Source organism: Hakea prostrata, chromosome 4, assembly GCF_041222555.1.
Source record: "Hakea prostrata isolate BN-2017 chromosome 4, UWA_Hpros_2, whole genome shotgun sequence".
Lineage (NCBI taxonomy): Eukaryota > Viridiplantae > Streptophyta > Magnoliopsida > Proteales > Proteaceae > Hakea > Hakea prostrata.
This window is the reverse complement of record NC_142603.1, coordinates 56,570,527-56,698,033: the sequence shown is the minus strand read 5'-3', so window position 1 is coordinate 56,698,033 and position 127,507 is coordinate 56,570,527. Positions and strand designations below refer to the sequence as shown.

At 38.6% G+C, this 127,507-nt stretch overlaps 5 protein-coding genes and 4 pseudogenes across 9 annotated transcripts; 6 read left to right on the top strand and 3 right to left on the bottom strand.

Annotated features, from left to right (window-relative positions):
* The first annotated feature begins 20 nt into the window (after positions 1–20).
* On the top strand, positions 21–1,436 carry LOC149019797 (pectinesterase pseudogene; annotated as a pseudogene).
* A 12,369-nt stretch (positions 1,437–13,805) lies between these two features.
* LOC149019796 (pectinesterase pseudogene) lies at positions 13,806–15,645 on the top strand (annotated as a pseudogene).
* A 7,546-nt stretch (positions 15,646–23,191) lies between these two features.
* Positions 23,192–25,013, bottom strand: LOC149019795 (putative pectinesterase/pectinesterase inhibitor 45 pseudogene; annotated as a pseudogene).
* Positions 25,014–40,347: 15,334 nt separating this feature from the next.
* LOC149019793 (putative pectinesterase/pectinesterase inhibitor 45) lies at positions 40,348–57,351 on the top strand. Its single transcript, XM_089154127.1, is given in 8 exon segments — positions 40,348–40,672; positions 41,994–42,182; positions 42,185–42,588; positions 42,841–43,174; positions 43,298–43,910; positions 49,914–49,946; positions 56,598–56,719; positions 56,831–57,351. Coding segments are annotated over 8 exon segments (2,541 nt in total).
* Positions 46,561–55,864, bottom strand: LOC149019794 (uncharacterized; annotated as a pseudogene). Its single transcript, XR_016172963.1, has 4 exons — positions 55,521–55,864; positions 48,238–49,617; positions 47,699–48,094; positions 46,561–47,595 (listed from the first exon to the last, which is right to left on the bottom strand). The product of XR_016172963.1 is annotated as an uncharacterized LOC149019794 (transcript).
* Positions 57,352–68,995: 11,644 nt separating the features above from the next.
* On the top strand, positions 68,996–78,784 carry LOC149019792 (uncharacterized). Of its 4 annotated transcripts, none has more exons than XM_089153785.1 (5): positions 68,996–69,199; positions 69,293–69,426; positions 69,543–70,678; positions 70,797–70,866; positions 77,634–78,784. In XM_089153785.1, the coding sequence occupies exons 3-4, from the start codon at positions 69,562–69,564 to the stop codon at positions 70,859–70,861; spliced, it is 1,182 nt and encodes a 393-aa protein (XP_089009911.1). In that variant the 5' UTR covers positions 68,996–69,199; positions 69,293–69,426; positions 69,543–69,561; the 3' UTR covers positions 70,862–70,866; positions 77,634–78,784. The 4 variants fall into 4 exon arrangements, with proteins under 4 accessions (XP_089009911.1, XP_089009910.1, XP_089009909.1 ...); XM_089153784.1 differs by having other exon boundaries at positions 69,293–69,437; XM_089153783.1 differs by having other exon boundaries at positions 69,507–70,678; positions 77,634–78,783.
* An 834-nt stretch (positions 78,785–79,618) lies between these two features.
* Positions 79,619–83,945, top strand: CRSH (Ca2+-activated RelA/spot-like protein). The gene is made up of 4 exons (XM_089153781.1): positions 79,619–80,110; positions 81,058–81,990; positions 82,433–82,717; positions 83,497–83,945. The coding sequence occupies exons 1-4, from the start codon at positions 79,649–79,651 to the stop codon at positions 83,632–83,634; spliced, it is 1,818 nt and encodes a 605-aa protein (XP_089009907.1). The 5' UTR covers positions 79,619–79,648; the 3' UTR covers positions 83,635–83,945.
* Positions 83,946–84,810: 865 nt separating this feature from the next.
* LOC149019790 (AP-1 complex subunit sigma-1) lies at positions 84,811–95,078 on the top strand. The gene is made up of 7 exons (XM_089153780.1): positions 84,811–85,106; positions 88,149–88,235; positions 92,554–92,645; positions 92,791–92,899; positions 93,026–93,061; positions 93,598–93,684; positions 93,761–95,078. Exons 1-7 carry the CDS (start codon positions 85,104–85,106, stop codon positions 93,830–93,832), a joined length of 486 nt encoding a protein of 161 aa, XP_089009906.1. The 5' UTR covers positions 84,811–85,103; the 3' UTR covers positions 93,833–95,078.
* A 12,706-nt stretch (positions 95,079–107,784) lies between these two features.
* On the bottom strand, positions 107,785–113,623 carry LOC149019789 (CBL-interacting serine/threonine-protein kinase 1-like). Its single transcript, XM_089153779.1, has 13 exons — positions 113,113–113,623; positions 112,641–112,703; positions 110,680–110,751; positions 110,436–110,543; positions 110,256–110,336; positions 110,061–110,114; positions 109,835–109,960; positions 109,497–109,706; positions 109,294–109,398; positions 109,022–109,138; positions 108,774–108,836; positions 108,474–108,548; positions 107,785–108,309 (listed from the first exon to the last, which is right to left on the bottom strand). Exons 1-13 carry the CDS (start codon positions 113,287–113,289, stop codon positions 108,193–108,195), a joined length of 1,368 nt encoding a protein of 455 aa, XP_089009905.1. The 5' UTR covers positions 113,290–113,623; the 3' UTR covers positions 107,785–108,192.
* Positions 113,624–127,507: the final 13,884 nt, after the last annotated feature.

Genomic DNA, 127,507 nt, shown 5'->3' with positions numbered 1-127,507 from the left:
GAGACGAGATTTTAGATCCGAAACTGAAGTCGTGCATGACAGAGTCGCTCCTCAATTCCACGCAACTCACAAGCAATGCACTCGCAATCATAGTGGATTTCTCCGATATCCTTTGTACCCTGAATTTGCATGTTGACAATGATATCCCAAAATCACGACTCTTAGAGGCGGCGGAGGAGCCCATCGAGGCAGCGAAGGGGCCCATCCAGTCGGACGAGGAGGCGGGGATTGGGAACATCCCGGAGGAGGGCGGGAGCATCGGGAAGCCGGTGTGGCCCTTCCAGGCGCAGGTGGGGCCCGAAGAGGCAGTGGAGAGGCCCGACGTCCATGAGGATGAAGGGTTCATCAAGGCAGCGGAGGGGCCCATCGAAGGCTACCCGACATGGCTATCGGAAGCAGACCGCAAGCTCCTAACCAGCGTAGGAAAACCAATGTCACACGCTGTGGTGGCCAAAGATGGTAGCGGCAACTACGATACAATCGGCTTAGCTCTAGCCGCCATGCCCCTGGACGTCACAGCCAGGTACATTATTCATGTTAAGGCTGGCGTTTATGAAGAACAAGTTCGAGTGGCTTACTACCAGAAAGATGTCTTCATGTATGGAGAAGGCCCTACAAAGACCATCATCACAGGGAATAAGCACGTCCCCAAAGGCAACAATCAAGGGTCGACGAACGGAACAGCCACTTTCAGTAAGCACTAAAAAAGAAAAACCCTATTCCATCATTTCTAATTAATTTGAAGCTAATTAGCTTCTCCACCACACGGTTGGACATTAATTACCAACTGATTAAGGAACCTTGTAATTTATGTAGCAGCCACGGGGGCTAGATTTATGGCGAAATCAATAGGATTTGCAAACACAGCAGGGCCAGAAGGGAAGCAGGCTATGGCTCTAATGGTGGAATCCGACATGTCAGCCTTCTACAATTGCAGGATGGACGGGCACCAAGACACATTGTGGGCGGCGACACATCGTCAATTCTATCGCAACTGTACCATCAGTGGCACCATAGACTTCATATTTGGTGACTCTTTGACGTTAATTCAAGAATCAACGATCATTGTCAAGAAACCCATGAATGGCCAAGAGAATGTGGTGACTGCGCATGGGAAAAGCGACGTGAAAGAAACAACAGCACTTGTGATCCAGGATTGCCACATCGTGGCCGATAAGAGTCTACTTGAGTCCAAATTCCCCACATACTTGGGCCGCCCATGGAAGCAATACTCAACGACGATTATCATGGAATCCGATCTAGGTGCCTTCATCCACCCTGAGGGGTGGTTGGGGTGGAAAAATAACGAAAAGACGTGTTACTACGCTGAGTACGCCAACAGTGGGCCTGGAGCCGACACTACCCGGAGGGTCGGCTGGAGTACCTTCCATGTCCTTCATAAAAGAGAGGAGGCTCTGAAGTGGACCGCAAATTAGAAATTTGTTGAAAGGAAATGACTGGTTGATGCGCACCAGTTTTCCATTTTACCTTGACTTCAAGCAATACTGAGTACAACTTGTACATACAATCAATTTGTCTCATTTTCAAGGATTGGGAAAGCAATAAATCATTCATTCTTCTTCCTTTTTAATCATCTCCCTCCTTTGGATGAATCAAAGAACATCATGTTTTGGATAAATTACCCCAAAACCCAGTCCGCGTTGAGTCGACCGGCGCTAACCAACGGTTCAATTCAAGACACGGATCAAACTGATAACCATGTAAGGATCTAATCCTAACCATTGATTCACAATGCTCAATCCACGGCTCAAGCAAGATTAAGGAAGTAAAGGAGATCTATAAATAGAGTTCGAGCATAGGCAGAAGGTAAGTAAGACACTCTGATTCATTCAAAAGATCCTGCACTTTCCTGCTTGTTGACATTCAAATTTCTTTGAGCTCCTCTGAGCTCAGCAACCTAAATCCTTCTTCAACTACTGACTTGATCGTCGAAGATGGAGCGCTGATCCAGCTGATCGGCTACATTTCTAACCGTTCTTCGTTAACCTTGAAGGTTAGAGTGGATTCAAAATCAGATTGAACAAGCGCTGGTCCTATTGGTGTTATTTGTGGTATATCACTCCAGCGAATTATGCACCATTGGCACCGTCTGTGAGAAATAGAGCAAAAAGTAGTTATGGCACAATCGCCTGAGCAACGGTAGGAGATGCCGGTGTAGGAAACTGTAAAAGCAAGCCAAAGAGAACCTTGAGAGAACTTGTATTAATCACTTTTTTGACGCTTTTTACAAATGAGTCCCTCCCCTATTTATAGGTGAAAGTAGGATACAATGAATGGTTGAGATTATGTACAAGTGTATATAATCTAATGGTTAGGAACATCCTAGTAGACCTGGATATTTCTAGGGACATTTCTAGAGGCGAGGTATTTTCTAGTTGTAAGATTCCTCTAGAATCTCCCTTTTTTCTAGAATATGGGCCCATTAATAACTTTTGCTAAGTTAGGCTTGGCTATGTGTGGCCCATTAATATTATACCATTGGGCCCATGACAAATTGGGCATGTCATGATAATTAGGTTGTGTCATTCTCCCCCGGCCTATTCCGTCGACGTCCTCGTCGTGTTTTCATTGTGGAACCTCCTTATTTGTTCTTGGAACTACCACAATGCATTTTCTGGTTCCCAACTTGCTTCGCTCTCGGGCAATCCCTTCCATTTCACCAAATACTCTCGACTCGAAGGCACCCCGCGTTTGCGCATTACTCGATCCGCCATTATATACTTTGCGTCATTGTCATAGGATGTCGTTATACTAATAGGTGCCCTTGTAGAAGTCCCACGACTAGGATCCTCCGCATCTCCTTGGTAAGGCTTCAACATACTTGCATGAAAGACAAGATGGATCTTAAGCTTTAGTGGGAGGTCTAGTTGATAGGAAACTTTACCCACCTTCTTCACAACTTTGAATGGGCCTTCATACCGATGGACCAATCCATTATGCACCTTTCACAAGGACTTGAATTGTTGTGGTAGTAGCTTCACCATGACCATATCCCCTATTTCAAAGGTTGCAGGTCGTCTATCTTTGTCGGCCCACTTCTTCACCTTCTTTGTGGCTTTGTCTAAGTATGACTTAGCCACATCCAACCTCTCTTGCCACTCCCTGGCGAACTTTAAGCTGAGGGGCTCTTTCTAGTATAACCCGTCACTATAGTGTGTGGTGTTAATAGTTGTTGCCCCGTGGCAATCTCAAATGGGCTTTGATTTGTGGCCTCGCTTCTTCGGAGATTGATTGAAAATTGAGCCACATCAAGCAACTTGGCCCAATCTTGCTAGTTGGCACTCACAAAGGGCCTCAAGTATAGCTCATGTAAGTTGTTAACACGTACAATATGTCCATCTGTTTGGGGATGAAAGCTTGTTGAGTCTCGCAAGGACGTGCCTAGCAACTTGAACAATTCTGCCCAAAACCTCCCCGTGAAGCGAGGGTCACGATCACTGATGAATCGATTGTGGCACCCCCCAATACTTGACCACATTCTGTAGGAATAGCCTAGCTGCTTCTTTCGTTGTGCAATCCCTTAGTGCAGCCACAAACGTGCCATATTTGGATAGCCGATCTACCACCACCGTAATTGACCCACATCCTTCAGACTTAGGTAGAGCACTGATGAAGTCCATAGTTACACTCTCCCAAGCATGACTTGGTATAGGCAATGGTTCCAATAAACCCCATGGTGGTTGTTGCTCCACCTTGTCTTATTGGCACACAAGTCAAGTCCTTACATAAGCCTCAATATCATCCCGCATCTGAGGCCATTAGTAAGCTGCTTCCAACAATGCAGGTGTGCGTCTTTGCCCTGGGTGACCCGCCCACTTGGTGCCGTGGCATTCACGGATAGGGTTCCTCCTTAGGTTGTTCCACTTAGGAACAAAGATCCTCTTCTTCTTGGCATAGAGAACACCATCCTCTCCCAAAACCGCCTTATTTTACCTTCCTTGGCTAGGGTAAGCAAGTTCTTAGCCATTGGGTCATGCTCGTACTCCTCATTGATAAGGTTCAACAATTCTCTTTTCGGTTGGTTAAGAGATGCCAACTCCGCTTTTGGACTTAGCGCGTCGGCCACCTCGTTTGCTTTCCCGCGTTTATACTCAAAGGTGAAGTCAAATTCCGCGAGGAAATCTTGCCACCTAGCTTGCTTCGGACTCAACTTCTTTTGGGTTTTGGAAATAGCTAGTAGCCACATTATCCGTCTTCACCACGAACTTCGACCCCAACAAGTAATGTCACCATGTCCTTAGGCAATGCAGTACCGCGATCATCTCCTTCTTGTGCACTATATAGCGTTGCTCAATCTCATTGAGCTTGCAACTCTCATATGCAATAGGGTGTCTTTCTTGCATCAACACCCCTCCAATTGCAAAGTCGGACGCATTCGTATGTACCTCGAATGGCATGCCATAGTTTGACAAGGCAAGCACCGATTCTTCCATCATCACCTTTGTTTTTCTTTAGTAGATCCGGGAGTGGAGCTGCCCTCTTTGAGTATCCTGCAATGAACCTCCGGTAGTAGTTCACAAGGCCTAGAAAAGACCTCAATTCACCAACCTTGGTGGGTGCCTCGCATTCCTTAATTGCTTTCACCTTGCTCTCATCCATTCTTAATGTTCCGCCCCCTACCTTGTGACCTAGGAACATCACCTCCTCTTGTGCAAATGTGCACTTCTCCTTTTCACGTATAGTTGATTCTCCTTCAGGGTTTGAAGAACCAACCTTAGATGTTGTGCATGTTCTTCCAATGTGTTGCTATAGATGATGATGACATCCAAGTACACGACCACAAATTTGTTGAGGTAAGAGTGGAATATCATGTTCATGAGGGTGCAAAATGTGGCGGGTGCATTGGTGAGGCCAAAGGGCATCACTAAGAACTCATATGCCCCATATCGAGTCACACAAGTAGTCTTCGGTTCGTCACCCTCCGCAATGTGGACTTGATAATACCCTGACCGCAAGTCCAATTTGGTGAAGTATTTTGCACCGCCAAGCCTATCCAAGTGATCATCATTCAAAAGAATGGGATATTTGTTTTTGATAGTTACCTTGTTGAGTGCCATATAATCGACGCATAGCCTCAACGATCCGTCATGCTTCCGTTGGAACAACACTGGTGCGCCATATGGTGCCTTTGATGGTCGTATGTAGCTTGCATCCAATAGCTCCTTGAGTTGCTTCCAAAATGTCGTATTCAATACAATTTTCTCAACTTCCTTTTCCTCATCCAATTTGGAAAAACGAGATGAAAGCCATTTGTTTGATTGGAACAATCTTTTAAGACATATCCTATTGTCCAACAAGCTCTGTAAAGTAGCAAAACTTGTAGCAAACCTTGTAACCGTTGATCGTAGAAGATCCCACCCATGTGTAAATTCTTTTTTCATAAGATTTAATAACCAAGTTCGGTTGTAAATGAACAGCATAATTCCCCCCCCCCCTTTGTTCATACTCTCCCCTACCCACTTTATGTTTACAAAATCTTCAAGTATCCGATCAATACAATAGGCAGCACATGGTGTCCAGAATAAATTTCTCCTCTTCTCCTCCTGAACTAGGGCCAAGGGCAGGCCTGGGATTACTCTCTGGCCCGCCCAACCCATCCCGGCCCGTCCCTGATTTTGGCCCTGATTCTAGCCCTGATTTTGATTCTGATCTCGACCCTGATCCTGGCCCTGATTCTAGCCCTGATTCTGACCCTAATCCTGGCCCTGATTCTGGCCCTGATTTTGACCCTGATCTTGGCTCTGATCCTGGCCCTGATTGGCTCTAATCTTGGCATTGATTTAGGCCCATGATTTAGGCCCTAATTTGAGTCTAGACCCTCCATCCATATGGAGAGGAATTAATTATAATCCACATAGGCGAATATTTCAAACGTGTCAAATTTTAAAAACATGATCATGTTTTGTAAAAAATTAATAAAAATAAATTATATATTCATTACCAATGTAGTAAGCATCCACCTGATTTTGGCCCGATCCTGACCCTAATTTTGGCTCTAGTCTTCATGTTAATTTGACCCTGATCATGTATTAGATTTTTACCCTAATCTTCACATTAACATTGATAAAACTATAAGTCTTGATTTTGACCTTCAGTCATTTTTATCATATTAGATTATGAGTTCACTTTTTATTATTTTTAAGATAATTTTTATTTTTTGAACTAAGTCATTTTTAGTTCCAAAAAATTGTTGATTTTCTTTTTGGGAGTAAGGCGAGATAATATATTATAAATAATAAAAGCTAGTATATAGAGAATTAATATCTAACAAATCTAGACCCCAACTTCTCATCATGAATATTGACATCTTTCTTTTGCCTCCAATGTGATATTTTAGAAGAAGAGGGGAAAAATATTAAGGACAGATAGCTATGTTTGTAACTAAAATATAATTTTCTTTAACTACAAAAAAAAATATCAATACTAAATTATCGTTGATTTACTTAACAAAGTTTTAAATATGATTTTTTGTTGTTGTTGAATAAGGATATCAATGGGAGGGGTTTTCAATTTCCATCACCAAAGTAATGGAAGAGGTTTTCAATTTCCATCATCAAAGCAATGAGAGACTTTTAGAGATCAATATAGAATTATGGAGTATGAATTTATCTATGTTTAAAGCAACATTATCAACTTATTGATTATTTTATCATTTTGTATGAGCTTGAATCATCTTATATTTCTATGAATTTTATTTTTAGTTTACTTATGATACTTTTATTATTATTATTATTATTATTATTATTATTATTATTATTATTATTATATATTGTTTTTATGAATTTAAATTTGATATTTTAGGTCCAAGGATAGGACCAATTAAGGCTTGGGCCAAGATAGGGTCAATCAGGGCCAGACACAAGGCTAATCAGGGTCAGGGCCAATTAGGGCCAGGGACAGGGCCAATCAGGGCTAATCAGGGCTAGGGACAGGGCCAGGGCCATGGCCAATTAGGGCCAATCAGGGCCAACCCATCCCGACCTGACCCAAGTAGGGCCAATTAAGGCGAGAGTGGGCTTGGCTTGGGGCTTAGGGCCAAAGACAATAATCCTTGGCCCTGAACTAGGGTCAAGGCGGGAATGGGCTCAGATTAGAAAATATAGGGATGGGCTTGGGATTGCAAAAGCTTGGCCCAGCTTGGCCTAGTTGCAGCCCTAGTCATACTATTTTGCATGCCCTTACATGCGTTGTAACGTTATATTTTATTCACAATATAAAGTCAAGTAACAAAATTTGTAGAAGAAATAAAGAAATAGAGACTATAAAATCAAATAAAAAGAATAACAAAAAAAAAATGAGAAAAAAATAAATAAATTGAGAAATAAAAAGAATATCTACTTGTGGAGTAGATTTTTTTTCTAAATTTTTCTTAACCCACGTTGGTAGAAAGAGAAGAGAATAAATAGGAAGACAAGCAAGAGGAGAGAAGAGAGAGGAGAGAGGAGTGAACAAATAGGGATTGAGAAGTTATTTCTAATTAAAAATGACATTTTGAATATCTAATTGTAGAGAAGATTTTATTCCAAATTTCCTATAGCCCATTTTGTAGAAAGAGAAGAGAGTAAATAGGAAGAAAAGAGGAGAGCAGAGAGGAGAAAATAAATAGGGATTGAGGAGAGAGAAATAGAGATTGAGGAGTTAGTTTCTATTTATGAATGACATTTATATCCATTACTTTACTTTTAAAAACTATGCTCAATATTTAAGGGGCCAAATAGGAAAGAAAAAAACCTATTCCGGTGCACAACATTGCATATAGATGTCAAACAATATACTGAAATTTGAAGCATGATTTCAAATTTAAAAGGTCCAAAATAAGCTTGTAATTTTTTGCCTCTTTAGCCTATTATTTGGTATTTATGTGTACTGCTCTGTAAAGTAGAGAGTTGTGCACAGCAAATGATGTTTTCGCGTCAAATAGTGATATCTTACATGTGGGAATAGAAAAATCTAGAAAAATTAAAGAAACTAATCAAAATTTTCAGAAAATGAGGCGGGGGGGGGGGGGTGAGGCATGGGCCGCAAGGCCTCCTCCGGCCCCGTCATAGGTCAGCCATTGGCGTGGATACAGATGATGATTACTGAATCAAGAAAATATGTTATATATTAGAATCCTCTCAGGCTAAGGGAAAACCCCACGTTATATATGTATTACCTTACATACATATAAATTCTATATAACAATTACCCTCTAAGGACATAGTTAAAGTGCACATAAGTTGGCTGACAAACCTAAGTTCCCAAAGAAAAATACATGCTACATATAGATTTTATTGGGATAATTACTACTATCCGCTGTACTATAGCTTAATTTTTACTTTATCTCCTATACTTTTCTAATTATTAATCCAATCTTAGACTTTACTTGTAACTAATAATGTCATCTTGCCATTAAACTTTGTTAGCCATGTCATAACGTGGCATTTTTATTTATTTGAAAATTTCAATATATTTTATATTAAAATACATTACTATTTTTTTGGGTAGAAATTACATTACTGTTCTTACTAATTAGAAAAAAATTGGTCCTAATTAAACAATCTTATTCTCTAATCAAAATAAAGAGAGAAAACAGAAAAGAAAAAAAATCCTCAGTCTTCTCTTCTTCTCCATGACTCTCAACCCAACTCCTTACTCTCCTTCCAAAAATCAAAATCAATATTCAAAATATAAATTACCAAAAAAAAAATTTTACTCTTTTATTTTTTATTTTTATTTTTATGATAAAAGTAATTTATAAGATCATATAATACTGTAGGGACATACTTCTAGTGGATCACTAGTTACTCCTTAATTATTTTTTTTGGGGTTACAAAACAGGGTCAAAAGACCCAAAAAACAAAACCAAATCAAACTAAAGCACAACTCTTGAGAAAATCCTCTCTAAGGATGTTTGTCATTTCCTGCGGGGGATCATTGAAAAAGACCAGATCATCTCTTCCAATTAGCCGCTTCTTAGACAACCAATCAGCAGCCTTGTTATTTGACGCCTCACATGATTAAATCTAACATGGCCTTGAGAAGCATATAGGCTTCGAATTTCAGCAACTAATCTTCCCATCGATCCTTGCTCATTAACTTCTGGGTCCATTAACCTTATGACCTTCAGCGAGTCTGATTCTATTTGGAGTGGCCATGCTCCCATATCCAACACTACCTTTACCCTTCTTTGATTGCGCGCATTTCCGCCTCTACTACATGGCATAGAGGAATCTTGATAGCAAATCCTCCTTTGAACAAGCCTTCTTGATCCCGGATCACCCCAGCTAATTGAGCGTAGTATTCCTTCACTTTCATAGCAGCATCCGTATTGCACTTAAACCATCCTCTTCTAGGGTATGTCCACCCTAAAACTTCCAATTCTTTACTTGGATCAAGAATAGGCTTCGGCATGTTGTCCAAGCTTCCTTATTGGCTCAATAAAATTTCTCGATAATGAGCACACCATTCCCTGGTCTGGAAAAATCTACCTCATGGATATCTCGATTTCGCCATCCCCAAAGAAATTGTAGGGTGCACACAAATCGCTCAGGCCAATCGTTGCTCCATTTGGCAGCAAACCCACAGATATTGGCATAGATCCATTCCTGCTTTTCGCACCTAAAAAACCATATTTGATATCGTGGTTTAACCATACGTTTCCAAATGCTTCTTGCAAAGCAACAATCCCTAAATACATGTAATACATCTTCCACCTCTGTCATGCAAATATTGCATTTATCATTATCTTGAAGATGCAAGTGGCGCTTTCTAGCATTAGTCATCAACCGATTCTTTACAACTAGCCAAAAGAAACTGCAAAATCGGTTTGGGAGATGAAGTTTCCAAGAATTATTCCAAAAATTTTCATCGAATATTCCCATATCTACAGTTGGTTCGTTCTTTATCAATGTCTCATATGCAGAGCTTATTGAAAAAAACTTTAGTGGATGGGATCCAAGACATGACATTAGATCCATTGTTACTAGAGGGGAGTGGGAAATCCTTCAGTTTGGTGCAGATTTCTGTAGGGAGGTATCCCTCAATTTTTGTTGTCCATTCCATGCCATTACTTTCCAAGTATTGGTTAACGACTTCCCACTGCCACTGACTGGGAACTGGAGAAATCACATGGTCTTCCAAATTACCTTCTCTATCTAACCAGTTGTCCCTCCAGAAATAAGTGCTCCTTCCATCTCCAATTTTTATTTTGCAATGCTCTTTCATTCTATTTTCAACTCTGCAGATAGCTTGCCACAATGGAGAATCAGAAGAGGCTGCTTTAAAGGGGTGTTTACGCCTTTTTGATCCATATTTATCTTGAAGAAATGCTGACCACAGTGAGTTATGCTTTTTAACCCCCAAGCGAGTTTCATGATAAAGGCTTCATTCATCACCCGAAGCTTCCTAAAGCCTAAACCGCCTTCCACCTTCGGTCTACAAATCTCGTTCCAGCTCACAAGATGTGCCTTTTTTTTCTTCTGGTTGGACTTGCCCCATATAAAGGCTCGAGTTAGTTTTTCAACTTCACCTAGGACCCCTTTTGGAATCAAAGCTGTCTGCATCGAGTAGTAAGGTATAGTCATTACAACTGATTTTGCCAGGACAATTCGTCCCGCAAGGATAAGTGAAGAAGCTTTCCAACTGGAGAGCCGATCTGATACCTTGTTAATAATGTATTGATAACTACCTTTCTTGTCTCTTTTATAGTGAATAGGTACCCCTAGATATCTGCCCAAATCATCTATCATGGTAAAGCCGCTTCTTTGTGCAATCTCCTTTGCTCTCTGGCTCTCTACATTTTTGGAGAAGAAAATACGGGTTTTCTCTGTGCTCACTTTGCTTCCCGATGTGTTGCAAAATTTATCCAAGCATTCCTTCACAGTGGTAATTTGCTCTAGGGAAGCTTCTGCAAAAAGAACTACATCATCAGCAAACATAAGATGGAAGATTCTCATACCCCCTTTACGAATACGACCAGGGATCCACTTCCCTGCAGCCAATGCATCTTGGATACAGTGGGTCAATCTCTCCATGCAAATGACAAATAAATAGGGCGACAAAGGGTCCCCCTGGCGAATTCCTCTGGAAGGTTTAAATTCTTTTGTACCTTCCCCATTCCAGAGAATTCTAAAGGTTGGATCTGTAATGCACATCATAATCACATTGACCAGTTTGGATGGTTCTCCTGCTTTCAAAAGTGAATCAACAATAAATTCCCACCGAATTCGATCATATGCCTTTTCCAAGTCGATTTTAATAGCCATCTGATGGATTTTTCCTCCTTTTCGCTTCATGGAGTGAAAAAGTTCTTGTACAACAATGATATTATCCTGAATATTCCTTCCAGGAACAAAACTGACTTGATTGGGTGCAACAAGGCTAGGCATAAACTCCTTCAATCTGTTAGTTATCAACTTAGTCAGAATTTTGAGGCTGACATTACATAGATATATAGCCCGGAATTGTGTAATCTTCTCAGGTTTGTCTATTTTGGGAATCAATACTAACAAAGTCTCATTGATCTTAGTCTCCAACTCTCCATTAAAGGCTCTGGCCACAGTCTTGCAAACATCTTTACCTGTAATACTCCAAGTTTTCTGATAGAAAGCAGCTTGAAAACCATCTGGTCCTGGAGCCTTCCATGGACCAATTTGATGAACAGCACGATAAATCTCCTCATCAGTAAGCTCATTACTAAGGATAGATAACCAATCATGGTCTAAAGCTGGGAAATTATGATCTGTTTGGAAAGGATCTAGATCAATATTATCCTCAGTAAAGAGACCTATGAAATAATTGACAACATGATTTTTTAGATCTGCATCCTCAAAAATCCATTGATTATCTTTTCCCTTGAGGCCTTCAATTTTATTTCTCTTCTTTCTGTTTAGAGTAGATATGTGAAAATACCTCGTATTCCTATCACCTTGTAAAATCCAACTTTTCCTCGATTTTTGGGCCCATAGAATTTCCTCTATTTGCAAAACTTTTTCAAGTTCAACTATAAGATCCTCTTCCAATCTCCCTAAAAAAGGGTTATAGGGTCCTGCTGCAAGTTTTCTTTGGACCCCCTAGGCGAGCATACAAACTTCTTTTCGCAGCTTCAATGTTCCCGAAAGTTTTGTTTGTTCCAAGTAGACAATTCTTCTTGCAAATGATGTAAGGCAGCAGGCAAGGGATGATTTGTTTTCTAGCCCTATCGCATAGTATCAACAAAATCTGTATGGGTGAACCACATAGCTTCTAAGTTTTTAGGTTTTATACATTTATTTCTCAATTTGGTGTTATTTTTTTAGTTTTTGTTATTTACTTTTTAATTTGACGCTATCAATTTTAAGAAATTCCTATTACCAATAGGCTTTTATTTACTTACTTTCTAGTTTGACGTTATTATTTTTGAAAAGTTTTTTTTACTCAAAAAAATAATTTAGAAACTTCATCCTACTAATAGGGTTCTATTTTTTATGTATTTATTTATTTTGATAAGAACACAAGTATAAAATCTATTCTAAAAGAGGATAATATAGTCTTTAGGCTTCTTGATTCATGGACAAAATAGACATTAAATGTCCAACTACAACAATCTCTTAGCACTGTTAGAATTGACTATTGAGGGAAACAACAGTAATTCCACAAATAAATAAATTTCACAAATAACAAATTCACTTCAAGAATTAAGCTACAGTACAAGACTAACAATAATTACCCTTCTTTTTTTTTTTTGTGTCGTCATACTATTTTGCATTCTTTTACATGCATTGTAACGTTATAAATAGGTGGGTTAGTAATCTAATAGAAATAAGGTCTGGGCCTATCTCCATTCGAGTTGATAGGATATGGGTTTGATGACACGTGACCCTAAGAAAGTGATGCTCATAAAATCTGGACAAAAATCAACCTTTTTATTGAGGTTTATTTATCTCCTTTTTAATATTTGTTTTTATCGTTAATAATCTTTATTTGGTTATTTAATTCAGATCCTCCCCTCTCAATACTTCTCTACCCTTGAAATTTCTTTTCGCAACCCACTTAAACATAAACTATCCGGGGCACTCCATATTAAATAGGTCGTGGAAAGAAAATTTTGGATGTACAGGAATACTTTTTTTTAAACGAAATACAAAAATAATGTGAATGAAATACCGGCGACATTGCATACAGCTAATTCGTCGATCACATCCTCAGCTTTTATACACATATATTTAAAATTTAAATATACCATATATAGAATCAAAGGTTGATATGTTCACTGATAGTCATTGGGTCATTGTGGACAGGTGAAGTCCTTGGGGATTATTTACTTATTTTACTCGTTGATAAATTAAACATCAAACCCATATAGATTTAACTGACTTTGCAAAGTTATGCTTTAAATTAGAACAATCCAACATAACCACTAGAATAAAAGTTTCAAGCGGAAATTATTTGGGAGCACCAATCAAGCTCATTCGAACGCATCATTCATTTTTCAACCTTAGATTGATAGCTGTCTTGCTAATCGCCAACCACCTGGATGAACTTTGTTTTGCTGTTCGATCATCCACTCGTTCTCACCCATTCCATGCACGGTTCATGGACAACAAATTACAAATTACAAATATCTATGCTATTAATAGGGCAGATTTTTTTAGTTAATAAAAGCAACGTGAGGCCATGCTTAAATCCTTCTCTCTCCCCCTGGCCCCTTGCTAGTATATATGTGTGTGTTGGGTTCTCCATATATTCATCTTTAATCCATCACCTGGAGACCGGGGAAGTCACAGAGTCTTTTCGCCTAGTGCACAATTCCTTCCAACGAGAAGATGGGCAAGAACAAGACAATAATTGCTGGTTTTTCGCTCTTTCTCTTGGTAGGCATGGTGGTCGGCCATTCGAACCACAACTCCAATAATGAAGGCAAAAAAGACTCAGACTTCTCTAAAGGAACGAAGACTATGGCGGCCATATGTGAAAGAACGAGCTACAAAGATGCTTGCATGCACACGCTCTGCGACGTTGCCAAAAACGAAATTGTTGATCCCAAGGAATTCATCAGGGTTCCAGTTTCTGCTACCCTTGATAAGGTGCGAGCAGTTATGGAAAATTCATTGGTCAAGAATGAGAAGAGATTGGCAGTGTGTAAGAGATTGCTGCAATCGGCCATCAATGAGCTCGAGGAGTCGATCAATGTGGTAGTTGAAAATGATTTGAAGAAGGTGAACGAACGCGTGCCTGACCTTGCCATCGGGTTGAGTGCCGTGGTGTATTACCACGAGAGGTGCAGAGACGAGATTTTAGATCCGAAACTGAAGTCGTGCATGATAGAGTCGCTCCTCAATTCCACGCAACTCACAAGCAATGCACTTGCAATCACAGTGGATTTCTCCGATATCCTCTGTGACCTGAATTTGCATGTCGACAATGATATCCCAAAGTCACGACTCTTAGAGGCGGTGGAGGGGCCCATCAAGGCGGCAGAGGGGCCCATCAAGGCGGCAGAGGGGCCTCAAGCGGCAGAGGGGCCTCGAGCAGCGGAGGGACCTCAAGCAGCAGAGGGGCCTCGAGCGGCGGAGGGGCCCATCGAGGCGGACAACAAAGGCTACCCCACATGGTTATCGGAAGCAGACCGCAAGCTCCTAGCTGGGGTAGAAAATCCAACGCCAAACGCTGTGGTGGCCAAAGATGGTAGCGGCAAGTACCGTACAATCGGCTCAGCTGTAGCCGCCATCCCCCGGGACCACACAGCAGGGTACGTTATTTATGTTAAGGCTGGTGTTTATGAAGAACAAGTTCAAGTGGGTTACTACCAGAAAGATGTCTTCATGTACGGAGATGGCCCTACGAAGAGCGTCATCACAGGGAATAAGCACGTCCCCGAAGGCAACAATCAAGGGTCGACAAATGAAACAGCCACTTTCAGTAAGCACTAAAAAAAAAAAAACCCTATTCCATCATTTCTAATTAATTTGAAGCTAATTAGCTTCTCCACCACACGGTTGGACATTAATTACCAACTGATTGAGGAACCTTGTAATTTATGTAGCGGCCACAGGGGCTAGATTTATGGCGAAATCAATGGGATTTGCAAACACAGCGGGGCCAGAAGGGAACCAGGCGGTGGCTCTAATGGTGGAATCCGACATGTCAGCCTTCTACAATTGCAGGATGGACGGGCACCAAGACACATTGTGGGCAGCAACACATCGTCAGTTCTATCGCAACTGTACCATCAGTGGCACCATAGACTTCATATTTGGTGACTCTTTGACGTTAATCCAGGAATCAACGATCATTGTCATGAAACCCATGAACGGCCAAGAGAACGTGGTGATTGCGCACGGGAAAAGTGACCTGAAAGAAACAACAGCACTTGTGATCCAGGATTGCCGCATCGTGGCCGATAAGAGTCTACTTGAGACCAAGTTCCCCACATACTTGGGCCGCCCATGGAAGCAATACTCAACGACGATCATCATGGAATCTGATCTGGGAGCCTTCATCCGCCCTGAGGGGTGGTTGGGGTGGAAAAATAACGAAAAGACATGTTACTACGCTGAGTACGCCAACAGTGGGCCTGGTGCCGACACTACTCGGAGGGTCGGCTGGAGTACCTTCCATGTCCTTCATAAAAGAGAGGAGACTCTTAAGTGGACCGCAAATTAGAAATTTGTTGAAAGGAAATGACTGGTTGATGCACACCAGTTTTCCATTTTACCTTGACTTCAAGCAATAGTGAGTACAACTTGTACGTACAATCAATTTGTCTCATTTTCAAGGATTGGGAAAGCAATCAATCGTTCATTCTTCTTCCTTTTTAATCATCTCCCTCCTATGGATGAATCAAAGAACATCATGTTGTGGATAAATACCCCAAAACCCAGTTCGCGTTGAGTCGTCCGGTGCTAACCAGCGGTTCAATTCAGACACAGGATCGAACTGATAACCATGTAAGGATCTAATCCTAACCATTGATTTCACAATGCTTAATCGACGGCTCAAGCAAGATTAAGGAAGTAAAGGAGATCTATAAATAGAGCTCGAGCATAGGCAGAAGGTAAGTAAGACACTCCGATTCATTCAAAAGATCCTGCACTTTCTCGCTTTTTGACATTCAAATTTCTTTGAGCTCCTCTGAGCTCAGCAACCTAAATCCTTCTTCAACTACTGACTTGACTATCGGAGATGGAGCACTGATCCAACTGATCGGCTCCGTTTCTAACTGTTCTTCGTTAACCTTGAAGGTGAGAGTAGATTCAAAATCAAATTGAACCATTATGGTCCTATTGGTGTTATTTGTGGTATATCACTCCAGCGAATTATGCATCATTGGCACCGTCTGTGAGAAATAGAGCAAAAAGTAGTTAGGGCACAATTGCCTAACCAACGGGAGGAGATGCCGATGAACGAAACTGCAAAAGCAAGCCAGAGAGAACCTTGAGAGAACTTGTATTGATCACTTGTTTGACACTTTGTACAAATGAGTCCCTCCCCTATTTATAGGTGAAAGTAGGATACAATGAATGGTTGAGATTATGTACAAGTGTCCATAATTTAATGGTTAGGAACATCCTAGTAGATCTAGATATTTCTAGGGACATTTCTAGAGGCAATATATTTTCTAGTTGTAAGATTCCTCTAAAATCTCCCTTCTTTCTAGAATGTGGGCTCATTATAACTTTTGCTAAGTTAGGCTTGGCTATGTGTGGCCCATTAATATTATACCGTTGGGCCCATGACAAATTGGGCATGTCATGATAATTAGGTTGTGTCATTCTCCCCCGGCCTATTCCGTCGACGTCCTCATCGTGTTTTCATTGTGGAACCTCCTTATTTGTTCTTGGAACTACCACAATGCATTTTTTGGTTCCCAACTTGCTTCGCTCTCGGGCAATCCCTTCCATTTCACCAAATACTCTCTACTCCGAGGCACCCCGCGTTTGCGCATTACTCAATCCGCCATTATATACTTAGAGTCATTGTCATAGGATGTCATTATACTCATAGGTGCCCTTGTAGAAGTCCCACGACTAGGATCCTCCGCATCTCCTTGGTAAGGCTTCAACATACTTGCATGAAAGACAAGATGGATCTTAAGCTTTGGTGGGAGGTCTAGTTGATAGGAAACCTTACCCACCTTCTTCACAACTTTGAACGGGCCTTTATACTGACGGATCAATCCTTTATGTACCTTTCACAAGGACTTGAATTGTTGCGGTAGGACTTCACCATGACCATATCCCCTATTTCAAAGTTTGCGGGTCATTTATCCTTGTCGGCTCACTTCTTCATCTTCTTTGTGGCTTTGTCTAAGTATGACTTAGCCACATCCAAACTCTCTTGCCACTCCTTGGCGAACTTTAAGCTGAGGGGCTCTTTCCCGTATAACCCGTCACTATAGTGTGTGGTGTTAACAGTTGTTGCCTTGCGGCGATCTCAAATGGGATTTGATTTGTGGCCTTGCATCTTTGGAGATTGATTGAAAATTGAGCCACATCAAGCAACTTGGGCCAATCTCGCTGGTTGGCACTCATAAAGTGCCTCAAGTATAGCTCAAGTAAGTTGTTGACATGTTTAGTATGTCTATCTGTTTGGGGATGAAAGCTTGTTGAGTATCCTAAGGATGTGCCCAACAACTTGAACAATGCCGCCCCAAACCTCCCCGTGAAGCAAGGGTCACGATCACTGATGAATCGATTGTGGCACCCCCCAATACTTGACCACATTCTTTAGGAATAGCCTAGCTACTTCTTCTACTGTGTAATCCCTTGGTGCTGCCACAAACGTGCCATATTTTGATAGCCGATTTACCACCACCATAATTGACCCACATCATTCGGACTTAGGTAGAGCGCTGATGAAGTCCACAGATACACTCTCCCAAGCACGACTTGGTGTAGGCAATGGTTCCAACAAACCTCGTGGTTGTTGTTGCTCCACCTTGTCTTGTTGGCACACAAGACAAGTCCTTACATAAGCCTCAATATCATCCCGCATCTGAGGCCATTAGTAAGTTGCTTCCAACAATGCATGCAGGTGCACGTCTTTCCCTGGGTGACCAGCCCACTTGGTGCCGTGGCATTCATGGATAAGGTTCCTCCTTAGGTTGTTCCACTTAGGAACAAAGTTCCTCTTCTTCTTGGTATAGAGAACACCATCCTCTCCCAAAACCACCTTGTTTTACCTTCCTTGGCTAGGGTAAGCAAGTTCTTAGACATTGGGTCATGCTCGTACCCCTCCTTGATAAGGCTTAAAAACTCTCCTTCTAGTTGGTTAAGAGATGCCAACTCCGCTTTTGGACTTAGCGAGTCGGTCACCTTGTTTGCTTTCCCGGGTTTATACTCAAAGGTGAAGTCAAATTCCGCGAGGAAATCTTGCCACTTAGCTTGTTTCGGACTCAACTTCTTTTGGGTTTGGAAGTAGCTAGTAGCCACATTATCCATCTTCACCACAAACGTCGACCCCAACAAGTAATGTCACCATGTCCTTAGGCAATGCATTGTCGCGATCATCTCCTTCTCATGCACTGTATAGCGCCGCTCTATCTCATTGAGCTTGTGACTCTCATATGCAATAGGCTGTATTTCTTGCATCAACACCCCTCCAATTACAAAGTCGGTCACATTCGTATGTACCTCGAATGGCATGCCATAGTCTGGCAAGGCAAGCACAGGTTCTTCCATCACCGCCTTTGTTCTTCTTTAGTAGATCCGTGAGTGGAGCTGCCCTCTTTGAGTATCCAGCAATGAACCTCCGGTAGTAGTTCACAAGGCCTAGAAAAGACCTCAATTCACCAACCTTGGTGGGTGCCTCCCATTCCCAAATTGCTATCACCTTACTCTCATCCATTCTTAATGTTCTGCCCCTTACCTTGTGACCTGGGAACATCACCTCCTCTTGTGCAAATGTGCACTTCCCCTTTTTTAGGTATAGTTGATTCTCCTTTAGGGTTTGAAGAACCAACCTTAGACGTTGTGCATGTTCCTCCAATGTGTTGCTATAGATGACGATGACATCCAAGTACACGACCACAAATTTGTCGAGGTAAGAGTGGAATATCTTGTTCATGAGGGTGAAAAATGTGGCTGGTGTATTGGTGAGGCCAAAGGCATCACTAAGAACTCATATGCCCCATATCGAGTCACACAAGTAATCTTCGGTTCGTCACCCTCCTCAATGCGGACTTGGTAATACCCTGACCGCATGTCCAACTTGGTGAAGTATTTTGCACCACCAAGCTTATCAAAGAGATCGTCAATCAAAAGAATGGGATACTTGTTTTTGATAGTTACCTTGTTGAGTGCCATACAATCGACGCACAATGTCACACCACACCCAGCCGGATTCTGTCATACCTGAATACCCGTAGGGGTGATACACCGCAAGACCTAGGTTCAGTGACAATTCCATACAACACATGATATAGCATAATTAAAAGGACAAGAATAAATCAAGTTTAAGTATAAATTTATCAAATCTGAATTGTCAAAAGGTTACAATCATCCATTATCTAAAGTTAATCAAAATGGACATTAGAGTTTAAAGGAAGCATAGTTTGTTGTAGCGGAATTTAAACTAAATTGATTCCCTAATGGAATCCAACTTCATAAGAATAGTATTGCACGGGCATAAAATTCCACGTGAATCTACATCTTCTTCAGTCACTCCTTCAAGAAAGTCTGTTGGCGACGAATCCTCCACTTGGAAGGAGTGCTCATAACCTGCATAATACTCTAATAGAAATAGACATATAAAAAGGAATGAGTTCAATAGAACTCAGTGAGTTCAACTCAACATCATATCATGCACTCGTTCACAAGATTCCACATCATATCATGCATTCGTACACAAGATACCACACTACACATATAGCTTGAGTATCGCTAATGTAATTAATGATAATGATAATGATGTATGAATGGTTATAATATTATGCTCCTAACTCTATCATGAGGTCTCTATGGTAGACACGCATTAAGTTTGAACACCAATCTTTTTTGGGCGGTCTCAGTCACTCTCCCTCAACAAGAGATGTCTATTGGGTTCTCCGTGGTTGTTGGGTAAAGTCCTGTCAAGCCATGGTTGGGGTATAGGTCACCACTCTCTCACATCACCGTTTGGTATGAGATTTGGCGCGGGTAAAGGATAATCCTAACCCAGTGCAAAGTCATACAATCTCGTACCACATGTGGTATAGATACTTCCCTTATGACACCAACCAACTCGGTTCAGTATCCAATATCTCCCCTCATGCCTAGTGCCCTTTTGGTTTGATATTTCCCCACCTAGGAATGAAATCCTCAACGGGAGGCATCTGTTGGATCCCATTCCTTAACCCAATGGTCATCCACATATAATGAACATGATGCTCTCCATGTCCTCTCACGGGTTGGTTATCAGTCTTGAGCACCCAGGAGCTCTTATCTATTATATGCAACCCTACATCTCTATGATGATAGTGGGCCTATTTGACACTCAGGACCCAATCACTAACATCACTGGTTAACCGGCTTCAATACCCCGGCCGAAAGGGTAGTAGTACTCATGAGGTTACCGAGCCAAATACTTCTAGACACTTAGCATTCATGTACTATACTTAGGTCTAGATGCATACTCATGTAAGTTCACTAGGGTAATGGGCGAACCCACAACCCTAGTTTGAAACATAAAATAAAAAGAGTAATTTAATCCAACATCATCCATATATCATCACATCAATTATTTAGGATTTGAAAATAAAAGAAAAACTCACTCCATTCAATCTCATCCATCTCATGCATTCTCATATTATTTTCAAAGAATATTGAAAATGGAAGCAAACATATTTTCTTACCTTTCATTCGTGCAAAGTCCCATACATGAACACAAGAAAATAAATACTAAAGCAAGGCAAGATATCAATAATGAAATTTAATTAACATGATTAAACATGCAAGATGAGGTTAAGTATATTCCTCACCTTTCTAGTTAGTATAAGCTCTCCAAAGTTCCACAAAGTCACACTCACGAGTTGGTGATTATAATCAAAATAAACCTAATCATGTAAGAAGATCAATAGACATAAATTAGAAGTCAATTGGGTTTTAATAGAGTTCCCAAAATCACCCAACAAAAGCCTAATATGCCAACTAGGTTCAAACCCACCGTTCTCAACCTAGTTTTGGCTAAAATCAATATTTGGCCATCGATTCGAAGTCGAATCGAAACAAAACTTTGGGAATGTCTAATTAGTAGAAATAGGGTCCTAAGGGTACCTTCAATTTGATCCAATTCATTATGGATAAAAAAACTTCAAATTTGGCTCTTGCGAGTTGCCCGGGAGCATCTCTAAGAGTCAAAACACAAAATCTTTCGCAATGATTCGCACAAACCACTTCTAAACTATAAAGAAGCATAAATATAACTAAATACAAGCATTCATTAGACCTAACATGCATCAACTACCCAAATCCATCATTTATTGGGAAGAATACCTCATAAAACCAAGCTCAAAGAAGAGGGTTTGAGGATTCTTACCTTTTCTAATGATTCCGCAATGATTCGGGTGCCGACATGCTTCCGAATGGTTAGAAACCTTCCTCTCCCTTGGTTTCTCCTCCTCCTTTAGCCTCAGCCTCGTACTAGCCTTCTAAAATGTGAGTATGAGAGGATAGAAACTCAAAATAGGGTTTTAAACATGGAAAACCCGATTCTGCCCCGAAGCTGGAAAATGGGTGGGGGGTTGGGGCGGTCGACCCGCCGTTCAACCGGCCCCATGTTGACCTCTCAAATGGACTCTGATTTTGGTGACTTTTGGCTTGTTGGAAAGGTCTTTTGACGATCTTCGTTTTGATACCTTATTTGCCTCAATCGGATTCTCCTTTGCCGATCTATGGACGTTCCAAAATCACCCTTTTTACACCATCGTGATTAATCTTCCCTCTTTTCTTAAACTCTAGGAGAGTTAATGAGTCATCACAAGAGTCATCCAACAACATTGGTTCCATTTCCAACCCTTTGGGCTCCACTTGAATGGCCCACATTTGTCATCAACTCAAGGCCCGATTTTCTCGGCCTTGAAGCCACTGGTTAAAGGGGTAGAAATCCGCGGGATTTCACACATAGCCTCCACGATCCATCATGCTTCCGTTGGAATTAACAACACTGGTGCGCCATATGGTGCCTTCGACGGTCGTATGTAGCCTGCATCCAATAGCTCATTGAGCTGCTTTCAAAATGTGGTATTCAATACAATTTTCTCAACTTCCTTTCCCTCATCCAATTTGGCAAAACGAGATGAAAGCCATTTGTTTGATTGGAACAATCTTTTAAGACATATCCTATTGTCCAACAAGCTTTGTAAAGTAGCAAAACTTGTAGCAAACCTTGAAACCATTGGTCGTAGAAGATCCCACCCATCTGTAAATTCTTTTTTCATAAAATTTAATAACCAAGGTCGGTTGTAAATGAACCGCGTAATTTTTTAATAACCAAGTTCGGTTGTAAGATTTAATAACCAAGTTCCCTATACATCTTTCCAACTATCGGCCATAATAGTACAACTAGTAATTGACCAAGATGCTTTAAATTCCACAAGATATTCTTTCATTGGTGTGATCTCATCCTGAAGAAGTCGACCAGAAATCAATCGGCTAGAAGGACCTTTAAATCCTTCACCATATTGACCAACCAACTCCAGCATCTTATTGAAGTAAGGTGAGCTAGCTTGCTGCATTAAAAGGAATTGCTGCATGATAAAAGAACTTGCATATTGCAGATATCACTTCCTTATGAGTTTTTTTTACCTGACACACTCTTTGTCTTCAGCTGCTTGTAGGATGGCAGGATTTGACTTTTAAGTGACCTCAAATTTGCAGCATCGAACCTTGATCACTTTAGCTGTGGGTTGGTACCATTGGCACCATCACCAGGAAACCTCCCAAGAAGTCTTTTCCTCGTATGTTTTCCCAAACTTTTGATCCTTATGTGGTTATCAGTTCGATCATGTGTTTGATTTGAACCGCTAGTTAGTGCCCGTTGACTCAACGTGAATTGGGTTCTGGGTAATTTATCCAGAACATGATGTTCTTTGATTCATTCATAGGAGGGAGATGATTAAAAAGGAAGAAGAATGAATGATTGATTGCTTTCATTATCCTTGAAAATAAGACAAATTGATTGTATGTACAAGTTGTACTCGAGACATGTTGATTCCATGTACAAGTTGTACTAATTATTGCTTAAAGTCAAGGTAAAATGGAAAAGTGGTGCGCATCAACCAATCATTTCCTTTCAACAAATTTCTAGCAGTCCACCTAATAGCCTCCCCTGGTTTATGAAGTACATGGAAGGTACTCCAGCCAATCCTCCGAGCAGTGTTGGCACCGGGCCCACTATTGGCGTACTCAGCGTAGTAACACGTCTTTTCATTATAGTTCTCCCCCAACCACCCCTCAGGGCTGATGAAGCCGCCCAGGTCGGATTCCATGATCACCGTCGTTGAGTATTGCTTCCATGGGCGGCCCAAGTATGTGGGGAATTTGGTCTGAAGTAGAATCAAATCGGCCATGATGCGGCAATCCTGGATCACAAATGCTGTTGTTTCTTTTATGTCGCTTTTCCCTTGCGCAGTCACCACATTCACTTGGCCGTTCATGGGTTTCTTGACAATGATCGTTGATTGCTGAATTAACGCCAAAGAGTCACCAAATATGAAGTCTATGGTGCCACTGATGATACAGTTGCGATAGAACTGACGATGTGTTGCCGCCCACAGTGTGTCTTGGTACCCATCCATCCTGCAATTGAAGAAGGCTGACATGTCGGATTCCACCAGTAGAGCCACCGCCTGGAACCCTTCTGGCCCCGCTGTGTTCTTAAATCCCATTGATTTTGCCATAAATCCAGTCCCCAGGGCCGCTACATAGATTACAAGGTTCCTCATCAATCAGTTGGTAATTAATGACCAACCAATCAATTGTGTGGTGGAGAAGCTAATTAGTTTCAAATTAATTAGAAAGATCGAATAGGGTTTTTCTTTTTTAGTACTTACTAAAAGTGGCTGTTTCGTTCGTCAAACCTTGACCGTTGCCGCTGGGGAGGTGCTTATTCCATGTGATGACACTCAACGTAGGGCCATCTCCATACATGAAGACATCGTTCTGGTAGTAATCCAGTCTAACTTGCTCTTGATAAACGCCAGCCTTAACATAAATAACATACCTACCTTTGTGGTTCCGGGGGATGGCGGTTACAGCTGAGGCGATTGTGCGGTATTGGCCGCTACCATCTTTAGCCACCACAGCGTTTGGCGTTGGATTTCCTATGCCAACTAGGAGCCTACGGTCTGCTCCTGATAACCATGTCGGGTAGCCTTTGTTGTCCACCTCGATGGGCTCCTCCTCTGCCGCCTCTAAGAATCGTGATTTTGGGATATCAATGTCGACAGGCAAATTCAAGGCACGGAGGATTTGGGAGAAATCCACTATAATGGCAAGTGCATTGCTTGTGAGTTGTGTGGAATTGAGAAGCAACTTTGTCATGGGCGACTTCAATTTCGGATCTAAAATCTCGTCTCTGCACCTCTCGTGGTAATACACCACGGCACTCAACCAGTTGGCAAGGTCAGGCACGCGTTCATTCACCGTCTTCAAATCATTTTCGTTTATCACATTGATTGACTCCTCGAGCTCATTGATGGCCGATTGTAGCAATCTCTTACAAATTGCCAATCTCTTCTCATCCTTGACCATTGAATTTGTCATAACTGCTCGCACCCTATCAAGGGTGGCAGAAACTGCAACCCTGATGAATTCCTTGGGATCAATAGTTTCGTTTTTGGCAACCTCACTGAGGGTGTCCACACAAGCATCTTTGTGGCTCGTGCTTTCACATACGGCCTTCACAGTCTTCATCCCTGTAGAGAAGTCTGAGTCTTTTTTGCCTTCATTATTGGAGCTGCGGTTCGAATGGCTTATGCCGATCAACAAACCAACCACCATGCCTACCATGAGAATGAGCGAAACACCAGCAATTATTGCCTTGTTCTTGCCCATCTTCTCATTGGAAGGAAATGTGCACTAGACGAAAAGACTCTAACTTTCCCGGTCTCCAGGTGATGGATTAAATGGATATCCCAACACACATATATACTAGCCAGGGGGAGAGAGAAGGATTTAAGTATGGCCTGACGTTGCTTTTATTAACTAAAAAAATCTTCCCTATTAACAGCATAGATATTTGTAATTTGTTGTCCATGAATGGGTGAGAACGAGTGGATGATTGAACAACAAAACAAAGTTCATCTAGGGGGTTGACAATTAGCAAGACAGCTGTCAATCAAGGTTGAAAAATGAATGATGCGTTTAAATGAGCTTGATTGCGGCTCGCTGCTATTTCAATATCGAAAATAGACTTTTTAGAAACGGATGATCGAGATCTTAATCTCTACCTTTCACTCTCCCACCAAAGCAATTTCCGCTTGATTGGGAGTAGATTTGCTTAGATGGAAACTTTTCTTCTAGTAGCTTTGTTGGATTGGTCTAATTTAAAGCATAACTTTGCAAAGTCGGTGAAGTTTGATGTTTAATTTGCCAACGAGTAAAATAAGTAAATAACCCCCAAGGACTTCACTTGTCCACGATGACCCGTGAAGATGTCAACATTTGATTCTATATATGGTATATTTAAATTTTTATATATCATACCATTATATAAAAGCATGTACTCCTCTTTCGTAGCAAATCTTTTCCTTGACTATTATATCTTTTGTTTTTTTCTAAATGTCATATTTTATGCATTAATTTTTTTTCATCATTTCTATTTTTTCCTCACAAAATGTTGGTACCTTTTATATTTTCTTTTTTCATAAATTTGTAAAATCAAATAGGAAAAACAATTACTACCCACCATCATATTAATGGCACCATCATATTAATGGTAGAAGATATTTTGGGATCTACCTCGAATGGTAGTTCAAGAGATTTCCCTCTTAAAATTGTTTTTCATGATTTGTTTTTTTAATTTTTACTAATAATTGTGGTAAACTTTTTTTATTTTACATCTATACAAAACAATATTAGAATTTCTTTTTCTTTTTCTTAAATTTGTAAAATTAAATAAAGGAGAGTATTACTAAAAAGAAAAAATAGGAAAGATAATTTTTACCAACAATCATATTATTGATTTATTAATGGTAAAAGATATTTTAGGATTTTCTCCCAGTCTTCTTTCAAGTAATTATAAACTATTTTAAAAATCAGGTCGAAAGAGGTATCACGCGGAGTATCATAGAAAATTAACAAGTATCTCTCTTGAAACGGAAAGACGGAACCATGCTCCCCAATTCTGGCGGACTTCCGCCGGAAAACACAAATTCTGGGCAACCTGCACTTCAGAGCGATATTGTTTCTAAAGCCACCAATTGGGCGGGCCTTTTTCACAAACAAGGTGCTCAGGATGAGAATACAACCATGTACTTCATCCCACCAAAATCTGATAATGGTGTAAAGTACGTGGAATATGATTTGGCAGATGTTATTGATAAGAGGCAACGATGGGAGACTGCTCTTATTGGCTATGTATTTGGCCCCAAGTCAACCTTTACTAGCATGAAGAGATTTGTTCAGGAGAACTGGTCTGCCAAAGGCCATATTTAAGTTCACTGCACCGATGAAGGTATTTTCCTCTTTTTATTTCAATCAGTTGAACTTAGCAAGGAGGTATTGGATGAAGGTCCATGGTGTTTTGGATATAAGCCTCTCATCCTTCGACCATGGTCACATTATGCACTTATGGACAAAATCGATGAACAACGACTCTCAGTATGGGTCCGATTACCTGGCCTTCCTATGGATCTGTGGAATCATAAACTGATATGCTCCATTGCCAGTGTTCTTGGAGAACCCATCTGTTTGGATCGATGCACTGCTAGGAGAGATCGTATTTCCTACACCAGTTTTTGTGTACTAGTTGATGCACGGGATGGCCTACCAGAATTTATTGACGTTCGTGAGAAAGATGGAGGTGTAATAAAACAACGGGTAGTATATGATTGGCAGAAGCATGCCCTAAACACCCTAAACCACCGGTGAATGTGAACAATCGTGAGTCAGTCAATCAACAACCTCCTTACCAGGGTGAGGGCTGGAAAACTATGGGACGAAAGCTAAACAAGGCGAAGAAGGGACAGGTTTCAGTCAATAACCAAAACCATAACAGAGTTGCTCATGCTCCGTTGAATTCTGGTCGGAATCCGGTAGGAGAGCTCCGATCAATCAAGTGGTCCCCACCACACTTGTGCTGCCATTCCCATCCAAAGAGACCAAGGCTTATTGATCTTGGAGTCTCAACAAGCTCTTGATGCAGATTTCAGAAGCATACTCATGCCTGCGGACTGGTAAATGTTTCCTTTATCTGTTCTATAGAAACTCCCCCCCCCCAAAAAAAAAAAAAAAAAAGCAAGCTCCTTGGTTGACTACGAGTGTAAACTAAACAATTTTCAGTTCATTGGACAGTCAGTCGATATAATGTTTCTGACTTTCCTGTAACAACACATTTTATGTTGATATACTTGCTTGAGTTAATATGTTTTTTGATTTATTGTCTTTGAACTAGTATAACTAGCTGATATCATTAAATCTTGAAGCTTTATTTCTAAGAAACTGACCAGTTTGCTCAAGGAATTGACAAGCATTGCTTAAGGGATTTATTTAACTTTTGAGGAAGAAACCATAGGCCTGGTGGAGCTTTTGGACATTGGATGGGGAATGTAGTGGAAGTTCTGGATTTGTGAAAGATCTTCAGCAGATTGAACACACAGTGTATGTTGTGTGGTTGAATTCAAATTCAAATTCCTTTCACACCTTCCATCCCCACCCAAAGGAAAAGGAAAAAAGGTTAATTATTTTGGTTTTCAGCTAATGAAAGAATAAATTTAAGATTGATTTGGGAAAAATTATAGGTTCTTGTATGTTGAAGTTCTGCAGCTTTTGATCGTTGCCCATAGAATGAGAAAGGATGTATATACTGAAACCATGCAAGTTTTATTTTTCTTTCCTTCATTTTGGTAGTTGTCTTGGAGCTGCTTTTGCTTCCCTATGTTAATATTTGAATAACTATTTATTTCTATATTGAAAATCTGTGACCTTAGCTAGTGCAAAGTATGAAGATGGAGGTTTTGTTATTTTCTGTGTCACCTGAACGATATTCCAACTAGCTAGAGTTGATTTATGACTCTTATTCATACATTTTTTCTTAGTTTTTGAATTTTCAGTTTTTCCTGTACAACCATCTTTAGTCTTTTAGTCTTCCTAGCCTTTTTGCTATTGCCATAACTTTATTGTTTCTCATGTCTGGACATTTAATTAAAAGTTCCCTTTCTTACTTTGTCAACATGCTGCTTCTTAATCTCTGAATGTTTTGAGATGTAAAGATGCTATGTTACAGATGTTTATGTATTTGCCCTGGCGTTTGCTCTTTAGTTCCTAGTGCTCAAGAAGTGCGTTTTGAATTAATCTTAGTTATGTTGATGGCATGTGAATTGTGAAATATTATATAACAGCCTTTTATTCAATCAGTGCGAAAGACATGTTAGCTTTAACTAGGTTCACTTGGTGGGAATTGATTCAATCGGTTAGCATCTTCAGTCTTGCATGGCTGGACCTTGGGTTTCCATGCCTTCCCCCTCCATCTGGTCAATGATCATAAACCTTCGGACAAGTAAATCTGAGAATATAGATATGTACAAGGCTGGACCCCCTCGACAACATATCCAAATGCTAATAAGGGGAGACCTAACTCTATCATTAATTAGCTAGGTAACATAAACCGATTTAGAAACTAGTAAGCGAGTCTTGGCTCCAGGGTTAAGCTGTGCTACTTCAACCTGTTGGTTCCTTGCAGGTTCAAAAGTGAGAAACAGGCAACCCTGTGTAGCAGAAGCAGTGGATGAGGCTGCATATATTCACCCCTTTCAGACTCTACAGTAGCAGGCGCTTTGTGTATTGGATGCTCCTAAAATAAAAATTTACGAAGAAACTAAGATAAAATAAAACTCAGTGGGACTGGACTATTTAGTATCTTAATCCACCCTATCTAAAACATCTAGTAACAGTTAAAATAAGTAAATGTAGATGCTTGACCCAATGCATACTATAGCCCCATTAGATTGGATATTACAATAAAAACACTGATGTAAACCCCATTTCTAGGGTTAATCTTCAGGATTGATCCATGTGAACCATCAGTAAATTTAGGCTTTTATAACCGTGTGGTTCCAGCATAATGCTGTATTGAAGGGTTTTAGGGGTTGGGAATAGGGTCTATAGGGTTCATGAGGCATAGGGTCTAGGGTTGATGAATTCCAGATCTGAACCTTGCTGTCAATTAAAATTCAGAATTGAACTTCAATCCTAGGATTTAAGAGAATTAGGGTTTTCTTAATTTTTAGGGTTTCTCAGGGGTGACTAGAGTTAGGGTTAGGTCGAAGGTTAAGCAGGGGTGGGAGGTGGTAATTCTAAAAGTGAATGGATTTGGGTTGAAGGGTGGATATAAGTGAAAGAAGGTTAGGGTTTCTAGGGTTTGGTGAAGAAGATGAAGTGTAGGATTTCCTAGGGTTTTGGTGAAGGGAAAGAAGCTGAAGTTAGGGTCGAAGGTGAGGAGAGGGGAGGGGTGTTTGAATCTGAAAGGGCCGAGGTGCTGGGGAAATCTAACGCTATGGATTTAGGTTGAATATAGGGGAAACCTAGAGTTAAGAAAATTAGGAAAACTATGCTTCCGCAAGGTAGAAGAGAGGAGAAAATGGAAGAAAAGGGACTGGAAAGGAAGAACTAGGGTTGGGGAACAGGAGGAGATTGGGAGAATATGAGTGGGGGAGGTGGAGTGAAACAGCCGCAGGTTGGGGAAGGGGAGGAATGGGGCTGCGATGGGGTAGGGAATGTTTGCACTTGTTGGAGAGAAAGAAAGGTTGAAGAACTTGAATAACTGCAGCAAATAAGAACACCAGAACAACCACGGGCTTCCTTCCTCGTGAAACGCACAACCTCAACATGTCTCCTTTAATAGTGTATTCAATAATCAAGTCTAATCAAGTTTATCTTCTTTACTAGTATAGTGCTATTTTTGTAACCTTACGTGAAGGATTCATACTAGGATCAGATACTAGAAAGCAATTGAAACTAGCTTTTCTACTTGGACTCAAATTGGAAATCGAAACAAACAAGGACTCTTTTTTGGTAAACCCTAAACCCCAAACAAACAATGACTCTTAACTAAATAAAAGTGCAAACATATAAGGACTCCTAATTCAAGGAGTCTTCTCTAAGCTACGGCTCCAACTTATGACCCCAAACAAAGAAGAAGTTCTTCTTTACTTGGGACTCCTACTCCACTAAAGGCTCTTAACTTATCTTAGGATGATTCAAATTGCAAAACTAGAGTAGGACTTGTCTCCCAAATAGAACTTGGACTATCTAAGTAGGACTCCTAAATAGACTGGGCTCTTTCATATCTTGACAAGGACTAATGCAAACAGAAAAATAAGATTAGAACTAGAATCCCAATAGAATTATGGTTCTTCTGAGATCAAGTTGAGTTGGACCAGGGGCACCCAAAATGACCGAACCCCTATGCTGGCCAAATTTTCCTGGGCTGCTGTCAAGACCACAGTGTATTGGCAGCCTCCCTGGGCCTTCTTTGGGTGGTCCTGGATCCGGTTCACAACAAACACATTAGGTAAAAGCTCAACCATGATGTAGCCTTATATGGGACTAAGGGCTAGTTAATAGGATTTCACAAAGAACTAACTTGATTTGGGAAGGGTTAGGGTTTAAAAAAATTGAAATTAGGGTTTCTGAAAACGAATGAAGTTTTTGGTTTTTCATTTTGATTAGTGAGGGTGAAGGGTTGAAGAATGTTTATGTGATACAATGGTTAAGACTTAAGTAATGTGCATCACTTGCAGTTAGGATCTGTATGAAGTTGCTGGGATGAGATGGATAAGGTTTTGATATGGGTCTTCCTTTTAGGTTTTTAGATGAACTATTCGGGTAAAGGTTAGGATCGGATCTACAGAAGACGTGAGGATGATTCGATCCCATTTTGGGACAGTTCTGATGGGGGGGGGGGGGGGGGGGAATAGGTTTCTTGGGAATTAGGGTTTTGGGAGGAGTTGGGGCTATACAAAACTAGGCTTCCTGTGGATGGATTGGCAGCAACTTGGGTTGAGTGTGGGGCTAGTTGAATGATGTCTATGGCCCATATGTTTTGGCAAGTTGATGGCTAGATGGGCCACGTAGGGTTTGAGTCTTATGGTTCTTGAATTGGTTCCATATTCAAGAAGGGGACTGTTCTGTGGCTTCAATGATCTGATGTGGATGAAGTTTGGGCCTGATGCAAGGCTGCTGGAAGGGTGACGTGATCCAAAGATGAAGTTATCCGATAGCTCGATTTGGCTAGTCAGAAGTCTCCAAAAACAGCACCTTGTATCTTTTAGCATCTACTTTTGAGTTGCCATCTTTAATGGCAGCAGTGAGCAGTTCGATAGGAGCCTTCTGGGCTTCACATCATCTAGGAGTCGACTGGTCCAACTTACCCCATGAGCTTAGATATGACTTACTATATGACTCACTAAACTAAGTGTCTCACCAGATGGAGAAGAAGACAGTAGCAGCAGCTAGCAATTAAAACCTCCTTACTTGTATCTTCTAGTACAATATTATTTTAGAGTTGTAGGTTTTTTTGTGTCCCTCCACGGTCTACCCATTCCATCTATCATCTCAGTCAAGTCAATCAGATTCGATTCGTTCTTATCTATTGATAGTGCAAGAGAGAACTTATGACCTCGCGGATGGAGAGGCATTCGACCCCTGGTATTCCTAGCAGCTGCTTGATTAGAGCCTCCTAGACTTCATACCATCACTGGTTCAACCAATCCATCAGTGTAGATATGATTCACTAAACTTAGGCTCACTCAATGTAGGAGGAGGCAGTAGCAGAATCTAGCACTGTGCCCATGAGGAGGGCCTTATATAATGAAGCACTATATATAATTCCCTCTTCCTAGTTGTACCACTAATGTCACGATGCAATCAGTATGCAAATATGAAGGAAATATTACAGGCGAGGAAAGAAATTGATAACGATGGAAGTAAAAGAAAAGAAAGTGGAACACCGAGAATTGACCAAAAGGATCAAAGGAATAATAGAAATTACTCAAGGAATGATCACAGAAACAAGAAAGATGACCAATGACTAGATCCAGATTAGTACACACCACTAAATTCAAAGAGATAAGAAATTTTAATGCAGATTTGAAATCAGAAGTTTCTGAGGTGGCTAGCACCAATGGTTGCGAGAGCAAAAGAAAGAAATCCTAACAAATTTTGTGGATTCCACAGGGATCATGGTCATGATACAAAAGATTGCGAAGTCCTAAAAAATGAGATTTAGCTACAAATCAATCAAGGGCGTCTAGATTGGTATGTTCAATGAAGAAATGGTGATCAGCCAAGAAGGTGGAACAATTGATGACTAGAAAAAAAAGAACAAGCAAAGAAAGCTATCGATCTGACTCTCCGCCAGAAGATCATTAAGGCTCAAAACCTTGACAAAAACAATCGCCAGTCATGATGATATTGGGAAGCATGGACCTAACTTCAATATCAAAATCAAAGGCTCATGCGAGGTTCGTCCACTACAAGAAAAAGTGGCAATTGCCACGGAAAAAAGTTACCGTGGCAAAAGGCCACATATTGTTAGCAATTACACTATTTGCCACGGTAATTAATTACCATGGCAACAACTTCATATATACAATAGCCAAAACCTATCGTAATAATAGATAAACTAAATGCTACGGTAATTACTGCAGCAAATAGACTGACTAAATGCTACGGTAATTACCGTAGCAAATAGTCTATTTCAATTGGTAGAATACTTAAACCATTTGCCACTGTAGTATATTACCGTGGCAAATAGATTGACTAAATCCAACCAATTACGTTTGGTTATAATAATGCTTAGGCCAGTTGCCACGGTAGAATATTACCATGGCAAATAGATTCGCTAAATTGACATTCCTAAGATTAAGGGTGTCAATATAGTACCCAAACCGTTTAACCATATTGTACCGTACCAATTCAAATTCGGTACCGTATGTATCGAAACCGTTTTCTGAAATTCGATACGGTACGGTTTCGGTTTTAGACTGTATACCGTCGGACATACTATATACCGTACCGAATAGCGTTTTTCATACCGTTTTTAAGGTTAGTTTTGTAATTTTAGTTTAATCTTTAAACCCTAATAGGTGAATAACCAAGGTGTATTTCTATTATTTGTTTCCCCACCAATAAGTTGCCTACTTGCCTAATAACCATTAACCTCCTGGCAACAAGAGCCAAGAAAGCATACGTTTCATTTGTATTTGCAATTTTCCAAGCACTTCAAGTATGAAATTTACATGGGTGTTTCGTTATATAGGAAGCCTAAAAAATATTTTCTATAGGAGAGAACAGACAAATATGTAGGCAAGTTTGAATTCCAAAATAGCTAATGTTGTCTCCATTTTTTTTTTGTCTCATCCATGTCCTTCAGGTTGTCTTAAGGGTATGTTTCTCCTAGCTATTATTTGGCTTAATCAATCTCTTCTCTTTCTCATCTATAATTCTTACCTGTGTTCTTCTCATGTGCTCTCAATTGGGTGAACAGGTTGTGTTTGAGTATGCCAATGAGAGGCAATTATCTTCTCAAGCTTCCAACCCGACGCAGCAAGGTTCATTAGCAAAGTGATATGATTTTATACCGAATTCATACCGTACCATATACCGAACCGTTCCATTTTTATCGTATTGATTGCATACCGAAACTATACCAAACCGCATTTAAAATACCGTTTTCATATTGTAACGAATTTATATGGTATGGTGTGGTTTTGGTTGGAAGGTTTGAAATGTGGTACGGTACAGTACCGAATTACCGATATCGTACCGTATTGACACCCTTACCTAAGATCACTCATAATATACAGACTATTTGCCACAGTAATATTTTACCGTGGCAAATATGATAATCAAGTCCATAACACTTGGACCATTTGGCAAAATAGTCTGTTCCAATCCCACCCTTGAACACTTAAAAAATATTAGCATTTAGATTATATGTTATGGGAAAAAGTCCCCTAGCTAATAGTTTAGTATTAAGAATATAAGCTACGGTAGACACTTATCATAGCAATAGTTTGTGCTACATTCAAAGAGTCAGAACACCTAAAGACTATTTGCCACGGTAATTGGCTTCCGTGGCAAAAAACTTCATATATACAACGAGGGAGAATTGAACAGTTAGAATATACAATGAACAGTTGAGATTATGTACGAGTGTATATAATCTATTGGTTAGGAACATCCTAGTAGACCTAGGTATTTCTAGGAACATTTCTAGAGGTGAGATATTTTCTAGTTGTAAGATTCATCTAGAATCTCCCTTCTTTCCAGAATATGGGCCCATTAATAACTTTACTAAGTTGGGCTAGGCCATGTGTGGCCCATTAATATTATACCATTGGGCCCATGACAAATTGGGTCATGTCATGATAAATCAGGCTGTGTCATTCTTCCCCACCTATTCCATCGACGTCCTCATCGTGTTTTCATCGTGGAACCTTCTTATGTGTTCTTGAAACTGCCACAATGCATTTTTCGGTTCCCAACTTGCTTCGGTCTCGGGCAATCCCTTCCATTTCATCAAATACTCTCCACTCGGAGGCACCTTGCATTTGCGCATTATTCGATCCGCCATTATATACTCTGCATCATTGTCATAGGATGTCGTTATACTCATAGGTGCCCTTGTAGAAGTCCCACGACTAGGATCCTCTGCATCTCCATGGTAAGGCTTCAACATACTTGCATGGAAGACAATATGGATCTTAAGCTTTGGTGGGAGGTCTAATTGATAGGAAACCTTACCCACCTTCTTCACAACTTTTAACTGGGCCTTCATATCGATGGATCAATCCTTTATGCACCTTTCACAAGGACTTGAATTGTTGCGGTAGTAGCTTCACCATGATCATATCCCCTATTTCAAAGTTTGCAGGTCGTCTATCTTTGTTGACCCACTTCTTCATCTTCTTTGTGGCTTTGTCTAAGTATGACTTAGCCACATCCAACCTCTCTTGCCACTCCTTGGCGAACTTTAAGCTGAGGGGCTCTTTCCCGTATAACCTGTCACTATAGCGTGTGGTGTTAATAGTTATTGCCCCGTGGCGATTGATGAGCACATTTATGTGTGAAATCTTAGGGCATAAAGCATGCATTTTACATACTTAGAGTGGAGCTACCTTGGGTTTTATGTTGTTTTTGCAGATTTTATGAATTTTTAGGACTTGAGCGAATATCTGGAGTTTTGGGTATTAAACATGTGATTTTTACATGTCAAGAGGTTCGTTCAAATTCTCAAGTGTGAAAGTGGGCCTGATTTGGAGCATCATGGGCTAGAGATGCAATTATGGGTCAACTCTAGAATATCTTGTAAAATTAAATTAGGATTTTTATTTTATTTTTCTTTATTGTAATTGAGAGTTGTATGGGGCCCACAAGTAATCAAAGACTAGGATTTTCTATTTTTTTTAGAAGATTTTATTTATTTCTCTAATTAATTTTTTTTCTCTTTCTCCCCACTTTCTATTTTATTTACTTTCTTATTCCCTTAATAACCAACCCACTTATATTTTTCTTATATATATATATATATTCTTTTCTTTTCTTTTCTTTTCTTTTCTTTCTCTTTCCTTCTTCTACTTTTCTTTCTTTCTTCCACTTTGTCTCCACGTGAACTTCAAAAGCAAGTTTTTTTAATTTATTTAATTTCTCCACTTATTCTCTCTCTCTCTCTTTATTTCTAACTAATTTTTGCTCCCTTTATTTGTTTTTTTCTTTTTCTATTTTACTCTTATTATTATTATTATTATTATTATTATTATTATTATTATTATTATTATTATTATTATTATTATTATTATTATTATTATTATTATTATTATTATTATTATTATTATTATTATTATTATTATTATTTTTATTTTATTATTATTATTATTATTATATTATTATTATTATTATTATTATTATTATTATTATTATTATTATTATTATTATTATTATTATTATTATTATTATTATTATTATTATTATTATTATTATTATTATTATTATGATTTTTCCTTGTTTGTAAATTATTCTCCTTCTTCTATAAATATTACCTCCCTCTTAGGTCTAGTTTACACTTGATTTTCTCTTTAGTTTACTTTAGCTTTACACTTTACTTTCTCTTTAGTTTTACTTTAGTTTTGCACTTTCTATTCTCTTTAGTTTGCTTTAGGTTTTCTCTAGTTCTTTGATTAATTTGTGGGTTCTAGTTTTTAGATTAAATGTTTAGGAAGATTGAAGTTGTGTAATTTTTCCTTTATGCAAGTGTAATTCCTTTAGTTTTATCAATGCAATTTCAAGTTCAAATTCAAGTTCAAGTTTCAAGAGGATTCGCTTTCTCTCTGAGTCTAGCAATTGCAGATCTAGATTATTCTAGATCTGGTTGTTAGAGTTGGTTGAGATTCGAATTGTTTATTCAAGTTTTGTTTGGAAGATGCAAGTAAGTAAGATTCTTCAATAATCTTCTCTCCCTCCTCCATTCCCGCTTCTATCTACCCCTCCATATTCTTAATTTAGGATTTAAATTTCAGCATTTACTTACTTGTTCTCCCTTCCCCTGGGTCCTTGATCAAAGATGCCTACAGTCGTGCCTCTCTTTGGTTAAGGTTTCCCTTTTGCAATTATTGCTTTGTTAATTCTTTCTGCAATTTCTTTGTTCGCATTATTTTTCCTGTCTTTTATTTATGCATTGGTTATATTTGCTTTATTTTTTGTTTCAATTCGATTACATCAGATGTATGGATTAGGATCGTTGGTTTAGTTTAAGTAATTAGCTAACAAAAATTGAATTATTCCACTCTCGCATTACTATTAAGAAGTTGAATTCTAGGTGGCATATCTCCCTGAGATCGACCCCTTAGCTACACGATATTGTGCGCTTGCGGTTATTTATTTTACAAACAGCAATCTCAAATGGGCTTTGATTTGTGGCATCTCTTCTTTGGATATTGATTGAAAATTGAGCCACATCAAGCAACTTGGCCCAATCTCGCTAGTTGGCACTCACAAAGTGCCTCAAGTATAGCTCAAGTAAGTTGTTGACACGTTCAGTATGTCCATCTGTTTGGGGACGAAAGCTTGTTGAGTATCACAAGGACATGCCCAACAACTTGAACAATTCCGCCCAAAACCTCCCCGTGAAGCGAGGGTCACGATCACTGATGAATCGATTATGGCACCCCTCCAATACTTGACCACATTCTTTAGGAATAACCTAGCTGCTTCTTTCGTTGTGCAATCCCTTAGTGCTGCCACAAACGTGCCATATTTGGATAGCCGATCTACCACCCCCATAATTGACCCACATCCTTCGGACTTAGGTAGAGCGTTGATGAAGTCCATAGATACACTCTCCCAAGCATGACTTGGTGTAGGCAATGGTTCCAATAAACCCCATGGTGGTTGTTACTCCACCTTGTCTTATTGGCACACAAGACAAGTCCTTACATAAGCCTCAATATCATCCCGCATCTGAGGCCATTAGTAAGCTACTTCCAACAATGCAGGTGTGCGTCTTTGCCCTGGGTGACCCGCCCACTTGGTGCCGTGGCATTCATGGATAGGGTTCCTCCTTAGGTTGTTCCACTTAGGAACAAATATCATCTTCTTCTTGGCATAGAGAACACCATTCTCTCCCAAAACCGCCTTGTTTTACCTTCCTTGGCTAGGGTAAGCAAGTTCTTAGCCATTGGGTCATGCTCGTACCACTCCTTGATAAGGCTCAACAATTCTCCTTTCGGTTGGTTAAGAGATGCCAACTCCGCTTTTGGACTTAGCGCGTCGGCCACCTCGTTTGCTTTCCTGCGTTTATACTCAAAGGTGAAGTCAAATTCCGCGAGGAAATCTTGCCACCTAGCTTGCTTCGGACTCAACTTCTTTTGGGTTTTGGAAATAGCTAGTAGCCACATTATCCGTCTTCACCACGAACTTCGACCCCAACAAGTAATGTCACCATGTCCTTAGGCAAAGCACTTCCTCAGTCATCTGCTTCTCGTGCATTGTATTGCGATGCTCTGTCTCATTGAGCTTGCAACTCTCATATGCAATAGGGTGTCTTTCTTGCATCAACACCCCTCCAATTGCAAAGTCGGACGCATTCGTATGTACCTCGAATGGCATGCATAGTTTGGCAAGGCAAGCACCGGTTCTTCCATCACCGCCTTTGTTCTTCTTTAGTAAATCTGTGAGTGGAGCTGCCCTCTTTGAGTATCCTGCAATGAACCTTCGGTAGTAGTTCACAAGGCCTAGAAAAGACCTCAATTCACCAACCTTGGTGGGTGCCTCACATTCCTAAATTGCTTTCACCTTGCTCTCATCCATTCTTAATGTTTCGCCCCCTACCTTGTGACCTAGGAACATCACCTCCTCTTGTGCAAATGTGCACTTCTCCTTTTTCACGTATAGTTGATTCTCCTTCAGTGCTTAAAGAACCAACCTTAAATGTTGTGCATGTTCTTCCAATGTGTTGCTATAGATGACGATGACATCCAAGTACACAACCACAAAATTGTCGAGGTAAGAGTGGAATATCTTGTTCATGAAGGTGCAAAATGTGGCTAGAGCATTGGTGAGGCCAAAGGGCATCACTAAGAACTCATATGCCCCATATCGAGTCACACAAGTAGTCTTCGGTTCGTCACCCTCCGCAATGCGGACTTGGTAATACCCTAACCGCAAGTCCATTTAATTGTTATTTTTGAATTTCACATCGTGACATTTGTAATTTTAAAATAGAAGCAAATAAAATTGATTTACCTTATTCACTACTCTTTATATCATTGCTTAGTTTTTCGAGTGATACACATATTGGTTTGGGGTTAATTTATCTTATCATATATAATCAATAATAGTGTTTCTTGTTCAACAAAATTCGACCTACATGTACTTCATGTGCTTTACCCAAACACACAAAACATTTCATATGGAAAATCTTATCATGCATATTATTTGTCAAGTGAGACGTTTATTTCAATCAATTAAGAAAATATGAATGCATGCCTAACATGGAGTGTATGCATGCGACAACTAGTATATATAAATATGTAATGTTTATGTATAATGTAAGATTCTCTTAATGAGTTGAATTCAAAGGATCAAGTGACATACTAAGATGGCCTTAATCAAACCATCCTTGATAGTTGAATTTATTAAACACGATATTTTTTTCCTAAGCTTGTTAATTAATTAATTATTGCTTCCCATTGCATGTGCGCGCATGCGGTTTGGCCCTTTGGGTCGTTGGGTGTGCTGACGAGGGTTCAACTGAGGTAGAATTGTTGTTGTGGAGCTTAACCACGATCAATATTAGATCCATTTCTTACAAGAAAATAGACAATCCATTTTCTTGTAGAAGTGTGCCATGTGTCTCAACATCACATCAAATGGTTAAAATTCATTTATCAGTAACATCAATATTTTTTTTAGTATCGAATCCATATTAGATTGCGCACACCTCCATTATATCCTCAAAGGGGAAGCTTTGTCGTCCGCAAAGGTCGAACCCATGACCTCTTCACTGAAAAGTATGATCTTACTACTTTACCAACTATGTCTTTTAATTTAGATGCATTTCTTTCATTAAGAGAGAAAAATAAAAAAGAAAAAGAAACCCACGAAACAAGGTAAGATTTTTTGATTGTTTTTCCTTTTTATTTTTAGTTTTAATGAAAAAGAAACATAAAGAATATGAGCATTTTGAAATTTTAATAATAATAATAATTTATTTATTTTGATAAAAACACAAGTATAAAATCTATTCTAAAAGAGGATAATATAGTCTTTTGGCTTCTTGATTCAAGAAGGACAAAATAGACATTAAATGTCCAACTGTAACAATCTCTTAGCACTGTTAGAATTGATTATTGAGGGAAACAATAGTAATTTTACAAAAAAAAAAAGAAGAAATTTTACAAATAAAAAATTCACTTCAAGAATTAAGCTACAGTACAAGACTAACAATAATTACCTTTTTTTTCTTTAATATGTAAAACACATGGTATAGATTAACTATACGTGAAACTCAACCAATTAAGTATCCACTCTCTTGTTTCGTCATGCTATTTTGCATGCCTTTAGATGCATTGTAACATTATAAATAGGCGGGTTAGTAATCTAATAGAAAAAAGGTTTGGGCCTATCTCCATTCTTTTTGGCCAAAACAAGAAAAGGCCTATCTCACATTATGGATCTTCAAAGGGCTCATGGGGATCCTCATCCAAGGCCTAGTCAACTCGTTTCTGAAGAACTTGCTCTCTTTCAAATTTCCGTTGATGGATCATGGGATAGTTCTTCACAAAAAGGAGGTAGAGGGTGCATCATGTGGGACTATAATGGTGGTTTTGTAGCGGCTCAAAGCAGATATGGTCATAGTTCTTCAGCAACTTTAGTTGAGCTTGAAGCAATTAGAGATGGCATTATTCTGGGTTCTTCTTTAGGAGCGGTTGATGTGCATGTTCATTCAGATTGTTTACCTGTTATTAGTGCTCTCCATATTAGTGCTCTCCAGGGTCTTCCCTCATCTTTAGATTGGATGTGTCTCAGTTTAGTAGCAGATATTTTGAAGCGTTGTTCTTTCTTTCCTTGGGTTTCTTTTAGTTATATTCCTAGAATTGGCAATAGTTTTGCTGATTTCCTTGCTAAGGGTGCTCGCAGGTTATCTTCTAGACAGATCTTGGTGGGGTATACCACCTTTGTTTATAGTGGATTCTTCTCATTTGTATAGGTCTTTTGACCTAAACTCTTTCATTTAATATATTCGCTTCTTTATTGTTTTGGCCAAAAAAAGATAGGATATGGGTTCGATGACACGCGACCCTAAGAAAGTGATGCTCATAAAATTTGGACAAAAATCTACCCTTTTATTGAGGTTTATTTATCTCCTTTTTAATATTTATTTTTATCGTTAATAATCTTTATTTGGTTATTTAATTCAGATCCTCCACTCTCAATACTTCTCTACCCTTAAAATTTCTTTTCACAACCCACTTAAACATAAACTATTCGGGGCACTCCATATTAAATAGGTCGTGAAAAGAAAATTTTGGAAGTACAGGAACACTTTTTTTTTTAAACGAAATACAAAAATAATGTGAGTGAAATACCGGCGACATTGCATGCAGCTAATTCGTTGATCACATCCTCAGCTTTCATACACATATATTTAAAATTTAAATATACCATACATAGAATCTAAGGTTGACCTCTTCACTGATAGTCGGTGGGTAATTGTGGACAGGTGAAGTCCTTGGGGATTATTTACTTATTTTACTCGTTGGCAAATTAACATCAAACCCATATAGATTTAACCGACTTGGCAAAGTTATGCTTTAAATTAGAACAATCCAACATAGCCACTAGAATAAAAGTTTCAATTTAAGAAAATCTACTCCCAATCAAGCGGAAATTACTTGGGAGCACCAATCAGCTCATTCGAACCGAACGCATCATTCATTTTTTCAATGTTAGATTGATAGCTGTCTTGCTAATTGCCAACCAGCTGGATGAACTTTGTTTTGCTGTTCGATCATCCACTCGTTCTCACCCATTCCATGCACGGCTCATGCAAATTACAAATATCTATGCTATTAATAGGGCAGATTTTTTTAGTTAATAAAAGCAATGTGAGGCCATAGTTAAATCCTTCTCTCTCCCCCTGGCCCTGGCTAGTATATGTGTGTGTGTTGAGTTATCCATATATTCATCTTTAATCCATCACCTGGAGACCGGGGATGTCACAGAGTCTTCTCGCCTAGTGCACAATTCCTTCCAACGAGAAGATGGGCAAGAACAAGACAATAATTGCTGGTGTTTGGCTCTTTCTCTTGGTAGGCATGGTGGTCGGCCATTCGAACCACAACTCCAATAATGAAGGCAAAAAAGACACAGACTTCTCTAAAGGAATGAAGACTGTGACAGCCATATGTGAGAGAACGAGCTACAAAGATGCTTGCATGCACACCCTCTGCGAGGTTGCCAAAAACGAAACTGTTGATCCCAGGGAATTCATCAGGGTTCCAGTTTTGCCACCCTTGATAGGGTGCGAGCAGTTATGGAAAATTCAATGTTCAAGCATGAGAAGAGATTGGGAGTGTGTAAGAGATTGCTGCAATCGGCCATCAATGAGCTCGAGGAGTCGATCAATGTGGTAGTTCAAAATGATTTGAAGACGGTGAACGAACGCGTGCCTGACCTTGCCATCTGGTTGAGTGCCGTGGTGTATTACCACGAGAGGTGCAGAGACGAGATTTTAGATCCGAAACTGAAGTCGTGCATGACAGAGTCCCTCCTCAATTCCACGCAACTCACAAGCAATGCACTTGCAATCATAATGGATTTCTCCGATATCCTCTGTGCCCTGAATTCGCATGTCGACAATGATATCCCAAAATCACGACTCTTAGAGGCGGCGGAGAGGCCCATCCAAGCGGAGGAGAGGCCCATCCAGGCGAGGGAGGGGCCCATCGAGGGGGTGGAGGGGCCCAACGACGCGGAGGTGGGGAACATCAGCGAGGAGGAGGCCGCGAACATCGACGAGTCGGAGTTGCCCTTCCATGATGAGAAGGGGCACATCGAGGCGGCAGAGGGGCCCATCGAGGCGGAGGAGGGGCCCATCGAGGCATCGGAGGGGCCTCGAGCTGCGGAGGGGCCAATCGAGGCAGCGGAGGGGCCCATCGAGGCGGACAACAAAGGCTACCCGACATGGTTAACAGAAGCAGCCCGCAAGCTCCTAACTAGCATAGGAAAACCAACGGCACACGCCGATGTGGCCAAAGATGGTAGTGGCTACTACGATACAATTGGCTCAGCTCTAGCCGCCATCCCTCGAGACTTCACAGGCAGGTACGTTATTTATGTTAAGGCTGGCGTTTATGAAGAACAAGTTCAAGTGCCTTACTACCAGAAAAATGTCTTCATGTATGGAGATGGCCCTACGAAGACCATCATCACAGGGAATAAGCATGTCCCCGACGGCAACAATCAAGGGTCGACGAACGAAACAGCCACTTTCAGTAAGCACTAAAAAAGAAAAACCCTGTTCCATCATTTCTAATTAATTTGAAGCTAATTAGCTTCTCCACCACACGGTTGGACATTAATTACCAACTGTTTAAGGTACCTTGTAATTTATGTAGTGGCCACGGGGGCTGGATTTATGGCAAAATCAATGGGATTTGCAAACACAGCGGGGCCAGAAGGGAACCAGGCGATGGCTCTAATGGTGGAATCCGACATGTCAGCCTTCTACAATTGCAGGATGGACGGGCACCAAGGCACATTGTGGGCGGCGACACATCGTCAATTCTATCGCAACTGTACCATCAGTGGCACCATAGACTTCATATTTGGTGACTCTTTGACGTTAATTCAAGAATCAACGATCATTGTCAAGAAACCCATGAACGGCCAAGAGAATGTGGTGACTGCGCATGGGAAAAGCGACATGAAAGAAACAACAGCACTTGTGATCCAGGATTGCCGCATCGTGGCCGATAAGAGTCTACTTGAGACCAAATTCCTGACATACTTGGGCCGCCCATGGAAGCAATACTCAACGACGATTATCATGGAATCCGATCTGGGCGCCTTCATCCGCCCTGAGGGGTGGTTGGGGTGGGAAAATAACGAAAAGACGTGTTACTACGCTGAGTACGCCAACAGTGGGCCTGGTGCCTACACTACCCGGAGGGTCGGCTGGAGTACCTTCCATGTCCTTCATAAAAGAGAGGAGGCTCTAAAGTGGACCGCAAATTAGAAATTTGCTAAAAGGAAATGACTAGTTGATGCGCACTAGTTTTCCATTTTACCTTGACTTCAAGCAATAGTGAGTACAACTTGTACGCACAATCGATTTGTCTCATTTTCAAGGATTGGGAAAGCAATCAATCATTCATTCTTCTTCCTTTTTAATCATCTCACTCCTATGGATGAATCAAAGAACATCATGTTGTGGATAAATTACCCCAAAACCCAGTCCGCGTTGAGTCGACCGGCGCTAACCAGCGGTTCAATTCAGACACAGGATCGAACTGATAACCATGTAGGATCTAATCCTAACCATTGATTTCACAATGCTCAATCGACAGCTTAGGCAAGATTAAGGCAGTAAAGGAGATCTATAAATAGAGTTTGAGCATAGGCAGAAGGTAAGTAAGACACTCTGATTCATTCAAAAGATCATGTACTTTCCCGCTTTTTGACATTCAAATTTCTTTGAGTTCCTTTGAGCTCAGCAACCTAAATCCTTCTTCAACTACTGACTTGACCGTCGAAGACGAAGCGCTGATCCAGCTGATCGGCTCCGTTTCTAACCGTTCTTCATTAACCTTGAAGGTGAGAGTGGATTCAAAATTAGATTGAACGAGATCTGGTCCTATTGGTGTTATTTGTGGTATATCACTCTAGCGAATTATGCACCATTGGCACCGTTTGTGAGAAATAGAGCAAAAAGTAGTTATGGCACAATCGCCTGAGCAACGGTAGGAGATGCCGATGAATGAAATTGTAAAAGCAAGCCAGAGAGAACCTTGAGAGAACATGTATTGATCACTTGTTTGATGCTTTGTACAAATGAGTCCCTCCCCTATTTATAGGTGAAAGTAGGATACAATGAATGGTTGAGATTATATACAAGTGTATATAATCTAATGGTTAGGAACATCTTAGTAGACTTAGATATTTCTAGGGACATTTCTAGAGGCAATATATTTTCTAGTTGTAAGATTCCTTTAGAATCTCCCTTCTTTCTAGAATATGGGCCCATTAATAACTTTTGCTAAATTGGGCTAGGCCATGTGTGGCCCATTAATATTATACCATTGAGCCCATGACAAATTGGGCCATGTAATGATAAATCAGGCTGTGTCATTCTCCCCTGCCTATTCCGTCGACATCATCGCCGTGTTTTCATCGTGGAACCTCCTTATGTGTTCTTGGAACTTCCACAATGCATTTTCCGGTTCCCAACTTGCTTCGCTCTCAGGCAATCATTTCCATTTCACCAAATACTCTCGACTCAAAGGCACCCCGCGTTTGCACATTACTCGATCCGCCATTATATACTTTGTGTCATTGTTATAGGATGTCGTTATACTCATAAGTGCCCTTGTAGAAGTCCCACGACTAAGATCCTCCGCATCTCCTTGGTAAGGCTTCAACATACTTGCATGAAAGACAAGATGGATCTTAAGCTTTGGTGGGAGGTCTAGTTGATAGGAAACCTTACCCATCTTCTTCACAACTTTGAACGAGCCTTCATACCGACGGATCAATCCTTTATGCACCTTTCGCAAGGACTTGAATTGTTGTGGTAGTAGCTTCACAATGACCATATCCCTTATTTCAAAGTTTGCAAGTCGTTTATCTTTGTCGGCCCACTTCTTCATCTTCTTTGAGGCTTTGTCTAAGTATGACTTAGCCACATCCAACCTCTCTTGCCACTCCTTGGTGAACTTTAAGCTGAGGTGCTCTTTCCCGTATAACCCGTCACTATAGTGTGTGGTGTTAACAGTTGTTGCCCTGTGGCGATCTCAAATGGGCTTTGATTTGTGGCCTTGCTTCTTTGGAGATTGATTGAAAATTGAGCCACATCAAGCAACTTTGCCCAATCTCGCTAGTTGGCACTCACAAAGTGCCTCAAGTATAGCTCAAGTAAGTTGTTGACACGTTCAGTATGTCCATCTATTTGGGGACGAAAGCTTGTTGAGTATCACAAGGACGTGCCCAACAACTTGAACAATTCCGCCCAAAACCTCCCCGTTAAGCGAGGGTCACGGTCACTGATGAATCAATTGTGGCACCCCCCAATACTTGACCACATTCTTTAGGAATAACCTAGCTACTTCTTTCGTTGTGCAATCCCTTAGTGCTGCCACAAACGTGCCATATTTGGATAGCCGATCTACCACAACCGTAATTGACCCACATCCTTGGGACTTAGGTAAAGCATTGATGAAGTCCATAGATACACTCTCCCAAGCACGACTTGGTGTAGGCAATGGTTCCAATAAACCCCATGGTGGTTGTTACTCCACCTTGTCTTATTGGCACACAAGACAAGTCCTTACATAAGCCTCAATATCATCTGCATCTGAGGCCATTAGTAAGCTGCTTCCAACAATGCAGGTGTGCGTCTTTGCCCTGGGAGACCCGCCCACTTGGTGCCGTGGCATTCACGGATAAGGTTCCTCCTTAGGTTGTTCCACTTAGGAACAAAGATCCTCTTCTTCTTGGCATAGAGAACACCATCCTCTCCCAAAACCGCCTTGTTTTACCTTCCTTGGCTAGGGTAAGCAAGTTCTTAGCCATTCGGTCATGCTCTTACTCCTCCTTAATAAGGCTCAACAATTCTCCTTTCGGTTGGTTGAGAGATGCCAACTCCGCTTTTGGACTTAGCGCGTCAGCCACCCACCTCGTTTGCTTTCCTTGGTTTATACTCAAAGGTGAAGTCAAATTCCGCGAGGAAATCTTGCCACCTAGCTTGCTTCGGACTCAACTTCTTTTGGGTTTTGGAAATAGCTAGTAGCCACATTATCCGTCTTCACCACGAACTTCGACCCCAACAAGTAATGTCACCATGTCCTTAGGCAATGCACTACCGGGTCATCTCCTTCTCGTGCACTGTATAGCGCTGCTCTGTCTCAATGAGCTTGCAACTCTCATATGCAATAGGGTGTCTTTCTTGCATCAACACCCCTCCAATTGCAAAGTCGGACGCATTCGTATGTACCTCGAATGGCATGCATAGTTTGTCAAGGCAAGCACCGGTTCTTCCATCATCGCCTTTGTTCTTCTTTAGTAGATCTGTGAGTGGAGCTGCCCTCTTTGAGTATCCTGCAATGAACCTTCGGTAGTAGTTCACAAGGCCTAGAAAAGACCTCAATTCACCAACCTTGGTGGGTGCCTCGCATTCCTAAATTGCTTTCACCTTGCTCTCATCCATTCTTAATGTTTCGCCCCCTACCTTGTGACCTAGGAACATCACCTCCTCTTGTGCAAATGTGCACTTCTCCTTTTTCACGTATAGTTGATTCTCCTTAAGGGCTTGAAGAACCAACCTTAGATGTTGTGCATGTTCTTCCAATGTGTTGCTATAGATGACAATGACATCCAAGTACATGACCACAAATTTATCGAGGTAAGAGTGGAATATCTTGTTCATGAGGGTGCAAAATGTGACCGGTGCATTGGTGAGGCCAAAGGGCATCACTAAGAACTCATATGCCCCATATCGAGTCACACAAGTAGTTTTCGGTTCGTCATCCTCCGCAATGCGGACTTGATAATACCCTGACCGCAAGTCCAATTTGGTGAAGTATTTTGCACCGCCAAGCCTATCAAAGAAATCATCAATCAAAAGAATGGGATACTTGTTTTTGATAGTTACCTTGTTGAGTGCCATATAATCGACGCATAGCCTCAACGATCCGTCATGCTTCCGTTGGAACAACACGCCGGCGCCCCCGGCGGCCCCCCCGCCGGGGGGGAGGGCCCCCCCCCCCACCCCCCCGGGCGCCCCCCAACAGGGGGTGCAATACAATTTTTTTTCCCCCCCTTCCCCCCCCCAATTTGGCAAAACGAGATGAAAGCCATTTGTTTGATTGGAACAATCTTTTAAGACATATCCTATTGTCCAACAAGCTCTGTAAAGTAACAAAACTTGTAGCAAACCTTGTAACCATTGGTCGTAGAAGATCCCACCCATCTGTAAATTCTTTTTTCATAAGATTTAATAACCAAGTTCGGTTGTAAATGAACAGCGTAATTTTTTTCCCCTTTGTGCATACTCTCCCCTACCAACACTTTATGTTTACAAAATCTTCAAGTATCCGATCAATACAATAGGTAGCACATGGTGTCCAGAATAAATTTCTCCTCTTCTCCTCCAGCATCTTTCCAGCAGCCTTGTAACTAGCAGTATCCTGAGTAACAACCTAAAATAGAAGTGGGTGGAAAACAGTTAAAGGCTTATAATTAAAATAAGGTTCACAGGATTGAACACCCCCCCCCCCCCCCCCCAAAAAAAATAAAATAAAAGGAATAAGGTTGACAGGTAAAATTGAATATAAAGCAGTACCTGCACCACATTTTCCTCACGAATCTCTTCCACCACTTTGTCCAATAGCTTTAAAAGGTTGGTTGCATCTTCCACTATATCTATTGAATCAATGGAAGAAACAAAGTACACACCACGTGGACATGAAACCAAAAAATTGATCCAACACCCTTCCCTGTACATCTTTCCAACTATCGGCCATAATAGTACAACCAGTAATTGACCAAGATGCTTTAAATTCCTGTGATCTCATCCTGAAGAAGTCGACCAGAAATCAATCGGCTAGAAGGACCTTTAAATCCTTCACCATATTGACCAACCAACTCCAGCATCTTATGGAAGTAAAGTGAGCTTGCTGCATTAAAAGGAATTGCTGCATGATAAAAGAACTTGCAGATTGCAGATATCACTTCCTTACGAGTTTTTTTATCTGACACATTCTTTGTCTTCAATTGCTTGTAGGATGGCAGGATTTGACTTTTAGATGATCTCAAATTTGCAGCATCAAACCTTGATCTCTTTAGCTGTGGGTTGGTACCACTGGCACCATCACCAGGAAACCTCCCAAGGAGTCTTTTCCTTGCATCTTTGCCCAAACTTTTATCACCAATCACCAGCTTCTCCTTACTTCTGTCATGTAGAAGACCCTGCTCCAGCTCTTCCTCTTCATCCTCATTATCTGAGAGCATGTAGAAAGCTTCAATCTCTTTAGCTCCAGACCGGCGCTGTCTCCTGCCAGTTCGGTGCCATTTCATGTTCTCCTTCATTTTAAGATAAACTTCCTTTGGAGCCTTTTTACAATATGCAACTTCCCCTGGAATTCTGGCAAGATGTTGTTTAGAACGGTTTATACCTCCACTAACTATTTTTTTTCACAATAATTGCATTTTACCTTCTTTTTCCTTTCATCTTGAGCAACACCATGTTCCCAACCCGGATCAACATATCCTAATGACCAAAGAGGAGCCAAACTGATTACAAAATTCTTATCACCCATCACTTGTTTACCTTTGTTCTTATAACTAACAGACTCTTCCTCCTCTTCATCATCATCATTTGAATGGAAATCCAAAGATGCCTGATCTTCATCTTCAGACTGCCTTTGTTTCTTGATACACCGACTTCCCTCCAAAGCTTCCCTCATTTTCAGGCAGACTTCCTCTGGAGCCTTTTTGCAATATTTGACTTCCCCAGAAATTCTAGCTAAATGTTGCTTTAATCTGTATATTCCACCACTAACAACTTTCCCACAATAATTGCATTTGACTTTCTTCTTCCTCTCATCTTGGGCAATGCCATGCTCCCATCCAGGGTCAATGAATCCTGTGGAGCGCAACGGGGCCATCTCCTCGACCATCCAGCAAGCTGCACACTATAAACTTCTACTGTTCTCCAGTTTAACTGCATAGATGGAGATGCAATTGGTTGAAGGGGCTACAAAACGAAAGATATGCATAAAAATACTAAAAGATTTAAAGCTTTCCATGTCATCACACTATTATGAACTTGGCACCAGTATAACATATTTTCTAAGCCACAGGGATAAACTTTGAAGAAAAGGACAATTAAAAGAAGACTGTCCTTTGACTTCCATAACCATTAAGTTGATCAGATCACGGGCAGTTCATAACAGAATGTTCAGCTTTCAAGAAAGGGAACAAAATGCGAAGATGGCATTGTCTACTTCAGCAAATGGAAGGTCCCTTGGTGCAGTTAAATCACCGAAAAGGGTACAGTTTATTTGATAGACACAAATGGGTCTTGTTGTGTATGTCTTGATGCAGATCCGAAGACCCATATCTGCAAAAAGTCCAAGAAGAAGCTGCCAAATGGTAGCAGTAGTACCATAGCTCAGTGTTTAGCGCCAATCGTCAGTCGCGGTTGGAGTTTGTTAAGAGGCAGGGATCACTTAAGTTGTCAAAGGAGCTAAGCAGATTGTAATTAGAACCCTCATAGATTCCCACGAAAATCAAAGGAGGCTTTTTTTATGTTTTTCTTTTCCTGGTACAACTAGGAAGAGGGAATTAGATCTAGTGCTTCATTATATAAGGCCCCCCCTCATGGGTACAGTGCTAGATGCTGCTACTACCTCCTCCTACATTTAGTGAGCCTAAGTTTAGTGAATCACATCTACACTGATGGATTGGTTGAACCAGTGATGGTATGAAGTCCAGGAGGTTCTAATCAAGCAGCTGCTAGGAATACCAGGGGGTCGAATGCCTCTCCATCCACGAGGTCATAAGTTCTCTCTTGCACTATCTATAGATAAGAATGAATTGAATCGGATTGACTCAACAGATATGATAGATGGAATGGGTAGATGGTGGAGGGACCTAAAAAACTACAAAGTCTAAAATAGATTGTTCTAGAAGATACAAGTAATGAGGTTTCTAATTGCTAGCTGCTGCTACTGTCTTCTTCTCCATCTGGTGAGAGACTGAGTTTAGTGAGTCATATAGTAAGTCATATCTAAGCTCATGAAGTAAGTTGGACCAGTTGACTCCTAGATGATGTGAAGCCCAGGAGGCTCCTATCAAACTGCTGCCATTAAAGATGGCAACTCAAAAGTAGATACTAAAAGATACAAGGTGCTTTTTTGGATATTTCTGACTAGCCAAATCGAGCTATCGGATAACTTCATCTTTGGATCACATCACCCTTCCATGAGCCTTGCATCAGGGCAAACTTCATCCACATCAGATCATTGATGCCACAGAACAGTCCCCTTCTTGAATATGGAACCAATTCAAGAACCATAGGACTCAAACCCTACGTGGCCCATCTAGCCATCAACTTGCCACAACATATGGGCCATAGACATCATTCAACTAGCCCCACACTCAACCCAAGTTGCTGCCAATCCATCCACAGGAAGCCTAATTTGTTTATAGCAACAACTCCTCCCAAAACCCTAATTTCCAAGAAACCTATTCCTGCCATCAGAATTGTCCCAAAATAGGATCGATTCATCCTCACCTCTTCTGTAGATCCAATCCTAACCTTTACCCGAACAGTCCATCTAAAAGCCTAAAAGGAAGACCCATATCAAAACCTTATCCATCTCATCCCAGCAACTTCATAAAGACCCTAACTGCAAGTGATACACATTACTTAAGTCTTAACCATTGTATCACATAAACATTCTTTAACTCTTCACCTTCACTAATCAAAATGAAAAACCATAAACTTCATTTGTTTTCAGAAACCCTAATTTCAATTTTGTAGAACCCTAACCCTATTTTCCAAAATCGAGTTGTTTCTTTGTGAAATCCTATTAACTAGCCCTTAGTCCCATATAAGGCTACATCATGGTTGAGCTTTTACCTAATGTGTTTGTTGTGAACTAGATCCAGGACCACCCAAAGAAGGCCCAGGGAGGCTGCCAGTAACCTGTGGTCTTGACAGCAGCCCAGGAAAACTTGGCCAGCATAGAGGTTTGGTCATTTTGGGTGCCCCTGGTCCAACTCAACTTGATCTCAGAAGAACCAGAATTCTATTGGGATTCTAGTTCTAAACTTATTTTTCTGTTTGAGTTAGTCCTTGTCAAGATATGAAAGATATGAAAGAGCCCAGTCTATTTAGGAGTCCTACTTAGAGAAGGATTCCTTTAGTTGTAGTCCAAGTTCTATTTGGGAGACTAGTCCTACTCTTGTTTTGCAATTTGAATCATCCTAAGATAAGTTAAGAGCCCTTAGTGGAGTAGGAGTCCCAAGTAAGAAAGAACTTCTTTGTTTGGGGTCATAAGTTGGAGCCGTATCTTAGAAAGGACTCCTTGAATTAGAAGTCCGTATATGTTTGCACTTCTATTTAGTTAAAAGTCCTTGTTTGTTTGGGGTTTGGGGTTTAGGGTTTACCAAAAAAGAGTCCTTGTTTGTTTTGATTTTCAATTTGAGTCCAAGTAGAAAAGCTAGTTTCAATTGCTTTCTAGTATCTGATCCTAGTATGAATCCTTCATGTAAGGCTACAAAAATAGCACTATACTAGTAAAGAAGATAGACTTGATTATTGAATACACTATTAAAGGTGACATATTGGGGTAGTGCATTTCCTGATGAAGGAAGCCTGTGGCTGTGCTGTTCTGGTGTTCTAATTTGCTGCAATTATTCAAGTTCTTCAACCTCTCTCTCTCTCCTACAAATGCAAACATTCCCTACCCCAACGCAGCCCCATTCCTCCCCTTCCCCAACCTGCAGCTGTTTCACTCCACCTCCCCCACTCATATTCTCCCAATCCTCTCCTGTTCCCCAACCCTTGTTCTTCCTTTCCAGTCCCTCTTCTTCCATTTTCTCCTCTCTTCTACCCTGAGGAAGCATAGTTTTCCTAATTTTCTAAACCCTAGGTTTCCCCTATGTTCATCCCAAATCCAAAGCCTTAGATCTTCCAAGCACCTCGGCCCCTTCGGATTCAAACACCCCTCCCCTCTCCTCACCTTCGACCCTAACTTCAGTTTCTTTCCCTTCACCCAAAACCCTAGGAAATCATACACTTCATCTTCTTCACCAAACCCTAGAAACCTAACCTTCTTTCACTCATATCCACCCTTCAACCCAAATCCATTTCACTTTTAGAATTACCATCTCCCACCCCTGCTTAACCTTTGACCTAACCCTAACCCTAGTCACCCCTAAGAAAACCCTCATTCTCTTAAATCCTAGGATTGAAGTTCAGTTCTGAATATTAATTTACAGCAAGGTTCAGATCTGGAATTCATCAACCCTAGACCCTAAGCCTCACCTGAACCCTACAGACCCTATTCCCAAGCCCTAAGAACCTTCAAGACAGCATTATACTAGAACCGCATGGTTATAAAAGCCTAAATTTACTGCTGGTTCCCATGGATAAATCCTGAAGACTAACCCTAGAAATGGGGTTTACATCAGTGTTTTTATTGTAATATCCAATCTAATGGGCCTATAGTATGCATTGAGTCAAGCATCTACATTTACTTATTTTAATTGTTTCTACGGCCCCCCCCCCCCCCCCCCCCCCCCCCCCCCCCCCCCCCCCCCCCCCCGCGGGGCCGGGGGGGGGGGGGGCGGCCCCCCCCCCCCCCCCCCCCCCCCCCCCCCCCCCCCCCCCCCCCCCCCCCCCCCCCCCCCCCCCCCCCCCCCCCCCCCCCCCCCCCCCCCCCCCCTCGTTTCCAAACCCCCCCCCCCCTTTTTTTTCCTCTTTTTTTTTCAATCTAAAAAAGGGGGGGGGGGGAACATCCACCATACAAGACTAAAGCTAACAAATCAATTCCACCAAGTAACATTACTGATTGAATAAAAAGCTGTTATATAATATTTCACAACCACACACCATCAACATAACTAAGTGTTAATTCAGCACGCCTTCTTAAGCACTAGGAACTAAATTGCAAACGCCAGGGCAAATACATGAACATCTGTAACATAGCATCTTTACATCTCAAAACATTCAGAGATTAAGAAGCAGCATGTTGACAAAATAATAAAGGGAACTTTTAATTAAATGTCCAGACATGAAAAACAATAAACTTATGGCAACAGCAAAAAGGCTAGAAAGACTAAGACTAAAGATGGTTGTACAAGAAGAAACTGAAAATTCAAAAACTAAAAAGAATGTATGAACAAGAGTCATAAATCAACTCTAGCTAGTTGGAATATCGTTCAGGTGACAAAGAAAATAACAAAACCTCCATCTTCATACTTTGCACTAGCTAAGGTCACAGGTTTTCAACATAGAAATAAATAGTTATTCAAATGTAAACATAGGGAAGCAAAAGCAGCTCCAAGACAACTACCAAAATGAAGGAAAGAAAAATAAAATTTGCATGGTTTCAGTACATACATCCTTTCTCATTCTACAGGCAACGATCAAAAGCTGCAGAACTCCAACATACAAGAACCTATAATTTTCCCCAAATATATATCTTAAATTTATTCTTTCATTAACTGAAAACCAAAATAATGAACCTTTTTTCCTTTTCCTTTGGATGGGGTGGGGTGGGAAAGGTGTGAAAGCAATTTGAATTTCAACCACACAACATACACTGTGTGTTCAATCTGCTGAAGATCTTTCACAAATCCAGAACTTCCACTACATTCCCCCATCCAATGTCCAAAAGCTCCACCAGGCCTATGGTTTCTTCCTCAAAAGTTAAATAAATCCCTTGAGCAATACTTGTCAATTCCTTGAGCAAACTGGTCAGTTTCTTAGAAATAAAGCTTCAAGATTTAATGATATAAGCTAGTTATACAAGTTCAAAGACAATAAATCAAAAAACACATTAACTCAAGCAAGTATATCAACATAAAATGTGTTGTTACAGGAAAGTCAGAAACATTATATCAACTGACTGTCCAATGAACTGAAAATTGTTTAGTTTACACTAGTAGTCAACCAAGGAGCTTGCAAACCATAATATTTTTTTATTTTTTTGGGGAGCTTCCATAGACCAGATAAAGGTAACATTTACCAGTCCGCTGGCATGAGTATGCTTCTGAAATCTGCATCAAGTGGACATCATTGTTAAACTAGAGAATTTAAAACATTCAACAGAAAATCACACCAAGACCATGCATAATTGAAGAAATTTTATTCAGAATTTACTGAATAGGAGTGGACAGTAAAGTCTGATGAGATTCTTCTTTTCACATTGAGAAATGGCATTCCTCTTACTATTCTCTGGGAAGGCTCATGCCCAAATGTTCATCAAGCAAGGAAACATTGTGGCTAACTAAAGCAGCAGTTTGAATGACAGCCAAAGAAGCATCAATGGCAATGACTCCAAAATGTCTGTTATAGGTCGATAAACAAAGACCTCTAGCGTGAATGTTTGAGGGAAAAAAATACACACACACACACACACACACACACACACATATATATATATATAGAAGACAAATTATTCCAAAATTATATACCTAGATTCAAAAATGAGGTAATTCTGGTTTCTAGAAAAACAATTAATACTTGATATTAATTCCATATTTCCAATAGGCATCATCAATGCAATCATCACTCCCCTCAGATGCGCAGATCATCAAACATGCCCTTTTGTCATGTTATGCAGAAGCAACTTTCCATATAGCTGCTCATTTTTTCTTCAAACAACTTGCACTGTTCTTTAGATAAAAATTGTAGTCATTTCAAGTAGCAGTTCACACTTCAAAAAGTAATAACACCAAATAACATGCGATGGATAACAGAGAATGAAATTGATGAGAATTCAAGGGATAAGAAATAACAATGAAGAAATAAAACTTCTGCATGCACATTCTTGGATGTCCACAGTTCTCTTTTTGAAGGTTTAAGTACCAGCCTACTTCTAAATGGCTTACCACTTTAAATTTAAACTCTGCATGAGATTTTTCATGGGCTGCAAAGCGATCAGGATGAGTTTCCCATGCTCTCTTTTTGTATGCTGCTTTAATCTGCAGTTTTCATATTGTAATTAATCTATTAGTCTTACTGGATAATAAATATAGCTTTACCTGGAAAAAAATAATTTCAAATTTGCAACTACAACCACTGGATAGCTGGAAAATTGTTGTCCATATAGTTTTCATCAATCTCATGACTTTGGTGACAACTAGCTAATTTGATTCATTATGGTGTAAAATTTACGAGTTATTTGGCTAACATGGAAACTGAATCAAAAAGAATTAACATTTTACAATCAAGCAGAGCCTATTATAATAAATATAAAATAAAAAAACAAACCCTATTATTTCCCCCCCCCCCCCACCCTCCCCCCCCCCCCCACCCCCACCCCCCAAGAAAAACCCCCGGGGCGGGGGGGGGCCCCCCCCCCCCCCCCCAAAAAAGGAAACAAAAAAGGAGGAGAAAAAAAGAAAAAAAAAAAAAAAATTAAAAATTGATTGTTTCTCCCCCCCCCCCCTCTCTCTTGCGCCCCTTTCCTTTTTTTAGTTTTTTTCTTAAGGTTTTCCTCCCACCTAAAACATTACTTGGACTGCAATACAAACTTTAGTGATTGAGTCCTACTCAAATATGAGTTATTGAGTCCCAGTCGAATACTTTGTTTACGGTTATCAATCTACTAGGATTCACTTTGTTATCCTGCCTTTACGCTTGTATAACCGACCTTGACTTGGTCTGTTCGACCCTGGTGTATCCGAACTGGTTCGACCTGGGTTTATCCGACCGGGTCCGACCTGAGTTTATCCGAACTGGTTCGAGCCATTTTATAAGCCCCCCAGTCTCTGAAGTCCGAGCTTCATGTTGTTCGGATTTTAGAGATTTGATGGCCGAACATGCTTGTACTTCCGACCAACATAACTTTGAATCTTTTGTGTCTGAGAAATCTGATTTTTAGATTAGGATTTTTTTTGAAAAGTATAAGAACCTACTATTTCTCTTTCACTTCATTTGTAAACCTTTTATTTCTTGGTTTACAGGATGGCTTGCGCTTTGGTCCAATCTCTGGGTCAAAGCATTAATTCTGCTAGGCAGGATTTCTTTTCCCTTCAACAGGCCGAGCAGCGTAACACGGAATTAGAGACTGAGTTGTCAGCTCTAAGTCAACTAACACATCTTTAGTTGCTCGGGAGGCCAACCTTCTTAGTGAGTTGGCTGCTGTGAAGGGGGCCAACGAGGCACTGGTGTAAGAAAAATCTTCTCTTCAATCTAGTTTTGGAAGAGGCTGAAGGTTCCTTGGTGGGCAAGGATGCCAAAATTTCTAGTCTCCAAGCTAAGTTGGAGAGCTCGGATAGTGCCGTTGTTCGGCTGACCAAGATGGTCGAGGAGAAAGCCCCCTACGTCTTTGAAGATCTTTCTAACGAGCTTCGCCATGAAGTTATTAAAAGATGGGTCAAGACGGCTGGGTGCAAAAAGTTTATGGCCAAGGTCACGTCTCTAGGCTATATCTATGCTAGGCACCAGACCTTCGAAGGCATCATTGGAGCTTTCAAGGATCTGGATCTGGAGAAGTTTCAAGCTTTGATTGATCCGGGGATTTATGACGGCCTTAAGATCCCTCGACCACATTGGTGTGCGAATGCTCCTAGGTTTCCGAAGCCTCAGAATGTTGAAGTGGTCGGTAGAATTGGGATCCAATGCCTGAGACGGGGACTTCAAAATCCTCTATTGTCAAAGATGGATCCGACCAGGCGAAAACCGACTAAGTTTTTGAATATGTTGTCTTCTTTTTGAACATATGTATGACCTATTTTGGTTCTTCTTTTGATTTATGCCATTCTCTTTTTTGTAATCTTTGCTTGTTCAGAATGGACGTGTTTATTTTTGTTTAATATCCAAGGGTTTTTGGTCCTTTGATGCCTCTGCCTTCCCGAACAAAAGAGCTCGGTTGTTTGTAGATCTGATAAATTTTTGATCTTTTGGTGCTTAATAGGTTTAGGTCTTTTAGTGCCTAAGGAACTTAGGTCTTTTGATGCCTAAGGGACTTAGGTCTTTTAGTGCCTAAGGATCTTAGGTATTTTTGTGCCTAAGGATCTTAGGTCTTTTTGTGCCTAAGGAGCTTAGGTCTTTTGATGCCTAAGGGACTTAGGTTTTTTTGGGCCTAAGGAGCTTAGGTCTTTTGATGCCTAAGGGACTTAGGTTTTTTTGTGCCTAAGGAGCTTAGGTCTTTTTGATGCCTAAGGGTCTTAGGTCTTTTCGTACCTAAGGATCTTAGGTCTTTTTGATGCTTAAGGGTCTTAGGTCTTTTAGTGCCTAAGGATCTTAGGTCTTTTGTGCCTAAGGAGCTTAGGTCTTTTTGTGCCTAAGGAGCTTAGGTCTTTTATTCCCGACCTGAATTGAAATAAATAAGTATCCTTGTTCGGTCATATGTTTGTGCCTATTTATCATCCAAGCCATGTTGTTCGGTCATAAGATCAAGTATTTGTTTGTTAACAACTACTCGGTTATAACCAACTACCCACCGGGCATGATAACTTGAATATGAAAATCGCTGAAGTTTTCGTGCCTAAGTATCTTTAGGGCTTGTCTGCCTAAGTATCTTTAGGTCTTTTCTGCCTAAGTATCTTAGGTCTTTTCTGCCTTAGTATCTTAGGTCTTTTTGCCTAAGTATTTTAGGTTTTTTTGTCTAAATATATTAGGTCTTTTCTACCCAAGTATATTAGGTCTTTTTTGTCCCTAAGGAACTTATGTCTTTTTCGTGCCTAAGGAACTTATGTCTTTTTCGTGCCTAAGGAACTTAGGGCTTTTTTTCGCCTAATGAACTTAGGGTTTTTTCATGCCTAAGGAACTTAGGGTTTTTTTCGTGCCTAAGGAACTTAGGATTTTTTTTCGTGCCTAAGGAACTTAGGGCTTTTTTCAGGCTAAGGAACTTAGGGTTTTTTCGTGCCTAAGGAACTTAAGGCTTTTTTTTGTGCCTAAGGAACTTAGGGCTTTTTTTGTGTCTAAGGAACTTAGGGTTTTTTTCATGCCTAAGGAACTTAGGGTTTTTTTTTGTGCTTAAGGAACTTAGAGCTTTTTTTTGTGCCTAAGGAACTTGGGGCTTTTTTGTGGCTAAGGAACTTAGGGCTTTTTTTCTGCCCAAGGAACTTAGGGCTTTTTCGTGCCTAAGAAACTTAGGGCTTTTTTTGTGCTTAAGGAACTTAGGGCTTTTTTTTCTGCCTAAGGAACTTCGGGTTTTTTCGTGCCTAAGGAACTTGGGGCTTTTTTCTGCCTAATGAACTTAGGGCTTTTCATGTCTAAAGAACTTAGGGCTTTTTTCGTGCCTAATTTCTTAGGTCTTACTCTTTTTGATGCCTAAGGAACTTATGTCTTTTTCTTTTTGATGCCTAATTTCTTAGGTCTTACTCAAGAAGCCCGGAGACTTTAATGGGTCTTACTCATTTGTGAAGCCCATTTTCTTCCCGATGTTGGTCGAATAGAGTGATTGTGGTCGACTTGTAGGTTTCTAGTATAATAGTCTTTTAGACTTGTATATTTAGACCTCTTTCATCGAGTATAGCTTACTTCTATGCTCTGCGTACAAGGAGGTTGAGATGTGAGATGTTTCTCTCTTTACTCCCCCGAGCCTGATAGGTCAAGTATTTTTTGAGCTGTTTATGCTTCATCCAGCTGAGAACTTTTGCTTGTATGTAGAACTCCTTTCTCTCGATCATGTATGGTCGATTATATGTCAAGCTTCCATACTTGTAATTTTGATGATATTTTGCTATCCACGAGCTCAAAGGCTTTGAAAATATTGTATATAAGACTGTTGTTGTTGAAGCTAAATATATTGTTGCTGCTGAATTCTAGTGCTGGTTGACTTAAGAGTAATACTGCTTGATATTCCACATCCAACTCTAGGTTATATGGCGAATACTCCCGATCATGCATCAAATGTAGAAAGAATCTTTGCAAATTGAAGATTTCAAATACTGTCAGTAAAAGAAATGATGATAAGAAATCTTTGATATAGAGTCATCTTCTCTGAAGAAGATGATAACATCTCTTGAAGAAGCTTTGTTGTTAGAACGAGATCTCCGCTTTGAGAATTGTTGCTTGAATTGAAGAAACAATAATTGAATTTCCAAATGACCATTCGAAAAGTCACTTGGAGAGCCAACGTCAAGCTAGTTGTCTGATAAGTCGCCATTTGGAAATTGAAGGGAAATAGCTTGCAATCGGATTTCTTTGGTTCTTTCTCCGTGGTAGATTTTTGGTTTTGAAGTAACCAAGTCTGATTCACTCCTTCAACATCCTGAGTTCTCCGAGCAACAGAAGAAATTCTGGAACTGTCTTTGATTGTTATGATGTGCAGCGTTATTGTTGCCTTCAATCCCAATCGAGTTGGGTTCTAGAAGATGCCTTTTGATCAGTGTCGTCTTTGCTAGAAGACGATATATCTTCTACTTTGGAGATCTTACCGTTGTATTCCCATGATGAACTTGTCTCTTTTGGTGCAATATATTGCAATTCTCGACTAGAATAAGCCGAGATGCTTCTTCGCACGCAAGGATAAGCCGCTTTTGTTCTTGATTTTTGATGACTTCTTGAATCCAAACTGGTACCATGTCATTGTGTCTGGAGGCAGAAGCATTAGTTGCATCAACCGGTACTGCAGAAGAGATGACAAAAGTGTGGCATCAAAAATTGGGCCACATGTTAGAACAAGGATTGAAGGTTCTCTCAGAACAGAAATTACTCCCGGGTCTCACAAAGGTTTCATTACCTTTTTGTGAGCACTGTGTTACAAGTAAGCAGTATAGATTAAAGTTCAATGCATCTGATTCCAGGAGTAAAAGTTTTGGAATTAGTTCACTCTGATGTATGGCAAGCACCGGTTACATCTCTGGGAGGAGCAAGGTACTTTGTATCTTTGGGGCTCTATATAAACTTATTTTCGAGTTTTGGGCTGACTGGTCTTAGGGTGATGACACATTTGGAACTCGTATTGCACAAATCGAGGTGTCTAAATACCTTAAGGAAAGTACCTCATCTGGTATGTTTTAGCTCTAAAGAAGTATTGCGATTATGACAACCATTTAAGTGTTCGTGGAGATTCCTCAACAAGTTTTCAACATTCATTACTTATATTTTTTGTTTAAACTTTAAAGTCTTGGTTAATATTGGGATCCAAATCTGCTCCAATGAAAAGATCATCCAACGACTTGGATAGTTGCCACTCACAGGCCTTTTTTTTGTTTGAGGTTCATCCGAGCCAGCTTGAGCGCACCTCGATTACATCCTCAGAGGGAGCTTTGTCGTCCACAATAGTCAAACCTATGACCTCTCCATTGAGAAGTATGGATCTTACGACTCCACCAATTCTGCATTGACCACAAGCCTGTTATATAAACATGCCAAACAAATCAAGAGACTTTAAATGCTCATCTGACACTCCCTATGTGATGTGCTCGTTGAAGAGGATTCCAATTCTATGAATTGAGTCAACTTCTTTGATATCTCAATGGTTTGTCTTAGCTATGCTCAGCCTTGAGACATTGAGACCAAAGAATAAGGCTTGGTAACAACAGCAGCCAACACCATCAATTCTATGAATTGACCACAAAATAGAAATCTTACATTGCTTTAAACATTTTTTAAGGTAATAGAGACAATGGATTTAGGATTTACCACTCAAGAACATTCGAGATCATTAAGCCAAAGATTAGCCTTTAGTATTTTAACTTTTTGGTATTTAATGAAGGCTTGCACTCCAACAGAGTCTACTTGCTAAGGAGATACGAAGGTAGTACACAGCACAGGAATGAAGAAAACAAAACGGAATTTTCTAACTCTAGAATACAAATTTCTGTTTTTTCCCAAAATCAGAGTAAGTTCTTTGTTCAGAGCTTCACCTCTATTTATAGGCCTGTATGGACACCTTCAGAGAACTACATATGTACGTAAGGTCACCTTCAGAGAGTTATATATGTACGTAAGGTCACCTGCAGAGAGTTGTGACTGTATGATCAGTCACCTTCTTACTGCAAAACCCAAGTCTTATCATAGACACTTAATATTATTTATATAATATTATAGTGCCCCATGGCCTAGTTAGACTAGGGTCTATGGACCACTACCGTAATCACGCTCGACTCGGTCCAGCTTGGTGCATGCGTGTGATCTACACTTAACTCTCTACCGGCATACACCCCACTTAGGAGCTATATATGTATATATAAATCATATAATGATTAGCTCCATCCGATGTGGGACTAAACACATATGGTAATCTAAATTACCTAATATATATGCTGAATTGCCAAAACCCTTTGATTGGAATCTATACATCCAGAAGAGTCCTATAGAGTAAGAATAAACAAGAGTCCTAAAACAATGGTGGGTTAGTAAAGCGGTTAAAAGCCCATACTCCTATGAGGTGGTCTTGGGTTCGCATCCGTCCGGCGACATTTCATTTCCAGTATTAAAAAAGCACCAGTTCCAAAAAAAAAAAAAAAAGAGTCCTAAAACAAAACTAGGGAGATAGAGTTTTAATGTTTTGAAATTTATCTAAATAGTATATTATATTATATTATATTATTACTTTAAAACAAAAATCCAACATTTAATGTTTGGTCTTTATAGTTTGATGATGGGGTTTTGAACTGTAAACTTTAGGACATGGTTTTGAGTTTAGGTTTAGGTATTTTTCATGGCTTGTAGTAAGTTATGAAGTAATATATATAGAGTCTTTGTTGGAAATATATAACCACAGGGCAATTGTATAAGACAGATAAAGCAAAATTAGAAAACTTATCTTGACTCAAATGGCATGAATGATCTCTTTGTTGAAAGCATCGTAGTATACATCAAGTGATACACCAAAGGTGACGGAGTTGAAACGTGCCGGTAACAACACTTTCCTAAGGTATTTAAACGCCCCGAATAGTGCACACGGGTCTAAGTACGTTTTCACCCCTAAGATCAGTCAACCCCTCTATCATAGACGGTGCACCCCATAGTTGATGGACTAAGGGATCCATAAAGCTTATTCACCAATTTGTTTTCTATGAAACAAATTAAAGAAAACCAATGATTCTCAAAAACGTTTGTCCACAATAAAAACAAAACATCTCCTACCTTTATATAGAAGAGTAAGAGATACCATTAAAGGTTGTCTCCTAAAGAACAACCCTCTCCCCTTAAGGCATGTTTGTTAGCAAAGACACCTATTGGCCATTTAGGTGTCTTTTAGGAAAAAAACCCAATCTTTAGGAAAATAAATGTTTGAATTTTCAAATAAAATTACGAAAATTACAACAATCCCCCACAAAATTCAAAAATTTTGGGAAAACAAAACACTAAACTGGTGAACATATTAGACACAATAGGACACGTCGTTATAGGTGTCTTTCGAACTTGAACCTATACTAGGTCTAATGAACCTCGCTACAGAGTACGGGTGAAGTCAGACTTCTTGAACCTTTCCTCAGTGCGTAGCTGACAAGCTCATTAGCCATATCCTATCAGTCGACTTTATGTGAGAAACCCTTTTACAAAAAAAAAAAAAAATTTGGACTTTTTTCCTCTAAAAGAGAACAGGCCATGTCCTAGATCTTAGTCTCATGGATGTCTAGAGAATTCGCCTATACAATTCTCATCGAAAAGCGACCTTATTTCCTACATCCATTTAGGTTAGCCAATGTGCATCACAATTAACACACCCCCACATTTCATAGGCTTTAGCTAATTAAGAACCTCTGGTTCAACCTTGTTCCTTGTGATGGTACTACTTTACCATAATATTGGAATGAATTTAGTAGTACTCCTCAGGTCATCCAATGATTTCGTTATTTACCCTTTAAACCTAATTCAGGATTGAAACCTCTTCACATAGGTTGGGTGTCCATCACATGACCTTGGATAGGCTTTCATAGCTCATTCCTCCAAATAGCATCACATTAGTGATTTTGAGGCTTTACTCAACTTTTAGTCAAACCATTTTATTGACTATACATAGCGCTATTTTGTCAGCCTCAAGAGACATATATATAAAACATAATGTCCCTTCCATTTATAGACACATGCTTCTCAGACACAATGTCTTACTTTCTCTATTGATCACGTCATTTACTATCAATGTAAATGCTTATTCCAATGATTATCAACATGTATCTTTCATTGTCTTCTTAGCCTTATGGCTTAGGATTTGACAAATTTATAAAGCAATACATGTAGGTACTTACATATAATAGTCAACTACCAACACATGTTTTTACATGTTTTCTCTTCAAGTTTTCAACCTTCTTACAAAGGCATAATCTAGTTGGTGATATTTGGTGGAACTTATGATTTTAATTAAAAATCCCACCACAAGTTTCCATATCACCTTCAAGATGGCGGCCAAATGCATTTGAAGCATATGCCATTTTCTTTTCAAACAAAACTAGCCATTCTACTATAAATGTCTCTTGAGAAGAGACGTTACATGACCCCCACAATTTTGGGTTTACCATGTATAAAATTCAATGGCTGTACACTGCCACGTGTCCTCCATAGGTCATGAACCCACACACAGTGATACTAATTGAATTAGATTACATAACCATACTATGTCATTAACAGCCACTTAGGCATAGCCAACTTTGACTTTAATAATTTCCGTTACACCCTTCATTTGTTCAAGGATTCCCATAGTCATGGATATCAAAATCCAAGCCGAAGATCACACAAACGTTATTCAAATTTTGAGATATATGATCTGGCCTACCTCTTTGACTAGAGAGCCTTCAAATTCTAAAAATATATGATTTGGCCTACCTCTTTGATTAGAGATCCCCAGAAATCATGGGAACTTGACCAGAAACTTGGGAATAGAGATATCTCAACACCTTTAATAGATGAAGTCCCACTTGTAACCATGCCTAGCACAATCGATGAGGCAATCAAGCAAAAACCTCTGGATGGGCAAAATCCAAGAGGCTACCAGTTGCATAGAAGAAAATGAACTCTGATCATAATCCAATAAACACCATGCCAATTGATCTTCTATTGCAATTATGTTCATGAGAAGCTTGTCACTTTCTAGAATTCGATTCTTACAAGAACTGCGCGCACCTTCAAAACAAATTCCTTTACAGAATAACCTGCTTGGAAAAGTTACCAGCCTAATATTTCCTAACATCTCCACAACTAGGTCAAAGGCTTTTACTTGCATTCCCTGTTTTGCAGTGCATATATAAGACCGAGAGATATCTTAAACAGTAAACTCAGTTGAACTCAGCAACAACCACATGTTAGTTTGAGTTTAAACCGTGCATTGTTTAGGAAATCATACCAAGGAAGACAAATCCTACTGTTAGTTTTCAGATTAACAGCAATAGAATCAATCAGGTAAGCAAGGTGAAACAAACCATTGAGAGGAAATAGAATTCAACATCATCACTACTCTCTAAGGTCCTATAACTCACTTCCATCTCCAACAGACTTGCTACCAACCCCAAAACAATTCAGGCTCATCAATGTATACCATCTCCTGTTTTCCCTTTTCATTTTTCATTTAATACAAATCCAGTGTAAGGAATGATACAAGGTCAGAAACAACAGAAAAGGTACAAAGGAACAGTGATATATAGAACTATACCTTTTGAATTCTGTGCTCGATGTAACAGGCATCTTATATCCTTTTGTTACATGTTTTGAATACTATTCTTGATATAACCAGCACTTTATATCCTTTTGTTCTACAGAAAACTTCTCAATAATTGATCCAAGACATCTAGAACCAACAAAAGTAGCTCTGATATTCACTGCTTCAGAAGGCGATGAAACTGTTTTGTTGGATCTTCTTCACTTAGGTTAGACCCAGAAACCTTATAGGTAAATCCAATGTCCTTATAGGTACATCCAATATCAATGGTCACCTAGATGTAGCGACAACTACAATCAATAGTCTCGAAGACTTGCCTAATCTTTAAAAGTAACAACACTCAATCCAAGGCTTCCAAATTTGTGACGATGTTTTAACTGAGTGAAGCAAACTCAACAAATAGTCATTTTCCTCTGCCTCATGAAATTATCATAAAATTATCATTCTTTAACGTTCATGTAATAACTTACCAAAGCCACCAAATTTTGTTAATGGCGAGTCACGTTAGGTACCTTGTATTCCAAAAAGGTTGAAGCAGAAGTATGTCCTAGGCATCACTTAAAAGAGAAGACCACCCAGGACAAAGGCGGTGGTGGAGTGAATTGAGGAACAACCAGTGCCAAATATGATAACGACAGTGTACTATATTCATTACAATTCAGTAAGAAAGCCAAGATAATGTAGATTAATTAATTTGGGCTGGCCATTTTCAATCGGGATCAAAGATGTACGTTGATCAATATATCAGCCACCCACCTGGAGACCGGAACACATTACCCTCATATTAACCAGTCCTGCACAACTTTCTCGACTCATATATCAGAAAATAGGTCGTTGTCATTTGGACATAAATGAACAGAAGAATGTTACTTACATTCCTGCAGTACCACATCTGAAAATGAAGACACTATTCCAACTATATGGAAAGCATAGTTACAAAAGCACAACTTCTGAAGTAGGAACTGAACTTGAAAACCAATGAAGTTCGTAAGACAAAAACACACAGAAGAAATACTTTAATAGAATAGTTGCAGCCCCACCAAATTCTTTGAACCTTCACTCTCTAGTAGAGACCGTGATGAACCAGAAAAGATACTGCTGTCCAAGAAACTATCCACTAGATGAACCTAATTAAATAAATAGGTTCAAGGCACCAATATACCAATACGATAATAACCAACGTAATGGTTTAGTCAATCCCATGGTGCCTTTAGATAATGTTTATATCTCTTCATTTCCTCGCCCTCCAACCAAAGTTCGACTTAAGGAACGGGAAAAGATGGAATCACAAGCTATGGTTAAATTAAATAGCAAAAAACCTTGATGTGCCTTTCTTGATGACTCATAACCAAGTCACAAGAAAATCTCATCTCTAGGTTACGCAAAGATAAACCCAGAACTCTGTAGAAAACAACCCATCAGTATAGCACGAAGAAGGTAGATAAATCCACCCATTGTGCATCATCACTATGTTAAAAAATGATATAATATATAGATCGTGCATCATTCATTCCCATGGTTGTATCACAACAAAAGACTAAATGAGTTCTGAACTTTGAAACGACAAAGTGAAGAAATGTGAAATAGATAAAAGCCAATAAAGAAAGGTGGAGAGGGATTCAATGATTCGGCTTAGAGAGTCAAACGTGTCCTTGTCATTCTCTCTCCGCTTCTGGAAGCGTCAATAACCCATAGAGACCACGCCAATAAAGGTAATCAGAATCAACGATATGAAATCCATACATGTTTCATACATGTTCAGTTACACATCTACTTCTTATACGAATTTAAATACCTTAAACTTGTTGGAAATATATAACCACAGGGCAATTGTATAAGACAGATAAAGCAAAATTAGAAAACTTATCTTGACTCAAATGGCATGAATGATCTCTCTGTTGAAAGCATCGTAGTATACATCAAGTGATACACCAAAGGTGACGGAGTTGAAACGTGCCGGTAACGACACTTTCTTTAAGGTATTTAAACGCCCCGAATAGTGCACACGGGTCTCAGTGCGTTTTCACCCCTAAGATCAGTCAACCCCTCCATCATAGATAGTGCACCCTGTAGTTGATGGACTAAGGGATCCATAAAGCTTATTCACCAATTTGTTTTCTATGAAACAACTTAAAGAAAACCAATGATTCTCAAAAACGTTTGTCCACAATAAAAACAAAACATCTCCCACCTTTATATAGAAGAGTAAGAGACACCATTAAAGGTTGTCTCCTAAAGAACAACCCTCTCCCCTTAAGGCATGTTTGTTAGCAAAGACACCTATTGGCCATTTAGGTGTCTTTTAGGAAAAAAACCCAATATTTAGGAAAATAAATGTTTGAATTTTCAAATAAAATTACGAAAATTACAACAGTCTTGGGCTGTGACAAGGACTAGCACCCCATAGCTAAGTTAAATTCAATGTATTTGATGGTCTAAGACTTGGATTCAAATCCTCTGTAGCACCTAAGTGAGTAGTCAGCTCTCAATGAGCGCTACGTGTCGCTTATGAATTTTTTACCAATGAATTATTAACTATTTGGTTTGGTTGACCAACCAACTTTGTCAACTAACTGGTTAGACCAGTTTAAAAATACTATAATTCAAGGGTTGGAAATCCATAAGGGACACATGGCGTTTATTGAGCACTAACTGCTGGATGATTGCTCACTTAGGTGTTGTAGAGGATTTGAATCCCTAGGACTAGAGGTTAATTTTTTTCCTATAGACCTTGGAAGTCTCTAGTGTTGTTGGCTTTCACAATATATTCAAGAGTGGAATCAATGATTGGTTAAGATTTGTGAAACCAAAAACAATAATTTGGATTAAGGTTTTAAGTCACCTTGTGAATGAATGATTGCTTTAATTGATTATGCTAAGGAAGATGATACATAAGAATGTTCTTCATGGATTTGCATTGCCATTTTGCTAAAATGTATCTGAGACATGCTCGTTTCCAAGTGTTATACCAATCCAAGAAAAAGAGCTGTCAAAGAATATATACTTTAAAAGTTTCAAGTAAACATGAGATGTTGCCACAAACCATGCTCCAATACCATGCTTCAAATGACAATATACAATGGAGTTTAAACATCATTAGTTATGATTCAAAACCTGGTTAAAAATATACATACGATTTGAAAATTTCATTGTGTATCTTATGAGGCATATAGTTTTAATGGCTTACGGGTATTATGTTAAATTTCCTGGTAATTAATTCTGGTACGTATGAGATCTTGTACTACTTGAAGCAGGAAGGCTCCACACTACGATGCATGAACCATAGTGGAGAAGAGCGGCCTAGAAGAGGTTTTATGTATACTTTTTTTTTGAAGATTTTTCATTTAGGAAGGCTTTTCTCCTTAATTGGTTCTCCCACCGTCCAAATTATGTGAAGTATGACTGCACGGAGATTGTCAATTGGGTGCTCAATCCACAATCCTCCCCCTTTGGAATGTTGCAATTTTGGTGGATGATTTGAGGTTTTATTTGTTTTAGCCTGGTTCTATTTCGATTAGGCATGTTTGTAGAATAGTAAATACGGTTGTCGATGCTCTAGCTACAGGTTCTGAGTGTGGCAAGCATTACGGATTGGCTTTACATGTTCTATCTAGGTTATGCTAAATGAAAGGCCCAACCGCTCTAAGCTAGATAAATTTTTTTCACTAAAAGGTCTATTCATTAGAATTTAGATATTTAGATATCGATAGTTCGATACAGTTAATTTTAGTGGTTTTGACTGGGATCTAGAATCCTAGGCCGTTGGAACCGTTGACAAGCTGCTGGTAAAGGCAATTATGTAACACACGAGAACGGAGAAGGGAGAACTGACCCGGTCATTAATAAATGGTGTTTCCTGCAAATGACACACGCAGGCACACGACCAGTGGCGTGTGGACGTGTTTGTTTCCTTCACTCGCTTCTTTTTTCAATGCCCATTTCTTTTCCCATCTCTCTCCAAATCTCAAGTGCCCTTTCAGTTTTTTCTCCTGTTTATCCTAAAAATACAAGGTACTTTTTCTTGTTCTTGTTCTTTTTTTCTTTAGGAGTAGAATCTCGCTTGTCGTTATGAAGCTTATGATTCGTGATCTGTTGACCTCCTAGGGAACAGCGATAGATTTCTTTCTCGCCGCTCGCTCGCTTGCTTCCCCCCATTGCATCTTTTTGTAATCGAATAGAGAAGGAAAGGCCGGGAAAGACAACTCTTCTTGACGGATATCAAAGAGAAACCTACACAGGTTTGGCTTCGGTACGGATCTCTTTTGTATTGTTTCTAATTTTTGTCGAATTATATAAAGGCTCGTGGGTTTCTATCTAGGGTTTCGGTGGAAGTTATTTTAGATTCTGGTTTCAGTTTGCTCAATGCTGATGTGATGATGCGAGACCCAGGCTCTGAGTGCAGTGCTTGTGGCTCAGAGGAGCGTTGGCACCTTCACAATATACGTCATCGAGGTAGCCTCCGTCGGGTCTGCACTTCGTGTGTTTTGAAACTTCACCCTGGATCGCTTTGTACTCATTGTTTTGAGGTTTACGACGGATCTTTACCTCCTTTTCACGAGCGGCTCATGTGTTCGAAATGTTCTTCAGTTTCTCACTTGGCTTGTGTCGGGCTAGAGAGTGCACGTCAGTATATATGTCCAACTTGCGTGAACCCTAACCTTTTGTTTTTTGATGTCGGCGGTTCCCATAAGAAGAGCAAGGATACCAATGGGGAACCGGTCATCATGGGAGGTCAAGTGATGGACCTGAAGTCGGCAAAAGTTTTCCTTGCTGCGACACGAATTGCTGCCAGTTCAATGGCTAAAGCTGCGGCTGCAGCTCGGATTGAGGCCGAGAGGAGAGTTAAAGAAGCTGCCTTGACGAGGAAGAGGGCTAAAGAAGCATTGGAACGGGTTGCCTATCTCAGGGCCAAAGAGAAAGAGAAAGAGAAAGAGAAAGAGAAAGAGAGAGAGAAGGAAAAAGAGAGGGCGACGTTTGCCTCTGCTTCTGTGTTGGCGACCGAACAGAACAAGAAAGCAGCCAAAGGGCATAGTGCAGTAACAACAGCGGTACCGGTGCAGAAGCCGATTCAGAATAATGTCAAGACAGAAGGGGAGGTAAAAATGTCTGGAGGGATTCCGGTGCCATTAACAAATGCTACTTCGAGTGACAAGGATGCACGGGCTGAGGTACAATCAGCATATATGGTGAGAGAGCTTCCAAAAAATGATGTTTCCCTTGATTACAAGGATAAACAGAAAGATCCCTCTGCCCTTGAAGCACGGCAAGTTGAGAAACCCCTGCCATTAAACGGAAACGGCAACTCTGGCAATTCTCTTAATTTACACAGCCATGTAGTAAAAAAAGAGGAGAATGATGGGGTATCTTCAGTATCTCCTGTTTCCGTACAGTTGCAGCACCCTAACAATCTTGGTATGGAAGAGGATAGAGGAAAACCAGGAAATCTGCTGGATTCCAACACAGTATCTCAGTGGTCCCAGCCAGATCAAGGTTTGTGGCTGCTACATGGTTCTGCTGCTTGTTTCCTCTCCTTGTTCTTAATGTTGTTCTTTCCCAGAGTTATTAATGCTATGGTTATTCCTTTTACTAACCATCATGTGGATCACAGATGCATTGGCCCCAACAACTAATTCTGGTTTTCTAGTCACAGGATCACCACCTACAACGAGCTAGCTTCTGTGAGTTGTTCTTTGTGGGTTAAGTTGTTTTTATTAGTTATAATTTGTCTTATTTTCCAATCTTAATGGGAGTTATGTAGAATCTGTTAAGAATATCATACTCGATTACACTTTACCTAATGAAGTAAACTATGTGCTCTTGGCTCAATTCTATCATCTGTATGAAGAAAATTGCCCCTTTGCATTTGTTTTCTCTGTCCTAGCCTGGCAGTTTCAAGTTCTAGTGTTGAACTCATTCATTCTTTTTGTCTCTGTTTAAACCCTTTCTTCACCCAAGTATAATTATCAGTTCATCCTAGATCCTGGATGTTGGCTTCTGGTTGGTCCTACCAATCTAGAACCACATCTGCTCAAGTCTGATATATAACAAAGAGTTACGTCCAATGTCTTAGTTCTGGGTCAAATGGAATTTATAGTATAGGAAGAAGCCCCACTGGATAGAGATTCTGTTTTCCTTTTGACCATATTCTGAGTATGGAACCAACCCAAGATTTGAAAAACTATCTAACAAATCCTAGACTGTTTAAATCTTATTTATATTGAAGGAGATATTCTGGTCAGACTTAGTTTGGTGTGCACGAATCTTATTTAAAAATGCACTTGATGGAAATGATTTTTCAACTTCAGAACACATGAATGCTTTATTACACTTTTGGTTTTTGGCACTGTTTTACTATACTAGGATTTATGGGGTTTTTAGATTCTGTGAGAATCCCAGCATCTAAAAGTTGAATATTGCACCTGATGGAAATGATGTTTGGTTTATTTAATTTCATGCCTTGGTTTTGAGCCTATGACCAAGAACAATGCATGCTGTTAGACTTGGGTAAAAACTGCATGTCCAGTTCATTCGTTGTTTTTTGAAATATAAAAAGTAGGCTTTACAGTAATCAGATTGAAAAACAAACCATCTTTGAGCCTTGAAACCACCATCTCCTATTAGCTGGGAAAAAAAAAAGAAAAAAAAAAAAAAAAGAAAAGAGAGAGAGAACCCTGGGTGTCAATTATTCTAAGTTTCTTTTCGGTTGGCACTGAGTTATTGAACCATGCCAAGTAAATGGGGTTGGCTAAATGTGTCCAACCTCATCCTGCTCTGTTGAAGCAATGCTATTTTTAAGTTTAAAATTTTTATTTTCTCATCACTCATTCTGGATTTATTCTTGGCTCGCTACTTGGTTGTTTAACTGGTCTAGTCGGTAGCATAATGTTCCTTCTTAGGAGAGCACTTGATGTAGATCAAAGCCAATATGTACCCATAGGAATGTGCCCCAAAATCAGCCTAGCAAGGTTGTGGATGCTTCAGCCTGGTCTGATGTGGCAAGTTTTTGTTGGTTCAATTGAGTATGAATGAAGAAGGAAAAATGACCAAAACACTGTTGACGTCACACCTGAACAGTTTCACTGCTAATATTTACATATCTGGAGATGTTTCCTGGAAGATTTTTGGGGCAAAAGATTAGATTACATGAAGATTTTATCTTGGATATTTAGAAGCTTAGTTTGGTTTCTATTTTAGTTATTTATGCATGTGGCTGAATTACAAAGCCAAATACTTTCAAAATGAGGCCTTTAAATACACCCCCTCAAGAAACTTGCCAAACAAGGCACCTCCTCATAGAATCATACCTTATATTTAGGTCCTTCAAACTTATGGTGTTAAAATTTCAAATAAGGGTCATTATGAAAGGACCTTTATACACATTGTGCGGTTTATAATGGAAATCACCATTTTTTCCTTAGAAGTCTTATTTTAAGATAACCTAATACTAAAATGATTTTTATTCATTTATTCTCTCTCATATCTCTGATCATCCCCCATTGACCAAAATCTCAAGACCCATTTAATTTCTCATCTTTCCTATTTTGTAATGCCCCCAAAAGAGCACAATCTAATCCCTAACTTCCCTCTGGCCCTGGTTGTGATTCAAGTCAACCAGTGCCACATATTTGATATGAACCAGAGAAGGTTCATTTGTCAGGGAACACAATGTATAGAGAATTTTCCGGGAAAGATGCTGGTTCATCCTTTTTCATTGTTCCTCTAATCCTGGCTATTGAAGTTGTCAGAGTTTGTAGAGACCCTCTCACTGTTTGTTGAGCATAGTGATCTAAGGCATTGCGAGTCTTCAGAACAGGGGTGGTGGGCGGGCTGAGAGCCTGTGACAAGAACGTGAGGGTCTGGATTACCTGGGTTTCCTAGTCTCCTTTTGATGTTTTTTATTTCTCAATCCCTCTTTCTTCCTTTGTGTCCTCTTTTTTCCGCCTGATCTTTCCTTGACTTCTGATGTTTCTTACTTCTCAATCCTTCCCACCTTTCCTCATTTAATTCCATATTTAGATTTCTTTGTCATGTTGGGGAAAAAGTAAGAAATAACTCCAAGATTGCAAATGCAAACAGAGAAAGATAGTTTTGCTAAGAGAACCTGTATTTTCTCCATCTCCATGGATCTTTCAAAACCGTCTCCAGCAAGTTATAAATGGCTCTGCTTATTTCATTATTTGAGAGAATTTCAGTAAAACCCTAAGAAAAAGGGCCACAATGAATATTTCCATTTTTCTGTCCTGGACAGTATACATTGTTAGTTTAATGAATACTCAATTATTGCATGCTAATGATGTAATTACTCCTATAAAATTGTATGTCAATCAAATCTTTTCTTTTCTGGATTATTCTTCTTCAATAATGAAAACGTTTCATTCTATAATTATGGTGTGCTTACTGCTGAAATCCTGGTTGTGATTGCTTTTTTTAAAATATTTGGGTTAGATTGCCATTAGTTCTCATTTCTATTATAATTTGTTAGGGGTTTTGTGTTCTATTATTTGTCAAGTTTGGATGACACTCATGACAGTGAATCAGGGCCAACCTGGCCCACCTGAACTGAACAAGGTTAAGTCAAGGTCATCTTTAGGGAAAACCCTGACATGGTCTGGCTAGGTTCAGGGTATGTTTGGCCTTGACAGAGTTGAGCAGGGCTGGTGCTTGGGCTTGGTCAAGGCCCTTTAAGGTTGAAATTGGGTTTAAGGGAGACCTGATGCAACTCGGCCCTTTGAAACTTCCAGTCTTCATCCCTGCTACAGTTGACTTCTTAATATGATGCTTGTTAACTGCCCAACATTCCGTGCTATACGTCATAGCAGATTTATTTTCATCTTGTGGAACTTTCCTAGTAACTTTGAAGGAATTAATTGATCACATAATACTCTGGAAGCACATCTCTGCTTCATTCATCATACTTCAAGACTTCGTATTATGACTGGCATATAATCATGTCTTCTAATACATTATATGGTGATTGGGGAACATAGAGTGAAGTTCTATCTGTAACTCTGTATGGTTTCTGAAGATTATCACATTTGAGAAGGTTGGCTAGGCCTTGAGCCCTATCATTTGTTAAATTTTAGGTGGATGCTACCTGAGTTTTGGACTAGTGTAATTTAAATTGTCCATAGTCTGAACCATAGTACGAGATTTCATAATTATCTCAGAATTTCTTATAATGAGATGAGAGCTCGGTTCAAATGGAGTTCCCCACATAACTCGACCCCCTTAGTGCTGTGGACTCCATGAATGCTGCAAGTTCACTTCTGAGCTTGGTTTTTTATAGATTTTGCTGGAACTGCTGGAGATTATATATCATCCTTGCTTTGTGCAGTTTTTTCAACTAAACTTTTTACCTTGTAAGTTTGACCAGTGAGGGGGGGGGGGGGGTTGGATGTGTAAGATTGCTAAATTTCATTGTTGCAAGTGAAAGGTGGTTTCTCACCAATAATGGGAAGATTTCAGACACCAACTAAACTCAACTAATCAATACAGGAATCAACATGAGAATGAAATAAAATGAAGTAAAATTTGAAGAAGAAAGTGAAGAGAAGAAATAATTCTTTATTCTTGAAGGAGTGCTTCTGGTGATGGATTGTTCAAGGACCTTAGGTTTTAACTGAGCCAAGCTGGCGCTGCCATTGTGATTCACCTTTTCACCTCCATCTCTGCACTGATGTTTAGCCTCTGTAACACCATCAGGGAAGATGATGAGAGAAAGAGGCCAGAGGCCTGCCTTTTTTCTTTCGATTCTGTTGGGAATAACAATTGTTATTTCTTGAGTGATTTTACAGCCATTTCTGGTGTAAATTTTTCATGGTATCCTCAGGTAATGTAGGAAGGGGGAGTAAGCGAGCGATGCAGGGTAGGATGGTGCAGGGTTTGGGGGGGGGGGCGTAAAATTGACCATGGAACATGATAGGTAAAAATGAAGATTTTAATATCTTACTAACTTTGTTAATGGTCATGGGGAAGGTTGATGTATTGAAAGTTATTAGGGTGTCTGTTGTTTTACAAAGTATTTGGGGGTCCAGAATTTTTCCTATAATCATTGAGACAGTAATGCTTGTTGTACTTGGCTTTTGTTAACTTGGCCAACATGTCCTTGACAAACGTTTGGTTTGGTTTGCATTCTTGAGATATACTGCTTGATGTATGCACTGTATACATGAGATTCCTTTGAACTGCAATTCTTTTGATATTATCTGCTTTTATTTAGTTATCCCTTGCATTTGATTTATGTGTTTGCACTTCTATCGATGCTTTCATTAGGAATCCTTTTTATTTTGGCAATTGCTAGTTTTGTTTGAAGTTAATGGGAAAAACATATCTTGGGCGAATATTTAGTCAATATTCTGTCTGAAATTGCAATTTTAGAACTTTTAAAGTTGCCTTAATATTGCTTAGATGGCAATAAAAGAGATGACTTGTTGGGAATACGACTAATTTGCTTTTGAGGTTCTTCATAATTATTTGAAAGAGTTTTTACATTTCACCCACTATAATGGGGGTGAAACCCTGGGTTCCCTACTATAGTGGCAAATATTTCGTATCACCCACTTTTAGTATTACAAGTCACCCACAGTTAGGTTTTTGGCCTAGATTTTGCTAAGTGAGAGTGAAATGACACTAATGCCCTTTGGGCAATAAAATGACTTAATTACCCCCATTTAACTCATTAAAAAATTGATACTCAAATTACCCAAATGCCTTTGGGCAGTTAAATGACATAATCACCCCCAATTTACATCACCCTTCTCTGCTCAATGATTTCATCTCCACCATGTATCCCCCCGGTGCTACTCCTCCCACTGCAAGTCTTCTTCTCAGACCACTCTCACCACTGCAACTGATTGAACCATAGCTAAGCTAAAGAAGAAGGTGACAACTCAGAGAAGGTCAGAATGATTCTACCATTTCTATCCACTCTAACCTATGACAATTTGATCTCCATTAAGTCTAAATTTTCAGAACTCAGAAGGGTTTTCCGAATCAGATTGAAAACCAATCACAAAAAGAGCTGAAGGTTCTACCACAATTGACACCAAGCCCAAGATTACCTAGGTCTCAATATAGTCAACACTGGGAGAGAATCGAGAAACAGGAGAAACAGGGAAGGAAACCATTAATGGAGATTTTAGAAACTTACCCCACAACCAGTACTAATGTTGGTTCTAATGGAACCATCTTTGAGATTAATCAGCTTGCCGATGTTTTCAATATATGCATCAGTGCCGCGAGGAAGCATGGTACTTGAATTGATCCAGTTCTGAATTTCCTTCTCCACCATTAATTCCTTGTGTGGCACGTTCGCATGCCACACATAGTCTCAGCTCATCGGCCATTTAAACAGATATTTATAGCCATATGGTTGGCACTCAACATTTGAGTAATTCACCTCTTTTAGGACAGTTTCTCTCTCTGTAATCCAATTTATCTCTATCGAACTGTAATGATCTCTGGGTATCTTCACATGGCGTGTATTCGCTGTATTTGATGTCACGAGGTCGGTAATGTTTCATAACTATCGTTGTCGGAAGATCATTGGTGGCGGGGTGGGTTGAGAAATCTAGAGTTTTGGTGAAGCTTTTGCTCCGGATTTCAGTGCTGGGGACTGAATTGACAAGGTGAGAAATGGAATGGATTCCACTGCTGTATTGCCATGAAATTCTGCAGAGAATGGTGACTATGGCTAGACGGAAGAGATTGGATTTCTTCCAGTGGTGAGAGTGGTCTGAGAAGAAGATGAGATAATGGAGGACTTACGGTAGTGGTTGGAGAAAAAGACTTGCAGTGGGAGTTATGGTGGTGGTCGGAGAAGAAGAGTTGCAGTGGGAGTTGTGGACGAGAGAGAGAGATATACATGGTGGAGATGAATTGGGGGCAATTATGTCATTTTATTTGGGCAGTCACTTTGAGTTTCAAATTTTGAATTTGTTAAATGGGGGTAATTAGGTCATTTTACTGCCCAAAGGGCATTAGGTTCATTTTACTTCTTATTAACATAATCTAGGCCAAAAACCTAAGCTTGGGTAACTTGTAATATTGGAAGTGGGTGATATGTAAATTTTGCCACTATAGTGGGGAACCCCAGGTTTCACCCCATTATAGTGGGTGACTTGTAAAAAACTCTATTTGAAATTGTTGTGTATAAATTCAATGGTATCTAGTCTGGTTGTCTTTGTTTATTTTTCCGATGAGTTAAGAGTTTCTCCTTTAGGGCCTTTTTGGTATTTTGGAGAAAGTGTCTTTTTAAGTCATGTTCGTGATTGGTTAAGATGGAAAAATATGCTATTAAAGAAATTTGCTATTCCTAGACTAGCTTCTTGAAAGAAGACTATAGAAGTAGGAAGTACTTCTTGTGTATTAATGGGATGTGACCCCAAGCCTGATATTTAGTAGCCTGAGGCCCTGAATAACCCTGATATACTCAATTTTATTTCAGGTAAGGATCCATTGTAATTCCAAAAACAGAAAAGCAATGCCTGTACCGACAGCTGAAATGAAGCTGCTGTATTATATGAACTGCGGATTTTGCATCATAGTGCTACATTGTAGTTGAGTACCAAGATTTTGTGCAGCGATGGAACAAGGAAGACTGCCTAGATAGTGTTATTGCCATGAGCTAGCAGCATGTGGCTTGGCATCCATCATACAGGAGATGTGGTTAGGAGAAGATGTCTTGCCTTCCCACCGGGGTTGAAAGTGAGAGTTGAGTTGTTGTAGGGGGAAGGTCAAAGAAATGTAATGAAATAAAAGTAATAATTTTTTATATGGGAAAAGTGCTGACATATATTAACCTGATTGATGGATGTAATTGTTTCTCATATGCTGAGAAAGATCAACATGTTTGAAACTGTTCATTGGTTTTGGTGTTTGTCAGGTGCTAGCTAGCTAGTGAATTATGAAGATCCAGGTAATGTGAGATCTTTGAAATGTATTAATGATCTTGCCCTGCCAAATGGATAAAGGTAATCAAATGGTTTTTGGAGGAGTTCAGCTGCCCGAGTTAAATTAAATACAAATAGAATATACTCGCAGCCATCTACGGAAATAACATTTGATCGTGAGCCCTTGTATCACCCAGGTTCTTCAGGTTCATCAAATAGCTTATCTTAATCAACTGGTAGGGGCTTGGAAAGCTTTGACAAGTTAGACTCAGATTGAAAATGTTGATGACAGTTTACTGACAGTTTTAAATGCACGTCCTTGTGTGGAATGCATTAACGATGAAATTAAGAGCGTTACTTTTTTTTGGTTAGATTTGATATGTAGTGTCTTCTAAACGATACTGAAATTCTTCTAGTAATTCGTTTGGAAAATAGTTTACAATTGGAGATTTGAAGCCAAGGTTCTATTTGGTTTGCATATGCACTTTCTCTGTATAGAAATCGAATCTAGAATGCATTCAGAAGTAAGAAACATCAAACAATTTCGAGTGTAATTTAAGAACACATCCAAAATCCTATCCTGTCGCTGGAAAATTGTTGGTAACAGTTTGAGTGAAGATAAACTAAAATCCTATGATCCTATCCTGTTTTGAATCAAGGTGCACCTTTCGGTAAGGTTGTTGGACTCGTCTGAAGCATTTATTTGATTGTGAAAAAAACCAAATGTCATACGATAGTCTTCCTAATTCTTCAACTGAAATACTTGTAGTTTTGTCAAAATCTGAAACTTTTATGAACACTCAATACTTGTAGCTAATCTGTGTACGATGATTCTCTTCAGATTCTTCGGCCCTTTTCATTCTTGTATAGTTGTATGTTCCAAGGATTAATGAATTGGCTGATGATACGTTTGCCACGAAGGCTCTATTAATATGTATGGTAGACTTGCAATTCAGCCTCACAATCTCAGTGCTTGTAAAGCTCCACCGCGTAAACACTCCCCTTGGTAAAATTTCCCTGGGTGTCTATGACTGCTGACTGACTAGTAATGGATCATTAAGATCTTGCTCTAAAATCTTGAATTTTCTTTTTGCCCTTAGGTTTAGGATTTCAGCATAAATGTTACTTAAAGCATATTTAGTTTAGAATCTTTAGATTGTTATTTTCAGTTAGTATTTGTAGATAACACTAGATTTCATGGTTAATTGAACTTCCATTAAGTCCATTACTCCTAATCGATCCGATACCCTATATTAGAAAATAAAGTGATATAATTTAAATACCTCAATAAGTGAAAGTACGTGGACGGCTGACTAGGTGTGTGTGTGTGTTTTTTTTTTTTTTTTTTTTATGTTTTCATGGAGTACGGATAAAAGAACGGCACTTTACCCCAGAAATCTGAACTTTTCACCTTGTCTGTGGAGTGAAGACGATCCGACTCAGAGTTTAGATCTTCACCAAAAAAAAAAAAAAGACTCAGAGTTTAGATGCTGACGTGGCCTTCTTTGGATCAGTTATTCTGCGTTGACGAAATTTAATTGCAGCAAACTACCCGCTGATCTACAAGCAAATGAGAAACAGTGAAACTTGCCTCTCAGTGACTCGGATGGAGCTCAAAAGCCTTGGCTTCTTCTCTTTGCCATCAATTCCGAGAACTAGGGTTTCTGGAACTGGTTTTTCTTTTCTATGCAAGTGTCATCCAAATATCACACACAGGCGAGGGCGAGGGAGATGTCAAGAGCGGAATTTGGGTCTGGGAGTCGGCTTATCTTTTATGGGACCCTCACCCTCACCGACTGAGAGAGCTCCGAAAGCGCTGGAGCAGCCGGGGGGGAGAATGGTGACGGAATTGGTCCGAGCATTCAACGAGCTGACGGAGAGGATCAACGTGCTGTCTACCACCTCCTCTCGTCTACTCTTCCAGTCTCTCAAGCTATCCATCCCTGTGTTACAGGCCTTGCCTTTTGCTCCTGATGGACGTTCTCCGCTATCTAAAGCCCTCTCAGTCGCACTCATACTTGCTGATCTTCAGGTATCATTCCTCATACAAGTATTAATTTTGTTAATTGGTTAACTTTTGGCCTTATTTGAAGCAATTTGGATTGTTTTTCAGTTACTTTAACTTACTACTTTACTCTTGTTCATCTTTCTCTGCTAGTGCAAGTGCAGAAACACAATTAAATGTTGCTTGGACAGATGATTACTTATTCTGATTTGCCGGAAAAGGGGAAGAAAAAAAAGAATGAAAATTTCTGGACATTAAAAATTGAACAGGACAAAACGGCCTTTAAGAACTATTCAAAGGCAAAATCATGTACATTAAGGTTTATAAAACAATTAAAGCCTCCCCGTCATACTAAATCTCCATCCTGATCATGAATCAGTCATCAGCATAAACCACTTTTGACCGTTTTAATGTTTCTTCAGTGTTAGAGAACCAGTTTTGCCATTTTGTTGGGGCTGATAAATATTGATTATTAAAGACTTAAAGCAGGATTCCCTGGCAGGCCTCTTATTCCTCTCCGCGGATAAATTCCAGCCCCAGCAGTGCCCACTGGATTGAGATATCCATCCTGCTAATCACTGGATAAGATGTCTCTCTAGACTTTTTGAGGGCTGCGAAACCTTGTAGCTGAATAGCCTCTCTTGCTATTTTGAGCTAAATATCCCTCGGGGTGGCAAATTCTTTTCTTATTTAATTTATTTTGACATTCACACTTCAAATCAGATTCGATACTGTATGGTTTCCTAATATAATAGAAAGTGGTCAGGATATTGCTTAGAAATTGTATCCCCAAGGTCTGGATCTAATTCTTCATTAACTATGTCATCCATAAGTTTCTGGACCTCAGTTTGTTGCTTCCCATTTTTCAGGATCCCTTTCTAGGTTGAAAAGCAAAAATCATCATAACAAGCGAGACTGTGGACTGCTGCTTTGTATTTGGATCTATAGTGTATTTATCATAAAGGTGATTGCAGGTGGATGCAGAAGTTATTTCAGCTGCTATACTGAGAGAAGTACTGGAGGCAGGTGCTATATCCATTCGTGAAGTTGGACATAATGTTGGCACTGGTACTGCTCATCTCTTGCATGAAAGCTTGCGCTTAAGAGCAGTACCTTCAAAAGTAGAAGTTTTGGATGATGAAAGTGCTGCAACTTTAAGGAAGTACTGCCTGACTTACTATTGCATTAGGGCTTTGATTCTAGACCTTGCTCTGAAGCTTGATGCAATGAGACATCTGGATTACCTCCCAAGATATGAACAACAGAGGTTGTCTCTGGAAGTTATGAAGATATATGCACCCTTAGCTCATGCTGTTGGTACTAACAATTTGTCACTTGAGCTTGAGGACCTTTCCTTCAGATACTTGTTTCCTTACTCGTACCTTTATGTGGATGCATGGTTGAGAAGCCATGAAACGGGAAGTGTGCCACTCATAGACACGTACAGGGAGCAGCTTTTCCAATGTCTAAAAAGTGATCCTGCATTAGAAGAAATGGTGGATGAGATAACAATCCAAGGTCGTTATAAAAGCCGTTACAGCACAATGAAGAAACTCCTGAAAGATGGTCGCAAGCCAGAAGAAGTAAATGATGTTTTAGGGTTGCGGGTTATATTAAACCCTAGAATGGGAGATGACATGTCAGAGATGGGTGAGAAAGCATGTTTCAGAGCAAGGGAAATGATTCGGTCTCTTTGGAAAGAAATACCACGAAGGTCAAAAGATTACATCACTAGACCTAAAGCAAATGGATATAGGAGTTTACATATGGCAGTTGATGTTAGTGAGAATGACAGGAGTAGGCCACTTATGGAAATACAGATACGTAGCACCGAGATGGACATGTTGGCGGCTGGTGGAACTGCATCCCATTCATTGTACAAAGGTGGCCTCACTGATCCAGAGGAGGTAAGTTTCATACCATATGCAACTAAGATTAATGTAGAAACTTATCTTTATGCTATTGTTGTTTGCCATCTATTCCTAGTCAATAACCTTTTCTACCATATCATCTGTTGTTCAAATAGTTCTAGGTTGGTGTTCCTTTCTTAATTGTCATGTAATGAAATACAGTTTCAAATCTCTCAAACAAGAAGTCCAAACATAGCTAATAGCTTTCAATATTTGCTGAATACTTACCTTGCAGTTCAAAGTGGAAGATCATATTTTCACTGTTCCTTCAATCTAATTCTTTTTGCGAGGGACTTATTGAATGTGTGCTTGGGCAGGCTTTGCTGCTGTAATTTTTCTCAGTTTCATCTTCAAGGCTGTGGAACTCCTCAGCTATTGCTGTTAACAACATTGGTTTTAGAAACAAAGTAATTTTTCTCATTATTTAATGAATGCTCAGGCAAAACGGCTCAAGACCATTATGATGGCTGCAGCTGAGCTTGCAGCACTGCGTCTTAATGATCTCTCTTCAGCAAGCCATAGAGGTGTTGAGACTGACTCAAGGAATCAAATCTTCCGTCTTCTTGATAAGAATGGAGATGGTAGGATCAGCATTGAGGAACTTACAGAAGTGATGGAAGAACTTGGAGCCAACGGAGAGGACGCCCGGGAAATGATGCAACTCCTTGATGCAAACAGTGATGGCTCCTTGAGCTCAGATGAATTTGATTTATTTCAGAAGCAGGTAATGTATCCTTTCGATAGATCAAGTAATTGGAGATTAAATTAACTTTTAAACTTCCTGACGGAAAGAAATTTCCATGCCAAACTTCCAATTGGATCCAATTTCATCCATTTGTCATCCTGACCACTTAATCTTAGTGTGCCCCCTGAATACTAATAACTGAGTGCATGAATCATGGTTGCAATTATAATGTGATACCTCTTCAGTACTCTGCACATTAAAATTAAGAGCGACAATTCATGGTTGGAATTATAATGTGAAACCTCTTCAGTACTCTGCACCTAAAATTAGGAGCTTGTAATTGTCGCTAAGTGTAGTGATATTTTACAGTGACAACATGGGTTGCTTAGGTGGGTCCATGTAAAGAGGAACTCTTTCATGTCCTACTAATGAAATTCTAGGCCAAAACAGACGGGGAAACACCTTGAAAGTGCATCATAAGAATCTGGGGATGTGATTTCACCTTGAAACTAGTCTAAGTGCTGCTACTTGGCAGCTTTTTGTTTGTTGGAGAACAGTCTCCAGCACCTTCGTAAGAATGTGGAGTGTTAAAGCCCCTCCTACCAGGATGACAGAGTAGGTACCAATAATAAAATAAAAGAAGAAAGTAACCCCATTTATCTGGTGGTTGTGCTAATCAGTGTACATGACTCAACCCTACTAAATGTGGCTTTTGATCATCAAACTGTTTCATGCATAGTCGTCTAATAGGAGACAGGGAAAGTTCTTGATTCTTTTCTAATGCATGTATTTTGTTACTCCAAATGCTCCTACTCTAGGTTGAAGTTATGCGTGATTTGGAGGAGAGAGATCACAAATACAAAAGCCTGTTGGATGAAAAGGTTCAAATGACTGACAGATGCAGCTTAAATCAGGTCAATCGTGAAGAGCTTGGCAACAGGCTGGTAGTAAGATAAGTCATGTAGGTGTAGAAATCCTCGTTGTTCCCAATTGTTACAAACCCTTTGTAAACCTCTTGTAACAGCATGGTCAATGAGACTATACAGTGTCTGATACCTGTGTACTGGTTAGGTGCTTGCATTGCCAGTTCATTATGTGTTCCTTACACTCCTTTTTCCCTTTTCGTCTTGGTTTTTATTTTTATTTTTATTGGGGGTTGGGGGTTGGGGGTTGTAAATGTACTACACCAATCTTTGTAACTGCAAAGACAGGCCAGTTATTCAAATTGTAACATTGATGTATATCATAATTTATGGTTATTTGGAAATGGATTGTACTATTTATATATAGAATCAAATCAGAGATTGTGATAAATTGAGTTGATAGATTATGGAAATAGGTGCAAGTGATATCTTCAGTTTCATTTTCATTTTTTTTTTCTTCTTTCTTTTCCCTCTCATAGAATAACCAACTTATGAACTAAATAAAAATACTACACCCCTATCAGGTTCCAAAACAAATCTAGCTAGCTGCAACACTCCTCAGACCCTCATTATGCCTCCACAATCATCCTTATAGGTGACTAAAATCCTTTGCCAGGTTTACGAAATTTTATCAAGTCTATTTCTTTGTCAGAGATGTACCATCAATTTCTCTTTGGATAAAAGACAGATGTCCATAATCGTATTTAAAAGTTGAAATAAGATTTAAAGAATATAAATTTTTTGTTTTAATTTAATCTGAACCTTTAGATGTGATTGATGAACATCTATCATTCTTTCTTTTTTTAGATTTTTTTATGAGGTTCATACGGGCCAGCTTGCGCGTAGCACCACGATAACATCCTCAAATTAATGTCGTCGAATAGGTGCGAACCCAAGATCTCCCCGTGGGAGATAGAGTCTTTAACCGCTTTACTAACCCATCATTGGCTAACATCTATCATTCATCTAGGGGAGAATGATTCCTGATAAAAATCCCATCCCTTCCCTCCCCGCCAAAAAGGTGGTGGGGAAGTTTACAGGGAGTTGGTGCCTTGGTGGTAAGTTGCGTCGTGCTTTAAAATTCAAATAAATAAACATTTACGGAAGAAAAAAATAACAGGGAAAAAAAGAAAAAGAAGAGAAGATGCAACAGCTGAAGGGTTGGGAAAAATAAATGTTACTAAGAAGGGTAGAAAAGTAAGTTTTCCATTTACGCCAAGCTTGTCCAGGCGGATGACTGTATTGCTCGGCGAGTTAACAAGGAGATGTGAAGAAGAGAAGAAAGGGAATCTGTCCTGGTCTGTATATATAGAGAAGGAAAGTTCCGCATCTGGGGTTCCTGTGCTCCGTCGGATCTGGCTTCAACTACAACTCTCAGCTAACGCTGGGTACCTTCCTCCGGTTGTTTTTAGGGTTTCGGCGTTTCGTCTTGGGGAGCTTGTTAGTGGTCAGTAAGGCTTTGTACAAATTCAGAGAAAAAGCGGGAGATTTCCGCTATTAAAATGGTGATTTCTCAATCCTTCCCTTGAAATTATTCTCTCTTTCTTTCTATCTCGCTCTTTGTGTCCTGATCTGCAGAACTATGGCTTGATTCTCTGCAGATTGTACCCTTAATTTGTTGTTTGTTATTGGAAACTGTGATCCCTATCCATTTGATGTTGCTTCTCGTCTCTCTGATGATAAATTGCGTTTGATTTATCTCATGTTCTTATTTTCTCTTCATTAGTCTACTTTCACACCACTTTGTTGTTTTCACATCTTGTATTGTATACTCTGTCACTGATGCTAGATGCCAATGCGTTGATGAGTTTGTGATCCCTGCTATATGCTTTCGCGAAGGTTCCTACTTGGAGGTATGTATGTTGACGAGAAGTATTGGACACAAGGGTCAAACAGCTCAGATCCTTGTCTTCAACAATCTATGGTTTTTTCCCCTTGGAGCCTGGAAGCAGGTCCTACAAATATATTAATCATTAGAGAAGAAAGATAAAAGTGAAGAGCAACAGAAGAGGGTTGGGGATAAGCTTATCCCTAGCCTCAACAGCAAACAATACTGAGTTCAAGAAGGGAAAACAAACCATAAAAAGAAACAGTGTCCAAAGATATGATCGCCCGAGTATAAGAGTTGGACTAAGAATTGAAATTGTCTTGATACACAGACAACATTAAACGCCATGATTACAAAAGATGAGTACATTACCGGTGATTATATATGTCTATGTTAGGTTGAAATTCCCTTTCCTGTGAGGGTATTTCTGTGCATCCATGAACCTTTTCTTTTTAAACTTAATATTTCAGACCAGTGAAATTAACTCTATAGTTTGTAGTGCATACAGTATCAATGTTGAAGTTTTACATGAAGATGAGAGAAGGTTCTTTTAACTCTTTGAGTTTGTGATCTTTTTCAATGAACAAGCATACACAACAACAACAAAACATAGTCTTTTCCAGTCAGCTAAGAGGATTGAACAGTGTAGGGAAAAGTGAGGTTCTTAAACAGACATATCCTGGATAGAATTCTGGTTGCTACTATTTAACGAAATGAGAACCTTGCATAAGTATTGCAAGGTCTATGATGTGGCTCTGAGAAAGCCAACATTGTTTTTAATTGATCTTTGGATGGTGCCAGGAATGTAAAGGACTATGATTAGGGTGCTGATAGATGCAATGAGTAACAAGGCAACTTGTATGCCACCAATTTAGCATTATTAATCTGTTCTTTTCAGGTTTTTTTGTTTGTTTATTTGTTGGGTTTAAGCTAGAAGTTTTTGCTAGAGGTAATGTAGCTTTTATATCCTAACTTCTGTGGAGAGCAGAGGTGCCATAGAGACCATCCAGGAAATGGGGTTAAGTTCTCTTGGAGGCTACCTTAGCCAATAATGTATTATCTTTGAATTCCATTGGGATTTGGAAATTATTGAGAAACTCTTGTTTGAATACAACATTTTTCTGCTTCATAGGAAGTTTAGCCATGTCAAACTAGCTAAGAAAACCAAGACCTGCACCTTCTAGGAATTTCCAAAAGCCCATTATAATCCTATCTTGTCTCAATTGAAACTATTATATAAGCGTTGTGCAATGTTTGCAAATCTTCTAGTCTAAATACCTTGCTGAATCACTTGAAGAGCAAAATAATTGGCTAACATGAAGCCACATTTACATGCATTGATAGGTGCTTTTCAGACATGAGTCACATGTATGCATACCATGATCCGAATTGATAGATTCATTGGAAAAAACTATTGGGTAAGCTGGTATGGTAAATAATGTGAACTGTCTTTAAGCCCATTGTAAAAAATTCAAATATCAGAAAGAACTTGAAAATAGTTTCTTTTCTAATTAAAAATAATAGGAAAAAAAATGGTTCGGCTTATTGAATAACTCTTCAGAGGTTAGAGCAGCTTATTTACCATTTATTTGTAATATTTTATCCTAAGAAGGTTCACCGTCTGAACAATAATCTCTACAAAATCACCATGTAATTTTTGGATGGATAAGAAGATTTTAAGTGGGCCCATTAGAAGGGCTTCCTCTGGTGCCCTTATATTGTTATGCCATGTAGACAGATGATGTGACAATGTTGACCCTTGGAGTTCTATGGGACTGTGGTTTGACTGTCCATGATGTACTGGGAAGAATGTTGGGCAGTTTGGGAGTTGCCGCAGTCAATGAGAAGCTCCTCGAGAGTCTTTAAAGTGGCATGGTTTATATTCAATGGAGGCCTAGAGATACCCTAGTAAGGAGTGATATGATTTCAATTGAATAAGCTAAAAGAAGTAGGGGCAGACCTAGACTGCGTCTCTTTCTGAGTATGACCTTGGACAGAGCATATTGAAGGACAAGAGTCCATGTTGCCGAGCGCAGATCCCTTTTAGCTTTAGACTTTCCCGACATGATGGCATGTGCCTTTCCTCTTGTTGTCTTTCATCTTCTTTTTGTTTTTTGTTGGAACTATGTCCTCCCTATTTTGCTTTGTTTGTATCCTTGTAGCCAACCCCAGTAAGTTGGGAGAAGGCTGCATTTGTTGTTTTTGTATTGGCAATTTGGCATTCTTCTCCATATATGTCAATGCATGCCTTTGCCCCCCCCCCCCCCCCTTTTTTTCTTCTTTCTCTTCACTCTATTTGTACGTTCTTGCTTTCCCCCCTTCTTGGGGTTTTGGTAATGATATTTTGTTCATCACAAACAAAATGCATGCCTTTGGTATCTCGATCTGCTATTGTGCAGTCTCCTGTGGATAAAGTTTTTTTAAGTTTTATTTTTTTTACTTGGTCAACTTCATGAGTCTTAAGTTGGCCTCGTGAGTCAGAGGGCCTTGGGGTTTACCTGCCCATGAAAAATTGGCCCCAACTGACCTGCTACACGTCAGATATTTGGGCCCTGCAGGATACATCTGGTAGGTGGGTTTTCCAGGAACCAGTAACTCTTTTTGGAAAAAATTAGCCCAACAAATAAGACTAGTGTCTTTTGATTGGGTGTGTTTTAGAGACATACTTTTCCTAGCTTTTGCTGCCAGGTGGTTTATAATATTTCTTTGTTTGTACCAGATTCACTATGTTCTTCTTTTCAGTCGACAAGGAAAAGTGAGGTTGACAAAATGGTATTCTCCTTATACCCAGAAGGAAAGATCTAAGGTAAAATTTCCTTAGTCCTTATATTATTAATAGATGCTATTAAATTTAGTCATCCTTGATGTCTGACATCATTACTCTTTAGGATTTCAAAATTTCAAGTCACCATGATTTTTTGGGTACAGCTTTGCGTTTCTTATACCAATATATATATATACCTTTTTTTTTCCCTTTTCTTTTTGGTGGTTAGCCACACCAAATAATGTTTGATTAGTGGAAAAACAGAAAGTTCTAAATATTCATCCAGAAAAAGAAAAAAAAAGTTTGAATGGATTACAATGTCAGGATTTATCACTGCAAATCTTATACAGCTACACATGAAATAACAAACAGGTACACATTGGATATATTACCATCAGAGTGTAATTCTGATAGCTGATGTCATGAAATTCTTTTGTTGAGTATGTCTAATAGCCTACTCCACTGGCTTCATCCCCAAAAGATAATTGTTGGGGTAAGTATCACTTACCTCTCCTCTTAGTTGACCAAGTAGCACTTGGACCCCCTTTTAAGTGGATAATATCACTTACCTCCCCTCTTACTGACTAATGTATCAAATGCATCCCCTCTATTGTCTTTTGCAGTTAAATTTAACTAATACTATTAAATATTTTCTAAAACCCCAAAATACCCTTTGTTGAAAACATGTTTTAGTTTAAATCCTAAATTACCCTAAACTAAATTCAAATCACCTCATTAATTTTATTGTTAAAACTTTGAAATACCCCTGTATTATTTTAAAATTAAACATCTTTCTCCCCCAAAACTCCAAAAAAAAAAGGGGGGGGGGGGGGAGAGAGAGAGAGAGAGAGAGAGAGAGAACTTCTTATCTTCTTCATCCTTCTTTCTTCCTCAACCTTATGTCTGCAACTATGTTGAAGGAAGATCAAAGGAAGGGCAGAGGCATGAGATGATGAAATGAAACACTTACAATGAAAAGTGCATTGACGAAATTACTGTAGATTGTGTCAAGAGGACGAGCATTGTAATCTGCCGGTGTACAAATTGCCGCTAGATTAATTGTCTACAGAGCAAGACATCACATTAGCTACAAGAAATTCAGAACAAGTATAGGCAGATAAGATCTGTTCTACAACCAAACAGATTTCAACAAGTAAAATGAGGAAGAAATGAAGATTGTGCAAGATAGAGAACCCACAAAAAAAATAAAAAAAGGCGTGGACGAACAGACCAGATCTGCCTTCCTGATGAGTCCTTCAAGCCTAGAATCATGCTTGATGTTGATTCGGTGGAACTGGATCTGATCTGCCCTAAGGTAAAGTTGCTGGCTTTAACAAATGTTTAATTTTGTCATTGTAAACATCAACAGCTAAGACCTTGTGAGGAGTCTCCACCATTAATTTCTCGCACAGGTGAGAACCGACGAAACCTCGTACACCAATCATACAAATGGTTATTGGCTTAATTAGATTTCCATCCAGGTCTAGTCTTGCCATTGCAGCCCTTCTAAGATCTCTGTAACGCTTACGCTCTTCTGCTGTCTGGAAAAAATGAAAAACATGGATTGGCGAAGTGGAAGAGGAAGACAAGAAAAAGAGAGAAAGGGAAAGGTAATGCTCTTATGAGGAAGAAAGACATATAAGCTTCCTTCAAAATAGTTGCAGACATAGGGGTTGAGGAAGAACGAAGGTTGAAGAAGATGAGGAGTCATTTCTCTCTCTCTCTCTCTCTCTCTCTCTCTCTCTCTCTCCCTCTTTTCTTTCATGTAAGATGTTTAAATTAAATAATACAGGTGTATTTGGGGTTTTAAAAATAAAATTAATTGGAGGTGATCTAGGTTTAATTGAGGGTAATTTAAGGTTTAAACTAAAACATGTGTTCAGCCAATGGTACTTTGGGGTTTCTGACATGATAAAAATTGAATTTAGCTTAAAAAGTTAGCAAAGGGGAGGTGTTTGATATATTGTCAGGTAAGAGGGGAGGTAAAGTGATATTATCCAACTAAGAGGGGGTCCAAGTGCTATTTGGTCGACTAAGATGGGAGATAAGTGATATTTTCCCTAATTGTTAATACTCAGGAATTTTGTTCATATTATTTTATATTTTTATCCACAGGTAACATGTTGGAGTGCCTTCTTGTTAGTATTATTTGTGATGGACAAAACTTTTCCTAGTGTAGGACATTGCTGGTTGTAAGTTGTAACTCGTAGTAACAAATATAAAATAAAGGCCTACAACAGCTGTCTGTAAGGTCTCACATCCATGATGACTTGCCAGATCAGAATGGTTCCATGTGATAGAGGAGGGCTACAAGACAAGAAGAAGGTTGCCTGAATACTGGATTCAAAGGGACAGAATTACATTAATTTGGCTAAATTCTGTTACTGTGAGTTGGCAATTTGCATTTGGTGAGTTTACTAAACATTAAGTTCATCTTTATGTGGTGGTTGTCCTATGCTGGAATTTGACCAGTTAAACAGATGTGTGATGCTCTATCCATAGAAAAAAATTCGTGGGAAACTCAAGCTTTGATTAGGTGAAAATGGGAAACCTAGGTGGGAAATTGGAAAATTTCGAGGAAACTTACGACTTTTTTGTGCAAGTTTCGACAGCTTTTAGGGAGTATTTTAGGGTGGGACTCTGCATTTAAGCTAATTAGAGTACAAAGAACACATTGGCTGTATTTGCAAGAAAAATCAATGTAGATATATCATTTAATGTACATAACATCAATGTAGAGTTGTTCGAGAAGTACACTATAAACTTAACTACTTAAGTACATAACATTCAATATACAATTTCTAACTTCAAAACATCAAATACAAAGTAACTGACAATAAAAGGAAAATACAACTCAATGCCAAGAGGAGTGTCTCGGTGGATCCATCCTATGAGCTGAGTAGTTCTATGCCTGTAACGTCCTCTCCTCCAACTAACGAACATAGACGTCCCATGAAATTTTATGCCTATGGTTGTTAAGGTAATCGACAACTGTAACTTTATAGGTCTGGTCATCAACATGCCTAAAATAACCAAGTCTGAGGGAATATGCAATTTGGATAGGGAAGTCCTGATGGAGGGAGTATTTGTCATGGTATTTGGGGAAACATGAAAGAACCAAAAAAATTGAAAATATGGGAAAGCTATGAAACTTGCAAAAAAAAGTCTTAGGTTTTCACGAAATTTGGGAATTTTTTTTCTCATAAACCAGCTGGTCCAGCTGGTTGAACCAGGTTTCAAGGTTTCGACAAGTTTAAACCAAATTTTGACGGTTTTGATCGAAACTTGGGATTTTTTTTCAGTCCCTAAGTTTTTCATTTCAAGGTTCCTAAAATGGGAAAATTCGGTCAAAATTGTGCAAGTTTCAACCAAATTTTGTTCTATGGCTCTATCACATAGACACCCTCACACAACCTCCTCCTTTGGGATGTGATTCTCACTCTGCCAAATTTGCCATGTTGGGAAAAACATGATCTTGAATGGTATCTAGTGTAATGACAAGGTCACTGTTCACATAATAACCCATAAAGTATTTCATTTCATAATTTCGCTTGGAATACTCCACTAGCTCATTTTTGTCACTTACATTATGTGTTGGGCCAGATCAATCATCAATAGACATAAAAACCCAAGAAAAAGATTATTTTTTTATTCGGTTTCAACTTTAGTGCTTTTGAAGCTCTTAAAAGTATTTTGAACCAATATTTTTTATTTATTTTTCTTATACTATTGCCCTTTTTAGTTCTGTTAGATAAGCTAGAATGAAATGATATAGAGTTCCTTTAATCTACATTTAATTGTTGGGACAGCTGACATCGCTCTTTATGTCAAACATTGATTGTAGACAATTATCAAATGTTTCTTTGCTAACATTTTCACTGCTATATAGTCCTTACTGGGGAAAGCTACATCTCAAATGTGCAGTGGAGCTATCTACTATGACGCTAGTTCCTCAAGCGAATCAATTGTTTTTTCATCTTTCATTTCTTGATGCAAGCCCATCAACTCAGCCATTACTATTGACTTAGAATAGTCTGATGTCTTGATCAATTTATTATTTTATTGCTTGTGGTTTTTCAAGTGATTATCTACGCTGCTTGGATTGTCTCATTCTCTTTCTATCATTTGTTAAATATATTACATGTGCTAGTTGCTTTGACTGGGACTTTGGATGACTGCAGTGCTAGGTCTGCTTATTATCTTTGAAGATGTTTTATTTTGCACTGAATTTTGGCTTTCTTGTTCTTATCTACATTGTAAGATAGATGTTTTCCTTTTTTTTGGGTAATCTTGTAATTTTGTTAGAAAAATATATAGTACATACTTAGCATTGTTAAATGTTTTTCATCCTTATGCAAAGGTGCTCCGAGAGCTCAGTGGAGAGATTCTCACACGAGGCCCTAAGCTTTGTAACTTCGTTGAGTGGAGAGGATACAAAGTTGTATATAAAAGGTAGCACATGATCAACACCATTAGATCCTGTTTTCTTAATTTTGGCTGTATCCTGCTATTATATTGGGAATTCATTTTTGAAGGGAACATTTCTGGACCACTTTTACAGACAAACAATTGATACAGTTCTACACATTGTACACAGATATGCCAGCCTCTATTTCTGCATGTGTATTGACCAGGAAGATAATGAACTAGAGATACTAGAGATAATTCACCACTATGTTGAGATACTGGACCGCTATTTTGGCAGTGTGAGTGAACCTAGTGATAACCTGTGAGGTTTAATTATGTGATGTATTAAATTTTTTTTATTTAGTTACAATGAATTGTGATTATTGAATTCTTTTTCTGTTATTTCCATTTTGAACCCTCCTTAGGTCTGTGAGTTGGACTTGATCTTCAATTTCCACAAGGTATGTTCCTTGGTCCTTTTTATTTTTGGTTGTACAAGGACATCTAGTTCTTTCCTCATTGATGCATATAATGTTTTAGTGAACCTTGCTGTAATTTCGATTCCTGTTTGCCTCTCTACTTATAATCATTCTTCTGCAAGACATTAAGCTTTGACTTGAGAAATAACAAGTACGACTACTATTCTAATAGTTGGCCTCTCTCACCGCTCTTCCACCCCCTCATCAAAAATAAAAATAACAAAAATCTTCCCCATGCAAATTTAGCTTATAGGAGCCGTCCAGAAACCTAGTTAGTACAACCTTTCCCCACCCAATAACAAACCCCTAACCCCCCCCCCCCCCCCCAAAAAAAAAAAAAAAAAAAAAAGAAGAAGAAGAACAAGGGGAAGGAAAAGCCATTTTTTGGTACAAAAGGGGCAGAAGAAAAAAGAAGTTATGTATCCCGCTAGGTAACCTGTGTGGTGGTTTCTAGGTCAATTGGTACAATAACGCAGTCAAGGGTACTTCTCCTAATTTTTTTTATGTAAACTGTACAGGCCTACTATATACTGGATGAGATTTTAATTGCCGGTGAACTTCAGGAGTCAAGCAAGAAAACAGTTGCACGTCTTATAGCTGCACAGGTATTTTTCATCAGTGGAAACCTCTTCCTTTCACAAGATTTGCATGTTTGTTGAGGTACACCTGTTTTGGTTCCAGGATTCTTTAGTGGAGACAGCCAAAGAACAGGCCAACTCAATAAGCAATATGATTGCTCAAGCAACCAAATAAGGACCCAGTACTTGGTTTATTGCTTGATCATTGAAATGCAGTTTTTTTCCTGTTAAGTAAGTGATGTTTTTATGTTGCATATGTTCTATCATTCTTCTGTAGTTCCATTGTAAGAAGGCTCATTGGAGCTGCACTATTTACTGTGAAGATTTCTAGATTTCAGACATGATTGTAAATTTTGTTTCTTTATTAGTTTGTGTGTTTTGTTGTGGGCATGGGGGTGTGGAGGTGATTGTAAGTTGTAACAATGTTTGATTGACAAGGTACTTCCCTAATTTCTCTAGTACAGGAATGTAAGTAGTTTTCAGCCAATTAGGGGATGGTCTTCATAAAAGACCTGTTCTCTTTAGGAAATCTTGTTATTCCTTTCTTCATAAGACAAGCCAGTGTTTTGGTTCCACTTGTTTTGCTGGATACTATTGACTGTGATATATGATTATGTATGCAAGATTCGTGTCCCATCGGTTTTTTCCTTCCTGGGTTCCCGAACGGAGAAAAACCAACCATCTGCTTGCTAATGATTTTATCTTTTAGTTTTATATTATTTGATACAGGGGAAATCATAGAATTTTTTTTTTTTTTTGGTAAGGGGAAATCATAGAAATTAGGACTTACAAAGTTGGCTACTAGATTCTTAGAGGGAGACACTTATTTTTGACTGGTCGTCTGAAAAAAAAAATAACAACTTGCAGCAACTGAAATTTGATTAAGAATGCAGATAAGGACAATTAAAGCAGAGGAGGGCAATCAGTCCCAAGTAATGAACACGATTAAACAAAAATAAAATAGGGAAACAAGGGGATAGGAATCATGGCATTGTGACCCTAAATTTGAATGCGAAATTATCAAGAATCCTAAATTGCTGTACTAGGCAAAATAAAAATTTTAACTGAAAATGCAGCAAGAACAATGCAAAGAAGCCTGACTCATTTATCTTCACAAGCCTATTGCACTAATAAAAGACAAGAATATAGGATAGGAAATAAGTTGCCTGCTGGTTTTGATGAAGGCTGTGAGCAATGGCTGAAAAACAAATAGACAAAGAAAGCATGCACTAGTAAGGTCTACCGGACAGAATAGAAAGAAAGAAAAAAGAAATGATGATCCCAAAGAAGAAAGAAGAAAGAAGAAGAAGAAAGAGGAAAGAGGGCATTAGAGGTGCTGGATGTTAGGAGAAGGTTTTCCTCCTTTTTCGAGAAAAGTGACAAAAGAAAAGAGAGAAAATGCAGTGAGAAGGTTGAGGGGTGGGGACTTGTTTCATGCATAGAAGGGTAAAGGAGATTTATTGTGAGGAAAACAAGAGAAGAAGATGCCATGAGAGAAAAAAGTGGGAAGCTTTTCCATTCAATACTTTATCTATCTAATTAATCCATCGATTCTCAATACAATGCTTTAAATAGAAAATTTTATTCTATCCCAAGTTCCCCACCCCAGGGAGGAAAATTCGACCTTGCAAAAGGCAGAAATTTTAATGTTTTAGTCAAAATTGGACTTTTTTTTTTTGGAATTGGAACTTCAATTTCGGGCTTCATATAGACTCAAAATTATTTGGATTCTTGCATACTACATATTTCAAGAATAATAAACACTATAGAACTACTAGTTTATCAAAAAAAAAAAAAATCATTGAAAATGTAATATCTAAGTATATATAACATATGAGAAGAAGCGAGAATGTTATCAATTACAAGTCTTCTCTATTCCATGTCTCCCTCTTCCGTTTGCACCTCATACAAATGACAATACAAGTCCCATGATGTTTGCCCCATATAGTTGTTGACGTAGTCGGCAATTGCAGCTCTATACGTTGTCTCATCTACATGCTTAAGATTTCCTGATGGTGGGAAGTTCTGAATCTCTGGATAAGGAATTGGCTCAATTGCATATGGAAAGGCTGGTGGTGGCTGGGATATAGAGTAGAAGATTTGCTCAACAAATGAAAGAGCACCTTGGTTGTCAGCATAAGCTCCATACTGATAATAAGGTTCTAGTGGTTGACTCCAATAAGTGACAGTGGGAGGGACACCATAAGCTCCATAACCGTAAGGCTCCACTAGTGGTTGACCCTGAGTCTGATAGCCAGGAGGGACACTATATGGTCCATAACCATAAGCTCCATAAGTCGACCCAATAGAACCAATACTCTCCACAGTAGTATCATATGAGGACTTTACAGGCCTATGCCATCCAGATCCTCTAGAGGTGGAGTCTCTGGAATCATCTATGCTCATCGATCTCATAGATCCCACCAAGCTCTCGGCATCAGTCGGACGGTAGGAACCATATGATGGTGTGTCCTCTGTGCTATACTCGTGTTGTTGTGTTGTCTCCCCTTCCACTTCCTCGAATATGTAGAGGAAACATTTTGGCCTCGAGATTCAGCTCCAATATGGTCTGAATCCTGTGTCGTATGGGGGAACTAACTCTTGCCTATGAATCTCGGTGATCGTCCTCCTCCCAAACTCTCATGTACTGTTGGTGCTGGTGGTGGTTGTCTGTCCCTAGGATCAACTAAATCCTGATCACAAGGTCCCAACACCCTCCTCATCCCCTCCATCATCATCATCATCATCGTCGTCGTCATCATCATCATCGTCGTCATCATCGTCGGAGGCCTGAGTCATATCATCTTCAGTGTCGGACCAGATAATCAAATCCTCACTCTGGGTGGATGCACTAGGGTGTGGCACAAAGGGAAGGACGGGCGTTGCATGTGCACTCCCCTCCTGGGCCATAAAGTCCTCCACATCGACCCCCATCTCCATTGCAATCTTTTTACTGTGGCAACATCCCTCCTCATCCAACAATGGCTATCCGCTGTCCTTAATCCAATCAACTAATGGGTTATCATTATCATCCATCTCAAATATGTCGGTCAACTCGATATTTTTACTGTCTCTGTCCATCCCCTGTCTAGTATGATCCTCCCTCAGTCTCATATTATAGTGTATGTAGACAATGTCCTCTAGACCCTTCACACCCAATCAGTTGCTCCTTCTTGAGTGAATGAGGCTGAATGTGCTCCAATTTCACTCACAACCAGTGGCATAACATGTCTGGGAGAGCACTTTGCTTGCAATCGTACTCAAGTGGGGTGAGTCACGTCCAAATTGCAACCACCATTCAATTACAACAAACATAGGCTCCAAGTCATTTCTATACTTAAATAACTAAGTTAAAGATAGAATATAATAGTTAAATATATAATGGATGAACTTACCCCCAGGGGTGGATTACTGTCCCGATACAGCCATGGAACGACAGAAGCTCCCAGTGGCATCCCTAAAAAAAAACACACACACACACACGCTAGTTACTAGGTTAATAAGTTAGTATAAAACTATGAATTGTGAGTATCAAATTACTATCTCACCTCCATAAGGATGATTGCTTGTTTAGATGGATCCAGTTCCAACTTCTCTGCTACAGTTTCAATGGCATCCATCAAATCTTGCATTATCCCAAGATTGTCCTTGTAATGGTACTTGAGATTTAAATAGTATGTTGTGTAAGAAAAAGTAAATCATAAAAGGGAATAGTTAATACTTAATAGTGTGATAACATAATAAAAATTAAATTGAATATTAGACTTAATAACTCACCAACCTTATGCTTATTGCCGTGTGGGTAGATCTGAGCAACTTGCTGCTTCATCCTTTCTACTGCAGCCCATATGTGTGGTAGAGTAGGTCTTCTCTATTGATCTATCATCCTCAACACATAAACCACAGGCTCAAGTATCTTCACCACTATCCTCACATTATGCCAGAAAGTCTCATCAGGTATGGTCAACTGTGCTCTCCTTCTTCCTGCGGATGAAGAACCCGCCTAGGTAAACCACTACTCTAATGCAAACATGCTCCTAATGCCAATATTGCTACTCTCAAAGCTCTGCAAAAATGCTATCCAATTGGTAGCAAATCTGGTTATGCCTGGCCTCACTAAGTCACCCTGACACTTGTCCCTCATCATCCTTAATGCATATGTGTGGTTATAGATGAATGTGCTAACTTGTCAGGCTTGCTCCACGGTTTCTCCACAAGCTTGACCTTTCCGATGTCTTTCAGCATTTAGTCAATGTAGTGAACAGCACATGGAGTCCAAAAGAGCCTATATTTGTCCATCCATCAAGCCTTTAATATAAAGTTATAAAGTGTACATGTAATGTAAATATATGTATTTAAAAATAAAAATTAGTACTATATATTTTGATACCTAGAGTTCCCTTGCATCTTCAACTCAATTTTCTTGTAGTTAGAGCCATTATCAGTCACCATTTGGATCACAGTCTCCACTCCAACCTCCTTCATCATTTGTTTTAATAATTTATAAATGTATTGCATCCTTCTTATCACCGGATGCATCTACTGACTTGAGGAACATTGTTCTCCCATCACATTCAACATGAAATTGATGGTGGACTGTCTAGTGGGACCAGTCCAACCATCAGCCATCACAATCACTCCATACATGGGCTTTAATCCATTAATATACTCATTTAACTCCTTATGCTTAGGCAAATAGACATTATATATCTCATATAGAGTGGGTCCCTATACACCACTCCTAGCCCTGCCTATCTCCTCAATCAAATCCCTATAGTAAGGCCCTTGGGCTGTATGTACTGAAATACTATGCTAATAAGCCCATTTGGAGAAAGTCATCCCCATTTTTTCCTTCACACTCCCCCATAGGTGCTTTAACTTTCTCTACTTTTGCTTAGGCCTCCTAAATAGGGCCAAATTATTGTGAAGAATCTCCAGATGCGGATCTATAGGATGTGCTGATAAAGCTCAACCTCTTGTTGGGACTCATGGGATAGGAACCTCCTGCCTCACACTCTGACTCCTCCTCATAGGGACTTGGAGCTACCTGTGCCTCCCATACCTGCTAGCTCTCTAGAGGATTCACAACCCAGAGACGTTTATTGCTTTTTCATATCATCAACCCTTTTTTGCTCCCTTCTCATCATCATCGCCCTCCTGATCTGTTCAGTCTCTAGGTCAGGGTCACATCCATACTCTCCTGGCTCATCTAGACCATAATCCTCAGGCTTTGGGAGGTCATCTAGGCATGCATCTTCGAACTCCTCCCCCTGTATTCTCTTCTCTTTCATCTTTTGCTTTCCCCCACTAATGTATGAGGCCATTGCCTTCTTGCCCTTTGAGGGTTCCTTTTGACACCCGACTACATCACTGTTTCACCAGCTGAATGCACCTTCAGTCTAGTGGCCCCACCTCCTCCTATTTGTTTCTTGCAATAATCACACTCGCTCTTCCTCCTATCAGCTGTTAGTGGTCTCTTGTGTTGTCAAACTATTTCTGACATCTTTGAAAGAAAGTGCCTGATACAAGAAATACTAAGTATCTTGAAAAGTTCCACAATATGCTCCAAAAATTACATATATGCTTCTAATAATAACCTCCTATTTTTAAATATAAAAAAATATTTTTTTAATATATAAATAATTTAAAAATATATAAAATACTCACTAACTATCTTAAAAAGCTCCATAACGTGCTCCAAAAATTGCATACATGATTCCAATAATACTCTCCTATTTTTAAATCTAAAACATAAATTAATTAGTTTTTTAATTATTTAAATATAATAAATATATATAGTTAGCAGGAAAAAAAATTCAACACCATCACAACAATATGGTGTTTCACTTCTCACATACATTAATTTGAAGCTCATACATCTACTGTACATGTATATTTTTAGCAATATACATAATTTACAAAATATTTTTTAATAATAAAAATTTTAAAAAAAATAGTAGGAAGAATAAAAAATTAAGTTTGACATTACAAATTCATAGATCAACACTCTAAAGTAAACATACTTAAATTTGTAAGCAATCCAAGAAGATTTAAGGCACAAACAAAACAAAAATCAAGAAATGAGAAAGTTGGTTAATCACCTTGCAAGATTTTAGAAAATCCACAAATGGAGGAGAAAATGTAGTATTTGAATGAAATGGAGTTGTAAAAATTAGGTAAAAAGAGGGATGAAAGCAAGAGAAATTAAAAAAAAAAATTCAAAATATGGTCGATAATGATGATAGGTCAAAATATCGATCGATAATATGAATCTTATAACTTGAGTATGTGTTGTTTCGGGTCAATATAGTATCGACCGAAATATTGTGTCGTATTGACCGATATATTGGTCAATACGACACGATATGGTACATTTATATGCCTGTCTATTCATTTCGTTTCAATCTTGGATTTTGCAGACATTTCAATCGAAATTGTTCTTCCATGCCCCACCCTACAACTGGATTATCACAATTAACAGAAAATAGCTCTCTACTCAAATCTAACTTTTAGGGGCAAAATTGGAAACCCCAAATTAAAAAAAAATTAAAAAAAAAAAAAAAAAAAAAAAAAAAAAAAAAAAAAACTTTAACCATGGGTTAAATATATCCATGGATCAATCCAAATTCAAAATAACCCAAATTGGGCCAACAATAATTAAAGCTCAAAGCCGCAGACTCAAAACATAACAAAATAAAAATCAATTTTAGCAAACTAATACCCAATTCAGTAGGACTCAAGAAAAGAAAAATAACAAACTGCCTATAAGCAGTGCTCCTCATCGAATCATAGGACTCTAGCAATCCAATAGCCTAACTACTCGTCATCCATCTGCTTAAATGCTACCGTGGGATAATCTCTATGTAACATCACTAATAGACTCAGAGCTGTTGACTGATGTCATCATCAAGTCTCCCCAACTTCGAAGATTCACCTCCGAAGAATAAAGACCCTGGTAGTACTCAAGCATGTTTGAGTCAAGTCGGTGTAGCTCCTCTATGGTGATCCAAGTGCTATAGATCTCAGGGTGTCCATGCCAATTAACTGGGAATTCTCTGTAACCTCCCTCTCTTGTAGTTGTAACTCTCTCATCAAGGATCTCCTCAACTGCTTCAACTCTGTTGTAACACTTAGGCATAGGTGATACTAAAATGGAAGGAAGTGGAGGGGGTCTTACCAGCAGGTTCATCAAAACCAAAGGGAAGGGTGTCAGGGTCATCTGGACAAAAAGATGTAGTAGTAGGAGTGCCATGGAAGGGGACAAGGTCCTCCATGTTGAAAATATTATCGGTCCCCATATTAGTTGGCAGATCAAGAATATGAGCATTAGCTCCAATTCTCTTTAGATTCGTGAATGGTCCTGCACTACGAGCATGTAGCTTGCTCACTTTCCCTTTAGTGAAACATTGTGGTCTTAATCCCAACCATCACCAGATCTCCTTGAAACTCTTGTAGTTGTCGATGCACATCATCTTTGGACTAATATTGATAATTACTTATGGCTATCAGTTGTCTTATACTTGCATGTAAATCAGATAGTTCTGTGCAAAAGACTCGGTTGATGGGGAAGTCTTAGAGCTAGACACAGTTGGAATAAGGTCTATCGAGTCCTAGGGCGGTATCCTAAACAAACATGAAAAGGTGATAGACAAGTGGTTTGGTTCTTGGAACCATTATAGGCAAACTCAACTTGGGTAGGGACCCATCCCAATTGGTAAGGTACTCTCTTGTAAGGCAAGGCAACAACTTCCCTAGACTTCTATTAACAACCTCAGTCTAACCATCGGTCTGGGGGCGAAATTCATAAGAGAATAGAGTCTTGGTTCCCATTATCCTTTATAGAGTTCGCCAAAAGTGACTGGTGACTTAACATCTCTATCGGACACTATGGTATTAGGCAACCCATGGTACTTAACAACCTAGTGGAAGAAGAGTAGTAACGACTGATGCATCGTAGATCTTAGAACATGGAATGAAATGAGCTATCTTTGAGAAGCGGTCTACTACCACAAATACAAAATCATGTCCTCTCGAAGTCCTAGTAAGGCCAAGCACGAAGTCCATATTAAGGTCTTGCCACAACATGTGGCATAGGCAAGTGTACAACCCAGTGTTCCACCTCTGTTGCTTAGTGGTTTGACACGTCTTACACTAACTCACTACATTGGAAACATTTCTTTTGAGTCTTAGTCAGTAAGATCGGTCTTCTACTATGCAAATATCTCAAACAAAGTGACCAACAACTCTCCTAACATGCAATTCCCAGATCTAGGAAATCTTGAAGTGGGGTCATCAGAATGCAAAATCTTGAAAGCTTCTTTTAGGCGCTCAAGTATTTCAAGGCCTAGTGATTAGAGTATAACACGAATTCTTGCAATAAAAGATAATGGCGCCAATAGCGTGAGGCCTAGACAACCACGTAAAGCTCCTTGTCATAAGAGGAGTAGTGTTGCTTGCTTTATTGAGCTTTTCACTAAAGTATGCAACAAGATGTCCTTACTAAGGACACCACATATCCCAATGCTAGATGCATCACAATTGGTCCATCATCAACTTCTTGATCTCTTTTAAAACCCTTATCAACACTTTTAGTCCATTGAAACTCCTTTTTCATGCAATCCATGATAAGAGACATAATAGTACTAAATTGATAGATGAACCTATAGAAGGTGGCTAAGCCATGGAAGCTTCGTACCTTATGGATGTTAGTCGGTTCTGGCCATTCGACATTGACTCTCACTTTCTCAGAATCAACAAATGCTCCCTAGGTTTACATGATAAATCCTAAGAAAATGACTTGATCACTCATGAATGTGCACTTCTTGAGATTGGCGTACAACTTTTCTCGTTGAAGCACTTGGAAAATTTGACGCCAATGATCTAAGTGGGAAGACGGGATTTTATCGTAGATGAAGATGTCACCAAAGTAAACCACTAAAAATTTGCCATTGCATGGTTATAGTACTTGATTCATTACCCTCATAAATGTGCTAGGTGTGGCACATTGGTTAAGCCAAAAGGCATAACTAACCACTCATAGAAGTCATCCTTTGTTTAAAGGTCATCTTTCATTCATCCCAAAGTCTAACCCTAATCTGGTGGTACATGCTTTTAACATTAATCTTAAAAAAGATCGATGAACCAACCATCATATCTAGCATGTCATCAAGCCTATATGGGAAGCCTATACTTAATGGTGATCTTATTAATGGTTCGCTTGTCTACACACAGATGCCAAGTGTTATCCCTCTTGGGTGTGAGTAGGGCAAGTACTGCATTGGGGTTAAGACTCTCCCTAATGAATCCCTTTTGAAGCAATTCATCTACATGCTGCTTCAACTCAGCATGTCCTCTAGGATAATAAGTGGGTAAGTTTGGCAATGAGGAACCCATAAGTCAATTGATGTTGGACATCACGCTTAGGTGGTAATTCATCTGGTAGTTTATTAGGAAACAACTGCCTAAACTCCTCTAATAAGGGTTGCATGTTTCTTGGAACGCTAACAAATTAATCTGATGTGTGAACTGTATATGGGCTACTTTGTGAGGCAACTAGAGAATAAACAACTCTTGATTATTTCTACTCAACTTCAAATTGTTGTTGATTTAGTATGCCAAGTGTTTTAGAACGAGTTTGTTTGGTGGTACTATCCTTATACTCTACAACCTTAAGCTCTTTTGGGGCACTAGGGGTAATCGGATCTTTTCCCTTTATTCAAAGATATAAAGGTTAGTTCTCCCATAGGTGGTGGCATCCCTATCATATAACCATGGTCCATTAGAATGATGTGACCAACATCCATCTCTAAGAGATCACACCACATTCTATCATCAAAATCAACAAAACGTAGGGGAGCTAACCATCTAAGAGTAACAAAGATAGTAAAGTGATCTACCCAAACAACCTTTTACGGTTTGGGGTGAGACTCTAGTTTGAGTCACATTCTGGTAACAACACTTTAAGCTACTACATTCAGGCAGCTGTGTTGGTAATAAAAATATTGGTTTGTCGCCAATCATCAGTAACTTTGGGGTGCAAAACTCCAAGCCTAGATCCATCTACATAATCAAGCTCCTCATCAGATAAGTTCTCATAGTCTTGCCCTCCAACATAAAGATTTTTGTTAGGGCATTCCCCAGCAACATGTCCAAATCCTTAGCATTTGAAACACTGGAGCTAGCCAGCTTTCGTTGGGGGGGGGGGGAGTCCTCCAAAATGCCCTTACCCTTGTTGTCAATTGGATGTTGTCGATTAATAGGGGATCTTTGGAAACTGGTAGCGTTAGGGGTTGACCTTCGAAAACTAGATTCCCCAGGCTGAAAGCTACTTTTGAGGAAAAGTCTTCATAGACGTTTGAAGTTCTAGAGAATCCTAAAGGCTTGTGGGACATCTTGCACTAAGTGGGGTGCAAATCGTGACTGGATATCTAAGTTAAGTCCAAAAATAAACCTAGAAAATGTTTGCTCAACATCTTCATGAGTACAGTTTCTAATCTTAAGTTCATTGAATTTGGCCATGTACTCAGTGATAGTTAATTTGTTTTAGGATGTTCATCATTCAAAAAGTTTAGCCTATAGGTGATAAGTAAGAACTTCCTCTTAAGCCTTTCTTGCATCTTAGCCCAAGTAGTCACTGGCTCAAGTCCTAAACTGTTCTCTTGGTACTCTAATTTTGTCTAAAAATCTTAGGTGGCTCTAGTAAGTTTAATCTTAGCAAGCTTAAAGCGAACCTCTTTATATCATAAAAATCAAAGTTCTTGTCCATTTGCCGAATCAAATCTAGTAAGACTTTGGCATCTATTCAACCATCTTAAGATGGGGCCTCTACTTTGATACTCTCCTAATGTCGGACCCTCTATTATAGGTGACAAGACCATCGTCATACTCATAAGTTGCATGGTGCATAGGAACAAGGTGTCCACTTGATTCGTGAACCTCTACCTCGCTTATTACGCTGGAAATTATCTCCAGCTCTATCAGAATCCTCCAAACGGTGGTCAAACTTTTGGAGGTCCACCTGGTAGTTTTTAGTCCTAGGTCCATTGGCTTGTACATTATGTCTTTGTTGCTCTTGTTGTCCCTCTATAGTTGTAAGTCTTGTTGCAAGGGTCTGAACATTACATTCTATGGCCTAAATGGTGGTGGCTTCGGCTAATTATTATGCCCTGTGGTTATTTAACTCTTATTGGGTTGCTTTATTGGCCTTCAAGATCTCTCCATTTTGTTGGAGCAGTGGGGTCAATTGGGCACTTGATGAACTAGTCATATTGGAATATTCTTTTCCACTAAAGTTCCATACATGGGCTGACCTAAAGACACCTAGCCTAAAAACCAGCAATACTAACAACTTAAACCTACGTCCAACAGTATTAACACTCTAAACCATGCTATGATACCAAATTTGATGCATGGGATACCCTAGAAACTAGGGGACCCACTAAGTTAGCTATTAGACTTAGAGGGAGACACCTATTCTTGATAGATAGTTAAAAAAATAAATAAATAAAGAAGAATTTGTAGCAACTAAAATGTGATTAAGCATGTTGATAAAAACAATAGCAGAGGAAAAGCAATCAATCGTAAGTAATGAACACAACTAAACGAGGTTAAAATAGAGAAACAAGGGGATAGGGATCATGGCATCGTAACCCTAAATTTGAATGCAAATTTTTCAAGTCCTAAAAGAAAATTTGTTGTCCATGTCAAGATCAAAATTCTAACAGAAAATGCAATAAGAACAACGCAAAGAAACCTTATACATTTATATTCACGATCCTACTCCAATAATAAAAGACAAGAATATAAGATAGGGAATAAGTTACTTGCTAGCTCTTATGGGGACTACAAGCAATAAGCAATGGTTTAAAATAAATAAAATAAATGCATGTAGTAGTAAGGTCTGCAAGACAAAATAGAAAGAAACAGAAAAAGGAATGAAGATCCCAAAGAAGATAGAAGACAGAAAAAAGAGGGCAACAGATATGCTAGATAGAAGAAAAAGGTTTTCTTTCTTTTTTTGAGAAAAGTGATGAAGAAAAGGGAGCAAGAAGGCTGCCGGACAGAAAAAGAGAGGGATGGGGACTTGTTTCACATAGAGAAGAGAGAAGAAGGGGAAAAGAGACTTTGCCCTGAGAAGAAAATAACAGAAGAAGATGCCAAGAGAGAAAAAAACGTGGGAAGCTTTTCCATTTAATATTTCATTCATCTACATCTATCGATTCCCAATACAAGGCTTTAAATAGAAAATTTTAATCTATCCTCTCCCTACAACCGGATTCCCACGATTAACCTATAACTCTTTACCCAAATCTAATATTTAGGGGCAAAATTGGAATTCTTTGACCGGCTTTGCTAATTGTGATCCCTTTAATAGCAGTCTACGTTCAGTAAAGCTCTTTGGGTGGTAGTGGGCTAGTGACCAAGAATTCCCTTACGATGTAGGTTCGCTTTTACCAATATCCCCAAGTAGAATTGAAAAAAAAAAACTCAACCCATGGACTAAATATACTCTTGGGCCAACAATAATCCAAGCCTAAGCCCACAAAGACTCAAAACATAACAAAATGAAAATCAATAGCAAACTAATATCCAACCCATTAAAAAAAAAAACTAACTAAAGTGCTCCTCATTGAATCATAAGACTCTAGCAATCCAATAGCCTCTGAACTCATCGTCCATCTACTAGATGCTTTTGTGGGATTATCTCTACTCTGACGTTGTTGGTAGACTAGGGAATTGTCGATTGATGTCATCATCATTATTATTATTATGTTGGGGTTTGGTCTTCCCAATTCTAATCAAGTTCATCTGTTGTGCACATCTCTTTCCTATATATATGGGGCACTATTATGCACAACAAATGATCATTATTCATGTTCTTCCTTCCTCCCCAGCCTCATTCTTATTTCCTGGTGGGATTTTGGGGTTCGGTCTTCACAATTCTAATCAAGTTCATCTGTTGTACACATCTCTTTCCTATACTATATGGGGCACTGCTATGTACAAAAGAGGATCATTATCCCTATTCTTCCTTCCTCCCCAGCCTTGTTCTTCTTATTTCCTAATGCAACCCAAAAGAAGAATCCAATGCCTACTCCTTCATGGAGGTGCTCTCCGTTTTCCTAATGGGCACCAAAACCCTAGGTATTCAAAACTTTTACATGCAATGTTCGTTTCTTTCTTTTCCATGGCCTACACTCAATAGCAGTGGCCAGTGAGTCAAAAATGACTCCATCATCGACTCTGTTGCAATGGTCGACCCTACATGAGCTTGAGAACACTAATACTTTGTTCATTGTAGTTCCTAGTTACGGTTGAAGCTAGAACACAAACAGAGAAACAAAGAGATCGAGCTTGGTTTTGGGGCCTTTCCACAAATCCTGTTATGGCTTTCTACTTGGATTAAAAAAAATAAGGAGCTTGGGACCCCGACCCATTTCCCCTCACCCATCACAACCCCAACACCCTACTTCCTACTTCCTCGTAGCCTCACCGTCGCAAGCCTGTGCTTTTTTTCTTTCTTTCTTTCTTTTTTCCGAAGTGAAATGATGAAAACCAAAAACTATTAGATCGAAACTTAAATTCTAATTAGAATTGAATCCACATGTGTTATAGTCGTTATGGTTCCAACCAATGAGCATAATCAAACCATTTGGACCAGCTGCACATCACTATGCACGAATAACAGTAAAACTTGAATATTGCAGTCATTATTCTTCTACATTAACTCCTAAAGAACATGTCTTCTTCATCCCCTTGAGCATTTATTCCTCAAGGGAGAATATCTCTTTTTTCTATTTGGACTGATTTAATCATTGAATGTGGTTTTCCGTCCTCACAATTGTTTTGGTTTCAGGAACCAGACCTGAATTAGGAACAAACTAAGGAGTCCCAAGCACATTTTCACCACAACAACATGCTATCAGAATTTTGCTATGAATAGATAATTGATTATGCATTTATCCGGTGACGAACCTTGGGATTGCCGTGGCGACTAAGAACATAAGAGGGGACGTCCTCATTGCCACCCTTGCAATATTAGATAAAAAAATAAGTAAACGGCTTTCATCATCAAAGAAGAGAGATTTTTTTTTTTTTTTTTTTTTTTCTTTCTTGGATGAACTAAAAGCTAATATTAATATTAGGGTTGACATAAAGGACGCTAAAAATTTGCCCCAAATAAAGCGTTTGGTTGCAGCAGGAGAATCTCGTTCACCAAAAGGGGCCAATAAAAAGACGGGTAAAGCATTTGAGTTTGGAGTGAGATTTTCATAATACCGCCGGAGTGGCAGTAACAGATTTGCATGTTCATGTGTCGGACAGAAATTACTTACGCCCCCGGCAAGCCACCAGCAGTGACTGAAAAGGAACTACACATCAAGACATTGTAACTTCTGACCTAAACAGTAAATCTATCCTCTCCGGGGCCTCCAGGCCTCCCCAAACCAAAAAAGAAAAATATTTACATAGCCACAAGTGTAGCCACTAGTTAATTACCAAAAAAAAAAAAAAAGTGTAGCCACTAGCCATACACGGTTATATCGATATTTGCGCGGCCAAAATCCCCTGCCTTTGTGGGACCCCGAGATCGTGGGCGATATGAATGCCCTGTCTTTGTTGGACGCCGAGATCACTGGACAGCTTCGAACACAACTGGATTGGATCAACACGGAACACACAACGTTTCAAGAATCACGTGTTAGTTCGATTGCCGAGGTAAACTGGGATTCATATGGGCAAGGGGTGAAAGATCGATCACGATTCTAAGGATGTTTCTGGTTTTTAAACTTATTAGTAATTTCGGAACACATACTGACCTGTCTGTACATCGCAGGATCCCCATATGTTTTTCTCAATTCCACTACGTACAGAGCTGCACTTATCTCAAACACCTGCAATTGATATTTCACAACGCCAGAGTAAACAACTGGAGAACTATCTTCGGAAGTAAATAGATATAGTGGTGACAAGGATTGATTTAAACGGTTCTTAATGAGACTTCAACCTCAAACCTCAATCTCAATCTCAACGGTGGGTTAGGAAATTAAAGAATCTAAGTCTGTAAATAGCCCTAGACCATACTGCAACCAATCCTTCTGATTAGTGAAGTTTCTTACCTCTGCTAGGACTGAAAGGCTACCGGGTGTCTTCCGGCCCTTGTTCTCCTGCGTCACCTTCAACTGCAAATCAGGAAAGAGATATTGATCGATGAGAACTTACGAGTAACAGAGTCCGATAAAAGAAAAACAGGCGTAGATGTTTTCTTTCTGAATTCTCTGAATTCCAGTTTCTGTATAATACAGTAGACCAATTACTGCACCAACAAAATTCTTAGATGAACCTCTATGATCATTAGATTACAAACCTTTCCATTTCTTTTCTGGACTTGAAAACCCATGTCCGTAACTATATCTTCAATCTTCTCAAGTAAATCTTTTGGTAAAATGTTGGAAGTGAATCTGATCTTCCTCTCGGCGGCCTCCTATAATAATTTGATTTGAAGGGAGCAAAAGAAAAACGAAAAAGATTATTATCATCAAATTCTCCACCTGTCTAACCATCATCTTTTCTGGTGAAATTATACTCAATCCTCAGACAACAGACAAGAAGTAAACAAAAAATGCCTTAAGCTCTAACCTCTTTCTCAAAAAAGCCAGAAAGATCCAGGCAGGACGACATTCCAATTAGCTGAAAGGCATTGATTCGAGTGGGTGAACCAGGATCCTTCTCTATGTCATTTACCTTCATCAGACGATGGGTTTCATTCAGTTTCAAATAAGGCAAAGAGAAGAAGCAAAACAACAGAAATATGCTAATTGATTAATTGATTTTCATTCCACCTCTTGCAAGGAGAAAACTCTGTCATCAATGAAGATGTCTTCCTCCTCATCATAAGGATTAGCAGGGATGTAATCTTGTTTGAACCATTCGTCCATTTTTATCTCTGCCATGGAGATTCGAGTGCCAGGATTTGGGTCGAGTATCCTCTTTATCAAGTTTTTAGCACCAGATGAGAGGAATTTAGGCATCTGAGCATCTCCCTTGAATATCTGAACCAATTCAAATTAGAAGATTAATAATGATCGGAGTGAAAAGCAATATATATACGAATCATGCATTGATCAGAGAAAAGGACAATGATGGGCGGGGTGGGGAAATGAGGACGATTCTAGCTTACCTTCTGGTAAAGAACTGCAAGATTCCGGTCATCAAAAGGGAGATACCCCGTAAGAATCACATACAAGATGACACCACAGGACCAAAGATCAGATGTGGCACCGTCGTACCCTCTATTGGCGAGAACCTGCACATACACATGGTTAGAGACTGTGAAAAGAGCCACGCAGAATTGAAGTGGGGTTAAGAAGAACCAGAAATTAATTAGGAAGGTGCATGGTTGTTACCTCTGGGGCGACATAGTTTGGACTTCCACATGTTGTGTGCAGTAACCCGTCATCCTGTATAATGGAAGTCAAAATCAAAACAAATTTTAAAAGAAGAAATTCTCGGATAAGTGCTTTCTGGTATGCATGCATGGTATGATACAAACATGAGATTATGTCAAGGACCGGATGTGTCGGTAGAGAATATATACGTACTCTAAGATGTTGAGGTAAAGCACTGAGGCCAAAATCAGATATCTTTACATTTCCCTTAGCATCAACAAGAACATTCTCAGGCTGCCATAGAACATTCCAACAGTACGTCCAGTATGAGAATTGAAAGCGGAGTCAGGTGGTGATAACTGGAATTTATACAAGTGGTAATATATAATATACCTTAAGATCCCTATGGAAGACACCCTTGTCATGGCAATAACTCACACCATCAATTAACTGCTGGAAGAGTTTCCGGCCTTCATTTTCAGAGAATCTCCCTTTTAAGGCCTAAAAATTAATCAGAGATAGAGTTGCTCCATCAGCAAGTACAGTCATGCTACACTTTCAAAGTCTAATTAACAAGTAAATAATTCTCAATCAAAGTAATGGATATTTGGTCGTTCAATTGTTGGGGGTTTCTTACAATTCTGTCGAATAATTCACCACCATTCACGTATTCCAGGACCATGCAAATCTTCGTCTTGCTAGCCAATACCTGTTATATATTATCCAATGACAAAATGTTCTTAGGTCATATACTCACATATATTCAAATACAATTCTTTTTTCTTCGTTTAGTAAAAAAATTTAACTGCAATTTGGTCAAGGAGAAAAATGAAAATTCAGATAAGGAATGGCACCTTTCTTAGAAACTAACGTTCGATGTGAAGCTAATTAGCGAGCCCTGTTGTTTTTACCCTTGAGAAAAGTATAAAATCCTCTCCCTAATGGGTTTATTCGCGTACGTCCAAACCCATCACTAAGTGGACCACTTTGTCTTTATTAATTTTTTTCTTGTCAGTAAGAACTGGGACACTTTGTCATGACTGGCTCATACTAGTTCAACCGGCCGGCCGCCCATTTTAATTTTTAGTAGGGAAGGGAATAACATGTGTAGCACAAGTTGAATTGAACTCCGTTAGTTAGTTTGGATTTTTGTTTGCGCTTACACGGATATCTCCCACTCAGCCTCAATTGTTGTACTCCGTTGGCTATCTCGCAGTTTTAGATTTTTGTTTACGCTTACACGGATATATCTCACACTCAGCCTCTATTCAACTCTCAACTCTCAAGTCTAAAGGATATGACAATAGCTACTTTTCTTTTCATCCAAAGTTGGGAGGGAGGAAACAACACGGGAAGCTGATGTTGAAGGTGAGGAGAAGTGTCTGGATGTTGTCACAATCATAGGGGAGCTAGAGCACATATGAGGAGAGCAACCCCCTCCCCCTCCCCCTCCCCTTCACCAAACGGGGTCACATAGACCACAACTACCTCAATAAAGACACTTACATATTATTGGCCCAGCTCTCCAGTTCCACAAAATAAAATCGTCAATTGCAAGAAAAATTATTTGAGGACCCCATTCCATCCGTCACATGCTTTTCTTAGACAAAAACGATCTGTCTTCACATGCAAACCTTCCGAAAAAATTGCATTAATTATTGTCACATATTCTCCATCTTGCTCACTGCCCCACCATGACCCTACACACACCCTTTTATTCCCTAAAGATATATATTTTACCGACCCTTGTATCCATGACTCGACTAGATATGGATAATCTCAAGGGTTTGGTGCACCCTATAGGATAATAATTTTTGGTGCCAACAATCAATCGAGTCGGTTCTTAATTGGGTCGAACCTATTTTGATGTCAATCTCAATTAGATCGATCTTAATTTGATTTGGATTTTACTCTTATTACTGTTTTAATAGGTTCTTTCGGTTCCCAGCTGATTTTGGTTTCTACCAATTTCATAAAACCAAGAAGAGCCATTCCAATCCGGTTTCTATCCGGGTTGGGTTGGTTCAATCCAACTGTATAAATTTGGCTCGACGAAGGACAGTTGTGTTGGTGCTTCATGGTTGGCTGGTTCTTTTGCTCCAGTAATATCACTCCACATTGGAATTCGGTCCCCCCGCTAATCTGCTACACCCCATCCCCTGAGAAGATGAACAGAACAGAACGGGAAAACCCTTTCCTTTCTTCCTCTCTTTTTTGGTATTTTTTTTGCTGCTAACTTGTACGAAAACCCCTAAAAAGTAGTCTCAAATTAGAATTTTAATTGGACTAGAAAAATTCTCAGGATGGATATAAGGGAAGGCAACGCAAAGAATATGATTTGGATTGGATTTATGATTTGTCCCTTGCTTAGGTTATGTTAAATGATGAGATTCTTGACTTTCTCTCTGGAGAACATCATTGTTTTCGGGATTTGGTTACATTATTTTACATTTAAATCTGTTCGTTCGGCCATGAAAGCTTCAAGCAAGGAAAATCAATCAGCTTGAGAAATTATGAGAAACATAGAGAATAGATAAGAAGAAGAAGAAGAATGAAGAATGAAGAATGAAGAATGAAGAATGAAGAGGGGAGACGTACCTCATGCAATTTGACAACGTTTGGGTGTTTCAGGAGTTTGAGGGTGCCGATCTCTCTCTTTATCTGTTGTGATAGATCTTCTGATTAGCTATATACTCGTCAAACCAAAGAAATTTAGCAGTACAACATTTGAAAACATCAACAGGTGGAAAGCAAATCATGACTTACGGACAACACTAATTTTTAGTAGACGAATCTCAGACAACTTGTAAAGTAATTATCAATAGCAGTAGAGAAGCCACAAATGCAGGGGAAGGGGAGAAATGGAAGGAAGTCGGAAGACGATATTGAAATCCAGCAATTAGGAAACAAACAAGTCCAGATGAAAAGAAAGAAAGAAAAAAAAGCGAAGCAAGAATTTCAGAGAGAGAAATCCAAAATCAGAAATTCACAGCGGGAAGGGAGGGCGGGGCGTCAGAGATAATGAAGAAGAATTGTAGAGTTTGTTCAGACTGAGAAAAGAGATATAGACCTGATCGGTGATTTTGAGGTCGATGATCCTCTTTTTATCCAAGATCTTAAGGGCGAAAGCTTGGCCGGAGTCAAGGTGCCTGGCGTATTTGACCTTTCCGAAATTCCCCTCCCCTAGAGTTCTTCCGAGTTCGTACTTTCCTAGTCGCATTCCCTTTTTCTCCACCTCTGTCACCATGAAAGTTTCAGAACCGATCGATCACCACCACCACCACTACAGGCTGAGTCACCACCGAGTGAGTAAGGCTGAGGCGACCAATCTGCAAAACTCCCAAACTCAGCCGGTCCTCCTCAAATTTCAGGTTTGAGGTTCCACGGGGGCGATCAAACGAAATAGAATCTACGAAATAAACGAAGAGGAAAACGGAAATGATGGATTCGCACACAAGTGTCAAGATTTCTCAAGCAGCCAGAGACGAGTCTGAGAGCAAGCTGATAATGTAAACCGTCCTCCGTTCACAAATCTGAGTCTGAGCCTCTCTCTCTCTCTCTCTCTCTCTCTCTCTCTCTCTCCCTCTGTGTGTGCTGCAATGGCGATATGGTCCTTTTATATCATGTCGAGACGTGAAGGTTAGTAAATGTGTTACCATTACTCACAACTATTGTCTATCCTAATCTTCTAATTTAAAAATGTAATTATCTAATTTTAATTGCCCAACCAGGTCTTCTAACTCATCCTAATCTTAATGCTCCAAATTGAGGAGTCCACGCTGCCTTACCGTATATTTATTACTGTTTCTCTCCACTTTGACCGCCCACCCAGCCTATTACCCTAAACCATTACCATATTATTTATTTCTTTTTTCTCTTTTTGTTTTTTTTCAATTAAATCCGACTATGAAATTTTTTCTGCCAACGAGTAAACCTCCGTCCTTTCTCGCGTGGCGTGACAACTGTCACACTATATATCTCTATCTAAAAAAAATAAAAATATTATATACATATTTTAATGACATAATGACGGTCACCGTCTCAAATTTAAAATTTGTTTTCAATAATTGAAAATATAACCCGAGCGGGCCCTCCATGCCACTCTCCTTGTATTTCGGACCAGATTTACTCGACATTAAACAAAGATTTTTTTAGGGTAAGGGAAAAATAGCGATGATAACCACAAGATAAAACATCAAATAGTATCTGACATGAGCAGGGAGTGTGTGAACTAAGGATGTCAATTATATATCGAAATCATTTAACCATTCTAAATCGCACCGTATTGCACCGTTCAAAATTTTGTATAATTCCAGTTTTAGGTACTCATACCGTCAGTATGTACCGAAACCGTACCAAATTAAGGAATATAAATGTAATTTTACAAACAAAACACTTTAACTTTACCCTATTCCTAGTTTCCAGTTTTAGTTTTTCGTTTCGTCCTTCACTCCTCTTCTTAGATTTACTTATTTTGCCCCTATTAATATCATATCCTATCCTATCAAGTGTTTGATCGCAATTTCATTAAGATCTTAATGAACTAATAACAAAAGTGGCATAAGTTTATTTGTACTAAAATTGAACCGCACTAGATATTATGTTTAAACCGTTTTTCAATACCGATTTAATACCGAAACCATACAGAACCGTTTTTGCAAATACCGAAACCGTACCGTACTGGTAAATTCGGTATTGTACGATTCTAGTTTTCAGTATTCAAAGTTGATACCGTACAAATTGACACCTTTAGTATGCACATATAAAAAAGCTTCCTGAGTTAATGCTCCTTCCTTGGCCAAAGCATCTGCAACTGTATTTGCCTCCCTAAGCACATAGTGAAAATTATGGAGCCAAATGCACTAGCCAGACTTCTAATATCTAGGATTATTGGAAAAACCTTCCAAGGTGCCGCTATAGGGTGTTTTTGGAGGATGGCAATTAGTGCTTGGTTGTCGCTTTCCATAACTATTTTAATTAGTTTGAAGACTTGGGCCCAAAGCATGGCCCGCCACACAGCCAAAACCTCAAGAGTGAGAACATCTTGAGATGATGTACCATACCCAAAACCAAACAACATCTTGCCCATATAGTTACATGCAATTCCACCATAGCCGGCTAGACGCTTCTCCTTAACTAAGGATCATCAACATTAATTTTGGTAATATGTTGATGATGAAGGACCCATTTAATCACTCCGTGAGAGGTGGGAGGCACGAACTTCATAGATGTAAATGAATGATAAAACTGCAGACCCCTTCCATATCTGAAAGCTAAGATATGATATCTAAATATTGGAGTTAGCGGCATGTTTGCCGTAAAGGATTTCCAAAGAAGCCATAAAACAAGTAGGTTGTTGAGTACCTTGGCATCGGAATCCATGTCTTGTGCATGAGGTATAGGTTGTTTGACTGTGGCAATGATCGATCTAGCCGCAAATAATCCAGGGAATTACATTAAACAAAGATGGCTAATATCTGATACTAATTCTTGAAATTGTGCCAATGGGGCTAGATCTACGGAACTGGACTCCTGCCCCAAAATCAGGATCATTTGCTTTCAATGGTAGAGGATAATCTTTCTTTTAACATCTTCTCCGTGAAATGTTTAAGAAAGGGTCCTCATATCTGAACACTAACAATGACATTTCTTTCATCACACATTTAAGAGGAAAATCTCACTTCTAAACATTGACAAGGTGAATCCCCTTGAGCGTATGGCGGTAGAGAGTCAACAAAGGATTATTCCCTATCTGGACGAGCTCTTAAGTGTCCGAACTTCGATGATGATTTAATGTTGATAGGTATAATTCGCCAATATTATTATGAACACTAATATAGATTAGACATATATATCACGCCTAGTATTTTGGGGATTTAAAGCCATTTTATATTTGTAAGAGTTTTTTACGTGCTCCCTCCATTCCCACTTTGCCACAAAACTTGTGATCTCCACGCCCCCACTCCCAAAAAACATTAAAAAAATTGTGTAAACCTTATAATAAATAGGGTAAAAACACTAAGTGAAGTCCATCTCTATGAAAAAAAAAGAAAAGCTACATTCGGTACATAATGGTCTCACACTAAGTATGCATGTATATGGAAGCTAGGTCAAATGTCTGCAAACTTGCCCATGTTTTTATTTTTATTAGCATAAACAAATGAAGGAAATTGACACAATATTAGATTTGATATTGAGAATATCGATGGCAAATTTACCACTGGCCTTTTAAAAAAAAAAAAAGCCTTTTGATTTTTACACGTGCATACTTGTAATTTATGGCGCACACCTTACCCATAAAATCTGAAATATCATTTCTAGGGGGAGAGGTGCCATCATTCTTTAGCATATGTAAATTGAAAGAAAATATAAAGAAAAGATTCATTTGGAGATGCACAGATCAAATAAATTGGGGAATGAACACTATTTATAAAAAAACAAAGTGACCCCCAAAGACAAAGCCTTATGAGAAGTTCTCTACAAAGAGATTTTATTTTTACTTGCTTCTACATGATCTTGAAATTTAATCTCCCTAAACCTTTGGCCCCTGCTGAAAAATACCTACCACCGTTTCTAGCCGTAAAAATCTCCCTCTTTGATGGTAAGCTTATAAAATGGAATTAAAATTTAAGATTGCAGAGGCACAAAAGAATATAGCATCCATCTCTAAGAAAGAAATTTAAATTTGTAGAACGAACATTATGACCAGCTTTCCAGAAAAACAATTTGGTCTTTTGCAAAGTGTAGACTCTCCATATTTTGGTCCAAAAATCTAAGATTGCAGAGGTAGTTCCTCTAGAAGAATTTCCCCAAGAACCATTCAACTCCATAGAATAACAGTAAAATTATTTTTCAGTGTATGTTTTTACATCCATTTACTCTGTAATGTCTCAGATAAAACAAAAATTTAAAGAGTTACACAATCTCATAAGTAGAAAACCAAAATTACAATTTAGAATAATCCCCTGATCTAGAAAGCTAATGTATAACCTCCCCAACTCATAAAGGAATGCCAATTGGTGGATATCTCAAAATACGATGCAATGGGAGAAATACATTCGTTAATCCTTTGGAAAGTTGGGAAATGTATATTGTCCAAAAAAAATAACTTGGTCAATGTATCAATTATTAGATTTATTCCATTTTGATGTGATGGATAAGAGAATCATCCTGAATATGAGTGGAGAGAAAGTTTTGAGTTCAAAAATATCAAAAGCGTCTGCTCTTTTGGTCGGAGAAAACTAGGTCCCACAAAGTGTTAATTAAATTCCACTGCATTCGAAAACTGGACTAGACTACATATATTTTGTTCTTTGGAAGGAAAAAAAAAAAAAGGCAAAACAATGGACTTTGTTAACTTATTTTGGGCAAAAAAAAAATGAAGAAGAAGTCAAAATTATTATATTATCAATTGTTTGGTCGAGAAAAACTTCCCTTACAGGTTCCAATTATTTTGAGACGTATCATTGTATAGTGCGTTTAATGGCTTCACATTAAATAATGAAAAGACAACTAAACTTCTGATCGATCAGTTATTTGTTTACTGTCATGTTTCAAATTTTATATTATAATCAAATTAATTTTAGTGTAAATGTAGTTATAGTACAGTAGTGACAACCTTTTATATAGAGATAGTAAGACCATGAATATCTTAGATTTGATTTTGTCCATTCACACCTTTCTCCGGTTCTTCATCCTCCACTCCAGGAGCAGAACCAAGATTCAATAGTTGGGGGGGGGTGAATAATAAAAGTTCAGATTGAGGAAGCACCAATGCTTTTTCGCCACATATATTGTGTGGACCCTTATAAAACCCATTAGGGTATACCTATATATATTTTGTGGGGCCCACATATATTTGACAAAAATAGATAAATTATTAATAATGAATTTTTTTCAACAAAATATAGGTAAATTAAAGTATCATTAAAAAAAACTAAAAAAATTTGGTAAGAAATGCAAACCAATGGTAATTTGTTATCAAACAATTATAAACATTTTATTTACAATATAAAATCAAATAATAAAAATTGCAAAAGAAATACAAAAACAAAGAATGTAAAATCAAATAAAGAATAAAGTTAAAAATAAGTAAATGAGAATAAATAAATAAATTGAAAAAGAAAAAGAGAACCTAATTGTGCAAAAGATTTTTTTTCCCAAATTTTCTTTAATCCGCACTTATAGAATAAATAAAAAAAAAGAAATCAAAGAGAATAAATGGAAAGAAAAGAGGAGAGGGAAAATAAGACATATGAAAGAATAAATAGGGATTGAGGAATTAATTTCCATTAGAAATGACATTTTGAATATTTAATAATATTTTTTTTTTCAAAAATTTCCCTTAACCTACATTTATAAAAGGAGAATATATAAAAAGAAAAGATGTGAGACAGAAAAGAGAGTAGAATTATTAGGAATTGAGGAGTTAGTTTTCATTAAAAATGGATTTTTCAAAAATTTTCCTTAACCCACATTTATAGAAGGAGAATAAATAGGAAAAAAAGATGTGAGAGAGAAGAGAGAGGAGAATAAATAGGGATTGAGGATTTATTTTTTAAATAGAGATGACATTTATACCCATTATTTTACCTTTCAAATTTGGAAGGAGCCAAATAGTAATATTTCACATGTGAACAGAAAAAAAAACTAGAAAAATAAAGAAAATTAATATAAAAAATCAAAAAGCAAAGAAAATAGTAAAGAAAAAAAAATCGGGCGCCATGGCCCCCGCCCCTTAGTGGGTCCGCCCCTGCTCCACTCTAATAGGTGATGATGAGCCTGAGCCCAAAACATATTAGTTTTGAGGAATATTTCATTTCTTGTTGAAGAGTTACCGAATTAATATTTTGAGGTAATTAAAAATGTCAATCACTTTAGAGTAAAAAAATTTGATTATGCCTTTTTATCTTCTTATATGATAGATACAATATCAACACGAGGAACATCCCGTTAAGATCTTGATGATTGAGCGTGGAAAAACTCAATCCTAATTAGGTGATGAAAGAAAGTGGTGAAGGCTGAAAGTCAAAACTAATTAGGTGATGAAAAGAAGAAAATAATGAGTGCATAGTGTGAGATTGAATGAAATGGGATTGAGAAACTTTTGACACATGCATGCAATGCCTTGTTTTTCTTCTTTTCTGGGTTCTGGCCAAGGAGAAGATTTAGACACGTACATTACCAGCATTGTCTGAGTCTTCAATGCAGCAGATCATTTGTCCATGTGTTAAAATATATAAGTAGCTTTAATTGACTGATTTATATATATATATATATAAATGGGGGAAATCAAAAGATGTTTAGTAGTTGTAGACCATCATCGTGAATGTTTGGGACGCTTATATATATATATAACCTTATTCTAATTCTTCTCTACTCAGCCCACGAGTAACCCGTGGAAGTAATTAATCAATTAATTAAAGCAGCAGAAAATTCCATTGAGATTTATCGATCGATCGAGATGGTCCCCACTTAACACAATAGGCCAACGCCAGAAGAAGAAGAAGAAGAAGAAGAAGATTTTAATTAATTTTGTTGAAAAACCATACACGCTAATAGTTAATTAATAATATTATAGATAGATCAATTATTGTAGACCCATTACCCATTTACATATATACATATATGTTATATATATTAATGTTGGCCGGGAGGGGGGAGGGAGGGAGGGAGGGATCACTTGTCACGTATATGTTGTGTCTGCTGAGAGACCGGGTGATGTATATATTATTTTGAGAGAACCAATAGGTAAGAGAATTAATTAATTAATTAATTAATTAATAATTAAGAATAAGAGACATGGATCATCGATGTGTGGCAAAATTGTTTGTTTGTTTGTTAGTTAGTTTATAAGCATATCCTCCATTGGATCTCTAGGGGGAGAGTTGAGGATTGTCATCCTCACCCGACCCAGATCGTGTGTATATATATATATATATATATTATTTACTATAAAAATACAAAATTGTCTTTCATTGAATTGAAGGGAGTGTTTTTGGGAGAGTTTTCTGACCAGAAACATAGGTTGCTTCTGTGCCGGGATCCATGGAAAAGCACGTGAAAATATTTTAAAACAAATTAATAAATCTAAACAATCATTTCACACGAATATGCATTTATGGATTCAAGTTTAGTGTTGCGTAATTAATGCGAAAGTAGTGGTCGACTATTTGTTTTGTTTTGTGTTTTTTTTTCTTTCTTTTTTCTTAATAAAAAATAATAAAATAAATAAAAAGAAGGGTGATGGTGATGGAGATTATTGAATCTCCAGCTAGTTGTTACTTTTTGATTCTCACCATTTGCAGGTTAGCTCTGCACACATGATTATATGTTTACACATGTATCTGGTATCCGTCCCATCCATCCTTGAAAGTGTGAGGTGATAAATGTCTTTTTTGTCTTTCTATCATGTATACATGGAAATTATCTACTCGAAATTCGGAATATTTCGTCAAATTTCGGTGATTTCAGTTCATGGCAAACCGAAACCGAGCCAAAAACTCGATCTACTAGATTTCAACGATATCTTGCTATTTATCGGCAAAATATCTAATTCTAGATTTTTTTTGGACCAAAGCTCAATCTACTAGATTTCGCACGATATCTTGCTATTTATCGGACTTGGGGTGTGGGTCTTTAACCGATTTTTAGGTGATTTCTCTCGCGATCCTACAACAGAATCTTTAGGATCAATGGACAATCTTACCAATTATGTCCCAATGATTCAAGATGCAAAAGGTAATGAGCTAAATATGATTAAGGAGGAGAATCTTCAAGATAAACAAGTAATCATTCCAATTATGTCTAAATGATTTAGGCCTCAAAAGAATGTAACATGTTGAATATGGCTAGAAAAGAAAATTTAAATGAATCATTTATAAGAAATAATTCGAATTTATCAAATATTGATATCAAATTAAGGTAAATATCAAATTTAGACTCAAAATGACCAAAAATATTCTCGAAATGAATGTCGCAACGTTGCAATTTTAAGGCTAAATTTCGCCAGTTGGGCGAACTTAAGTGGTGAAATTTAGCGATATCCTGCAGTATGCGTCTAAGTGACGTACATGAAATGAAAAACGTGTCCGAAATCGAAATCCAATTCGTGGCCGCGGCCGGCCTTGCATCTTTTATTTCCTTTCTCATTGAAAGCCGGCACTGACGACCAGCTTTCACCGAATTTACTAATAATCATTCAGTTCATTCCTCTTTTTAAGTCTTAAATCATCAATCATTTATCATTAATTATATACCTAAACCGCCAACTAACTTTTATCTTCTGATCAGAAAGTGAATGAGAACTGAGAACTGATAAGACACATATATATATATATATATATATATATATATATATACATATACCGCCCTATCTATATATATTCTGATATATATAGTGAGATCTGATAACTGATATATATATATATATATATATATATATATATAATCACATTACACATTAATAAAAAGCCCCAGTGAGAAAATTGAAATTCTCTCCCTTCCTCCCTGCCTCCCTTTCCCCCTTCCTCCCTGGCCTGGCCCCTCCCTCCTCGGCTACTCCCCCTCCTGCCCTTCACACCAACTTACAACAACATACTTTGACTTGAGGATCTCAATCAATCAATCGGCCAAACCCTCTTGGACTATTTCTTTCTGGGGACCATTTTCAATTTCATCCATAACCTACTACATAATTGTCGATCCAAACTGAACTATATATTTTGCAATGGATGATGATGATCGATGCATGAATCCTGATTTCTACTGAAACCGAAATGACAAGAAAAAAAAAGCTTATATGATGCCCTCAACCTTACGCAATTAGATCATCCAAAGATATCTTAAATCTAGCCCGGAAAATTTGGAAAAGCTTATGGCCTTTAGGTATGACCAAGAGACGACCCTAGCACCCCTGATGTTATCTATTCATGGAATTAAAACTTCTTAATTAATTATCTATTTCTCCAGAACCCAAGAGGTGGGGAATATCCACAAACTTATCAGAAAGAAGAGTATTAATTAGCCAACTAGGATATATATATTTATATATCAATTGAAGTACTTCATAGCATTGAGTGTGGTGCATGCTTGTATGTATCATCACAATTAAAGAGAAATAGTTAGTTATAATGATATTTTCAGTCCAAAACCCAACAATTTAGTTATAATTAGTTATATCTTCGGGGAGGATTCTCTGTGCAAGCAACATATAGAGGTGGGAGAGAACAGTTTTGAACATAACAAATTAACACAGAAATCATTTCATCATACGTACATAAAGAGAAAAACCAACCAGGATGTTGAAAGACTAAAAGGGTTTTAATTATATGATTAATTAATATATAAACTTCTAACATATTAAATACATTAATAATTGTACTAAATTGTATAAATAATTCATGCAAGATTCAAGACTGAGAATGGAGTTGGCCTGCACGGTTTACTTAATGGTCTAGATCAAACTAATTATTAAATGGTTTGTATTGGTTATCAAGCCCTAGTACTCTTGATTCTTTAAGAACAGAGGTATTTTTCAAAATTTTCTAGATTGTATAAATGATTGAAATCGAGAATCATCCAATGATCAAGACCGCCTAAAGAGGTATATTGATGAAGTATGCAACATAAATATTATCCTCCTAGGTCTTACGTGCAAGTCTTTGTAACTCGCATGAAATGAATAGAATATGCATCCAACTTGGAGATAGTTTTTTCTTATAAATAAACATTTTGTCATTCTCATGCATGTTACCAATCAATTTGTTTACGTATCCAAAAAATTTTAAAAATACATTTTTATTGATCTTGTTTTACAAATGTAATAGATGGTTTTTCCCATATAAATGTAAAAATAAAATAAAATAAAAAAGCATATCTCTATCACTTGATGTTATATTCAGATGAAAAATCAAAATTGTAGACGGAGAAGATTTATGCCTGGCTGTTAGCTGCTTAACTGTGTAGAGATTCCAATGTCTCTCTCATGACATAGCATTAGGATGTTTGTGAAACCATGAGCATAGCCACAAATTATTTGGTGAGATGTAAGAAATCAGTTGGGTTTCTTGATTTATAATTTACTTTAACTTACTTAATTATGTCATATTCAATTCTTTATTTTAATTTTTCTATTCATTTATAAAAGCATAGGAAATAGAATTTCTTTGAATCTTTAAATTGCATAACATTTTAATCACTCGAAAGGACGGTCATGTTGGAAATATCTATATAAATAATAAAATGAGGTTTAATTAACCACCTCTACTCTACTCAGAGTACTTTTCAGAATTATTTATATATATTTTTTAAAATTAACTGTGATCTCACGGTTGAAATTTTTCTTCTTATTCTTAAAGAGGTGGTCGTGCATGAATTTGGCTTTTCATCCATTTGCATGTTAAGTATTGATGAACAATTATTATTGAGAATGATGCATCACCAGTAACTCCTCAATTGGGGAATTGTAAAATATTTTTTGCCGGAGAATTTTGATAATTTTCATCCATTTGTATTTGTATGTTAAGTATTCATGATATGGTATGGTATGGTATGGTGGAGAATATTTTGATAAATATAAATTCAAAAAGATTATCGATGTTTGAGTTAAAATAGATGAGAATTAAAGGTGTTACCATTTCTCCATCAATGGACATCAATTATTAGAACAAGGACAAACTAATTATATTTTATTAATTAATAATAAAACAAAAAGTGTGCACCAAACGTTATGAATTTATGTGAAAAATATAGATTATTTGATGTATAATTGTAACTTATTTTAAGACATTCAATCAAATAGGGAAAATTGATAAGAATGAGATTTTATAAATTGGATTGTTTTTGGATATTTCAATTAATTCAATTATATATAATTAAAAAAGAAGACATCAATATGTATTTATAAACTAAATTAAAATAGAATGGATGAAGTAAAAAGACACATTCACAACATGAAATGATCGAACTAATCCTACAAATTAGAAGTGAAGAGAGATATAAAAATACCAAAAAAAAAAAAAAAAAGTATTAACTAACTGTGGTAAATAAGTTAATTATGTGTTCACTAACCCTTTACAAGGTTAACACAGTTCTAAATTTGCAAGAAGCGAAGCAAATCAAGTGTTTTTACCCAAAAAAAAAAAAAAACAAATGTGAATCTGTCGATATATATATATATGGAGACCCAAGGGATATATATATTTTTTTTGAGTAAAATATCGGTTAAGATTAAAAATAAAATCTAATAGGAATAGAAATATGAAAGCATGTCACCTACAAGAGAAGAGGTGATCTACAACCTAGCTAATCAGAGAATCTGAATCGTCGAAATCGATACAATATTGCATCTATCCTTTGTTTTCATTCCTGAACAGTTGTTCTTTTGCCAACCATGAACCATGCATGATTAAATTGGAATAGACATCATTTGCTCCTTTAGAGCTGATTTAGCTAGCTAGAAAGTCTAATGGATGGTTGGTTTACTTAATTTCCATTTAGAACCAAACCAGAGTGGACAAGGAGCAAAAGCAGAAAAGGAAACGTCTGCAGCTGGTGGGTGTTAGTCATTTTCAAGTTCAAAGTTCAAACCACACCATACCATACCATACCATACCATATCATTTCGATTGTGAAAGTTTTGCATGGGTACCTATAAGTTCGATAATTTTTGGTACCAATATATGAAGAGACAATTAGGTAGGTATACCAACTAACCCTTAGAAAGTGCGAAGTGCGTGCTGTAAATTAAGAGACTTTCCTCTTTTTTTTCGTGTGGAGAAAGAGGAATCCCATAATTAAATTTAGAGATTGTCTCTTCCATGTGGGTGAATTGAAAAAAGAAACCATCCTTTAAACTAATTATTTATATGATTCATTTGTAAAAAGAAAATCTCATGGTCCCATTTACACGACCACATGAATGCAAAATAATATTTCAAAAAAACAAAAACAAGAGTTTTTTTTATATGAGTCCCTCAATTTCAATTGAAAACTCGGTGCACCCCTTCAAAATTGAAATTTTGTAAACTCCCCTCCACATTTAACACGGTCAAATTTCCTTTTGTTTCAAAATTATTTTTACAATTTTATCCTCAGTTCATAAATTTATTTGACATCCTAAATAATATTTGTAAATTTTTTTTTTACATGAACCTTCTTCATTTCCATTGAAAATATGACACACCCCCTCCAAAATAAAAACCTTACAGGGCTCCTTCACACTTCACACCATTTGTGAAATTATGCAGTTAAGTGATTAAATTCAAATTAATTTGTTAATATGATCAAATTAGCCATAGAGTGATAAAATGATCATACAATAGTTTTTTTTTAATTTGAGAAGAATTTCGGTCAAATAATCTGGGGTAATATGGTGACATCAATAATATTGTTTAAGATTTTAAATGAATACTAAAAATATTGCTTATGATTTTATATGAATTTATTAAGTGTGGGTAAAAAGGTAAAATCATATTCATGGTTAAAAGAAAACAGATGGTGTGAAGTGTGGAGGGGGCTTTGTAAGATTTTGATTTTGGGAAGGTGTCAAGTGTTTTCAATCGAAATAGAGCGGGTTCATATAAAAAAATTTTTAGGATTTTAAATAAAAATTTATTCAATGAGGGTAAAATTGTCAAATTAAAGTTAAAACTAACGAAAACCTAACAGTGTTAAATGTGGAGGAGGGCTTTGTAAGATTTCAATTATGAGGGGGGTGCACTGTATTTTCAATGGAAACGGAGGAGGAGGCTCATGTAAAATATTCTAAAAACAATTCCAACATGAAAACTAAATAAATAACCTGCCATGCCAACCCGTCCATGATGTGAAGAAAATATATTCTCCGGAAGAGTTGGTTATGGTTTTAATCTCTCAAATACATCGTTGTTGGTTTTAAAAACGGATGACATCGAAAATGATCGACCAAGGAATTAATATCATCTTTGATTTAAAAGATTTTTAATTATATATTAATTAACAAAAAGATGTACGTTCAAAGGGTTTATCTAACAAAAAACAAGAGAATTAAAGCTAATTTTTTTTGAAGGGTGTCATGAATCTGGCTTCTCATTTGTAGCAATATACAGATCATATCATTAGATATTTATAGCGGGCCTATACCCAGAGAGAAGCTACCTAGCTCTCTCTCTCTCTATCTATATATATCATTAGATATTTAGCTCCAGGCATATATATATATATATATATATATATATATATATATATATATATATATATATATATGGCTTTGCAGCTTTGCATGCTACTGGAGGATTTAAGGGGTTAGGTATTATGGATTGAGATTGAATAATCCTTCTTAAACCATAATTAGAGGCCATGCATTCCTTTGTTAAATGTTAATATCATTTGAAACGTATTACAACCATTTTTAGAAGATAGAGCACGAGTCCTTTTCAGTACTATATATATGTTTATGGACCAACCCAACTTTCCTTTTTAGTTAAAACGAACCATAATATATGCCAACCAGTTAGGCATATGTTTCCTCCTAGCTATCCTAACTAAATTAAATTAGCTAGCTCAGAATTAATGCATGCAAGCCTAGATCTACTAGGAGGTGGCTTCACTTTGGAACACTGATAATGAAATATTCCTTCTCATCACATATATATATATATATATATATATATATATATATATATATATATTCCGGGAGAAGGGCTCATCTCTAAATATTGAGTTAAATGTATGGTGGCAGGCAGTCCAGAGACTCCAGATAGGGTTATCTATCTTGTGTCCGAACCGAAGCAGAGTCTCTAATCCCCAAACAGCTAAACAGCTGGGGGTGATCATTATCTCTAATGTTTATATCTTATTATATCTATATCTATATATATATGTTGCACAATCAATATATTGTTACCAATACTAATTAACATAGATTGCTCATCAGGCAGGCCTAGAATCTTATGAAGACCTGAATCATAAAACAAAAGTTGTTGATAATGCCTCTAACTCTTCATATGATATGATTTCATAATTATCATTAAGTAGTAACATCGTATATATGAAACCCTCAATCATAGAATGTGGAAAAATTCGATCCTTTACTATAAAATATAATAACTATTAAAAGTCAAAACTAATTAGGTGATGAAAAGAAAGAAATGATGATTTATGGTTGCATGGCCATGAAATATGGAAAAGAATGAAAAAAAGGTATGAGATGCAAGTTAGTGGAAGACTTTTGACATATTTAAATTGTTATTTTATTTTTTGGGGTGTAAGATATAAACACATTGTTAATTCCAATTTGGCATGTGTTAGAATAAATAAATTATTTTAAAAAGAATTAAGTTTCTACTGATTGATCTTAAAAGAAGTAAAAAGAAATGAAGGATTTTATTACTTTTAAATTAGAGTAAACAGTCACGTGTTTTGGACAATGCAACCAGGACATGCATTGTCTTCTTTTATATATATATATATATATACATAGTTAT

What these genes read in the sequence shown, in the direction of transcription:
- LOC149019789 (XM_089153779.1), bottom strand. Translation starts at nt 113,289, where the DNA reads ATGGTGACAGAGGTGGAGAAAAAGGGAATGCGACTAGGAAAGTACGAA. An exon ending in TCTTCCATAGGGATCTTAAG is followed by an intron (nt 110,337 to 110,435) that starts GTATATTATATA and finishes GTTCTATGGCAG; the next exon opens with CCTGAGAATGTTCTTGTTGA. An exon ending in CTTTACCTCAACATCTTAGA is followed by an intron (nt 110,115 to 110,255) that starts GTACGTATATAT and finishes TCCATTATACAG; the next exon opens with GATGACGGGTTACTGCACAC.
- LOC149019792 (XM_089153785.1), top strand. Translation starts at nt 69,562, where the DNA reads ATGATGCGAGACCCAGGCTCTGAGTGCAGTGCTTGTGGCTCAGAGGAG. An exon ending in GTGGTCCCAGCCAGATCAAG is followed by an intron (nt 70,679 to 70,796) that starts GTTTGTGGCTGC and finishes TGTGGATCACAG; the next exon opens with ATGCATTGGCCCCAACAACT.
- LOC149019790 (XM_089153780.1), top strand. An exon ending in CCCAGAAGGAAAGATCTAAG is followed by an intron (nt 88,236 to 92,553) that starts GTAAAATTTCCT and finishes CCTTATGCAAAG; the next exon opens with GTGCTCCGAGAGCTCAGTGG. An exon ending in TGGACCGCTATTTTGGCAGT is followed by an intron (nt 92,900 to 93,025) that starts GTGAGTGAACCT and finishes AACCCTCCTTAG; the next exon opens with GTCTGTGAGTTGGACTTGAT.
- CRSH (XM_089153781.1), top strand. Translation starts at nt 79,649, where the DNA reads ATGAGAAACAGTGAAACTTGCCTCTCAGTGACTCGGATGGAGCTCAAA. An exon ending in TCATACTTGCTGATCTTCAG is followed by an intron (nt 80,111 to 81,057) that starts GTATCATTCCTC and finishes AGGTGATTGCAG; the next exon opens with GTGGATGCAGAAGTTATTTC. An exon ending in GCCTCACTGATCCAGAGGAG is followed by an intron (nt 81,991 to 82,432) that starts GTAAGTTTCATA and finishes ATGAATGCTCAG; the next exon opens with GCAAAACGGCTCAAGACCAT.